Source organism: Tachysurus fulvidraco, chromosome 17 (genome assembly GCF_022655615.1).
Source record: "Tachysurus fulvidraco isolate hzauxx_2018 chromosome 17, HZAU_PFXX_2.0, whole genome shotgun sequence".
NCBI classification, from domain to species: Eukaryota; Metazoa; Chordata; class Actinopteri; order Siluriformes; family Bagridae; genus Tachysurus; species Tachysurus fulvidraco.
The window spans coordinates 15247130-15391308 of NC_062534.1; the positions used below are offsets into that span (position 1 = coordinate 15247130).

The 144179-nt window shown below is 37.2% G+C and overlaps 3 protein-coding genes across 20 annotated transcripts; 1 reads left to right on the forward strand and 2 right to left on the reverse strand.

Moving 5' to 3' along the window:
* Positions 1-10590: 10590 nt before the first annotated feature.
* LOC113635597 (gamma-aminobutyric acid receptor subunit alpha-2) lies at positions 10591-59638 on the reverse strand. Of its 2 annotated transcripts, XM_047802685.1 has the most exons (11): positions 59260-59638; positions 58564-58644; positions 52983-53098; positions 44846-44913; positions 38293-38513; positions 36134-36216; positions 35856-35999; positions 26734-26886; positions 19877-20079; positions 13470-13516; positions 12862-12976 (listed from the first exon to the last, which is right to left on the reverse strand). In XM_047802685.1, exons 2-10 carry the CDS (start codon positions 58632-58634, stop codon positions 13487-13489), a joined length of 1089 nt encoding a protein of 362 aa, XP_047658641.1. In that variant the 5' UTR covers positions 58635-58644; positions 59260-59638; the 3' UTR covers positions 12862-12976; positions 13470-13486. The 2 variants fall into 2 exon arrangements, with proteins under 2 accessions (XP_026990915.1, XP_047658641.1); XM_027135114.2 differs by lacking the exon at positions 13470-13516 and having other exon boundaries at positions 10591-12976; positions 59260-59637.
* Positions 59639-77952: 18314 nt separating this feature from the next.
* gabra4 (gamma-aminobutyric acid type A receptor subunit alpha4) lies at positions 77953-102196 on the reverse strand. Of its 2 annotated transcripts, none has more exons than XM_027135119.2 (9): positions 101588-102192; positions 101255-101373; positions 96536-96603; positions 95864-96084; positions 94778-94860; positions 91730-91864; positions 89070-89222; positions 82920-83188; positions 77953-79528 (listed from the first exon to the last, which is right to left on the reverse strand). In XM_027135119.2, exons 1-9 carry the CDS (start codon positions 101680-101682, stop codon positions 78995-78997), a joined length of 1677 nt encoding a protein of 558 aa, XP_026990920.1. In that variant the 5' UTR covers positions 101683-102192; the 3' UTR covers positions 77953-78994. The 2 variants fall into 2 exon arrangements, with proteins under 2 accessions (XP_026990920.1, XP_026990921.2); XM_027135120.2 differs by lacking the exon at positions 77953-79528 and adding an exon at positions 80870-81260 and having other exon boundaries at positions 101588-102196.
* A 31846-nt stretch (positions 102197-134042) lies between these two features.
* On the forward strand, positions 134043-143391 carry ap1ar (adaptor related protein complex 1 associated regulatory protein). Of its 16 annotated transcripts, none has more exons than XM_047802507.1 (10): positions 134043-134366; positions 134900-134948; positions 135042-135068; positions 135165-135190; positions 136203-136299; positions 136631-136729; positions 137054-137109; positions 137593-137666; positions 139626-139772; positions 141753-143391. In XM_047802507.1, exons 1-10 carry the CDS (start codon positions 134296-134298, stop codon positions 142019-142021), a joined length of 915 nt encoding a protein of 304 aa, XP_047658463.1. In that variant the 5' UTR covers positions 134043-134295; the 3' UTR covers positions 142022-143391. The 16 variants fall into 16 exon arrangements, with proteins under 16 accessions (XP_047658463.1, XP_047658465.1, XP_047658464.1 ...); XM_047802509.1 differs by having other exon boundaries at positions 139650-139772; XM_047802508.1 differs by having other exon boundaries at positions 137596-137666.
* Positions 143392-144179: the final 788 nt, after the last annotated feature.

Consider the following 144179-nt stretch of genomic DNA (forward strand, 5'->3'; position numbering starts at 1 on the left):
AAACATTTTAAACACCGGGAAAATGTCCTTCGCAAAAGTTGTTTCCATTAGGTTAGATTACGTTTAATGTTATTGTCATTGTCAGAGTATGATTATAGAGACAATAAAATGCAGCAGACATCCAACAATTTGTGCAAGTAGCATCAAGTTAAATAAAATAAATAAGGTTATAGTGCATTAAGTTAAGATACCAGAGTACTTGTAAGAGCATAGAGGATGATGTATAAGAGTAATGCATAAATGAAATAAATAAAAATGATGATGCAATAAGATGGCATAAACAGTGTACATGTAGAGATAAACAGCATGATACAGTAGATACATACAGTGATTATAGCGGATTAGTTTATTGTAGTGTATCATATTGGTCATAGTGTAGAATTTACAATCTTGTTCTGTCTTTTGTCTTTTGCACAAATTTGCTTCAGCCCTGCATCTTTATTTAACATGATGGTCCTGGAGAAACATTGTCTCATTTCACTACATGTACTACACCAGCTATACTGTATATGGTTGAAATGACTGCAAATTTGCAAATTGGTGCGCAACAATGTGGGCTGTGTAAAGGCTCGATTTTACATACACTTCAGAAACCATCTTATTTTGGTATTAATGTGATAATCGATTTAACATCTCACGCTATATTAGGTTATAATTTTTTTTTAGCCATTATAGGTTTTGAAAAATGCAAAGTTAATTGTTTCCCACAACTTTCAACAAGAACCTGCATCAGCTAAATTTCCTAACGACTGCAACGACTGAAAGAGGAAATTGCTTTTAATATTTTTAATTAATAATATTGTGATATGTACATTATTATTTGAATTTGTTTTAATTAGCTATAAAGTCTTTAATGTCCATCTGCCATTATCATGGATTCAGGCCAGTTAACCAGATTTTGTGTAATTGCTACTGTAATTCTACAATAAAAATAAATCCCGTTACTTTAAAACCTATTTGTTGTTTCTTATTAAAATAAAAAAATGTTGACTGAAATGGGTTAACACATTTTCAAAAATGTGAAATCCATATTTTCTTGGAGCCAGTTATTGAAAAATGATTTTGAAAAATTTCATTTGTTTCCTTCAGTACAAATGAACCACACTACACTGTTTGGCAGGCTGACTAATCATACTGTCCTTATGTTTTAAAAATATTACTCTAACACAGGTGTGAACATGCCTTCCATATGTATATCATTTTTCGTGTGCTACCGATCTATAAGGTTTAATGAATAATAGAAGACACCACAATATCGAATCTTTTATTTACAAAGCATCCAGTAATAGCTGCCATGAATTTTGTAACATGTTGAATAAAAATGAGTCAGTCAACATGCTGCAACATTTCCATTTCCTCCCTGATGAGTGCAGGCTGTTCATGAACTGTTCACTGATGGAAGATGCTTTCTTTTATAAGTCTTTAATGCTACAGAAAATTTATGGCAGCAGCTCTGATGGAGAATCCGACATGAATCATGTTCACATCACGTGTGAGATTTCATGTAGTTTATAACCATTATAAAGCATATAACAATTTGTGTTTTGGATGTACTGTATGTGTAAGAAAAAGACACAAAAAATGGCTTTTCTCTTCTCTGCTATGCATTTTAGCATCTGTCTGGCTCAGTGCATTTACAGCTTCCATTATCCGAACACAATGACACAAGCTAGATAGAAATTAAAACACTCTGAAGATAAAGTAGAGGGCATTTAAAGTGCAGACAGTAAACTATTGATCTGAGAAGGTGCTATCTGTTAACTCTAACTGCACAGAAAACATTAAAAACACAATGAGCAATATGACAACATGTGAAAAAGTATAACAGTAAATATAGTTGCACCCTCTGCAAGCAGTCTAGAGCTCTAACGATTCTAGGAAAGGTTTTGTGCGTAGCACTTGATGGATCTGATAAGATGTGTAACAGCATTTCACAAGATTTTGTGAAGCTTTGCTGGAAACCATCCTTAGCTCTGGGCCAAAATTCTCTCCATTCAACACTTTCCTCCTTGTTCCTTTTTTTTATGGATGAGAAATTTTGAATGAGCTTTTTTTTGGGCAAAAAAACACAATGTGAAAATATACACTAAGTGCTTTGTGTGTCTTTTGAGAAGTACACTGAATTATCCAGTGGATATTAGAATTTCACATCTTACTCACACTCTGTAATTTCTTCTGAGACCCTCATTAGAAGACTTCATTAGAGCATAAGAAATACCAGCCATGACAAATAAGAGGAGTATTGTAATAGATGAAGTCAGTTACTACCTTAAGAGCACTCTGGCCAGAAGAATGCATTAGTGGATGTGTGACTGAAAAAGACTGTAATGGCAAACACTAATAGCACGACATACAACATTAACCTCCTCCCTACCCGTAGATCCCACTCAAACTCTCTTCATCATTCCAGACTAATGGGCTCACATTTGCACTCTGGGAACCTAAATTGTGCATTTGGGGGTGCAGATGGTGTGTGTGGGGTGTGTATGTTTGCACCAGAGATACACCTGAGATGCACACGGAAGCCTGACAGCACAGCAGAGAGCATGTACAAGATAAATTACTGTCAAGCAGATGTGTGCTGAATTAGTAGCATTAAGGTGGAAGGCAATTTTATTTTAGGCTACATGAGTATATTAAAGGAATAGCAATGAGGAGACATTTCCAAGTGCTTTTGTAAGACACTGCAAAATCAAAGAGCGCTTACAGTAGGTCTGTTTTGCTTGCACACACACTTGTGCCCCATAAAAATATCACACAGAGCATTATCAGTGCATTATCATATTAATAATGAAAGAGAGAGAGAGAGAGAGAGAGAGAGAGAGAGAGAGAGAGAGAGAGAGAGAGAGAGAGAGAGAGAGAGAGAGAGAGAGAGAGGCAAGCTATAGAATTGGAAGAGATAAAAGTAACAATGAGGAGAAGGGGCCTGTCAGCAAAGAAAAAGTCAATTTCCTGTCAGAGCTAGGCTAAAAGAAGGATCTCCTCAGAGTAAAAGTTTATGTCACATTTGTGGATTACATGTCTAAGAGCCTGTCAGTCTCTGAACCTGACACTTTCTGCTCACAAAATACCATAGAAGACATTAGTGATAATGGGACAACTTACCTCGCCACCACTCAGCCTAAAATTACAGGGCTCAGGTAGATTTCTCAGCAAGACCCAGAGTGATTGTTTCCAGTGAAAACAAATCTCAATTCTTCTCTGGGACAAATAATATACATCAGAACCTATACTCATCGATCAAAGTGACAGAAAAGCTTTCTCTTCAACACAATGATTCATTTTCAGTGACACAAATGAAAGCAATTCTGATACATTTATGGTAACGTTATACGAGGCATAAGGCAAACACAATATTGCTAAAAACCCTTCTTAAGATGAGTGCTCTGATTGAAGCAAAGCTGATCTTGTTTACTTTCATTTTGCCATTAAAACTACTTTGTGTCCTGTGTCTCAGGGAACAAATATGGAAATTAGATGGATAGGGAACAGATTTTGTTTAGTAGCATTTACCTCTCACCTGGCTGTTTTCTTTCCATATGAATCTCATGTGGACCTCAATAGTAACCATCATGTGGAAAATGTCCCAGTGGATGATGGCTGTGTGCACAGATATAGACTGAAGGATGCAGAATTAAAATAGGAAACGCTTGAGAGCCATCAGCTCACAGTGTCTGGTGATTTCAGTCCAATTTCCGACCTCTCATTCCCTGTCACTATCACTTTCCATTATGCCGGCTGAGTAAACAAGCCAACCAAATGTCACTCTCCATAGGAGAGTCCCTGTAAATACATAGCACCTGCCATGCTTCCAGATTTATCCTCAGTTCATTATATTGCTATCACCTACTTCCAGAAGGTCAGAGTGGACATTTACATCACATATGGTGTGAGATGTTAGTTCAAATTGATCAATAGTTTGATCAATTTTATTTTATTTTGTGAACTTGAGCTATTAAAATGGATACAATAAAAGGCATTTCGAATTTAAAATGACCATAATGTACTAAGGGTAAAGTTCAGATGGCATTATTTTTTAATGTTAGGCATATGTTGTAGTTAGTCAAGGGTAAAAATTTCATTTCTCATTTCATGTGGTGAAGTTGTACATTACAAGTAGCTACATTTAAAAGACATCTGGTGAGTAGTGGTTCTTCAGTTATCAGTACGTGTGAAATTGAAAAATCAAGCGCAAAATGTCCCCAAGAAAGCTGGGCTTATACATTCATGAAGAAGCTCTCTTGGTTTATCACAAAGAAAGCAAACGCATGAATGCTGATGATGTTAAAATTTCCCTGAGAGCAAAACATGCCGTTGTCTTACATACATAATTTTGGCTTTAATGGTGTGTGTTTCTTTTCAACCAGTCACAAGAAGATTGTCACTCAGTCTCACTGTTTCTGACCAGTGTGATTACATTCTGCTACTTTCCCCTTCTCTGAATCATGACCCAGATTTGATGTGACTCATTTGGATGATTTGCATGGAAATGATCTGTCATTCTGAATATTTTATTTCTTGCCTGTGAAATGGCAAGTCTTTGTTAAAATCTCAATGCTGTGAAAATTATTTGGAGGGATGAAACAAGAATAATGATTCTGCCAGAGTGAGAACTCATCTCATACATAAAATTGTGTGTGTGGAGGAGGGTGTGGGTGAAGGGAAGAAGATTAATGTCTTCACTAGGTATTCTAATACTCTCATCTAATAAAACATAATAACGTAAACATTTTTGTGGACTGAAATAATCAAGTTTCTCTATTTCCAAAATTTCAGAGCACAGTATGTGAAATTTGACAGTTGTGGATCTCATTTTTAGTGCCTTATTCACCATATTTTCAGGTTTAAGAAAATTCCCCATACTGTTTTGTAAAAAATATTTCAAAATGATTGTTGGAACCATAGATGAGTTGAGAAATCAAGATAATTCATTTCCAATCAAAAAATATCTGAACATCTGGAATTTGTGTTTTATTACCACAGATCAAACAAATGGATGCAGATTAGAGATTCAGTAAGGAAACCTAGATCCTATATAATATACATAGCTACAGTAGTATTAACTGTAATGCCTAAATAACTCATGTTCTACTATGCTCTAATCAGAATGATAACGATTTGGGCATTTTCCCTTCAAATTAGATCTAGATTAAACACAATGGTAATTTCTAACTTTACTAGACATACTGTACATTCCATCCGTACATTTTCTACACTGCTCATCCGACTGGGTGCCAGGAAACCTATTGCCTATCCCAGGAGACTCAAGGCACAAGGCAGGGTACAATCACATGGCACAATCACACACATACTCACACACTTTAGAGGTGCCAGTCTCCTACAACACATGTCTTTGGACTTGAGGAGGAAACTGGAGTTTCCCAGAGGAAACCCCTGAAGCAAAGGGAGAACATGCAAACTCCACACACACAAATGGAACAGCCTGGTTAATTTATTTGTTTTTATGTGTAAGACTGTTAAGGCTGTGGAGTGTTGAGGTTTAAGCCTTAGCACTGTCAAGCTGCCGCTGCTGGGCCCCTTAACAAAGCCCTTTGCCATTTCTGTTACAGGTATGCTTGTGCTCTGACCTCAAGTTCCAAAGCTGGGATATGTGAAGAACAAATTTTACTGTGCTTTAATGTATATGTGACAAAAAAGGCTTCTTCTTCTAAAAAGACAGCTAGGATCAAAAGATGGGTTGATATATTTAAATTTCAGCTTTTAATTCGTTCTCTGCACCACTTATCCTACGCTACTGTAGCTTGCAAGGAACCTGGAGCCTAATCTAGGGAACAAGGCACAAGGCAGGGCCCATCCTGACCAATCACACACCTAATTGTTTACACAGTAGAAACAATTTAGAGATGCTAATCAGCCTACAACACATGTCTTTGGATTAGTGGAGGAAATCTAAAGGCTCAGAGAGAACATGCAAACTTTACACACTCAGATCAGATGATTTGATTCATTTAACCATGATTTGATTCAACGTGCTATGATGCAAGGAAAACATGATAACCACTAAGCCACTGAGCCCCACTAGCTGTCATTGTATGATATTCACATCTAGATTCACCTGCCGTAAAAGAAATAAGTTTAATCGGTTCAACTAACATAATTTTAATTCCCATGCTACTTCTCATATCTCATGTAGAATATTAAAGCAAGCTCTTTAATACACTGTTGGACAAGTATCTAAGTATAACAACAAATTGAATTAAGACGAATGACACTGAATGCACTGAAGTGACAATTGTGCCGCAGAGAATGGGCGTTACTGTGAGCATGAAGCTACTGTAGATCCAATTTGAATCCATTTGAATTGGTAATTACATTTAAATGTTTATTCTGTTAAATTTGTTTGAAACTGCTTTACCCCAAGTCAGTCAAAATGTGTTAACAAAGATTAGCATGACTGTCTGCAACGTTCCAGTTCTGATTTTATTAGCATAATTTAGAATTGATGAATACTCACTGTATTTTAGAGGACATTTTCATTCATTATGCGCATATGCATTTATAATCATTTCCACTTGATCTTTTCACAGGACAAACTTTGGCCTTCTGACCTTCTGGCCCATTTGCATGACATTTCTGATCATATTTCTTTGGTCACACTCCCTAACACTTTCCCTGAGACATAATTAGATTACTGGAGGAGTTACCATCGACTTCTCAAGCTTGTCAGTAAACTGTGACACATTAATCTGGCAGCATTTTATTGATCATACGCAATAGAGCAACAGCCAGTATCAGCAAGTTCCGTTTCAATTAGCTTTTCAATAAATCAACACAATCAAATGCATGCATGCAGGAGCAGTCAGCAGGATCACAAAGTTCAAAGTTCATACTTTTGTATTAAGTTGATAAGGATCCTAGAATGTTCATTTGAATGATTTATCTGTCCTATTATGTCAGAATAATCATACTAGAGAATAGAAATACTATGGAGAAACCAACAAACAAATGTATGTATATTACATACATTTATTTGATATATATATATATATATATATATATATATATATATATATATATATATATATATATATATATATATATATATATATATATATATACTGGCTGATGGCGAAGTTTGAATTGCTTTTCCAAGCCAGAGAATTTGTTATACTGGTGACATCCATCAAACAAATTGAAATAAACTCCCTGATTTTCTGGCAGCAGCTAATGCTCTGTTTATTGGTGGCCCACTGCGGGCTAATGCTCAGCCCACGCTCATCCTCCACTGTGCCTACTCACTGGTATAATGAGCCAGAATTTATAGAAAGTGGGAACACACTCCGTACTTTATCAAACCTGAGCTAAATTACTATAAAAATAGTCCACCTGAGGTCTGTATGTGCTGACATTTGTGAAGGGAAAGGACATTCCACTTAACATGCTAATAGCCACAATCGACCCAGGTTTGCCTGATATATATGATAATGTGCTGGTAATTGGTAGCCTGTTTAAAAATTGATCTGTGTTGTTGGAGGAATAAGTAACTGTAAGTCAAAGGTTTTAATCTAACATTGAGGTAAAAGCAAAATCATTTGATTTTTTTTAATAATACACAAACATGAATCAGAGATGTATGTGGGTCAGTGTGCTTGAGACAAGCCGAAAGACAGTGAGTATCACCCTCATATTATAGAATTAATGCTGTAATGCAAAAATAGTTTGTTTTAGAAAAACAAAAATCATGGCAAATATGATTTCAAAAAGATTTCAGGTTTCAGGCTATTCAAGAGGCATGTGTAGGATATTACACCAGTTAGCCTGTGTGCAGGTCATCCATAGTGTGTTGTTAGTTATATTTGTTTTTTATGACCTCTGACTTGCCAAACACTACAGTGATGTGTGTGCGCTTATGCACATGCATATGAGGGGTGTCCAATCTTATCCACAAAGGACTGGTGAGGATGCAGGTTTTCATTCCAATCAAGCAGCAGCTACACCTGATTCCACCAGTTAATCAGTTTATCTTGGCTTTCAGTAGACTCAGATGTGGCTTCTGCTTGATTAGAATGAAAACCTGCACCCAGCCTCCCCCAAAGATAAGATTGGACTCCCCTTAAATATTTATTCACTGTGCACTTTAATAGGAATACCTGTACACCTGCTTATTTATCTGATCATCCAATCCTGTGACAGTTGCACAATGCATAAATTTATACTGTACAGATACACTGCCACTTTTGTCCAGGCAAGTTTTATTAATTTGTTTCTTTAATGCTTCTGTTGAACTACAGTTCAAAAGCAATGTCTTAGTTTCATTAGTCAATTTTCAGTAAAAAAAAAAAAAGATTACTTTTGTCAGTTTCAAGTTATTTCAGTGACTATTGTGGGTTTTTCTTTCTTTAATGGAACGTTACCAGCAATTTTGTCTACACTTATATACAAAGAGATAACCTTGTTTGTTTTTGCGTCATTCTATTTTAGGCTGCTTTGACAAGCACCAGTTCTCATGAGTGCCAACATGCTGTCTGTTTTGTTCCAGTGTAACTGTAGAATCGCCAAACGATTATCTGTGGCTATGTGGTAATTTTATTTGATTGGTGACAATGACAGATCTGAAACTCATTTCTTGTTTTAAAAGGGAAGACAGATTCCTTAGCCAGTGCATTACTCTCTCCTAGAAATGAGAGGCACAACGACACACACAGTTATGTCATATGAAATATGAGTGACAAAAATTTTAATGAACTTTTATGAAGTCACTTAATTTTGCTTATGTGGTTTCGAAAGGCACCATTTGATGTACATTTTTGAATGTCAATAAAAATTAGTTGTGTCTATTCGAATCCAAACAGGGACTAAAGATTAGATTGTTTCTGTATAATCTCTTTGATCTCATGTGTCTCTGAGAGAAGTGAAACAAGATGGTGTGTAGTGTTAAATATCCACATATGTGTTCTGTCACCTGCTAATATGTCTGACTGATGAAGACATCCTTCTACACATAATGACCTATCCGTCCCCAGCCATTTTTAGAACTCCATTTTCTGGATTCCTCTTTAATCAGAGCTCTCCATCACAGCCATGTCAGTGTCAGTATGGCCTGACAAACCACCAGTTCATCAGAACAAGGAGGTTTTACCACACCTCTATGACCAGGATGTACAGGATACAGCAGGCTGGACATCAAAAATAGACTGTAACTGTATATTTTCCACAGGAAAAATCATATAAGTGAGATTATTTGACTTTGTTCAAGATCTTCTTTCAGTCTTGACTCATTCAGTTGAAACCAGTCGAAGCCAGTTTCAGCTGAAACATTTCCATGAGAAAAAACAAAAAACAAACAAACAAACAAAAAAATTCCAAAATAACTCATAAGCAAATTATGGTGCAATTTTTGATTTTAAATTGCATTTTTTTCTTCAGCACAGAAGTGCAGTAGGTGTTTTTGCCTCACAGCTCCACGGTCTTCAGTTCACTTCTGAGCTTAGGATTCTGTCAGTTTGAGACTTGCAAGTTTCCCACGTGTGAGTTTCCCATGTGTGAGTTTCCCATGTTTGTGTGTGTGTGTGTGTGTGTGTGTGTGTGTGTGTGTGTGTGTGTGTGTGTGTGTGTGTGTGTGTGTGTGTGTGTGCATTTATGGTGCTCTGGAATAGACTGGTGTCCTATCTGTATACCAGCTATCTATCTGATCTAACCCTGACCCTGAACAGATTAAAGCAGTTATTAATGATGAATTAGTATCATTAATCCATCCATTTTTTTTACCGCTTATATTACAATGGGTCACAAGGAGCCTGAAACCTATCCAAGGGACTCAAGGCATGAGCGCCAACCCATCACAGGCTACACACACACACATACACACTACATACAATTTAGAGAGCCTACAGCTTATAATGCATATCTTAAGCCTGGGAGGAAACCACAGTACCCAGAGCAAACTCCTGAATCAGAGGAAGATCATGCAAACTACAAACCACCAAACCCAAAGATGTACAACAAATGTGCTAACAATTCATCTACAATGATCCAGTATATCATTAGTGTCAGGAAAACATTTAGTAAATATATTTCAATTGGATTGCTTCTTCATATGGAGCAACATTTGGACCTAGGATCCAATGGCATGAATGGACAGTAAACAATAGATATTAAATTATACCACAAATTCAACCATACAGCCAAATAATCTACAAGTTTAGTTTTTGTGTGAACAGTACACATTGAGAAAATTAAAGCAATTCAGTCTTGTTTTATCAGGTAAGAAAGGACAGAATTTAACTAGCAGTTGACTTAATTGTAGCACACTGTATATCCCCACAGGTTTGACACTTTTTGTCCCTCACTTCCTTGCAGTTCTGACAGCTCATCTACCATCATCAACGCGAGCTGCCATTTAGTGTCAGAGTCAGCTGTCATGTTCATGATGAATTTTTAATTATTAACACTATTCCCTGCTGTGATTTGGATAAATGACCCACTCTTTATTTATGACTCAACCCAATATATTATCTTTGTATAGTGTATTCTACTACAGGTAGAAATTTTACTTTTTAAGTTTAATTCAATGACAAATGGATGTAAGGAATGTAAGTCAGACAAACCACTAAGCATATTTTTTTTTTATTATTCAGCAACAAGCTGTTGAAAGAGGAACAAGAATGAAAGAGCAAAGATCACTATTTATAACACACTGCGAAACCCAGCAGCAGTCAAAAAATGAATCGATCTTTCCAGATTCATTGGGTATTATATTGAAGAAAAACAAAACAAAACAAAACAAAAAACAAACCTGTGCTGCATCTGATATGTCAAAAGGGACATTCAATTCACTGGTCAGAATAGAATTAAAATCATAACAGCACATTACAGAAATTCATTTTCAACACAGAAAATTCAGCAAAATGTAACCAACAAACAACAACAACAACAACAACAACAACATAAAAACACTTCCATTGTTTCTTGTCTGCCAAAGGACAGAACCAATAAATAAATGTGCACTTTCCATATCTGAACGTATATTACAGTACTATCTACAAGTTAATGAACCACTTAAATGAGATTTTTATAAAGTATTATTATTCCTTACATTCCATTCCATATCTATGCAGCTGCAACCAGAATTGCAATGTTTTTTATTGCTCCAACATCTTTCTGTATAGACATGATGCACAACCTTCTTAAACAATTAAAGCTACTAAAAAAAGGAGTGATTGATGAGAAATCTTGATTGTAATTGAAATCCCAGAAAAAAATACATAATGAGAGACAAATAGATAGATAACCGTACAGACAGACAGACAGACAGACAAAGACAAGACAGGGAAACAGACTGACAGACAGTCATATAAATAAATAACATCGCCTTCTGTCATTAAATGAAGGAAGATAAATAAGGAATGATCACATGCAAACTTTTAAATGCACCATTTCGGCCATTTTCTTCTTACAGCCTGGACAACACTGCATCATGCTTTGTATATGGAATGGTGTCCTTCCTTTAAACATGACTGTAATGTCCAAAATAAAACCACACGCAGTGCTGTAAATCTGTGCAGATACAGTAAACTATTCTTATGGTCAATCTTGCACAGGGGAACAACTTCATAATCCAGCATATTTCTGACATAAATAAAGAGATATAAAAATATTTAGCTTCATTATAGAGGGTAAACATGCATTACTTGAAGCACTTGTAGGTGTTTGGTCCACATTATGCCACGTCAACAAAACATAATAAACAAACAAACAAACAAACATAAACAAACAAACAAAGAAACAAAGAAACAAACAAACAAATAAATAAACAAATAATTGCAAGCATATCGATAGCCAAATTGTTTCTCGTTTGATTTCAGAAGGTAAAATTTTAAGAATCCAAAAGGAATTTAGAAATAAATGCACAAACATATATAGGAAGTGGTGCTGCTAACATGTTTTCACCTCTTCCCTGCCTGAAATGTTTGTTCATAATAAATACCACATCATTTTTTTCCACAAAAGTAAAATGTATGATATGTATTTTAAACAGCATGAACGAAAAACTAATATTTAACAAAATTCTGACTTAAATAAATTAAAAGTCATCATTTACTGTTCTTAATTTTCTGTAATAAATTTTAAATAACAATATAAAAAAGGTTACATTCACAGTAAAGGATGAGATTTAATTTGTAGATGGCAATATGATGTTTCTTATCTCTTTTTCTGGTCATGTTTTGCCAGTTCCTCACAAGACCTCTTAATCATCATGGTAAAGGTCTACAAGCACCATTGCAAAAAACATAGTTAAAATAATACAGTCATAATGATAAATGCTAAAAAATAAATTAACTATATCATAAACAGTACAATACAATATGCTAGAGTAGATCACAGAAGAAGGTCAAAGTCTGATTTCAGGAGAATCCACAAACATTCACAGAACTCACAGCAAAATTGAAACACAGTGAACTCTATGCGAACAGCCACGTTTCAGGGGAGGAAAAACATACAGGGCATATAATTTTATGCAGAAATACATATTTACATTTTGAAAAGCGCAGCAGAAAAACAGTAGAAAATAGAGAATAGAGGAGACACAATCAACAGTCCACGGCTCTGTGGCTGGATATCGAGACACTGCTTACATGAGTAAATGAGTGTATGAAGTCCCTGGACGGTTTTTGGCTTTTCTCTTTAGTCCTGGATCTAAAGAGCATCATTGGTTGGAAGGGACCATGTCCTTGATAACAGGTTCTCTGTTTAAATAGGTGGCCCAGTAAACCAGGTTGAAGGTTCCGAAGAGCACAGGGAACATGATGCGGGACATGCGGTCGATCTTACTCACGCTGTTGAAGGTTTTCTTGTTCTCGATTGGTTTGCCCTCAGTTTTGGCCTTGCCTGCATCTGCAGCTCCGCCTTTTGCGATGGTGGGCAAGACAGAGTCCTTGGTGATGTTGGGAGCGTAGTTCGCAACTGCCACTGCGTATGCATTGTTTTTCTTAATCACAGAGGCTTTCTCCTTTTTCTGTGAAAGTCAAACAACAAAAGGAATTATTTTCACTCTTAAATAAAACAGTGGCCGTAAATGTTGTTTTTTTTCTCTCAAAACCAATAAGTTGTGAGTGTTTACAATGCTTAATGACTCTGATTTGCACTGAGCTTAAATATATAGCCATGCTTATAGAACAGAATGGCATTTCTGTTTGACATTTACTTACTATTACTTGATTAGGGAAAAGACATGCTCATGAATAAGCAATGAGCCTAAATACCTAAGTTCTTAACAAGACTGACAGGAAAGTGTTTGAAAGGTTTGATGTAAATTGATTTCAGGGGGGAAAAGCCTCCTGTTAGGATCTCAATTAGAGCTGTTGGATATGAGCAAGCATGATTAACAGCATGCCAGGAGAAATGTAATTTTCAGAGCTGACCCCAATGGACTGCATTACAAACTATATTAGAGGTCATTACAACCTGGATATTGAACTCCACTGGTAGCGCATTATGAGTCTACTTACATTTTTTTACGTATGCATCAATCTCGGAGTCGGTTCCAATTGTGTATCTTTTTATTTGAAAATAAAAAGAGATCTGATATTAGAGTTCATTGCAGTGATGGTATGTCTTTAAGAGTTCATTGCATGTGGTAAGACTTGGTGAAAAATGTGATCTGATTTTATACATGATAAATGAAAATGTCAGCTGACAGTATCATTCTTAGGTAGAGGTGTAGATGTGAGCTCATTCTTTTTTTTCTGGGTTGTCAAATCTGGCCATCTGGTTCGTAGCGCTTCCGGGGCACCCATGATTTTGTACCCGACTAGTCTATTTATGCACTTTGTTTTTCGACTCTCATCGCCTGATTGTCTCTCAAGTTTCCGCTGTGTGCCGTGTTTTGATTCTCGGAATTCTCAGACCTTTTTGTGGATTTCGCTGTGGATTTCCCCTATTTCCCTTGGATTACTGGTTGTTCTGTGAATTACTGGCATCCCATCCTGTGACTTTTTTCCCCCTTTTCTGGATAACTTTTCTCCATGGGATTTGCATAATCTCTAAACCGTGAGCCTATTTGTCCGTTTCATTATTATTTGCTCTGTGTTTATTGTGCAAACTTTTTACTGTTTGTTTTTTCTGTTATCTGCTCTGCTGCCAGTCTAAAAACTGTTCTCTGTTTATTATTCTCTGTGTTTCGGACTCGGTATTTGTAGTCACTTGTTGCTATTCCTTTTGTCTGTCTGCTTATTTAATGACCTTCATTTTATTGTTATTTTTGCTATTCCTCAGCCTGCTGACATTTGTGGTGTGTTTTCTCAGTTAGAGAATTAGTAGAATTTTAATTCTCTTGTCAGTAATGTTGCATGGCCTTGCTTGTGAATGGTTATGTTCTTCGTTTTAGATCTATGTTCATTCATTCATTCATTTTCTACTGCTTATCTGAAGTTCTCGGGTCACGGGGAGCCTGTGCCTATCTCAGGCGTCATCGGGCATCAAGGAAGGATACACCCTGGATGTAGTGCCGAACCATCGCAGGGAACACAGACACTCTCATTCACTCATGCAATCACACACTATGGACAATTTTCCAGAGATGCCAATCAACCTACCCTGCATGTCTTTGGACCGGGAGAGGAAACCGGAGTACCCGGAGGAAACCCCCGAGGCACGGGGAGAACATGCAAACTCCACACACACAAGGCAGAGGCAGGAATCAAACCCCAACCCTGGAGGTGTGAGACAAACTCACCTATCGCCGCTGTGCCCCATAAACCGCATCTGCCACACTCAGAGCAATTCTCAGTTGAGCCAGGCCTGTGTCAGGCCTTCCTGATGCAGTGCATGGTGATCTTTGAACAATAGCATTCTTCCTTTCCGTTGGAGCACTCCAGAGTGGCCTACATCATCACCCTCTTATTGGGAAAGCTTTGTGCGACTGCAGAATGGGAGAGGCATTTGCTCCTCGGTGGACGACTTCTCGTCAGAATTCCGCAGAATTTTCCACACCTGTACCTAAATTGACAGACAGATCCAAGAACAACAGACTCAAAGGATTCCCCGCTGCTCATGGTACTCGAGTTCTTTACCAGCACCTTCCCCATTCTCATCATTCGCATTCTCATCATTCTCATCATTTGCTCCTCGGTGGACGACTTCTCGTCAGAATTCCACAGAATTTTCTACACCTCTACCTAAATTGACAGACAGATACAAGCACACCAGACTCAAAGGATTCCCCGCTGCTCATGGTACTCGAGTTCTTTACCAGCACCTTCCCCATTCTCATCATTCACATTCTCATCATTTGCTCCTCGGTGGACGACTTCTCGTCAGAATTCCGTAGAATTTCTCACCATTCTCATCATTCACAGCAAACCAACCTGGCGTTCCTCATCTCCGGTACAGGCCATGAAAGCTGGGTGATGTCACATCCCCCTTGACGATATGGAGGGACCTGCTCTCCACACTCCCGGTCAGGGCTCTGGACGGTCACATCCTTCATCAAGCGACTCTAAGGACCAAGGCTTTACTGGTCACTATTGTCGACCACCATCACGAGTGGTTGTTCTTCCTGGTGATTCCTTCCCCCCAGGCCTTAGCTCTGATCCCGCACTATATCATGATCTTGGGGAGGTATTCAGCAAGTCTAAAGCCTTATTCCTGCCACCACACTGACCCTATGACTGCCCCATTGAGCTTCTTCCCAGCTCCACACCTCCAAGTAGCCGTCTTTACAGCCTTACTGGCCCCGAGGGAGATGCTATTATCACATACATTCAGGAGTCCCCGAGTTAAGGCTGAGAATTGCAATTTTCACGTCTCCACCACCACCTTCCTAGAGTTTGTCCTCTCGGCCAGCAACATTTAGATGGACCCAGCCCAGATTGAAGTAGTTAGTTATTGTCCACGCCGGGTTATGGGGTTTTCTAATTTCTATAGAAATTTAATTTGAGGATTCAGCACTTTCGCTGGTCCCCTTTATGGAGTGGGAGCAGTCCTGTCCTAGCAATCGTCTGCCAATATCTGCCTCCACTCGTGCCTTTTTTTAGCGGCTCTTGAACCCTTCTGAACAGAACTATGCCATCAGGATCGGGAGCATCTGGCGGTCAAACTGGCTCTTGAGGAGTGGCATCACTGGTTAGAAGGTGCTGAGCAATTCTTCATTGTTTGAACTAAACATCAGAACTTATGGAATATCCATAGAATATCTACAAACAGCCAAGCACCTCAACCCACGCCAGGCTCGCTGGGGTCCCTTCTTTGGGAGAATTCATTTCATTCGGTCTTATTGTCAAGGTACTAAGAATGGGAATCAGAATGCCCGCTGCTGCCTGTACTCTGCCTTTTCTGTCCTGGTGCAAGTCCTCTAGCTAGACATCCAGAGAAATATCCAGCACGCTACTTCCGGACAACCTGTCCCTTATGAATGCCCTAAGGGGTGACTGTTTGTGCCTAACGACCTACAGTCCCAGGTCCTCCAGTGATGCCATAGGTCCCCCCTGTTTTGTCATCCTGTTTAGTCTCTCGCACCATGGCTACCCTAGAACATCAATTCTGGTGGCCTAACCTCTGCTGAGATGTTCGAGAGTTTGCTTCCTCTTGCTCCACTTGCACCCAACATAAGAGTTCCAGAAGTCCCTCAGCTGGGTTCCTCCACCCTCTTCCTGTCCAAAGGCATCTCTGGTCCCAAATTTCTTTAGATTCTGTCACTGGGCTACCACTGTGGTCCACCGTTTTTCTAAAATGGCCCATTTTATTTCCCTTCCCCTACTCACCCAGATTCTCTCCAAAATGATTTAATCAAAAATTAGAGACTGGACTCCGAATCATGTGTGCTGAGAAACCTGCATCATGTTTGACCAAACTAGTCTGCATCGAGTATGTCGCAGGAGTCTTGTCGCAAGCTTGCCCAATGGTTCATTGGTCCCTTACCTATTTCTATGATGCTTAACCCAGTGGCTGTCTGCCTCAAACTCCTCAGAACTCTCTGCATTCACCCAACATTTCATGTCTCACATTAAGCCTGTTCAGGCCTGCTACAGTATTTGGTTAAAGCTATTCAATAAATCACCTATTGACTTTATCTGGCGTCGTTACATTAGGGTCCCCCATGACAGAAAATGATATGTACAGTTACTATAACTCCAACACACTCTAAAACACACGTGATTTTATACTAGTCATGGGTTGGTTATTGTCTACAGTAGCAGCTCGCTTTGTTCCATGATTTCCTGTACTTGCATTGTTTAAGTTGCAATGTATTTTGTTTTAGTTCTTGTCTTGTCTCTGCCTTTGTATTGTCACTGCTTGTATTCAATCCTGTGTCATGATTAGTTTCATCTGCTTTCAGTTTATTTCAGATTAGTCTGTCTACTTAAACCCTCATGTGTGTTGTTCAGGGTGAAATATTCGTTCAGTTCTAGTGCCTGTTAATACTGAGCCTTTTGTCCTTGTCCATAGTTTTCATAAATCTCTCTACATTCACTGTTTTGATATACTTTTGTCTAGTAAGGTCATTGATCACCCATCCTTTGTCTGACTTTTATATTTGGGTTATGACTCATGCTTCTGGACGGTTTGCCTTCATTGTGATTATTGTTAATAAATATTAGTCTGCGAATCCATACAGGACAGACTGGAGATGAAGGCCAGTGCAATGGGAATTAAGTAATATAAACATAAATATAAAATAAGACAAGTATAAATTACACATGAGAATATAATAACACTATACAAAGAGTGCTCACCAACCCAAAAAGTGAATGAGGTGCTGTTAAGATCAAGCGTTATGCAGTGGTTGGTGGAAATTTTAGACCGGCAAAATATGAGTCATCGCATACTTTCTCATTGAGGATAAATACATACACATTTAAATATATCTAATATTAATCTTGAATTTTGTATTCTATTAATCCTTATATTATTCTTTATATTAACCTTTATTCTATGTTTATGTTCTGTAAAGCTGCTTTGAGACAATGTCAATTGTAAAAAGCGCTATACAAATAAAATTGAATTGAATTGAATTGAATATTTGTTACAACCATGACAACACTACATAAAAGTAATACATAAATATCAACTGCCAAATGTCATTGGTTTGCTAATTTGAGTCATTCATCATATCCTTGCTTAATATAATTATTATTGATTTTTCTAAATGCATTTTATCAAAAAGTTCAGTGAATGATTTTTATAGAGCTGCATTTTGTAAATGATTGTAAGATCAGTCAATAAACCAAACACACAAGAATAACACAGTCATATCCATCATCAAAATACAAATGTATTCCTTAGGCCATTACTCAGTTGGCTTGATCCACACATTGCTGTATCCTTGACAATATGGTGCACCACTGGATACAAGCAATGTACATAATTTACATTTTAGTCATATCATCTGTCATCTTCTACAGACATGGAATTTACTAGAATCGCATTGTAATATTTCTTGTAGCTGTATTACTTGATGGAAAACTATAATAATGAGAGATTATGTTCATTCAGTGAAATAAAGAATATATTTGGCTTTCCAGATCTTCCTTGTTTTTATACTTGCCACTATTTTCTTTTTACTGTTTTTATAAACAATTTAAGGGTAGAGTGTACAGATTTGATCACATTTTGGTGGAGGTTGCATATACTACACTTCAAGACAAGCTCTGGAGACATGATTGCTGTAGTGTAGTTTAGACCTTGGCTTTAGCTTTTCAAGTCATGTCAAGAAGCTTTTATTGTCATTTCGAACATATATAGGTGACGCAGTACATAGTGAAATGAAACAACATTCCTCCAGGACCATGGTGCTACATAAAACAACACAAAGCTACATAAGACAAGACAGCGCTACATGGAACAACACAGGAGCTAAGGACTGAACGTAGCTGGGATGTTGCGTAGACTAATAATCATAACTAAGCTCAGACCCTGATTACAGCACAGCATATTCACTTTAAATATATGCAAATAACTTAATGAACCACTCTTAATCTTCTTATGCAAGAGATGTGCCAGATAAAGGAATCTGGACAGATGAAGAAATCTTTCTTCAACTCAATATGTGAGTTGCACTAGCTAGACAGACAGCAGTTATTAAAATGATCTTAGTTTAGTGGAGACTGCCTCAATCTTATTCCACTTAACAATGGGCAGCTTTAATCATGCATTTGTTAGCTCTGGTATTTTTTGTGTTCTTGTAGGTCTGTGTTGTGTATATGTTAGAGTATAAATCTGACTGTTTGCATGAGCACTAATGACTTCATGTTGTGTTTTTCTTTCCAGCATGCACATGTACCGTCTCTAAGATCTTTTTTAATTTGTTTATTTTAAAAATAACTTAGCTTTGTCACATAATGGCTACACATTTTCAAAATGTTTTACAGTTGTTTACTGTCTGTTTACAGTACTTTAACAAGGCATTTTTTACAGTGTGTATATACAGTAAGCATATGTTCTTTGCCAATTAATCATAAATTGAGAAAAAGTCATGAGAAAAACAGCTTGGAGAAGTGGAACCAGTGTGAAATTCATCACAAATTATGATCTAGCTTTATGTACACGGGATTCGTGTATGGTTAACAGAGTAGTTCATCTCCCGATACAGAAAGACATTCATAAAGTGTTTCATTCATGTCTATCCGACTATTTCTTCAAATACCTACTGTAGCTGTACATTACAAGGAGACATGGAAAGGAAAACTAAAATGATGTCGATTTGCAGACATTACAGTAGGGATATTAAATTTTAAATAGTAACAGTGTGTTCCTCACATGCTACGCCTCAACCCCTCAACTACAAATCACTTCTCTTAGGTTTAATGTTGAAACCCATATAATATTCTGAATAATGATGGTTAAATAATAAGTGAAGATGAATAGCTGAATAACAATCCAACCTTAACATCTGCTTGTAAATATACAGGTTTATTACCTTGTCATTCACCACGCTCTTGCCGTCCCAGGCCCAGCCACGCTTGGTGAAATAGTTAACTGTAGCAAACTCAATGAGGGCTGAGAAGACAAAGGCATAGCACACTGCAATGAACCAGTCCATTGCGGTGGCGTAGGCCACTTTAGGCAGTGAGTTACGGGCACTAATACTCAGAGTTGTCATGGTCAGTACGGTTGTCACACCTGCAAAACACAAAGGATAAAAAAGATAAACTAACTAAAGAATCCTGATTACAATGCGGTCCTTCCAAGTAATTTAATAATTGTAATGTGTAAAAGAATGGGTGAATCAAATGGTTCAAACACAATACTATACTTTGCTCAGTCTCTAATGTAAATTAGAGGTTCAGCAAACTGCAATATTCTTGGAGACCAAACAGAAAATATTGTCTTTCCCAAGTCTATTGTTTCAGGCTTCTTCAAAAATGGCTACAGCATCCTGTGATGCCTCAATGAACCTAATTTTCTCTTCTCTCTAATTTCCCTGTCTCTGTCCCCCTATTTCGTACAATGTGTATTTTAGATTGCAATTAGAAATTTACACAAAAGCCTTTAGATTATTTTTTGGCATACACTTTTTTAGCAATAAATAGCAAAAATTGCTCATTGAAATAACAAACTGCAATAAATGTATCTTCTTGCAAACAAAACGGGTGTTTCATAAATGTACTCTTGCATTCTGTAACTTCCAGCATAATATTCAGAGGGCCAGTGACAACCTGAGAAGAATCAGAAACCAAAGAGTATTTTAAACTTGGTTGTATTCATGCACTTGTATATCAGGATTATAGCAAGGTGAAGATTATTCAAAGAAAAATGAAGAAGACATTTTTTTTACTCAAGCCACTTCACAAACACATTCCAATCAAATCTCTTTAGTCACTTCAAGAAATCTCAGACTTTAGCAATGTTATACAAGTGTAAACCCATTTGTTATACAAGTGTAAAGCCATTTGTTTCCATTTGTTGCCAAGTAGGGAAAGTGGTTGCTCAGAGGGTAAGACATTGCAATAAAGATTGGAAGGTTGTGTTTAAATTCCAGCACCTCCAACCTGCCACTACTGGGCCCTTGAGCAAGGCCCTTAACCCTATAAATGTACTGTAAGTCGCACTAGATAAGGGCATATATAGAATTTTTCTGTAAATGTCCTACACATCTCAAATGACAATAATCTTATTTATAAAGTAGCTAAAAACCAGGAAAAGTTCATGTCTGAATGTAATGAGCTAGTTTGCATATTAATGCATAATAAAACAATCAGCACTCAGTTATGACTACAAGTGTAAATGCATGTGCTTCAAATCCTCTCAGAATGCTATCTAGATAAAGAGTGCATGAAATAACCAGGTTTAAATGTGGACATACTGTAACAACTCTGTCTGGAAGAAATGACAGAGCAGCTGCCACACACAACGTGCCTCCTAATTCTGAAGAGCACATAAACAAAAGCCTCTAATTCTTTTTTGAATTTTATGAATAGTAGTGAGAGAAAGGAAATCAACTGTGTATCAGAAAGCCCCTTTATTATGAGGGCATAAAATGGATTATGCCATTCTGATCATGGCAATACTCAAGTCTAATGGACAGAGAACATAAAATGCAATAAAGCAGCACAGTTAAAGATCTGACTGACAAAGAGCAGAAAATGTTAATGTATATCAGACTTCACTGACATCAGCTGATTTGTTTGTTCACAATCACATTCAAATTCAGATTTCTAATCACCTCATTTTATACTGATTTAGGAATCATTACGAATAATTGGCGTCTTTAAGAATCATTACGAATGATTGCCATCTTTAAGAATCATTACGAATGATTGCCATCATTAAGAATCATTATGAATGACTGCCAGTCAACAAAACAAGCAAAAAATAGCATTAAGATAATGAACTCTAAAAAGTTGTCCAAATCAACACCAAGATGGTTGCAGAAAGAAACAATGAGGAACATTTTTTATTGTCTGTCTCTGGATATGACTTCAAACAAAAGCTAAAGAATATGAAATGTCCTGCATGGCACTGACGTCTATGATCTCTTGACACTGTGTGTATCTGTGCATATGTGTATGTCTGCCTAAAACCTCCAAAAGAAAATAGGCCTAAATACATTGTTGTATGGTGTTGCCATATATCAGTTTAGCCCAAACTACTACTACAATCAAAAAACACAATCCCTGTTATGTTTTATTTTTCTCACGTCTTCTTTTTAGGTTTTGTAACTTATCTCTCTCTAAATCCATTATAAATCTGACTGAGAGTTCAGAGTGAGAACCTAAAGATAATTAAGTCAGAACTTGTGTTAATTAATAATGTTAGATTTAAAACAATATTAATGGAAAAAAAATCCATTTTAGAAACCGTTCTACCATCAGTGGTCAGAAAAATTCTTTTATATGTATGTAATATTGCTTTGTTTTGATTCGGTTTGGCTAGTCATGGAGCAGAGGGGGTGTAGAAAAACAATAGTGAAATGGAAAAAAGAGCAGAATAACAAGGAAGATAAAGGCTGTATTATTTTTGACTGTATTATAAAATTCATCGACATTTGCTTCAGTTTTTGACCGTTGTGCTATTCAAGCCAAGGCTTAATGGATTTAGCTAAATGGACATTAACCTAAAGTCACTTTTACTGACAGAAAACAGCAATTATTAAAACATTAGATTTTGCCCTGATTATGCCTGTTTCCCTCCAGTGTCTTAGATTCGATTCCATTCTAAAAGTTTCTCAATTATTTCACATGATACAATTACGCCATCAAAAATATCTCTCACACGCTATTTGTAACATAGTTCAGTTATTCGAATAATAGATATAATATAGATAATAAAATTAAGTTACTCACTTGTTACTTGTTACTTAGTGTACAGTATATACTACACTATGTGTGCACTTGACACACTGGACACAGGCTGTTCCTGTTCTCTCAGTATAATTAGCTTAAAATCATGTACCCCAGAATTTTGTAAAATATATGACACAGTATATTAGTCACATATCTTAGTCATAGTGAACCTTTGGTCTCAATTTATTCATCTTCCTGAACGGACACGGATTTTCTCTCCTGGAGTTCGTTCTGACTAATGACTCACTCATCTAAGAGGTCACAAAGAGAAAAATAAATCTATAATATTATAAATAAAGCAGCCTTTACAACTGATGCCATAGAAAAAAAAACTGCAATAATATGATCTATCATAAAAAGTGTATATTCGTATGCATTACTACATAAACAGAAGGAGTGTGTATAAATGCAGGTACATGGTGTGATTATGAGAAAGAAAGACCTAGGCTTTAGACATTCATATCTGTGTGCTGGTGTTTAGTTATGATGAGTGCTGATGATGTAAATATCCATAACACATTCATCTTAGTAAACGTCTTAGAACTAAATTCTCGAAATCAAGAAGATCATTTTTCAGTAATAGGTTTGTTGATGCGCATTAGTTCTGAGGCCCAATGTGTTCTTTTAACTTTAAGCCAGCTGAAAGCAAGAGGAGAAAAAGAGATTATTATTTGGTTAGAAGAGCAAACCACAAGGAATCTCCATGGTAACAGAACAGAGTTCCTTAATTCTCTAAATTCTGGCTAAAAGTCTTATTAACCCTGTATATTCCTAACTCTTGTAACAACATATCCTTTTTATACAGTTTTTTTTGTTAAGGATTAGGTATTTTATCCATAAAAAAAATCAGCCTTTGATATGAGCATTATCTCAGATTAATATACTCTGATATCTCCTCTGATGTCGTGGTCCAGCAATAAAAACTTGGGAGTTAAAAGGATGATATTATTTACAGTTCAATAGTGTCCTATGTATGTATTTGATATTTCCTAAAATGGTAGGGAATATTAATCAATGCTATTAATTAAATCAAAGCTGCTCCTCATGTGAGCGGATAACATACTGAAGTAAAATGGATGTTGGTTAAAGGACAGAAATGTGACTTGGCCCATGTGAATAACTCTGCTGCCACGTCGAATAGCACTCAAGTCCGTATTTATGTCTGAAATCTGAATGCTGATAAGTGCAATTAGGCTATTAAATCATCACTGCTTAATTTAACTCTGAAAACAGTCCACTGCTCTCTTGCTGCTCACATATTCATCAATACTCTTAGCATGAGACTGATTTCTTTGCTTATTTCTATGCTTTATCAGTTGACATGGGGCAGATGTCAGTGATGAGAATGGACAAACAGGTGGTGCTCCTTCTTGGCTTCCAAGAGACTCAGACACTGGCTGTACAAGCATATGTCTTCCACCGAGTCTCATTAGTCTCATTCCACACTCAGAGCTGAAGCTGTGTACAGCGGACCATTGGTAACTTGGGAGCTAACCAAGTGTGTGATACAGTGGGGGGAAAAGTATGCAGTCAGAGGGCTGCTAGGGGAGCTGTAAAAAACCCCAGAGCTAATGGCATTCTATGAGAAGTGTCTATTCTTCATTGGCATTAGATAACATTGTTGTGCTCCAGGAATTCTGCAGTGCAGGAAGGAATGTGACAATAGGGTAGTGGTGGCTCAATGAATTGGCTTGGGATTTCTGATCAGCAGGTAAGGGGTTTGAATCCCACACTTCCAAGCTCTCACTGCTGGCCATTGAGCAAGGCCCTTAACCCTTTCTGCTCCAGGGCTTCTGTTTCAGGGCTGACACTGCTCTCTGATCCTGACTTTCTAACAAGTCTGTATATGTGGAAAACAAAGATTTCCACTGCTCTTTAATTTATTGTGTGTACACACTGCATCACTTCCCACGCTATGGCTTTGTTGGATGGCCCTGTCATGAGTGTGCCTTTGCACCAGAGGGTTTCATAGTGATATTTAATAATAGCAGTTATCTGTCTATAAGAAAATAAAATGATCTTGTGCTTATCAAGAAAGCTAACAATCCTGTTTTACTTTTCATGCAGGAATTCAGAATCATTTCTTTGATAACCAATTTTCCAGACTTGATTCTTGCTCAGCCATGCCACCTAATCTAAACTTCCCAACAAAGTGTCAAAGCAGATTAATTGTCATGTATTTCTGTCATAAGTAGGAATCACAGGGCAGTAGCACAAAATAACCTGCAGCTATAAAAACACATCATAAATCATAAACATGCTGTGACAGGTTTATCTATGGCATATAGCCTTGCTTGACAGGTGATTTAGTGATGTGGATTGAGGACGCCCTCAGCACATTTCTATGCAACCAATTTATTGACTGGAGTGGGCATGTGGTGTAACCAGGAGTGCAGGCAAAAGCATCATGCTCCTGAGTTTCAGACACACTTCTGAACGGCACTCAATAACATGAGTATCCTGCAGTGCAAAGAAGTCTCGTTGTTTTTTTTTTTTTGTTTTGTTTTTTGAGTTAATTAAAATTGCAGTTTATTCTCTTTGTTTAAAACTGTTTATGATACAACAACAATACTACTAGTAATAATAATAATAATAATAATAATAATAATAATAATAATAATAATAATAATAATAATAAAGAAGAAAAAGAAAAAGAAAAAGAAGAAGAAGAGGAAGAAAATATCAGCCACATGGCTACTGGTTGCTCAAAGCTTGTATTGTCTGATCCCACTCACAGACACAACAACATGGCCATATACATCCACTGAACCATGTGTAATCACCTAAGGGAAGTGCCTGACAAGTATTATGAGCACATTCATGACAAATCATCAACCTCAACAAGACAGCATTCATGCTGACACTAGCCAACCATTTTGATGCAGACAAGAAGTGAGTTAGGACATGCCTGCTCACAGACAATTCCCGTCCAAAAACTGATCTAATGCATCTACTCTGCTGTCTGTTAAGATACAAGATAGCTTCTAACAAAAAAAAAAATCCAAATACAGTTCTGCAGGAATGATTCCTAAAACCCGGTAATACATTTTAGCACTTCCAGTTCAGTTGTCCCAAAGTCATGTTTTTTTTTATTTTTTTTGTGGGTAATGTGGGTAAACACAAGCTCGATATGTTTTTACATTTTACACAACGACATAAAATACACCAGTAATACCACAGATGGGATTTTGCTTTTACGTGTCTTAAAAAATTGAAGTACCTAAATGGGACAATGGAGGTTGTCGGGGACATCAAACGTTACTCTACTACAACCTCCTTGCTGTGTTTATACTAACAATACACTCTTGTAAACTATTCTACAGTATGAAATTTTACATCCAGTGAATATATTTAGTCTTCAAAATTCATACATTACATGCAAACATCATAAACTTTTGTTGATCTCACAACTTATTTTCTGCAATAAACCAGTTGGTTTTTTGTCAAGGGAACCGAGGTGATGATCACTTCCGGCTTCGCCTAAAAAATACATCATCCCAACAGCACTCTATAGGATCCTACTACTATATCCAACTGCATCCATTAGCAATGTAGCCTTCTCTCTTTCTATCTCTCTAGCTCTCTAATTTATTTATGTTTTGTATGTTTTTAAAGACCATTGGACAATATTTACCAGCAGTAAGAAAGAGATTTTGTGTTGTCTTTATTATAATCGCATGGCACATTATATTGAAATGCATCATATATTGAATAAATGCTCCATATTAAAATGCTCATTTTCATGCACTGGATTGCTGCTCATGATTTAACAGCTTTGAGAAGTGCTAGTGCTGTAGGGTTAAAGGAAATTCAACAAGTATAGTAGATAGCATGGGTTGGGGTTATGGTGGTGGTGGGGGTGTCGGGGTAGCAGGAGGGAACTGTTTTTTCCTTTATTGCTACATTTCCTATTCATCTATTGTGTGTACATAAGTAAGAATAGATGTCACCCCACATGTCCATCTGTATTGTTCAAAAATACAGAACTCACCAAAGACAGTCCTGGCAGGCACAGACTCACGATTGAGCCAAAAGGAGACCTGTGAGAGGATGACCGTCATGATACATGGGAGGTAGGTCTGGATCACAAAATAACCAATCTTCCTCTTCAGATGGAAGTGAGCTGTCATCACGGTGTACTCACCTGGAAGAAGAGCAAGGAGAGTGTGATACAGGAAGTATAGTGCAACATTTAAGCATACTGTGCAGCTTAATTAAACACCACATCAGATACCAAAGGGAAGTTCAGAAGTGATTAGCATTCTGATCAGTTGTGCAGGTCAAGATGTCTTGTTATGTCTTTGTCGATCTAGGAATCGGAATCGTTGACTGGGCTGTGAATGTATATTGTTAAAGCATAAGAGATTAATTAGTATTCAGAGCTACAGAAACTTGGCAGGCCACCAGCCTTGGAACAGAGAATCCCTTATGGAAATCTGTCAACAAACCAGACTAAAAGAGAGAGAGAGATAGAGAGAGAGAGAGAGAGAGAGAGAGAGAGAGAGAGAGAGAAGGAGAGAGAGAGAGAGAAAGAGAGAAAGAGATGTGTTGCCCATGGCAACAGAGTGGAGAAAGCTATCGGGATTCTGGACGCGGTGGAGGATGCCTTGATTCTGTCACTCAGTAAAGAGGGAACTCCTTCCGAGAGCTTGCAGGGGGATTTTACGGTACACTATTTTTCTAAGATACGTTTCTTTCTTTTGTCAGCACCTACCCTGCACACACACTTCTTTATTTATTCTTCATTTCTAGTTAACAGATCGTAAATAACAGATTGTAGAGACTCAAATGTAATCTGAATTGTTGGTGCACTGTTGCTTCATATCAACTAAATTCAATTTACAGTGACTCTCGCAATGTGTGTGTGTGTGTGTGTGTGTGTGTGTGTGTGTGTGTGTGTGTGTGTGTGTGTGTGTGTGGAGTAAAGGGAGGAGGATGGCCTGATTTTATTATATGTAAGAGAGAGTGATATAGAGTGATTTCAAATATATTTAATTTATTTTTTTTTTGTACACTAAAAGTGTAAACCTATTTATTTGTGGTTAGTGAGGTTAATCGCAGGGTTATAATTGGGGCAGAAAATTCCAGAGTCCAACCTACATCCAATATACTGTATGTTGCTAGGGCTGTAATGATATGGATGGTATTGGAAACGAGGCTCTTGAATCGATAAGTTTGCATACTGAACAATACATTAAACTAACTGCATAATAAAGTAGGCTATTATTCATAAAATACCACTTAAATTATATGAGGATTCATTTAAACCTAATCAAACCCACACTTCATTTTCTGAAAAAGTAGCTTCCTTTATATCTCAAATATCATAAGGCAATGAGAGTTCAATGAGAAAAAAAAAAAAAAACTAGCTAGAATATTGATTTTTTGTGAGCCAATAGCATAACACACTAACCAGAGCAAAGAACACACACATATATAGACACACAACTCTCTCTCTCTCTCTTGCTCTCTTTTCTTTTTCTCTGCTTTAAGACAGCATTCACGACTGAAAGCAATGTGTTGAAAATGCAGGAAAACAACCCACATTTGAGCGACAGGTCACCGAATTTGTGCTACTTTGAAATCAACTACTCACATATTAGATTTGGTACAAATGTTTTGCTGAGGCTGTACAACCCTCATCACCATCAGGATCACTAGCGTCATAATCATTGAACACAGCAAACAATAATTTTTAGGAGCATTTCTTCTGGCATTCAATTCAGAAAGCCTGTCAGCTGAAGAAGAAAAATAAAATATATACCTAAAGCACCTTTAACGGGAGCATAGGACTCAGTGTCTAGCTAGCTAAAGTGCTTTAATTAATGTGAGTGTGTCTTCTTTGGGATCTTTTTCCACTAGTGGAGCAAAACAGAACGTTTGGCCATATTGAGCCATAAATGTCACTTTTTCTTTTAGAGAACTGCTGTATGAAAGCAATATCATACTTGCAATCATTCAGTTATGTTGAATATCTGCAAGCCTGTGATTTCCTACAGCACTTGCACCTACATTAAATCACTGCCAGTGTGATATTGTTTAAATACACAGCTGCTGTTTCATTAAACATCTTTAAAAATCTGAATGGATGCATTATCAAGCTTCAGATATTGTTCATTTATATTGTTAAATATTTTAATCAGTTGAAAATAAAACCCTTAGACACATACATGTATTGAGGCATGTTTTTTTTTTTTTTGCTGTACTGTATCAAAGAATGTATTGTATCAAGGTACCACCACAATGTATGTGTGTGTCTGTGGAGCCTTCAGATTAAAGCAGGAGGTCCTTGTAGCATGAAGATGGCAATTATGATATGGGGATGAACTCATTATGCATGCAGTCCCAGATGACAGCAGTGAGTGTAAGGGATGTGAAGGGATGTCTGTTTTTAACCAGGGTGAGGTCATGAAGATCACAAGATCTGAAACTGTGTATCAGAACGAGAGAATGAGGCTTAATGTGGTAATAGATTTGCATGCTGCACATCTCCGTCTTTCCTACTGTTTATCATTCCTCTCTGTCTCGTTTGTTCCCATGCTTTGTTTAATTCATGCTAGTCTTATGGGGGATGCACACAACCACATTTCCTCCAGTCATCCTATTAGGCAGGTAAACAATAACAAATTGTACATTCAATGGATTCGACTGAATTAACATTGCAAACATACAAGCTTGATTTTCACCTGTGTCTTCTCTCTCCTTGCTTTCATTTTTAATCAATTAGAAATGATATAACGTGGACTGTGACTTTAATTTGTGATGTTTTTTGTCCATGGTGTGAACTGCTTTTTCTCTTCTGAATCATTCCATTTCTTCTTTTTGTCTTTGATGGCGTTAGTCATGACAACAGTCCATGTGCACATACTATAGTCTCTCAAAACATTTTTCTCCTGTGATATAAACAAGAACAAATAACTGGCCTTCTAGTTCTAACTAATGAGCGCGTTCATCCCTCACCCTCACCTTGCAATATCATCTCCATGGTGATCAGGGATTAAACTGCCGATGTGTCATCAATGAATAGGGCAATGTAGCGAAAGAGGATTTTTTAAATAAAATCATGATAAAGTAGTTAGACTTTTCATAAAATCATGAGCTACCAGTTTTTGTACCAAAAAAATGGATAAATACTTCTCACAGGAGAAACCAATAAGATCTGTCCAGAAAAAAGGCTGAGATGTATGGGACAGGGGAATTAAGAAACATTCACGTGTGGCTTATAGCAGGCATGAATTTTTTATGGTTGCTGTAATCATCTTTCCAATCCAGAGCAATTATCTAAGTGGAGGCTGTTCTGAATATTGCATACTCTAGTACACAGTGCCAAACCTGATTAGTTCACTTTACTCAAACTGTTCTTATAGAATGAATGTGCTGATTAAACCGAATGCGCTTATTTGTATTTCGTATTTATTTGATTCTAGTTTCATTAAAAGCAGTAAACATACAGTAGATTAATCTCCTCAGCCTTTAATGCCTCCATGAATGTACAGAATGTTTCATTAAGCTCAATATTCAGAGTTTAGTCTTTCACTTGTAGAGGGAGTAAATACCAAAATTGTGATACTCAGATAGTTATGTGGCGTGTTATTACTGTACATTTAATGCACTGGTACAAAAGTACTAACTCGCCATATAAATGATTTTATGCCGTGAAAGCATTTGTTAAGGGTAGTCAATCTCTTATCACTCTCTTTGAATTTGGATTTTATTTCAAGCAATGCTTATACAAATACTATAGGCTATACCCAGTGCCTCTGTGGTAACTTATAGATACATATAAAAACAGTTTAAGATATAACTTTTCATTGAATCACTGCCAGTCACCATGATGCAATGTAACAGTATCTCAAGCATTCAGAGAAAGACATACCATCATCTTATTATATACTACAAATCCCTCGTTGTTCCTTCCACCAGTCCATAATTCGATTAGCAATTACAACAAGGTGTCTGCCTACTCCATTAACTGGACAAATGCCAAGATTCTGCCTCTAACTCAATTTATCTGAGTTGCTGAGGTCAGGGACTTGCCTTTTAATTGTGCAAGCTATCTATCAAATACTTTGGAATCTGCATTTCAGAACACTTAAATGATCTACGCACAATAAATTATATCCCCCTGCTAGACTGCTAGAATAAAATAAAAAATGGGGAGATGGAATAAATCACCTTTATTCTCAACTGGCCGAATGCCCACAGTAAAAATGTATATCCTGCTCCAAATTAATCACTTTTTCTTTATAGCTGCATCCCAAATGTCATATTACACACTAGGCACTAACACTATGCACACTATGTGCTACATTGTCTTGTGTATGAAATGCGATTTCATCTGAAATGGAACACTTAATCTTTACTACGCAAAAGTAGAAGACGTTTCCCAATCGATGGAAAATGATACCAAATGCACTTTATGTATGGCCATGAATTTTTAAAATGTTTTAAAATAAATCTCACAATATGGCCTATTTGAAAAAAAAAAAAAAACACAACATAAAAACATTTGTAAGATGTCTGTCCAATGGAGTTTCATTTTCAGTTTTTTCCCTTGTCCAGCGTCAGTGCTTGGTAGCCTTTTCCACTATTGTACGTCAGCAAAGCCGAAAGCAGTAAATGTATGTGTAAGTGTCCAACCTGAAATGTTAATTTTAAACAACTACTCAAACAAACTGGTGTAGAATAGTGCATAATTATGTGATTTGGGACACACCTTATGTCTCCTGTTACACCATCCTCTTCACATTTTATATATGTGTACCTATATGTTCCTTTACAACAGCGTCTGCACATTTTTTTCAATGCCGTAGCCTCAGAACCATTTACTCCACACATCTCTGCACAGCTATAGCCTTTATATTTATTCACTGTACATATGTTTACATATATATTACATGCTGTACATAAGTTTACATATATATCTATATATATTACATGCTGTACATATGCTACATATTTATCTGAACTTGTCTATTTGCACAATTGCTACTCTTTGCACTTTTGGTAGATCCCAAACTGCATTCTGTTGCTGTGTACCTGTACTATACAATGACAATAAAGTTCTATCTATCTATCTATCTATCTATCTATCTATCTATCTATCTATCTATCTATCTATCTATCTATCTATCTATCTATCAATAATAATAATAACAATTATTATTATTATTATTATTATTATTATTATTATTATTATTATTATTATTATTATTATTAATACACCAATAACTTTATATTCAGGTCTGGACAAACAAAACAAGCCAAATATGATAGAAAGTGAGGACAGTTTAATTATGAGCTGGTCATCAGAGACATTCTTTTCATAGACCTAAAAATCATAAAAAAAAAGTATAATTGTCTTAAATATGACACTATTTGCACACCTCTAACCACCTGGTGGAAAACAAACTCCTTAATCACAGCTAAATTGGATAATACCCCACTGTGGAGTAATCTCTCACTCATATTTAACAGTAAGCTGTCTAGGATTTCGGTATTGCGTATACAACCTACACTGTACCAGATCACTGACAATTTCAGCACATCCACATGAAACAAGCTGTAAAGCATACATTAACACCTGAAAACTTCATGAATACCTCTATACAGTACCTAGAAGTACATTCCCTCAAATGTTTGTGCAAAAATGAAAAATTAATATTGTCCACAAACAGCACAACACACACTTCTCTACTTCCAATTGCCAATATACAGAATAACTTCTCTATGTGTTCTAAATCAAAATTAATACAGTACAAAATTCTTCTCACAACTCACACTATCTATAAACCTCATTGCATGGAATTTAGTGACACTAATACATGCTAACACTGTCAGCATCCAAACACGATTACTTTCTTGCTCTCTGCCTCTGTTCTTACAAACAGTGATTCAATATCCTCGAGCTCAGAACCCCTTTATGACCCTCATTCTCTTCACTTTAGCAATATATTAAACTTTTAATATTAATAGCACTAACTATTGAGGGAAAAAACATACCAGAGGACTACACAGACTACAAGTTCAAGTTCAATTTTTACTGAACGCACGCACTTTTTCACAGATCACATTATTTAAGGACTCTCATTTCACACTCGCCTTGTGAAGTAAATGATCAGAGCTTTCTACCTGTCAATACTAAGCCTTTTCACTATGCCATACTGCCTTATTTTGATTTGTGAAAAAAAAAAAAAAACAATCCATAGCTTAAACGTTTTACAAGATGAAAATATCAGAAACTTTCCCAGTCATCCTTTCTTTTTTTTTCTTTTTCTTTTTTCTTTTTTCTCGAGCCGATTCTTTATCGTCAAACACTTATTTACTTCTGGGCAGATTTGTCCCAGGAAACAGTGGCATTTTCCTTGTGTCAAATTGAAGTCCAGTGACACTGTATGACATGTTTAATTTAACAACAATATGTCACACAAGAACAATGGCATGCCAATCCAGTCCAACATTAAATATGTACAGTGCCTTACATTATTCAACTCATATTAAATGTTCTACATTTACAGACAAAAAGGTTTTGTGACAAAAATGTATTGACCTTATACACCATCCACATAGTGAAGCATGTGGTGGTTGGATTTATATATATATTGTAGCATTAGGAAAAACGCAGATAAAATAAAACAGTTCTTTGCAATCTCCAAGGATTGTTATTGTGTGAAAAGACCAGAGGAAATGCAGGTTTATTTCCCAAACATTTCCTCAAGGATTTTTAAGTCATTTTTAAATTTCATCCCCAGACACTGACTAGACAAAGAAAGTGTGCCAGAATTGTAGCAAATACACCAGGGTACTGAACAAATTACAAATCCGTGGGTGCATCAAGAAGAGGTTTGATAAAAAAAAAAATGCACAGGAAGATTCAAAAACATGATTGCATTTTAAAGGTCATCTTCTGAAGAGAGAAAAAGAAAGCCAGTCAAATAATTACTCTGGAAGTGTTGTTAGACACTAAGGTTTCAGCTGTGAGAACATTCCAGTGGTGTTCTAAAGCACATTATTGCTGAGAAAGGGATTTTGTAGAAAGAAAAGCAAAGCAGAACAGATATTCACATTAGCCAAAGACCATAAAGCACAAAGTGGCACTCAGAGATAAAAAATCCCAAGGAATGTTGAATCAAGTTTTTTTTTTTTAAATTGGTGCTAATATGTCAAAAAAATAAATAAATAAACAATTGTTAAGAAACACAGCAAAGCCTGTTTCTGTGAATCATGTGACTTTCATCAGGAGCACGACTCCATGACTTCAAAAACACTGAAACCGAATGCTAGTCGAAATCTGATGCAACCCAAAGCACAACATCGACCATCTACCTCAATATAATTGATGTATGAGATCACTTAAACTGGGAAAAGCAGTCAGGTCTTTCATGCAGTTTTACATTTCCAGGAAGACACTAGTGCATTAAAAAAATCTTATTGTTAAATTATTGCTTTTTAAGATGATATTATGATGATACACGGTATACTTTCAAGCACATATAAACATATATGGATAAACTGCTATTAAAAATCATTGTGCTTAGCACTATAAATTTTCCCCCAATAAGACTGCATTCTAACCCTGTCATGATAGATGATTAATATGGCACTATGCAATCAGGAGATTAACCATCCTACCCATGGAAAAAGCCTTAGGCCAGCACTGTGTTTGCATTTTTAATTTAAATATATTTTTATTTTTTGCTTAGTCTTACATGCATGTGCTGTAATACTGTGTGTATACCCCTGCTGTTCACAACAAGACTTTTTTTCTTGGTTGGCTAAATAAATAGTCTTTAACAAAGGTGTCCCTTGAGGACTCTTGAGCAGTATTGCTGGGAATTCTGTCCATGAAGACACGAAGTGTCTTTGCTCATATACTACACAACAGCTTGTCTAACAGAATTCGCACAGTGTGGAGCTGGACAATCAGATGAATGATAATAAAGGGGACAGAATGTAGGAGCGGAATGACCTTTATATGACCTTATCTAGCTGGAGGTGCTCATGAGATGTGGTTTCGAAGAAGACGTCAGTAATTGAGTGCGTGTTTGAGAGAGCCAGGAGGCTCCATGGTGACTAGAGAGTAAGGTTCAATCAGCGACAGGATCGATCCTCCACTGCTAGATGCGTAAGACACGAGCATACACAGTGTTTCTGTTTCAAAATCACTTAAAGCCATGGTATGGTGTTGCGCTGTGTATTTAAATGATAGGGTAATTGATTTATCACATTTACCCTGCCACACAGACAAATAAACCATGTAAGCCTAGGAAAGCAGTTGTCTTGTGAAGATTGAGCTCTTGTTGTTCATATACAGTACTATAGTGACATTTCAGATGCTCCTGCAGAAGGAAGTGTATTGCTGCTTTTAGTTTCGTTGCATGTAATCCAGTAATACAGAATAAAATCTGGTTGTATGCTTCCAGTCTGTTTCGCACAAATCACATCATCTGTGTTAGGCACAGAGCTATAGACAGGTGTAGGTGTTTCTATCCCTGATGTCTATACAGACATTGGCTCATTCAAAGTGAAATAGAGAAGAGAGAAAGAGAAGAGAAAGGCAATGACATGTACAGCCAGAGAGACAGAGAGAGGGATCACAACCAGAGACACAATGTTGTTTTTCTCCTTTTGGAATGCCAGCCATGCTTGTCTCTAAATCCAGTGAGGTGATGTACTGGGGGTTTTCTGTGCTCAGCAGAAGTGGAATGTCTTGTCAAGGGTTTTGCCTCTGCTACGCCCTGTGCCGTGTTTGTTCGCTTTACTGAACCGCTAAATGGCAACGAGCGAAAAGCGGCACCCCAGGCCACAGCATGAATACATCGAGAGCAAGGAGAAAGGGGTGTGGAGATGAAATGGGTGGTGAAAAATAAATGTAAGTGTTTCTGGCTGTGTTGCTCAGTTGTGTCCAGAGTAATATAAATACTGCAACAGAGAAAATAAAATGCGGTATTTGCTGGAACACAGAACCGTATGGTATATCTATAATTATAATTCTTCCCTATGTAAAAGGAAAAATGCAAAGAAAAGGGGAGTGTAAGGAAAGAAAAAAAACAAAAAAAATAAACACACAGGATGAAAAAGGCTTCTTATGGAAGTTCATGCAGAGCCACTCACCAGTGCTGGATTTAATTGTCTCATTGCCTACAGTCTGTCCCAGTAAGTCATACTGGTTTAATCGGGAGCTCTCCCCCTCTACCACCACTGAGTGTGAGGCATTCTTTGTCCATCTGTATGTCACCTCGGTTGATGTGTACGCATCTGTGGAACGTCAGTCACACAAATTCATTACCTCAGTAATCTGACCCTGCTATAATATATGATTTTAGAATATAATCTCAGAAATAAAGCTTTGCAAACAAACATGGTGATCAAAATTTAATAGTCACACTCACAGCTGCCAAATTTGAGAGGACAGGAGTGGAAATCCATGGGAAAATCCTCAAGATGCATTGGACATTCAGCATGTACTGTCAACCTGTGACACACATCCACACATGCTAAGTACTGCGATAAAACGTGAACATAGAAATGTTAAGGGATAAGTCAGCAAGACAAGGGCATTTATAATAAAACTAAACAAAAAAATCAAAGCAAAGCAAAAAATAAAGGCATGGTAGCAAGAGATACACTACAGAACACCTATTCTGGAGCATGAGCTGAACAAAGCACGATTCATTGTCCTGTTTTTCCCATTATAAAACTCTCACTCAAAAGGATATTAACTGCTAGTATCTTGATGTGAATAACATTCTCTTTGAAAAGGTCAGCCACATTATATTAACAAAGACAGACTGCCCTCAGAAAGTCAAATAGCATATACACATTTTAGCTCTTCCAATGTATGAATTCAAAGAAAGGGCAAGACCTTCTATGGGTAGCGCTTTGGTTTTACCAGTAACCCTTTGATACAGAAACACAATACAGAAATTAGACGCCCAAGAATGAGAAATTAATATATATGGTGTTACATTGGTTATACACTATATATATGGGAGGATTTAAATATGAACCAAAAAACACAGGGGTTGAAGTTATGACTCAGAAGGCTCATGCTAATACTATAGCAGTTTTTCTATAGCAGATATTCTGCATAACCTATGGCTTATATAAACTCATTTCCTTTGTAAAAGAAAAGGGTTGTTGAGAGCTAAAAGCTTTCTGTACATAGACATTTATGTTAATAACATTTATAGATGGAGTTAAGGATGTCAGCGCTTTGTAACGATCAGTAAGTTATCGGACACTGGCAGCGGTTTCGGGTTTCTCTGTAAACTGGCAAGCTGCGTTTTTGATTTAATTACCTTTAACAGAAAAATTAAAATTGTAGATGGTGAGCAAACAACTGATTGCAGCTGCTACAGTGGAAGTGAACATTATGCTTGATTAATTCATTGTATACACGGTTAAACAGTCTGACATGTTGTTTATTGATAAAAGGTAATTTATAATCCGTAGCAAACTACTATGATATCTATAGCTGAGATGCTGTTTTATGAAAATAATCCACTGCATACCACACCACAAAGACATGGGGACATGTCCTCATCAGTGAACAGTTCACAACTTCAACAAATTAGACTTGAAAGAATTTCCTGGTTACACATTTCCACCTTTCAACCAGAAAGTACACCGTTATACAAGGGAAATGATTAATAATCAAACTCTTTGGTGTCACCATAATGAGGATGGCTTACCATCTCATAATTTATGGTTTGCGTATTAGGAAATTTACACATTTCATTTTTACATATTTATTTCCTGAATTTATACATTTCTACAAAGCTGTTTTGAGATAATGGCTATTGTTAATAGTGCTACACAAATAAAGTTTACATTTATGGCATTTGGCAGACACCTCTTACCCAGAGCAATGTACCTAAGTGCTCTGAAGTCTCTATAAAAAAAATACATTAACACTAGTTCACTAGGTTACAGATTTAGGATACCATCAACCTAAACTCAATTCAGTGTTTTTTTTTCCCAAGTTAAATTGAATTTTATAAAATTTTCATAAACCAGCACAAGCACATGGTTGGTTATTCCTTAAATACTTTAAAAGAAATCTGGAATCGTACTTGATGTATAACAAGTGAGGCATAAGTCAAACACCAGGCTTTACTGAGGCATCATTTACTGTAGAAACCTATTAAGTCCACTGAATCAGCAGTCATGTTTCATATATATTATTATCTACTTCTAGTTTATTCCTAATTTGCGATCTTTCATCTACCTACCCTTAAAAAATATATATATATATATATATATATATATATATAATAATTCATGAGTACCCGGCACTGAAAGATCGAATTGAGTAACATTACCACAATTTGTTTTCATTCTTCCAGCATGATTTATGCATGTAATTTCAAAGCCCTGCAAGTCGAACACTGAGTTCATACCTGAGCTACAGTAAGAATCAAACCTACGATTCTGGTGTATTACAAGACACATTACTGCTGCACTATTCTACCAGACATGTTTCATACTATAGTCAGCGGCATGCTACACAATTCAGTCTATATTATATATATATATACAGTATATTCACCTCATTGTGTAGAGCAGAGTGCCATCATCCCGGATACGCAGGAGCTTATTAGGCATGGTCATGTTGTGTGCCACTGATTTCTTCCCATTATGAAAGAAAGTGTCTGGAGTCCAGATTTTGCTGGCCATCAGGTTGTTGAGACGAAGGATGTTCATTGGTCCCACAAACTTTAACCGTTCATCTACCCAGCTCTGCCTGAAGAACACGTCTATTGTGTATTCCTGGTTGAAAAGACAATTAAACAGAGAAACATCATGTTCCTTTCAGTGCCCAAAATGTTTTATACTGAATTTTTTCATCTTTTTCATTTTAAGTTTGAAAATAATTGAATCTATGTAACACTGACAGAAGCTTTCATCTTTGTTCTTAAACTCACTGCCAATTTTTTTTAAATAATTAATAACTAGACCAGTTTAATGATGCAATCTGGACTGTTGAAAGCAAATCTTGCTCCAAATCATTTCAAGCTATTGTATTTTTATTCTTACTGTGTACACATAATCCAATACAACACTTGATTGTGTCTATCTGAGTTAGCATAAATACATATTGCATAGTCTAACAATTAATACTGGCTAGTCATCTAGTATCATCTCGTACTGCTGATTGCACTGTGTATTGGGATGATAAGATCATGTGATAACACAGTAGAAGGTGAAATGCTGAGAGTTTGATTAGATTTTGAGCATTTAAAATCTTTAAATCGGTTTTTATTTCACACAGTTCAATTAGGATTTTGAAGAAAACTGGTATTAATACATTGAAAGGAAATACACCGTAGGGAGAAAGAATGAGCTAGTAGGTGATCAAGGTGTTGATATTATGCAGCAAAAACAGGAAAATAATTTTTGCTAAAGATAAAATAGAGTTTTGATCTTATTACTATTTGTCTAAATATAGTATTAAAAAATCATCATCATCATCTTAATCATCTCCAAGCTAGAACTCTGTAAATTTGGCAGTACACACTTATTATTGCAGAATTAAATATTTCAATAAAAAATTAGCAAACAACTGACAGTAGAAAAATCCAGCAAAATATAAAGATGTAAAAATATAAAATTTTACATTCAAATTTACATTACATTCCATTAAAAACATCAGGATACCTGTTTTATTTTCTTTTATAATCATTTTGTTATTATGAAAGACAATTCAATTGGCTGAAGGTTACTATTAAACTGAATTACTATAATAAAAGTGAATGGGATAAAACTCTATGTCAATATCAAGTATAAAGCAATAAAATGAATACTCATTACTTTTTTTAATATTGGAAAACACTGCTTGGAAAACCTTTGACCCTAATAAAGTAAATACAACAGCTTTGGGATGCTGACAGCAGGGGAAAAAATGAGCATGAGAGAGAGAGAGAGAGAGAGAGAGAGAGAGAGAGAGAGAGAGAGAGAGAGAGAGAGAGAGAGAGAGAGAGAGAGAGAGAGAGAGGATATTTCTTGTGTTTACCTTAATAGTAAAACAACCAGCTGTTAGTGTGAAGGCTGTGTGTGCAGGATATCAGGTGCAGGATAAGGCAGGTGCAGCATAAGCAGCTCCAGAAAAAGCAGTGATGTGTCTATTTGACCCTGGCAGTCCAATCATCGACCTTTGTGGGCTGAAGAGCAGTTCAGCCACTAAACAATCTATGCCCTTTCGCAAGCTTTACTTTCTTTTTTTTCCACTTTCCCTGTTGTATTCTCACCCTATTGCTCCTAATTCCTCTTTAGCGCACCTCATTTTCCCTCTTTATTTCCTGTCGTCTTTCCCAGGCCCCAGCCTCTATCCACAGGAATCCAAGGCAGGTGAAAAGCTATTTTATCAAACCAAAGTAACCTACAGTGTTCCCTTTCATCCATCACTGACTGGGCCTGGCCTCTCCTCTGAGCCTGAGGGAAGCCTCGTCTGTATCACATTCACACCCTAACACTAATTTACTAGATACTGTGCAATCCGTTGGAGATGCGACTCACTGTGGTCACCCAGGGACAGAGATGAAGGCACCTAATGATTATAGTAAACCGGGCCATAAACATGAAATGTAACACTATTCTCATGAGTTCTTGGGGTTCCCTGCGTTTAAGTTTATATGGGTCCTAATGTTCACACTTTATTAATTTCTCAAAGTACAAAATCTCTTTAAATCTTCTATTTCTTTCTGTGCACCTCGTATTAAATGTAAGATTCGATGCAAGATAAATACGTCCTTCATTGGAAATTTCATCATTACAATTAGAACATAAAGCTATTATGATACACAGAATTCTATTGAATTTTTATATAACATGAAACGGCTTTTCATTTTCAAATGATTAAAAAATTCTGCATTATTAAAGTGAAAAATTTAAACTGAAATATAGAAATGATGTGCTTTTTGTGTGATCCATTCCAACTCTTTGCAGCATATATCGATTTTCTGTTTATAGACAGACTTCACTGTTCAGTACAGTATTAAGTCTGAAAATGAAAGTTCAAAAGATCCTAAGGCAGAAGCGGAGAGAAGCTGTGAGCCAGGATTGAGTGAAAGAAAAAAAAGGTTTTATTCACTGCCTCGAGTCCTTTAGATACAGCACCAAGATCTTACCTCAACAATCGATACCACTTGACAACAAGGGATAAAACACCAAATACATGATAAGACTATTCATCATCATTATAATGGAAATGGCGCTAAAAAGAAGAAGAAAAAAATGCGGTCTTAGATGTTTAAGGCCAAGTACAGCCCAGTAGATCTAATCATTTCTTATAAACATCCATAATTCATTAGAGGCTACTTTAGCAGACGGATCAATGATCAAAGAGCTTGTTTAACGTTCAATGCCTAATGCTGCAGGTAAGATATTTGGAAAGAACTTGGAGAGTATGTAACATCAGGTTAAAAAACGAAATGAAACACAGAAGAATCATTTTCATTAATTGAGAAGGGAACAGTATGGGATACGTAGGATCCACGAAAGGCTTTGCTGTCAGAAGAACGAAAGTAAATCCATTTCAAAAGGTGAAAAAAAAAATGACAACTGTCAAACCCCTTGAAATAAAGAGAGAAAGAGAGGGGAAGGTGAGGAAGGAATGAGAGAAAGGATGAGCTCCTGAGAATGTGTGCAGGCGAAGAAATAGAACAATTTGTCTTTGAAAATGAAAAATATATCAAAGAAAAGCCTGGACCTGCCGGTTGAGCCTGTGCGTCTCTTCTGTGGAAGGGGGACAGTCTGTAAATCAGTAACGAGGAGGGCTGAAAAGATGCTATACATTAATGCTTCACATCATTATTCCCTGAAAGAAAGAGGAGAAAGAAGACACAGGTCCCTCTCCAGGGCTAGTCTAATCCAGTATGTAGCTGAGAGAATGGAACGAGTCGGAATGATAAGAGACACAGGGAGACCCGTGGAAGTAGACAAGGGATGAATTTTGGAGGATTTGGACAGAGAGCTAGAAAGAGGAACCGGAACATGGGCACGAGTGGTGGAGGCGAGGTCCTGCTGGTTTGCGATTCTCTGTGCTTTGACGCAGCAGGAGAAGTGTTTAATCTTACACGGACAGGACAGAGCTGGTGTTTTTGAAGCAGTGTTGTAATGTAACGAAGTAAAAATATTTTTTAAAAATTTGTCAACTTTCACTTTTACTCCACTACATTTCCGAGATAAAATGTATACTTTTACTCCGTTATATTTACAATAAGCATCTTCGTTACTCGTTACTACAAAATAAAATCAGAAGAAATGTGTGCGACTGCAATAAGGGAGGTTTGGCGAATCACTGCTCCTAGGGTGTCACTGCACGTCCGCACGCTCTACAGGGAAGCCCAGGCACGTGCAGCATTTATTTTGGAGGCATTTATCTATAACGGCGGCAACCAAAAGCAACTAAAAGCAGTGAAATGTCACTATTCTTATTACCAAAGTTGATAGCACAAACAAAATATTAATGCAATATCAATACTAAATAAAAATAACATTTATTGATTTGGTCTTTGTCTTGTGAATATTAGTTTATTAGTGACTGCATTCATTGGACACACTGTTTGTAGAGAATGCACGCATACATGAACTGATTTGATTCAAGACTGGCATCATTACATCATGCATACAATTTTGGTGTCCACTTTTGCCATTTAATAATACCGTAACTTTTGGCTTACTATGTATTTGTATAATATATAATATAAAACTCTTCTTGTTTTAAATTCTCACTGAGGGCTAAAACCCCTAAAGATGAAACCCTAGAGCCGCCCCTGCTCTTATGTCCACCGAAAATCACAGAAATTTTACTTTTTACTTTTACTTCAAATACTGAAGTACATTAAATATCAGAAAATTACTTTTGATACTTAAGTACAGCAAATATCAGATACTTTAAGACTTTTACTTGAGTAATATTCTAAAAGGTGACTTTCACTTCTTTTTCTAGTACGATACTTGTACTTTTACTCAAGTATTGCTTTCTACTACTTTATACATCACTGTTCTGAAGCAAAAGTACCAAACACAAAGTGCACACCATACAGGAGTGTTTCGCAACGCTGTCATCGCAGTATACAGTAATACCGTTCAACTGCTCCAAAATATTAGCAGGTAGAAAGTAACTTTAGAGAAATTCTAATGTCTCAAGCTTCAAGACATGATATGAAAACATGAACAGTGTTATTAATAGATTTATGTATTATTTTAAAAACATGCCGGTAAGGTTCACAAGGCATCTGGTTTATATTAATTCAGGTTGAATGGCTGAGGTGTGCATCAACACTGGAAGCCCGCGGGAGGCAAAATAAGTAGGACATTTTGACTTTCATGCAGCTGTGAGCGAGCTGTCAGATATGAAGCTTGCAAGACAAAGAAAGCCTACATATGTTGTAAAGAGAACAAACTCAATTTGTTAGATAATATCACATGCAGGTGTGAAAAAAAAAAAAAAAAAAAAAAAAAAAAAATGAAAAAACCCCAAATGGCTGCGCATGCACATTTCTTTTTTGGACTAATTATAAACTCGAGTGATGTATGTAGCTGAGGTTGAGGAAATTTATACACCCTGCTGACAGTGATAGCCTTTCTACCTCTGTTTTTTGTCGAATTTTGCAGCATTTCCCAAGGGCCATATAAAAACAACAACGAGAAAACACAAGCTGTTTCTATCTTTAGACTAAACTGTGATATTAAAACCATTTCTGATCTTTGACACACCCAAGTGCTTGCTCATGAGCATCTAAAATTTGAAGGTTTTCCCTCAACCACTAAAATTCTGTGAATGGTTCCAACAGAGGTAAAAAAAAGAAAAAAAAAAAAGAACTGAAAACCAACAGTCCTGACCAATTTTTATCAGACTTGTAGAAATAAAAGAATGAATTCGTTAATACTGATTGAAAATGTCCTATAAGTCGATTTCCATTCCGCCAGCAGAATGAAACGCCAGCATCCTGATAAAATGGGCTAAATCCGAATACATCTATTTAGAGGACTGTGTAATACAGTATGTATTATACGCATATGTATATTTATATCTTTAAACATCTGCATACACCTCCTGTGTGATTTATGAATAGATTTGCCTCCTTTTCACCCCATGCTGAGTCTGGTTCCATGCTTAGACTGCTCTGATTAAAACCTGCGTTAAAAAGCTTTGGCTGCGTCACTATTTGAATTGATAATGGAGACAGCTGCGCTGGCGGATTCGTGAGTCATAGAGCTGCTTCCTCTGGCTTATCAGGGGAGGAGAATCTAATTCGGTGTGGCAGGGGTGCAGTCAGGTGGCATTGCTTTTCATTTCACCCCCTTATATGGTGGCATCTGATACCAGCAGGGCCACTATTGGCCACTGTCAATTTACTACTGGCCCCCACACACATGAGGTATTTCTCTCTCTCTCTCTCTCTCTCTCTCTCTCTCTCTCTCTCTCTCTCTCTCTCTCTCTCTCTGACAAAACTGAGCAGAGTAAGGGAAACATCTTTAAAAATAATTGTGGTTTCTACCCAAAATATTTCAAATGAACTGTCAATTTGTTAAACTGATTTGATGTATGGATGTCATTCAGTTTGATCCCTTGTTTTTACGCTATCATGGTTTCATGGGTAGCCTCTATGTAGTGAACAGTCCCATCTACTACTGTTTACTAATGTCTGATTTTGTCCTCTGTTTCTATGCAGACTTAAAAAAAAAAAAAAAAAAAAAAAAAAAGGAAATCAACAACGAAAATTCGATTTCAGTTCTAGCATGTTTGGAACTTTGTCATAAAAAACTATAAAATGTAACAAATTGCAAATTATTTTCGGTTATGCAGTTTCTGCACAGGACTGTGATTTTTTTTTTGGTACATAAGAATGTGCAAGGGATTTGTAATAGATTTTGCAGTAATTTTTTTGTTGATGCACTACTTTTATTTTCTCCACCAGCACGTGTTTTTTCACCATGAAAACATAAAAGCTTTGTTATAGGTTATGAGACTATGAAGACTTCAATCATAACACCTGAAGTTACACTGATAAGTCCTATTTCAGAAGGTTACTTTTGTAAGATAAATGTGGCTTTTTTCTTTGTGGCATTTTAAAGATTAAGAGCAGTGATCTTACCATATCGGTGTCTGAAACAGGTCCAAAACTGGTGACATAGATATCAGTCTTCACCGTGGTGACCCGATCTGAAAAAGAGAATGGGTTAGGAGACAAAAAAATAATCTGATAAAGGAATTTTCATGGACTACTTAAATAAGTCCATTTTTTAAAAGAGAGTTTCTATTTTATCCTCACTATACTCCCATGTGAAATGAAGATGAAAAGATGTCTTGAAGTGCTTGTAAATCCACCTCAGTGCTGTCTTTTTTGGCTCTGCATTGTCTCTCTACCACTGAAGGACTCTTGCTTCTATTTTGGTAATTGCCATTAAATAGATATTTCTCTTTCTTTTTATGTCTTGCTGTCTGTGTCATTTTGCTCACCCTTGTGCCTGTTTAGGCCTGGCTGACTCAGAAAGTGCTTTTTCTTGTCTTTTTGTTCTCTCTGTGGTGGCTCTTCGGAAGACTTGGATGTGGATCGTTAAGTGTTGCTCATTAGCTCTAAACAACGTGCTGTAAAAAAGACCTCCGGGATCTTGATCAGGATCAGAGTCATTGGTCAAAGAGTGTACAGTATATTAAAAATTCAGTTCTGTATTCTGTGTCAAGAGTAGATAATAAAATTTATTTGATTGACTATTCATTGGGATAGAGATCTAAAGATGATGAAAATCTAATGATGTAGTTTATCAGACAATGCTACCAATAAAACAATGGCTTCTGTTCAACTAAAAGCTTTAAATGATCTTTCAGCTTTCCCCACAGCAAGAACAGCGAGCATTTACTGCAGTTCTATATATACCTGAAACGTATACAGTATAAAATAAATTCAATAGTATTATTTTTCATACACGTCTTGAATTAAAAGAAGGTGCCCTGAAGGACTTGGTGATAATTTACTGTTTAAAACTGAGGCATGCATTCAGAGCCCCGGGATGATGTTCTGGTTTATTAATAGATCTGTAATGTAGGTTGGTTAATTCATCTCAGACAGAGGAAGGAATGCTGCTTTCAAAGCTTGCCTTGATGTTTTTTACCCTGTGCCTCGGCTCTCATAATGCATTTGATTGCTTCATGACACACAATCCCATCACAGGACACTACTTGTGAGACTGAGGTCAGATCATACATACAGTACAGAGAAGCTCTTGCCTTCAATGACTCTGTACGCGTGTCCTTTTTGTTTTCACCAGGATGCATAATTAAAATAATTGCAGTGGGTCACAGAGGCTGACATTCGACAATTATGCCGGAATTAAATAAAAATAAATAAATAAAAATAAAACATAAAAAACACAGCAGGCAGTGTAGTATTAACACATCTATACCTGCTTATTCATGTGACTGTCCAGTCAGCCAGTCCTGTGGCAGAAGCTTAATCGTGCAAAACCATGCATATACAGGTCAAGTGTTTTAGTCAATGAACACATCAACCAATGTTTAGTCTTTTTCAGTGTTTCCAATTCCAGTGTTATTACATTTGTAATGCTGGTAAACAAAAATAAGTTGAACCACATTTTCTGTCTCCATCTAGATTGTCTTCAGCCATATCCTCCACCTACTAGAGTTTACAGACCTGGTTTATTCTTCTGGGTTTTGTGTGGCTGAATGTAAAGTGGCTGGGTCATGCTTGAGAAAGGTCACAGTTCAGGGAGCATACGCTAGAATGAGGATCCTGCCAGATGGGATGAGTTGATATGGAGCCTTGCCTCCTGGGAAATCCTCCAGGCTGGAGACACTTATAGATGAGATATGTTCACATATTCAGGAGCTTACTCCAGATGACAGCAACTTGACTCTGACAGGTTGACATTGGAGCTGCACAATTTATTTTTCTCTAACTCTTATTTTTCTCTCCCTGTCTCAAGAACAGTGCAACTCTGTTACTTTATCACTACTTGCTTTTTCAATTGACATAAGCAAGACAAAACACAGCAGTATGTAACAATTTCAGTCCTGTATATGCATGTGTACATATGCTGGGGAACCTTTCAGTCTGCAATCGAGCATCCAGGAGCTTTGTCGTCTGTATAAACCACTTTTCAGCAACAAGAGGTCTGTCACGTGGCTCGCCTTTAATCCAAGCTCCCCAGAGTGGAGAACAAGGCTATAATTTTACCTTCAACATCATCAATGATCTCTTGAGGGTGAAATAATAACCAGAAATCTGTCTATGTTGCACCTGGATGTAGTTTTTATTAGAGCATTAAATCCTCAATTCGATGACAATAAACCTGTTTCTTCAGACAGTGAGAAATCGAGCCCTTGCTGATCATTAACTGTGCTAAAGTTAATCAGCCTCAGCGGTACAGTAACAATAGAAATACGTTCAATGAGGATGGAGCAATTTTGATAGGCTAGGTGACGGTCAGGAAAGAATACTGGATCGAGCTGCACAACAGGTCGTAAAAATGTAAGGCTTAATAGTTAAGGGTACAAAACAGCAATAAAAAAACAAGCTGACTGTAGTATTTCTACATTTTGGTGTTCTGCTATCTTCCCAGTGTTCACTGTTGCCAGCTAATTCATGCCAACTTTGGCTTCTAAGTACTTTTCCCAAGGGATTTCAGCCATTTGAATCAATGACACTGCATATTTAAAATTTAAATTATTGGAGGATCTAATGCCTTGTGGAGTTGTTGCTCCATTTCCATGCACAGCCTATCGTTTGGTGTGTGACAAATCCAAATTCGTGAGGCACTCCAAGTCATTCTGTTACATTGTAATGCCACGTTGATGCACATTGTATAAATTAGCTTGCTATTAGCTATTAGTAAGTTTTAACACTCTTCAGCATACTATCACTATATGATTTTTTTTCCCAAGCACTGTAATAATTTAAGTTTAGCAATAATTGATTCCAGTAGGGCTCTGGGACCTTTCTTCATCACAGCCCCACATCGATCAATCAGTCAATAAAACTCTCTTTAGCAAAACATAGACAATGATCCTGCACATTATTTGGTATGTGGATAGAGAAATGTCACATTTATATACAGACTCAAAGAAGCATTGTTATATTGTATGTACCCTCATCTCGGTTTAAACACCAAACTCATCTATGACATCCTTCTGTCTTTTCGCTTCTGTAAGGGTCTTAAAGAGGTGTACTGAGCTCCTATACATTTCCTATACATACCAGAATGTCAGACTAATGAATGATTTGATAAAACTCACTGACAGAGCTCACTTGATGTCTCTATATATGAACACAGTATATCAGTGTCCACAGGCTCAAAGAAAATAAGCACAGCTTAACATATGTTTGGCAAGACAACATGTTTTCCTGTCCAGTTTTGGTGAGCCTGTGCCCATTATAGTATGAGGTTCCTGTTCTTGACAGACTGGAGTGGAACCCATGTACTGTAGCAGATATGCCTTAAGACTCAATGTGTTGTGAGTTTTGATATACTTATCAGCTCACCGTGGTTGTAACGAGTGTTTTTTTAAAAAAATATATATTTTATAGGGATGGTGGGGGGTGGGGTGGGGTTCTTATACAGTAATGTAAGTTCAAAACAGTCTGTCCATTTTCCTTCCACAATTCTCAACAACAAGGCACATGTAGAACTGTTGTTCACAGATTTTTTTTTTCTAATATATTCTAACCTGAACGTCTAGCATCAACAATCGTCACAAGATCACGCTCTTAAGAAGTGAACATAAAATGAAACCCTTGACCTATATTTGTATAATTCTTTTGCATTGTGCTTCTGCCACATGTTTGATCTTATTAAAGTAGCCAGTGAGATTACATACATAATCAATTCATTCTGCTACAATACTCAATAATGTGTTTACTCTCCAGTGTAAAATGTGATGTCAGGATAATGTGCTGCACATCACTTAGAGAGGCGACCAGCAGATCAAGATTAATCTTCATAATATAATAGGATCATTCCATTGTATTGCTAGTATTGATAAAATATATCATAGCAATGCCAAAACAATGCTGAAGGATAAATCCAGTCCAGTCCTAATCTTAATTTATGCTTGTCGTCATGGTTACGTTCCAACACTCTTGTATGAGGCACATTAACTAACTAAATCTGGATACGGCGTAATATTCTGACTGACAGCTTAGTGCGAACAAAACATGTTTGTGTGTAGTCCTGAATCTCAGAAAAGAGAAAAGTGACTGAGGCAGACTGAATAAAATTTCCATTTACCCAGTCATTGTAAAGAATCTTTTTTAATAATACGTTAAATGGAAGACTATTCAAGTCAACATTCTTATACACACAATCAATACAGATGATGCACAATTTTCTTGAATCGAAATAAATTTCACTTACAACAATAAAGTAATAACTAGGGAAAAATGCAGGACGTGATGTTAGTTCGGCAACTGATATGTGTTAGACTCTAAAAAACACACTTTATAAAAATAAAAATAACTGTCGCAATTATTGTTTAATATTCCTTATTTTAACCCCAGGTAGGAACAAAAACTGAATCAGAAAATGAATTCAGCATGTGCCTCATATCATGTGAAAACCAGGACATAGTGACACAAAAACAGTTTGGTAATGACAGGCAGTAGTAAGGTGGAAATACACGACACTGAAAAACACTTCTGGTCAGCTTTCACAGCAAACGTTAAAAGGCCAAAAAAAATTAGACAGCGTTAAAAGATAACAATACCTGGTCAAACAAGGAAAGACAGACCTGTCATTTTTTTCCTCATTGATGAGAATCCAAGACAAGCTGTTATTTAAAGCGGTCCCACACTGTATTTATCCAATCATGGTTCTTGACACCGCAAATATGCAAATAAGAACGTGAGCCCAGGGTTTATTAATGTACAGTCTAAAACAACAGACTATGAATAGCCAGGATTAATTGTTAAACCCGGGTAAAGTATTAGCAGTTTGAAATGTGAAACAAGATCAGTCAGGCTTGACTATGTGAAAAGCCCTTATAAAGATAAACACTTTTAATATCACAGTTGTTGAATTTTCTTTTAGACATCCTGTAGGAATTGTTCCATTTGTAAAAGTAATCAACTGATTATGTGTGTGGGGAAGGTTGGGGGATGTTGGCTGATGTTGATGGGGGGTTGAGGGGTGGATTGGAAAGAGGAAATGAGTCTTTTCACTGCAATTGAGATTCACCTAACAGGCAGAAGAGGGCTCTAAAAATCACACACAAACCTCTAAAATTTATATTTCCATGTCAAAACAAAAGCAGGACATTTTGGTCAATGTTCACCCTAAAATTCTTTAAATGATCCTCAAAGAATTGAAATTAACCTCAATGTAGACACAGTGAATGCTGATCATCCCGGAAAGCTTTAATTAGTCCTTGTGCTGTTTATATACGATGAAACAAGGATGATTATTTTGGCAGGAACAAATTGCCTGTAGCTCATATACCTCCTGCCTGACAACAGGGTTATATTAATAACAACAGATGTGCATTAATTTAGCACAATATGAAATAGAATAAATTAAGTATATTAACTTTGATTACATTAAAATATAAAACCTCAAATCAATGCAAAAATCTCAATGACCAATATTAATAATTTCACACTCTGGGGATGTTATATTATGTTTACATGATTTCATTATATTTATTGCTGATTTGGCATTTGTATTTTAATGTAATTCATTTAAATAGATTTTATGTATTTTAAAATCTTTACTATACTATTTAAATACAGTAAGGTTTTATTTAAAAAGTTATAATTTATATAATATATGAGAGTCAGTTCTGGTTCACTAAACCGATTGGTTGAGAAGCATTCGAAAAGTGTTCATATTTATTATAACTACACTTTCACTGTGTTTATCAGTCCATTGTGTTTGCAATGGAAAATTTCACTTCCTAGTTCAAAAACATCACCAGTAGTCATGGCATTCAATTCTTTCCAGGACTAATTTGTCTTAAAATATGAATGATCATCAGTTGAAGATGAAAAGAAAGAAGGGGAAACAGTTTCACTCTAAACAACTTTAACAGAAATTTAGTTTATAGTACTGATTTTTATTTTTTATTATTCAATTATTTACAAAATAAACATTTTTTTTAATTAAAATGTTTCATATTGCCTATAAGTTTTTTTAATGCAACATGACAAACCTATTTAACATTGTATAGTGCAGTAATTATTTTTTTGTTATATTTTTTAACCCTACACTGGGTGTGAGGCAGGAACACATCCCAAATAGGATGTTGTTCAATGCAGAGCAGCAAGCCCACATCTAATGACGTTTTTTTTTAAAGGTAGGAGGAAACCTCTGAAGCAAACCCACACAGACATGGGGAGAACACACACAGAAACTCCACACAGGAAGTAACTTGAGCTCAGAAGTGAACACTCAGCTGTGAGGTGGTGCTACTCGCTCCACGACCATACAACAAAATAAGACTTTATACAAGAGAAAACTGTAGGGTAAAGTTTATATTTTATAGTAAATATTTTACCTTAAATCGTAAATCTTTTGAGAACCAACTCATGACTAATGGCCACTGCTTATTAAAGCTAGCTTCATTAAGATATGGCAGGCAGACAGCTTGTGGACAACAACACGGATAAAGCAGCATACCAGCATACCAGCATGCTGACACAGTCTGGCACCCAGACAGGCAAAAAAACATCAAGTAAACATTAAAATTATTTGTGAAGGAAAATCAATAGTGTAATGGTATTTAATGTTATCAATTTTGTCATATAATCGTTCAGTTATCACAAGACCTTTTGACTGCCAAAGTCTCCCTTTATCCCTTAATGACAGAGGTTAAATGTACTACCAAAAGCACATTATTTGGACAAGCAGTGGATTATATGAAGTCAGTAAAGAATGGAGCTTGACTAAGAAAAACAATCATTCGGCATGACACTGTCTCTGAATTTGACAAAAAGTGTTATAGCATGAAGCCATGAAAAATGTAATTACACCGAACTCGATAAACGGGTGTTATGTTCGAGCGGTGTCTAGAGGTGAAACAAAACCAGCATTTCACAGTTTTTACTTTTATATCTGTATCAAATACTCTGAGGAGTTTGTTAGTAAGATCCTACTTGCTATGCACCCTACTCAAGACTGAAAACAGTAAATTTCACCACTAGGAAATGTGTGGGTTAGTCTACAAAAACCGACCTTATAGACGCCTGTAGAGGGTTTTACAGAGTTTTTAGGTGGTAAATAGATTTTGCCATTTATTTAGGCCTAATTCTTTGCCAGTTTTTGGCAGGTCTCGATTTGGCCTGAACTGTTATGAAAGCAGGTGGAAAGACTATGAATAGAGCTCCAGGCATAACTCTTTCTGGAAAGCAGTGAGACTTTGGTGTTCAGCAGTAAAATTTGCTGTAGGGTGAGTCAATTTGTGTATTTTTTTTTTAAAGCAGTCCCTCCAGAATTTTGCAGAATTTTGTTATGATTTTTCAAAAATGCTTGATTTTGCAATACAAGCCCAGGATGCTTATTTCACACTACTACCAGTAAAAAAGACATACAGTATGTAATTACTTTCTAAGGTAGCTGCACTCATCTTCACTGCACGTGAATTGAAGAGCACTTTGACTGATTGCATGTTGTAAAGATGTTACACGATACGATTTGGCCCAAATCTGGAAAAAAGAAGCCAAGCTCTTTCAAATTTTGTTTCATTTTCTGTTAATTTCTGTAATTGCAAAATCAAAAAATCCTGGAGGAACTGATTACGCTTCAGTAGGTACCTACAATTTACCTAGGTTTACCTGCTTGTGCATCATCCCAGGTTACAGGAGGAAAAGCTTCAAATCTACAGATTGTTGGTAGGATACACGCTAGCTCTAGGATGCCAGTACACAAAAAAACAAGCTTCGAATTAAATATTGACTTGTTGGCAACTGTGGTTTTAGAAATGGAAGTTTTCAACTAACTGTTAGGAGGAAAGTGGTCAGGCATGTTCATTATGCTGAGGAAACACTTGAAGAAGCGCTGGGCATCTAATCTTAAAGGGGCCATAAATTATTCACAGGCTTTAAAAGCTGAGGCAAAGGAGTTTTGGAGAACTTTTAGGAGTGCTTGTCAATTTAATTAAAGGCCTGTTTTAAAGCATGAACTGCAAAAAAGCAGAAAAAATGTTTCGGAAAAACTTTTGCGACACCTATAAATTCAAAGTCAGCACTTGGACATGCGATGTTGTTAATAAGTGTCAAATCTCACCTCCTAGTCCAGGCCTGAGCCGGTTATCATAGCCATCCAGGAGTCTGTCCAAGATGCGTGTGAAGAGAGTGATATTGTTTTTGAAGGCATCTGTTGAGGTGTCTGCATTTACTGACCTAAATGACATAAGCAAACAGGTGAGCATATGCATGATGTCTGCCTGATACGACGAATCAGAAATGCATCTTATTATTTAAGAATACTGACTGGAGTGATAGTTATTTTCTAGCACACACTAAGGATATCTTAAGAGTTTACTATCAGTACAGTCCTACTTAACTACCATCCCTTTAAATATATATTTTCTATATGTTTTGCAGAATAAAATAAAATGCAGTTGTAATACTGTTCATTCGCACTTGGTTTAAGTTTGGTATTAAAACATATGAAAACTATATATGGAAGTGGGATGATGCATTACCAAGGCAATTATGCATTAATCTCAACTTTGACCAGTAGCTAGGCAACAGATCCTCTGGTATATCAGCTGCATGACGTTTTGATGGTAAGGGCTGAGATGTTCACACAAGTACAAATCCTACCCATGGGGCTCCAGGGTGGGCTGTCACATCAAATCTTAGGACATGACAAAGAGACAATTTTGGGCCTTACCTCAACTCGCCAACACAAAGGAACACAAGCACATCTCGTCCCGGACCAATGCACAAGCAATTCTGATGCAGAGTCACGTTCAATATCAGACTACAAAGCACAGCATATACTGGAAACCCCAAATGACGTTCTTGTTACTCCTGTTTTTATTCCTATATTATTCCTACTGTATTTCAATTCCTATTTCATTCCCACATTATTAATAAACGAGTTTATGTTCTGTTAGACTGTTCTACTAATAACCAAGGCATGTGTGTGAAGTGAAGTGGAGTTGGAGTGACTATTCAGAGCACATGATTTTTCCCCAGTGATTAGAGTTTGTCTTGTAGCAGCCACTCCATATCGCTCCGACACTAATATTATTATCTAATAGCATTTACAACCTGACCCAGTGCATTAGCTGTTTTCTCGCCATCAAAAAAAACTGCCGAGTACTTTTTGCTAGTAGTAATTTGCTTGTGTTTCAAATCTTTAAATACATCTGAGAATGAATACAGATAACTTTCACTCAATTATTCCCTGAAGCAAATGGATTTTGCTTAATAATGATGAATGTAAATAAGGATAGAGTGATTTCTAATGGGAAAGGTCATTGAGCACTGAAGCTTGGGAGAACTACCAAGCTGTGAGAGTACAATGAGGATTTCGTCTTCTTTAGGGGAGGACAAGGCATACTATTTATTAGCTCGCCCACTGGGCAAGTGAAAGCCGCTGTTCTGGTTGCCTGGAAACAAACTAATGGCTAAAAAATGGTAGCTAACAGAATGTAATAACGTGTGGCAAAGCTAGTAAAGCATCCATGCATTAATATTTACGAAGGGAATTTGTGCTTACGACAGTCAATTCAATAGCCAGAATTTTAACTGTAATGTTCTCTTCTCATATCACATGTACTGCAAGTTACATCCATCCAGTCATCCATCCATTTTCGTGGGGGCAGCAGTCTAAGCAGGGACACCCAGACTTGGTGTTCAGCAGTAAAAAGCTCTTCCGTGGGAATACCGAGGCGTTCCCAGGCCAGCCGAGAGAAATAGTCCCTCCAGCGTGTCCTAGGTCTTCCCCGGGGCCTCCTCCCGGTTGGACATGCCCGGAACACCTCCCCAGGGAGGCGTCCAGGAGGCATCCGAAACAGTTGCCCGAGCCAGCTCAGCTGACCCCTCTCGATGTGGAGGAGCAGCGGCTCTACTCTGAGCTCCTCCCGAGTGACTGAGCTCCTCACCCTATCTCTAAGGGAGCGCCCAGACACCCTGTTTGTCTTGTAGCAGCCTCATTTTGGCCGCCTGTATCCGGGATCTTGTCCTTTCGGTCATGACCCAAAGCTCATGACCATAGGTGAGGGTAGGAACGAGGATCGCCTTACGGCTCAGCTCTCTATTTACCAGTCGTAAGTTACAGTGATTTTGCAAAGCTGCATGTTCCTCATTCTGCAAAGATCATCTGTCATTCAAACGTCATACCTGCTTAATAAAATCAGTATATCATTGTTCATACCATACTTAGGCTGATGCATATCGCGCAGTAGGTGGTGAGATTCGGAAACATGCGACTACTGTATATATACTGTACAGTACACATCAATGTGTGTTGTAGACTACATAGAGAATGAAACGTCAATAAAGAGTTAAGATTTGTTTTCCTTTTCTGGTTGTTAATACAACTGGTCCAACAAGAAACAATAAATAATAAACTAATTTCCCAGATATGAAATGTGCCCCAGGCACCTGGGCTAGTGATTTGTCCTGCTCACATCTCTATTTAGATGATCCAGCAAAATCACACCACAGTTCGGTCTTAAGCCATATTTGGAGCCAAACCATTAATCGGTTTTGTAAATTGGCTGTGTAAATGGAAATGATTGAGCTGCTCTTATACTCATATTTGAGACTATAATGTGGTCTAGTATGTAAACTGAAGCTCTATTTCCTTTCTTTTTTATAGACAGTGCAGATCTACAAGGCTACCTTTTTTGTGTAGCCTAATAAAGTTTGACATGAGGTAGGTGTTTTTATTTTTTACGTTTCTAATCTATACGAAGCCACTGTAAACTTTGTCATACCATAACTGTACAATGGTATTATATTATCTTGCTGAATGATACCAAACAACATAACATCTGAGATCTGCCATTCAATATCAGCAAATTTATTGTCAACTATAAATGTTCCACCCATTGATTTCACCACATTCCTTATTAACATGCCCCCAAGTCCTGAACTCAAATTCTGAGCTCAAAGTAAATCCAGAGTAAACACACCATAACTGCCCCATTACACACATATACAGTATGTATCACCATACAAATTACCTATTCTTTTAAAAATCATATTATACATTCTTTTGTCATTTTATTTGGATCACATATCCACGTTATTATAATGATTATCCATCCATTTTGTAGTGCTTATCTCACAAGGGGTTGCAGGGAACCTGGATTCTATACCAGGGACTTGGGGTACAAAGAAAATTACACCATGGACAGGTTGCCATTCCATCACAGGGCACATAAGCATACACACACACACACACACACACACACACACACACACACACACACACACACACACACACACACACACACACACACACACAGACACACACACACACTAATTTAGACATGCCAATCAGCCTACAATAAATGTATTGTGACCAGGGAAGGAAACCCTGAAACAGCTCTACGTACACAGAGCAGAGGTGGGAATCAAACCCCCAACCCTGGAGGTGCGAGTTGATTTAAAATTAATTCAGTCCCAATGGGAATTCCTTAAAGTTCATCCCCATTTCTACCATTAATGCAAAATATTCTTAGTTTTATACCCATACCTTTCTATACTCACGCTGCTCAGTTTTTTTTCCAGGTCAACACCATAAAAGACAGAACAGTCAACCCTACAGTATGCTTTTACTGGCCAAAGAGAAAACAGCCCTGCTCTCTTGCTTTCCACTATAGATTGGCATTTTAGACTGAGGTTTTCAAATTTACAGGTCAAGGATCACCTAGATAAAGATGAATTCAAATTCTACCAGAGGCAAATGCGTCTTTCTCATCCTGTGACCTTTCCCCTTCAGCCGTGACCTTTTTCACCAGGCAAATTTTATTCACATTTGATCTGAATGCTTGAGCAAGCTGTCAAAGCTCATAAAATTGCTATAACTAAACTATAAATATTACACCTCTGCAGTGATATAGTATTCTTAATACAAATAAGGGAAAGCATATCATTCTGTCCAGCATATTCCAGTCATTTAATGGGTATGCTGTAGCATGACATAGGATACAGTTTTGTTCTTTGACAGTCTCTTACACAAAACCACAAATCACAAAGATAATGGGTTTGCTGGCTGGAAACAGATACTGTAGCAACCAGGCAAATGTAATGACAATAAAACCACAGTAGAGAAAAACAAACTCAGATGAAGTAATTTTAGAGTGTTCAGTTAATTTCATTTTTCATTAGGCAGCATTAACGTTAAATCTCAGATGGAACACGTCATGTGGATAACTGATTAAAGCCAGTACGAACCGATATGTCTACCACCACCTATTTTTATATGGAACTACTGGATGCATGTACTGTAGATGCACCATCTGACATAATTTGTACTGTAAGCTTATAATTTGTTACAGGCTTTGATTAAATGATTATTGACTTCATTTGGATTTTGGAAAATAAAGTTTAAGCATTCCTTGGTCATCATGTTACAAAGCAAATTATTTTTCACTCAAAGCTCACAAAAACAATCAATGCAAACAATTAAAAGTGTTTGATGATGTAGACGTTATGTCATTATAGCTATGTAAAGCTATACTGAACAAAACATGAAGCTGGATATGTTGCACACCAGCTCCAAAGCTTGACAACAATACCCAAATATGAATTTAGAATAGTGCCATAGAGCTTAGGGTTGTTTGGAACAGGGTCTACTGAAATTGAATAATGCAATACAGACGGACATTGCTTCATGTGTCTAGTTCATCTAGTGCTTTATATCTGGAACCAAGTCTCTAATGGATTCGGGCATTTTGCCTACATCCATGCTTCCTAGTTCATCCCTGCTTATTAGTGACCTGATTCTCTGGTTCTCCACAAAACCATACACCATGCATTAATGAGCCAATCAATATTGCAGAAAAGAACAGACATTCAGATGCTAAAACAACAAGCACTACATTGTGCTTGATTTGATCATTTGACAAACACTTCACATGCAGTGTTGCCAGTTTGCATGTTTTTTTGTTTTTTGTTTTTTTGTTTTGTTTTTTTTCTAGCTGGACTGCTTTAAGTTTGATTGTGTTGGGGAAAACTGAGGAGACAGAAAAATCTTACTGGTTTGAAATGATATGATCAATCTAATATGTGTTGTTGGATCAAGTTGCTGAAGATAAATACATTTTCTGTTTATTCAGTCACCAAAACACTGACTGACACTTTAACGTTCATCAAGGCTTGTTCTATTACATGAAGCATAGTTGTCTACAATATGTTTGAGGTTTTATTTGGTGCTGTTAAGGAAATGGAGTAGAACATTTTGTGGTTATATAATGCATTTTTTTTTATTCCCACACAGTTTAATGAATTTGGCACGAGGATCTTTCCTATGCCAATCTTTGCTTTAACAAACTGTTACACACCTCCACCTAGAGGAATTTTAAAAACGCTTAATGAACTTACTCATTCCGACTAAACCAAGCATAGATTAAAACAACAACAACAACAACAACAACAACAACAACAACAACAAATCAAACAAAAAACACATTGTTCCTGCAAGAACTGTCTGACACAAGACGCATTACTGGAGCGCAAAGTGCGCCTTTTACGCACAGAGGGGGCTGAAGCTGGACAGGTGTGATTTCACGGATGGGAGAGACTTAATAACCAATCATGACAATTCAAACGGGCTTTATAACTACAGATCAAGAATTCTGTACTACACTGACAATCACAAAGAAGGTGATTTGTATTCTTACCGCGTGCTCCAAAATAGCGTTAAGGAGATGCACAACACCAAGCGGTGAAACGTCAACAGCTTCTCCCTCATATCTTCACACCTAACACAGAAAACCAGTTGAATGCAAAATGCAAACAAAGCGACAGAAAACAAAGGACAAAAAGCGAGTCAGTGCTAAGCAAATAAAAAGCGCACTGTCGTGATAGACTGGGCAGAACGCGTGCAAGAAATACTGAGATTGATGTGTTGCATCGTAAATAAATTACTGGCTTTCAACCCGTTTAAATGCAATGCATTTATAATAAATAAATAAATTAATTAATTCATCAATCACTAAGGTAACAAAAGGGCTTGGTATTCTGTTACACGTAAACCTCCCTGCGTTGAATAATAATAATTATAATAATAGCATGCATACATAATAATAATAATAATAATAATAATAATAATAATAATAATAATAATAATAATAATAATAATAATAATAATAATAATAATCCCTTTCTGTGCTCTACATCAGTTCCAACTCAGGCACGAGATCAAGTTGAACCAGCAGCCCGTTATTCACGTGCGCTTCAGATGCAGACGCTATTTAGTTGTTGACGCGTCTATCAATTAAACACGTGAATGCAAACCTGTCTAAAACGTAAAGTATTTGTTTATTTTATTTTATTACTTGTTTTGTGTTGGTTTTTTTTTTTTTTAAAACACCCACCTGATACTCCTGAAGTGTGTCCTTTCAGTGCTCAAGAGAACAAGATGTATTTTAACGCTAAATATCTCTATGGAGGCTTGAGAACGTTAAAGTTCCGTCAGGCTGCCACGGTGTGTGTGTGTGTGTGTGTGTGTGTGTGTGTGTGTGTGTGTGTGTGTGTGTGTGTGTGTGTGTGTGTGTGTGTGTGTGTGTGTGTGTGTGCGCGCGCTATGTACCAAGAACCGGCTCGAGCGCGCTCGTGGCACGAGAACGTGCGTTAATGAATTCCCCCAAATTTCTTAAAGCCGAGTTTAAAAATGTCCTCGCATAACTCAGGAAATCTTCCGTGGCGCGACCGATGGCAGAACACAGCACCAAATAATGATCACTTACGATGATTTTCTCTTTATTATTATTATTATTATATTTTTTCAACGTAGTTGAAACTACACAGGGAAAGACAAACGGATCACAACTGGGTCCTAAAGAGAGTTGATTTCAGTACGTGATGCACAGACACACACAGGGTTAGTACTAGTGTATACCGTATATGGGTACATCTCATTCTTCCACACTTTACGGTACGATTCCACGATGCAACGATTCGATATTAAACGATATTGTATTGGATTTAGTAGCATGAATATGTTTATGAATATGTTACTAAGTTTATTCAGAATCTGAGACAGGCCTTCTACTGATCCACACATTTTGTATATGTTGTAGAATAGAGGTTTCTGCCTTGATTCATTTCAATCATTGCTTTTTAAATGTGATGCATCAATCCCAATCGTTTGATTGTTACACCTCTAATCAGAGCTGATCCTGACTTCCGAATTTTGAGTTGAATATTAGCAATTGAATTTAAATGTAATTCCTGATATCAAAAATATGGTTACTACTAGAAATCACACTCTTAATATTTACATTTTAAGTATTGAAATTGAAGTACTGAATTCTTGATATCAAAAATCCATATCATGTGAATGTATAAAAGCTAAAATGGTTTGCCATACCGTATCACTGTGTTTTATAGTATGCATGAGAGCAATATTTGATCCCTGATGGTTATTATTTACTGATGGATGTGCATTCATATTGACCTGGCATTATGCCCACTCCACTGGTTGCAAATCCATTGGTTTCCATATTGCATTAACATTGTTGTAACCTTGATTGAGAGACTATAAACATTGTCATTTAGGAGTGCTATCACGCTACTTTTTGTACTGGTCCCCACACAGATGCTGCTGGAAAGCGTGCATGTCATTTTGTGCAGGATTGCACATGCATATGAATGCATGTTCACACGCGACGCGGTTATCGAGCTTCCGTTTATAAACACCGTTGGCCTTGGGCGTTTATTCACGTGAATGTTCACGCAATAAATTGTTGTGTGACAGACAGGCCAAGAGATGCACTGGCAGCACTGCTAATTTAGCTAATCAGATAGAGACTAGAGACAGAATCACATCAACTTAACTTTACTGTTATTTGCTCTTGCTGACATCAAACTTGAAGAGAACACAAGTTTACCTGATTGGTGTTCTCACATTTCACTCTCATTTTGTTTCTTTTTTTCTTTTCATTGCCAAATAAATAGCTCCGCTTCATATTGTCATCTACACAGTAAACATTAACATGCGCTGTAAAATGAGGCAGGGGGAAGCGGGGCCTTGCGTAATTTGCGGGGCCCTATGCAACTTGCGCAGTGAGCGTATAGGGCCGATCGGCTCTGACTCTAATACTATGGGTGTTGCGTTCTTAAATTTACATAATAAACTAGTCTTAAACATACATTTTACACATGCTGTATCACATTTCAGTAGTTTGCTGTTTTGCACAATCCTTTACAATATCTCAGGTAACTGCTTCTATAACACTGCGTTCATTCCAGTATTTCTGCACATGCAATATTGTTTGAACATACAGTATTTACACTGGTCGGCGTTGTTTCTGTTTTTGTTTATTGTCTCTTGTGTATTGTAAAACTATATTTTAGAACAAGCCTGTGGGGATTTTCATTCATTCAGTCACTAAAGCATTAGTAAGGTTAGGCACCCATGTTGTTTAAGACGGCGTTGCATGTAATCTGCTTTCCAACTCATTCCACTGGTGTTCATGGTGGCCTTGGAAACCACATTGTTATGGACCTTGCTCTGTGCACGGGGAAGCATTGTGCTAAAACACAGGCTGCTTAGTCTCAGGCAAGGGAAATTATAAATCATAATTTGCAAAAATATTCTAACTTGATTTCAAGGCCGACGTCTTTAAAGGTAACGTCTTTAAACTTTAACTTTAACGTAGGTAAACTTTAAAGAGAATGTGGTTGTATGCTGAACCAAAACCAAAATATAATCAGCACAGCTCTGTGAAACTTTGCATAGATAAAATAGGTCATTGTTTAGTTTAGTTGCTGAGCAATAACATGTTCTTCGATGCTTTTGATAACTGTGGTGTATAATAAAGTTAAAAACATGCTAGAAGTGGCAGCAGAGATAGCAATGTACCATTTTTACAGCAGTTATGGATTACATAGCCAAAAGGTTTTTAGTGCAGTCTGTGTTCCCTGCCAAGAGAAATAGACGTTGCTGTAGTATGATTTAATGCAGGGATGGAGGGAACGATTTGTGAAATCAATCTGCATTTTGGGGGAATCACAGACAGACACAAAATGAATGACAACTACTGTAGTAAGGAGCTTGATTGGGTAAAAAAATATCAAATGGCAGAGAATAATGGATGTGAATGCATTTTAATTTGTATACTGAAAAGGTCAACCATGAGGTAAAAGTTTGGTCATACATTGTGACTAACTCTGAAACTGTGCCAATTATAAACTCTACTAAGTATCATATAATTTATGTATAATATATATTTAGGTAGAAAAATGTATGTAGACTGCAGACATTTCAAATCCCCCACACTGGAACCAGATCTCAATGTTTTATACCAAAACTGCCACAGAAGGTGTATTAAAAAACGGATGCTCAAATTATTTATCTGCATTTAAAATACGCAGAAACCAAATGGCCAAATCTACAAAACCTTCTAAAGCCACATGTCTTTGAGAAAGTTATACAGAAATGTTTGCAAAAGTTTATTGTGACAAGAAAATTCAGCACATGATATTTACTTGACATAGGATGATTGCTGTACTGTAATTGTGCTTGATGACTAAAACTCCAGTTGCTGTGAACATGGCAAAATTCTCATGTTTTGGGGAAGTGTAGTCTATGGTGGGCATGATTGCAGGCCAAAGTGTTTTGAGAAACAGAGTTCTCGGCACCATTTAGCAGTGAATTGTCTGAACAAATGAAATACTCAAGTGAGCAAACAGGAAGAAACTTTTAATAATTAAGAGCAGATATTCTAATCAAATAAATGTTAAAATATATCACGTACATTTTCTGTACAAAGCTGAAAGACAAACGTTTCATAATTTCAATGTTATCAAGTTTATTTCTTTACAAGCTACATAAACATTTAGCTGTAGACATTTTTTAAATAGTTTCTCTGCAATGGAAATTCTTGGTGTTCAGGATTCACTAGTAGCACCCAATATGTTATTTTATACATGCTATACACAGCCACTATACAGATTAAATGTAAACCTATTTGAATTGTTGTGCAAAGTATTCCTAAACCCGTGCATATCAGGAAATTGTGCGTCTGCTAATGATTTAGGTTTCCATCTCACTGGATTTTACATTACTGAATATCATCACTGCTGAAAATGTCATTAAATTTCACTCACTCACTCTCTCACTCACTCATTTTCTACCGCTTATCCGAACTACCTAGGGTCACAGGGAGCCTGTGCCTGTCTCAAGCGTCATCGGGCATCAAGGCAGGATACACCCTGGACGGAGTGCCACCCCATCGCAGGGCACATCATTAAATTAAATTTCAGTGAAATTTTATTGATAGTTAGTGTGTTAGTGTTAAAAACCGAGCAACGAAAATGGAGAGATTGTGTAAAATAGATGGATATTATTTGGTTTCACATTGATCACCTTGTGTCTCATTTCTGCACAAGCTGTTGAATCTTGTTTCAGTACCTGCCATTTACATGTTGCCATCACTGAGAAACTTGGCAAATAAATAATCCAACACACAACCCGGAGCCAGAATGCATAATCAAATACATGACAAATAACAAAATCAAGACATTTCCATTTGCCAACAACATAGACAGCAAAGTTTTGTAAAAGCATATTGAAAGCATACACCTCTAGTGTAGCAATAACAATCCATGAGCAGAATAGCAAACAGGCTTCTTCACAGGCACTGGCAGGCCAAGCTTTTGTATGGCACTGAGCCCAGCAAGTGTGCTCATTTAAATAAAGACATACTGTAATTCACATTTAATTCTCTGGTCAGGTTCCAGTGTCTAAAAACTAATTGTTCCCTTTGCCTCTGTGATCCTCAGTTTCAATATTTAAGCCATAGTAGCACTGTGGTGAAAGAGTAGGCTGCAAGAACATATATCAGTACATGGCAGGCAAAGCATACATCAGAAACTCTATGCACCAGTGTTTCAAGTTGATAATTATGCTGTAGCTGTATTGTAAACTGTTTAGATCCTCTTGATTTTCTGTCTCTAGTACATGTGCATCTATAAAAAATTGTTTTCTTGAAAGGACATGCATATACTGTAATACACAAACGCCTCTATTATGTACAGACATAATCTCATACACACACAAAGCACACAAACACAAGCTGGAGGTTATTTTTGTAGTCTTATTGTCTCTATATGTATGTCTTTTCATTCTTTTTTGACAGTTATGTCCCTTTCGTGTTCTGCAGCACATAATAGCATATACATCCCAGCATAGAAACAGATGCTCCTTCTTTCTACATCCCTTTTATAGAATTTAGCTTATGTACATGATATGTACTGTATAATCATTTTCAATTATCACTTACTCATCATATCATCCTTTCTGTTTTACAAAGGAACACAATACAATGCTGGTATGACAAATAACAGATAAAGGAACCATACAAAAAGAAATACAAAAAGAACTGCTATGAAATTTATTAGATATATTACATGTGAATTACATAGTTATAGATAGCAGATTCAGGATAAGATATTAATTACCAAAAAAGTAAAAAAAAAATATGTGTTGTGCTCTTAATATTGTTTTTCGTTGTTTTTTTCTAATCCACTGCTTTTCCGTTTAGTTTTGTTCCAGACAACAAACCATCTGAAATGAAAATCCTTTAGTCCCCTCAGTTGTATCATGAAGGTCAAACACCAAAACACAGATAGATAGACAGATAGACAGATAGATAGATAGATAGATAGATAGATAGATAGATAGATAGATAGATAGATAGATAGATAGATAGATAGATAGATAGATAGATAGATAGATAGATAGAAAATTTCTAACTACATATTCCCACTATATAACTTTTTTATTGTAGTAGTTCCTCTGGAAGACTCTTGTGATCACTGAAAATGTAAGAACAGTAAATACTCTCTGATAACTGCTACTGCTACCTCCTGCTGCTTGTTGTTTACTCTCTCCGCTGTTTGTGTTGAATTTTCACTGTGGTTGTAATATGCATAATATTGACTATGTCTACTGAACTGTGAAGTCATTTATGCACTGCATTAAATTCTGCTGTTGTCTTGTACTGTATGGTATTGAAGTATATTGCATGTCCTGTAACATTGTTTCGGGATTTAATTTTGTGTGGTTGTGTGTGTGAAGCAGTGCTATCAAAAAGTTCACAAATGTTAAAAATAATCTTACAAATAAAATTGTAAGGCTGTTGTAACATCAAGGGGAAAGTACTATGAAGAAATCATACATAAGTAGACAGATGCGTACCGAGGTCTGAACCCAAAAAACATACCCAAGTATTCAAGAGTAACAAGTGCTGTACATGTTGATGTAGTCATTCTGCCCCATTATGATTTTGCCCTAGCTACTGTAGTTCTGAAGCAGTCTGAAATCTCATTCAGTCCTCTGAAGTTAGCAAGCCTCATTAGTTATCTAAGTGATCTAGCTAAATTACAAAATCTGCTACACTACAGATAGATAGAGTATATGGCCAAAAGTATCTGTCTTGTTTAACCAACTGTCTAGAATGTGAAAGAACAAGTACAGTAGCCTGCACAAAGTCCTGACCTGATCCCAAGAAAAGTGGACGTTATTATAGCATTAAAAATATATAATGTGGTGTTTGGCTATTTAATATTTTAGATATGATGATGATTTGATCTCATCCTGTATAAACTGGAAACCCTAGCAAAAAAAACAAAACAAAATCATACTAAGAAAAACTCTAGATAAAATCAAAAAATGCCATTTGATGTTTTTGAAAGTCAAAATGAAACATCTCATCCTGAAATAAACTGAGACATCTCATCCTTTCCTATGTTCTCTCACCCTATTGATACACTCCCTTTACCCTTCACTGGCTTCCTGTAGCTGCTGCATCAGATTTAATACATTGATGCTTGCCTACAAAGCCATAAACCGACCAGCACCCACTTACCTCAAAGCTCATATCACTCCCCCCACCACGCTGCCTCCATTCTTCTAGCACTGCTAAACTGATTCCATCATTTCTCAGGTTACAAGGACGGTACGCATCAAGACTCCAGGTAGGTGGTGAAATAAAATTACCCTAGATGTCCGAACAGCTGTCTTCAGATATCTAAAGGCCTAATGGAAGACCTATTGGAGGTATTTCATTAATTGATGAAATTAATCACATCCATATGTAACAAAAACCAACACCCAAGTGTTAGAGACATAATACATAATGAGTAAATGTGAGAATATGTTGTTGAAAGTGTTATTAAATTATTTATTGTATATTTGTATATTAAGAATGTTTAAACTATTGTTACACACGCTTTTGCTATCCTTTTTCATGCTTCCTGTTGAGGTGATTAAGATGTCATATTCTGGTTAGCAAGTGACTGAATAATACAGCTTTTGTCATCGTTCCATATTATATTGTTATATAAAGTTATAAAGTTTGAGACTTTTGGTAGTCCAGGATCCTGTGCTCTCATTTCCATGGCCTACAGTAGGTTTGATTCCCAGGCAGGGATCTAATCCAGCTACTGAAGGGCTTACCCTCAGTGCCGGTCCCAAGCCCAGATAAAAATGAGATGGTTGTGCCAGGAAGGGCATCTGGCATAAAACATGTGACAAATCAAACATGATCCGCTATGGTGACTCTGAACAAGGAGCAGCCGAAAGAACAACAACATATAAAGTTATAAAGTTTGTTCCTGCTTGGAAGTTCAAAATAAACAGGAATCAAAAAAGAAATATGACTTGGATGAGTTTGTCACGTCAGACTGGTTGCTTTGAATAGATGGTTGATTTAATTTCAATTCACACAAATTTGAATTATTGCTATTATATAAATCTTACACATCCACCATAATTCCAATCATGACAGCAAGTGTATCCAAAAAGCCACCACCACCTAACACATACACACATCACTTAAAGCTTCAGTATTTCTTCCATAAGCATTTCGATCCCTGAGTAACACATGCTACAGTATATCACCTAAATGCTTCACGTTGCAGTGCACTGTTCAATTCAAATTCTTTTTGGGAAAAAGCCTATTTGTTTTTATTGTGTGAATAGGAGTTCCCAAGCGATGGCAACGTAGTGATATTCAGGCGCATTAAGTGCAGTTTGAGCATAGTGTATTTGCGCATGGCACAGTGTATTTGTCACTGTAATGAGCAGCTGCTGCTGTGGGACATTGCCTCATTTCAACAGTGACAGCGCTGAGTGGGATTGAACAAAGCCAAACAACAGTACATTTCTCCATTGGCAGGTGAATCATCATTGGTCATGCATGTCAGCTTCCACACCAAAACAAATGCACTCATTAGCCTGGCTACTACAGGGATGTCCCATTATTAGAGAGTTTTCCATTCACAACCTCATAGATGAGTAACGACTGGCTTTCCAGCTGTGTTATTCTCTGGTTGTAAACATGGTAATGATATTAACAAGACATACCATTTATAAAAAGATGAGTTCATACTCGGGCGGATGAGTTTGAACGATGTAGAGGGAGTTCAGATGTAGATGCTGGAGTGGAGTGAATATATCATAAGAAAAAATCGTTGTGCTGCTTTTCTTTGATCTTTTTTTCCCGCCAGTACACTGGTATTCCATTCTGCTTGAAAAATGGAAATCAACTTATCAGACATTTTCAATCAGTATAAGCAAATGAATTATTTTATTACTAGAACTCTGTTATAAAATTAGTCAGGAATTTGTTGGCTTTCAGTGTATGATGGTTCTATACTTAAAATAGAATAGAATAGAATAGAAGCCTTTATTTCATCATATACTTTATACATTACAGCACAGTGAAATTCTTTCTTTGCATATCCCAATGTTGGAAGTAGGGGTCAGAGAGCAGCAATGATACAGCAACCCAGGAGCCGTGAGGGTTAAGGGCCTTGCTGGAGGGCTCAACTGCTAGCTTGGCAGTGCTGGAGCTTGAACTCTGATCCTCTGTTGGGATAACCTTACACAGAATTTAACACCTTTAATTTTTTTGATGCTTCTCACTTTTGTGTAATAGAAATTAACCACTTGGGGTTTTTATGGGGAACTTTTCTATAAATATATTGCCCCTTGTAGGCAAGAAATGCCAGGAGTGACAAAGAAATTTAGTGCTGAACATGGACGCCCAAAAAGACAAGAACAAATTAAAATTCTTGAAGAGTTAAACCCAGGGAATAAGGTTATAGGTTTTAAGTTTGTTAGTTAAACTGCTGCAAGATTACATATCACCAAAGTAGCCTTCCATTTTGTAAATGAGCACAAATCAGTTTCAGTACATAGGAATTGCATTTAGTTGAAACGACATGCTGTCATCAGTTGAAGGAGCCACAAGTTGTTTGTCAGAGGAAAGGAAGTGTAGATGTAAACAAACCGATGCAATTTTAATCTCATGCTAATTACATTTTCTGGTCATACAGCCCTTCTCCTACATGTCCCTTCCAAGAAATAAAGAATGACGTTTTTTCTATAAAACTGTCCGACTTATCTTTTATCACATTTTGTCCATGTTGCGCTTCATAAAAAGGGATGCAATGATTGGAATACTGATTCAAATGCAAAGTGGGATGAAAGGTTTTGTGTCATGCCCTGATGTGTGGGTGAATTACGTGTAGGAGTGTAAGCTAATTCGAGGATTTTATAAAAAAGAACATAATATAAGTGAAAATATAATCCTGCGGGAATTGTTTCATTTCCCCTCTGAACAACTGAACGGGAAGCAATTTGTCTTCTTCTTATTGCAGTACCTTTTTGTGTACTTTACATTCATGACACAAAGGCAGAATCAGCTGAAATGGCTTAAATCAGGACTGGGGCAGGAACAGGAGGAATGCAAAAGAAAAGAAATAATGATTCACTTCTTTTTAGTAAATTCCATCCAGTGCATAAAGGCTGCACTGTAAAGTTCGAAGCTGTAGCACTCCAGTGAACTAATTGTGATATGATTAAAAATTCCTAGCTGTTTCAATGCAACCTGTTTACTTGAAGCAACTTGAACAAATAAACCACCCGACTAGTTTCTTGAATGCTACTGAAGACATTTTTGACATCTGGGTTGTTTTCAACAGAGAAAAACTTTGCTAATATACAAATCAGTAAGTCACATATTGAGTTGTAAGGAGGAGACAATATCTTTAATGAGATATACGCCAATATCTTTAATGAGATATACGGCAATATCTTTAATGAGCATATACAGTACGCCAGGACATCAGCACTGAATGTTCAAATCCCAACAGACACCCTCCAAAATGTAGTGGAAAGTCTTCCCAGAAGACCAGAGGCTGTTATATCAGTATTATGTATTAAAATATTATGGTAATGTTTCTATAAACTTTGGTTAATATAGTGTGCAATAGTGAGATAAATGAAAACCATTTGAAGACTCATATATTTCAACAATGCTAAACGTATTTTATTTAATGATTTAAAAGTAGACTATTCAGGAATTATTGCTAACCAACAGTGAATTTGTGCCCGGGGTAATTGGATCATGGGATTTAGCGTTTCAGTAGTTATTTACTATTTCATATATATATTAGCCCCTATAACAAGAGTTCATTGCTACTATTGTCTAATAAGAACAAAGTGTCAATCATCACGATAATTACTTCAATTACTCCAATGACTCCAGATCGTAAAAGGCATGACAGCTCTGTGACCTCTGTCACATACAGCGGTCAACTTCACAGCTCCGAGTTGCTTTGAGCCTGATGATCTTACTGCCCTTTGTACCCCATTATCCAAAACAGCCACTCAACATTCAGCCTCAAGTGTTACTTTCTTTAACAATTCATAACAATCAAGGTATCATGCAGGTAATTGAAATGGGATTAAAGGATTAGAATATTTGAACAAAGAGGGGTGAAAATATGCAAAGGTCAGGCTCTGATGTCTTTAAGCCTAAATACATCAAATGCTTTTCCATTGGTATTCAAAGAATGCTCATGTAATTTGTTAACACTGATGATTTAAATTTGATTGATATGATTGCTATGCTGCTAAATTTGTCAGCTCCCTGCTGAATGCAGCAACAAAACATCAATACATATGTACACTCTGAAATGGAAAATATCATTTATCCACACCACATTATCCATCCAATTGGCTTAATTACCACCAGTTCATCAGAAACTCATCGCTCTGTTGCATAACCGTAATGCAAATGCACACCATTACAGCTTAAAGCACTTTGTTGTTCTAATGAATAAATTGCATTGTAAAGCATGGCTCTTGAACCACATGAATGTTTCCAAGTTCTAGGACTGAATATTCATTCCTTAAGGAATACATAATAAAGGAGTATAGTGCCCAGTATGAGGCAATAAATAGATCACATATTTGTATTAAAATGTCACAAAAATAACAGAACTCGATTATGCTGTCTTATGCATTTAAAGGTTATCTGCACAGTCTCAAAAATATCCATCTAGCATTTTTTTAAGGTTCTTTAGTTGGTCTATTTGTGAGAATGCTCATAGGTCCTACATAGAATATCATAACAGAAAAAAAAATCCGAACTGATAAAAAAACATCACTGTATTGCATCATGAAAAGCAGATGAGTAATTTGATGCAGGTCTGAGATTCTTCATGTATATTATGATTACAGACATCAGATTCAGTGTTCATATTCAAGTTGTGTTGTAGTGCATATTTTAGAGTATGTAGCCTTATATTTTTCTATACAAACAGTGTAGGGAAGTCCCCATGAGGATGCTTAGACTTGTGATGTGAGGCTGACCTCTGCTGCTCTGAATGATAAGTGCATCCTTATTGAAGGGTGGAATAAATTTTGTGCGTTTGGCGAGCAGTTCTCGTTTCCATAGAAACAGACCGTAGACTGAAAGTTCTCAAACTTTGCTAGATTGAGTATGATCAAGTATCTAGTGCGATCTGTGCCTCAAGGAGTGTTTTAAAATTCAGCCAAGCTTCTTTGTATTCTGCAGAATGATGCCACGCAATGGTACAACACATACAATCCTCACCAGTTCTTCCCTGGAAACTGCAAATGACTAAGGAGATAAAACGATGTACATTGTTAGTGCTCTACTAGATTTTCCTCTTATGTCTATTAAAAGACTCACGAACCGAATAACAAACGTCATTTTTAAATAAGAGAAATACCGTCTAAACCAATCTACAGGCCTACTGTACTATATGTTGTAATCAGAATGCTCCCGTCCTACTCTGCCTCCTGTCAACAGACTGAATTCATAGTGTTGCGAGGTGCAAAGAGCATCTCAACCAGCTGATCACTGCTACTGATGCTATATCAGACATGCTGCTGTCTCTTGTTGCCTGGGTAACCAGAGCAAAGACTGGGAAAACCAAGAGACATCTGAAGTCTCGTGGCAATATAACCAGCACTTTACTTTATTCAGACTCGTCTTATAGACTACAGGCTTTTTATTTTGACCGTGGTTTTAGTTGTAACACAAGCTAATAAAAAATAACATGCTTACAGAACTGAAAACTGTTAAATGAGTTCATGGATTGTGCATCTATAAACCTGCTTATGTATAACAGGCTTCACTCTTATTTATACTATAAAATCTCTGTATTAACAAAATCTATTTTGATTTTTAATAGATGGCAATAAAATACTAAACAGAATGATGCTATTAAAATGAGTGTGGGAAGTCTTACCTTTGGAAAAGTACTTTTTTTTCTGCAAGGGATGGCAAATATTAGGAGACTGTATATAGCCATAAGAATTGAAAATGAGTCAAAGTAAGTGACTATGTATTTATACACAATTCATGCAGTACTTCACTGCTTAGTTAATAGCACCAGACTTTATATATGTTTTCTCGTGCATCTATCATAAGCACAGTAGGGTTAATTCCCAAAATTCAATTCCTTATGTTTATATCAGTGGAGTGTCAACAGTTCTTGAGTCCTTGAGGAAGGCCTTCTTCTTCTTCTTCTTCTTCTATCCTTTATTGATTGCATCAATGTTCTAATATGCTTATTTATTTTTTGTAATTTGTTTTGACTTTTGAGGGAATTTGGGAGCATTGAAATTAAAGGGTGTTATAGTAAAACATTTATTTATTTATTTATTTATTTTTTATCATTTTTGGTAATATTAGACCTATGTGCATTGGACCATACAGTTGTGGGTTTTTTTTAAACTGTTTTGTCCAAGCTATAAAATATTTTTTATAACTGGTAAAATTATAACTGTATATTTTTTTTTTTTTTTTTGAAAATTTAGAACATTTCTGCACACACATCCTTTAATACAATATATTACGTATACATGCAAGCTTTATATATACTGTAGCTTCACTCAGATGTGTCTGTTTAGAGCACTATTTATATATATAAATAGAATGAACTGATTTCAATATAATGCACAATCTATGGGTCTGGAAATTGGGTCGAAGTCGTGTGTTTGATTTTCACTGCATTTCACTTCTGGAAATAGTCCAGCACATGCACACAAGCCTGAGCTACGTGTGTAAATGGAGGAGGAGAGCTGCATGGAGCTTGTGTGTGGGTGTTTCAGAGACTTGCACTGATTTGGGCAGGAGCTTGAGGTTGAGTAGGCGTGCAGTCCCACAAAGAAAAGTTGAAGACACAAATCCACTCAGTTGCAAGACATGCACTGCAGATTTAAACTGTCTCCTAGGTGCAACTATAAACAGAGAGATAGGGTGATTTGTAGCAAAAAAACATCAACATTATGACATACTAGTCATTAATAACGTCTATGTTATTACAACAGCATGAAGTATATTATATAAACTATTTCAATAATAATGGTTAGAGTGACTGAAATCACATTTCTGTCCTCATTCTGATTTTTTATGTGGACATTAACTGAAGCTGCTGACCTGTATCTACCTGGTTTTGTGCTGCTGACACATGATTGGTTGATGAAATAAATAAATAAATTTTCTGATCTAATGGCAGACTGCTTACTTTGAAATTACACACTGGTAATCCCTTGGATGATTCACACACACACACACACACACACACACACACACACACACACACACACACACACACACACACACACACACACACACACACACACACACACACACACACACACACACGTAGCCCTACTGACCTTGACGTTACTATTCTCAGGGGTTTTTCTACAATTTCAATTGCTAATTTTGCCCAAGTGGTTTCCACGGAGACTGTTACTATGGTCCTCCTGTCAGTGGTGGAGTCTCCTGCGATACGGCTCATCATCTCATCTTATTAATAGACTATAATTTGTATTTGGAGGTGCCATAGATACACACATATACACATATTTTCATGCAACAATCGCAATCATTTTGATACTTAAACTTTGCTACAACAAGCTGTCTCCAGATCAGTTAGTCTCTCTCTGTCTCTCTCTCTCTCTCTCTCTCTCTCTCTCTCTCTCTCTCTCTCTCTCTCTCTCTCTCTCTCTCTCTCTCTCTCTCTCTCTCTTTCACTCTCTATCTCTCTAAACATGTTTCAGAATTTTAGATGAGAACCCCCAAATGCACAGAATACCCAAACAATAATGCCTTAATATATCACTATGTGGAGATACCATGTGAATTTCTGCATGACTAGATTCTGTTTTTTTCTAAATGTATCTAGCTGTTAATTATTCCATGTGTGGGTGTGTGGAGGTGATAAAGCTAAGTATATAATACATGTACATGTGTGTTTGTGTGTGTGTTGCTAGTGGGAAGATGGCTTAATGTTTGTAAGCGTGCTCTTTTGTTTGTGTGGGTGGCTACAATATGTGGCTATCATATGAATGTGCCTAAATGCCAAATGCTACTTGGCCATGTGTAAACCACAAGCCTTCAAGTGACTGTGCAACAGTTTGACTCCAAGGAAATCTGAAGAATGTCCTGTAAAATAGACCTACAATCTCCCACCATTGACTAATTACCATAACATTCAGACAGAGACGAAACACCCACAGTGCACCACAGTGAACAACTTTCCCCTACATGGGATAAATCTACCACTGTGAAAAGGTTAGGTCCATGAGTAATATGCTGCAACAATAATAGATGGTATAGTCTCAACTACCATAGACTCTTTTGCACTGTTACATTTGATCATTTTGCATGTTTTTATATCTGCAGCAACTTGTTTGCTGGAATACCACTTACAGGTTACACTACCTGTTCAACCACTTTAGTTCTGGTGTATTCCCTGTGTGCGCAATTTAGGCATTAGCATAACACGGTTGCTTTAACTATTTAGCTTATTAACAGCCCTTTTAGAGTTGAAGTGGGTGTGTGATGACCAGGGAAAATATTCCTAATGTGCAGGACAGGAGGTACAGTACACTGGGACCAGGTTAACCAATCTATTGTATATGTAACTTAAGAAGTCAAGAAATACACACCATGTCACATGAGCATTCACATGACACAGGGGCATTCCTGTTCACAATCATTGGATATCTTGCCAAAAAAACTTACAGTCACATACAGTACTGTACCCTACTCATGTGTGGCACCATGTATTTACATTTTGACTTGTTTACATAGTTTGTCCTTCACAAAGATTTGCTCGTGCTGGTCCAGTCTGGTTGATCGCCTGACTTGCTTTTCAAAATTATGGATATCAATCTGCTTTTTGATTTTGTCTGCCTTTTGTTTGCAAAACAAACTTGCTTTTGTATACAACCTGCCTGTATCTAACAACAGCAGAACTTTCCAGAAGTAGAGGCAACCGTAGAAAGATGAAGATGCACAAACACAACCAAGTACAAGCAGATACAAGAACTGGGGCTCAGTTGTGTACTCTGTTGTGCTGTGAACAAGTCTCAAAGCAATGGAAAATCAAGTGATAAACTCTCATTCATGATAATTCATACTAACCATACAGTAATTATTGCAATGTTACAGTATATTTGGGTGCATTTTACTAAAGCTTGTAGCTTGGACTTTCAAGTCCAATACAGAAAGAAGTCAGGATTGTGTCCAAGGTTCTTATTTTACATCATGTCAAGTTGATTGTGACCATTAAATAAAAGCTAACTTCCTAACTTTATATAAGTTTGTATTAGTATTTGCTTCATATCAAACAACATAGACACATTTATATGTACATACTGTATAACACTAACCATATATTTCACTACATCATCCAAACTTTGTAGCATCATACATTCAGAGCTTAAACAGTTCATGATAATTTCACTTTACACATAACATATCCTGCGCTATGAAATGCTCTTGAGTGCCTAAAAGCATTATTGTGCAAAAGCAATTGAAACACTGACCATGTTCGAATACTGTATTACTTGAGTTATGAAAATTGTTCGACAATATTTGAAACAGTATTTCAATCTATTGTCCATTTTTGAGTACATCTCAAAGCTGTTCAATCAACCAACGAGACAGAGATTTCAAAGAGAAAGAGAAAGAGAAAGAGGGAGAGAGAGAGAGAGAGAGAGAGAGATAAGAGAGATAGAAAAAGAGAAAAGATAGGAGAAAACAGGAAATGACCAAGAGCACTGTGACCTTCTCCCGTCATACATCCACCTACCACAATTTTAAGCACAAAACCTTGAACTACTTATCTTAATGGCTGGGCTGAAATTACATTTCAATGTCAGCAGCAGCTCTTGATTTTTGCACCTGATTTTAATGTAGGTTAAAGTATAATAAAGATTCACAGCTTATGACAAATGGGCTGATGGACCTATAAGTGTCATAGGTTCGATAATGACATCTACATTCTGGAGAATTATATTTCAGAACCGAGGGACGGTTATTACCACACAGAGGGAAATAAGGCAGTAAATCAGACATCATTTGTCTGCATATTTTTTGATTAAGCTAAACTTGTATTTGTGATAGGCTCCATTTTCTACATACAAATGTAACATTTAAGTGTCTCCAAGGGGTATTGTGTACGAATAATAAAATATAGATGTTGTGTACACGGATGTCTTTGAATCAAACCTTGAGGCTTTGTGAAATAATGAACAATGTTGTATTTTTTTATATGTATTTTTTTTATATGCATAATCCATTTTTTGGCTTTTCTTGTTTTTTGTGATTACCTTTTTTCCTCAGTGATTACAGGAATGTGCTGCTGAAATGAGAACACATAGACGGGACCATACATACATGACTGATGTGCAGATTTATTGTCATATTTGCACTTTATTTTACCTTGAATGATGACATCACCTTTAGAAACAAGGTGATGCAGCTGCTCTTTACAACAGTTCTAAGGTAAATTACCTTGCATAGGGCAATATTAATGATCATTTTTAACTACAAAACACAAAGTGTTTAGGATTCTTTTCTTTTTCGTTTTTACAAAGACATTCTATTATTGATATTATATACAGGAAGCTTTTGATTATTCCTCTTGTTGCCCTCACAAAAGAGAGTCTGTATGGAAAAGGATAATCAATGTTCACTTCTTGGTTTGGATATTCTCTTTCCCTTTCTTTTGGTGCAGTCCAAGGAGAGATTATAATATTTGCACACTTCATTCTGCAGGATGCACTGAGTAGAAGTTCACCAAGGAAGACTCTCATATGTCCTCTGCAATTCGAGTGGCAGTGCTAGAACTATAAGACAAGATGTCCCCATCTGTCTGAGAGCATGCAGAGACCATTTTGGGGTAGAATTTACAGGACAATATAATTTCTCATTTAAAAAAAGAAATAAAAAAAGAAAAAATGTGGCATAAAGAGAGAGACAAACATTGTAAGGAAGCAAGATGATTTTTTTAAGTAAAAACAGAACTTATTCGAGGCTGAACCATTTATCATGTTAACACAAAACTGTCACATCATGGAGGAAATAATCTATGGGCAATTGGAGCAAAAATACTTTAAAACAGACCTTGTATAGGGCTGCACTGAGTTTAAACCCTCAAACAAGCCAATCACAGCCTAGTGAAGCAATTTAAGCAGGTGAAAGAATTGGGGTGCCATGCAAGTAAATAGCCTTTGCAATCAATCAAATACATAGATCTATGCCTTTCTGCAAACTGATCTTTCTACAAAGCAGAGGCCTGAAGTAAACATTTCTACAAAGGAGAGGCTTAATATTCATCCCTACTACTTTTTCATCCGTTACTGTGTCTTTGATCCTTATTAGCATGAGTCGTTTAGACAGAAAGACAAAAAAGGAAGTACACCCGAGGCTTGCAGGTTAACGAGGATTTAATGTCTCTCTGTGAGTGAGTGAGTGAGTGTGTGTGTACAGTATGTGTGTGTGTGTGTGTGTGTGTGTGTGTGTGTGTGTGTGTGTGTGTGTGTGTGTGTGTGTGTGTGTGTGTGTGTGTGTGTGTTTAGGAAAAAGAGAAAGGAGGGGTGATAGCAAGGGCACAAAGTCAATTTCACACTCAAGTGCACTTCCGGAGAAGCCAGAAACGGCAGACATTGGAACGCTTCATCAGTCCACTGATAGCTTTGTCCATAAACTACACAGAGAATGTCCTCTATTTACACATGCACACAGAAAAAGGAAAGAAACAGTAAGAGCAAAAGAAAGCGTGTGGTGAAAACTGTCAAACTGAAAAGACAAGGCAAAAGGGTATGAAATGTAATAAGCCTTCTGGTGCCTTGTATAAGTGACTACTTCTGTAGTAGAGGTAAGTGTCTGGAACAGCATGCCATTCCCCCCAGGGACCCTCCTCTACTAAACTCCCTGCTTTATGCTTAGCCTTTAGGCCAGGAACTGAAATAGAGCGAAGACAGAAAAAACAGGAACAAGAGAATAAAAACAAAAGCCACAAAAAACATTTTATATTTCTCTTTCTTCTCTTAAACAAAGCAAAAAATGTTCAAAGGCTTCATAAATAAAACGATGTACCGTTAATGGCTTGGGGTTAGGAATGCAAAATACATTCTCATTTTAGATGAAATTGGCTGAATGAAGGATGTTGGGCTGTTGTGTTAATGACTGAGTGATCAATACGGGTATGATTAAGGGATGTGATGAGGTGTAGGCCTGCTGACTCAGACTCAGTGCTGGTAATAGGCTTGAAAACCAGTCAAGAGTTGTAGAGTTAATGACAAAGTAACTGGAGGATGTAACAAACAATGGTTCCAGAAAAAAAAAAATAAAATAAATATATATATATATATATATATATATATATATATATATATATATATATATATATATATATATATATATATAATGTTCTGACATTTTCAAAATAGTCAGAAAGATAAAATGGTAAGTTTCCAATGCTTTTCACCAAAATGTCAACAATGGCTAGCATCCCATGTATAATGAAAATTATATACTTATAGTGAAGTAAATTTGTATTGTGTATACATGTGTACAAAATGGATAATTATATAAACATAATATTAATGTCATACATAATATATAATGTTAGTATGGATACTCTCAGTACTCCTACTCATTATGTCTAGTTTTACTACTCACTCGTTAATGTCATCAACATTACAAATTTCCAGTGAACCACTACTTAATGGAAGAACACATTATAGTAAGGGAATTGTAAGAGCAAACCAAAATACAAACTGGTGCAAGGTGAAAGTTTAGTTTTGTGTTGATTCAAAAGCATACGATGCACTTGTAAAGTAAAAAGAAAATAAATGATACACTAGCTAGTGAATTCTCCTGAAAGACATAAAAGACATGCATACAGATCTGCTACTGATGGTCAGATATCCACTCACTCAAAGCAGATTCCTTATGAGAAATCTCCTCACTGCTGACCTCATCTTTCAGACAGCCTGTTAACTGTTAACACATTCATAAATGTGTCTCAACATGAAAACAAATTGTGATTCAGAAGCAGATTTGCCAGAATACACATACATACTAATAGAACAAAAAGAAAAGAAAAGAAATTGTTTGGTTTTCCTTTTTTTATATTTCCATTTTTACACCTACGTGCTTAACAATAAATGTGCCTGCCATTTTATGACCAGTTTTAAATGGGTTAGTAAATCTAAAAAAAAATTTCAATTATTTTTTTTTTTTTACATATATCCACATGCTCATTCTGTAAAAAGACTCAATGACAACCTCTAAAAGATTTTGGAATTATGTTACCCCGATGATCTTGTGAGGTGCGTGTCCAGGCTGTTTTGTTTGTCCATTGATTTAAAGAAGATTCTAGAAATTGTGTTGAATTTGCTTGATCCTTGGAGGGATGTTGTGCCCTTTATCTGCTGTTTGCTTTTAAGAAATTTAACAAAATCTGAAAATTCAGTGATTAGGCTCCTCTTGCTTCCATGGTTTCTTTGGATAAGTATACCACCCAGTACACCATGTTAAATGCCCCAAAGGACACAGGGAAAAGGATGCGTGCATACTTATCAATCTTGCTGGCCCCGCCCATAAAAGCTGCTGGTGGAGCACTGGATGCAGCCTTAGAATCTGTTTTCTGCATATTTTCCAACTTCGGAGCTAGAAGATGATGTAGAGAGCCAGAGCCGGTGGGTGTGTTGGTTGACGAGCGCTCGGGGACTGTTGGCGTCATAGGCGGAGGTGGGGGCGTGGTTATGGAAGCTGAAGCTGGAATCTGTGCTTTGGATTCGGTGAAGGATTTGGGATGGAGTCGTATTTGGCCTGAGGAGCTGCTTGTTGTGCTTGAGCTGGACGATAACTGGCTTGTCTGGACCTCTTTGGATGCGGTCATAGAGCTTCTGCTGCAGGTTTCATTTCTTTGGCTGCCCTTAGGGTCAGGCTGAGACTGAGTCGTGGAGTTTACACGTTTGCGTAGGTTGCCATTAGTGTCTGAGTTTTGCTGTGGGAGAAATAAATAAAGACACAGTGTTCAGCTGATAACAACCAAGAGACCTTTAAACTATTCCTTCTTCCACTTTTTATTATCTCCCAACAACATTCTCATTAACATCAATACTTTATGATCAACAGCATGATTTCATCAGTCATTTCCGTTTTTGTATTTATTTTTTTATTATTTTGTAAAGTAATAACACTTATTTTACGTCCTTTTAAAATGTGTACTTTAATATTAGCAACCATTGTGTCACTCTGGCTTCACAGAATGTTCCAGGAACAGGGGAAAATACACCCAGGATGGGATTCCTGTCCATTATAGGGCACCATACACACATTCACACACTCCTGCACTCCTAAAGGCTTGCTATCCTGGGAGATGGAAGGAAACCCGAGAACCCAGACTACAGTATGTGTACAGTACTTTCAGTTTACATGCAAAAGACAGGAAGTCCAGCTCATAAACGGAACAGAAGACATCAATGACCTAAGCCATCAATGCTTATTATATTAGTATGATTAGCATTGTGCATGACATAATTTTTCACTTCATGCCTAACCTCACAAATGAATGGTATTTTATACCTTAATTACATATGTACCCTACTGAACATATAGCTGCTTACTGTTAATTACTTACAGTATTTGACATACAGCTAAATACTTGTGTGCACTGTCATAAGAAATGAAAAGGCATTAAACAGGACAAAAAGAGAAAAGACTTTTATTCAAATGCAAATGACTCTACAGTAAACTATGTGTGTCTATTCAGGCATCAACTCCAGCAGGAGATGTGCATAGGCCTGCTTTTCATGCATATGCATCAGTAAGAGGCTTTTGCATGTGCTATTCTACTGTCAGTGGGTGGAAAGTGGAGGCGTGCGGAACTGTACTAACCACACAGCTTACATCACCATACAAAAGGGACAGAGAGAAATTCAGGAGTCCAAACTGCACTGTGAATGTGTATGAACTGAATTAATGGTGCCCTTCATGAAAATAAGCAAAAATGAAAATGTAACCAAAATAAGTGGTGTGACGTATCATACAGGAGAATGTTGTATATATTTACTTGAGATTTTTAAATAGGACATTTTTTTCTACTTTTACCCAATTTTATATTAAAATGTATTTTTTTTATTCATTTAATTAATATTATTTTTTTAACAACAAACATCCAGAACAATATCTCTGAAATTCTTCATTTAATGTCTAACATTAAATAAGGTTTGCAAAATCTGAACATTTTAAGCTCCTTTATTTTCTTTTTTTGTGCATGTGAACTTCTCTCAGAAACAACCATTACAAAAACACATATTTCTTTGCTTTCAACCATTATTTAAATTTTTAGACATTGGTTTGTAAATATCATGAAATATCGTGTTACTCAGCAGAGCCAATAATGACATCAATCTTCAGAAAAGCTCTGAAAATAAAAGCAAAAATCCCATCATCACTTTCCCATGCCTATATTTTACAATAGCCAATTTAATTTCAGTTTTATTTCTATAGTGACAGAAAGCAGCTTTACAGAAATCAGAATGTAACATTAAAACATATATTGGTGAGATGTGTCCTAGATGGAAAATCTCAGAAAGTATATATTGAAATGACAATTTAATACTTTTTTAACAGAATGCACAAATATTCCGATCCTAATAAAAATGGTAGAAAGTTCTGAAAAATGTGGGAAGTGGGGCACACGGGGAAGTTAGAATCCAGCTGACCTCAGTGGACTAAAAGGTAATAAAAGGAAGAAATACATTATAATGTCAATTTGTTTGTTTGTACAGACAGACAGACATATGGCAGACATATGGAGAATATTCGATATTGGTATCAGTTATTTTGGCGCACACACACACACACACACACACACACACACACACACACACACACACACACACACACACATGCATGTGTTTAACAATGCAGTAAACAATGCTATTAGAAAATTCAAATAGAAATAATTATTTTTTTATCTTCATGCGCTAATGTCTGCTTATTTTTTGAAGGGTGCCAATAATTTTGGAAAGCACTATAATCTTATATGTGGGTTACTGATATTGCTTTAAAACTGGAGGACACCCTTGGGGTTTCATAGTGTGAGCGACGCAGTGGTGATGTTTAGCGCACTAACCTGCCTCGGCCTTTGTGTACGTACGATATAAACGTCTGCAGCTAAAATTTACAGCCTTTATTAGATCCTGTACAGTACTCTTTATTAGAGTACTGTACAGGACAGTAAAAAACTCCTTTAACTGGTTTTCAACCGATAATTAATTAAATTTCTAGAGATGCAGCTGATTTTTGCTCGTGTCTATTTAATTTTTTTTAATTTATTTAGAAAGAAATTTAAACAAAAAGAGGAAGAAACTCATACTAGGTTATAAAAAGCCATATATCTATCCCAGTCTAGAAAAATAGTATTTAATTCCTTTGTGCAGCTTGGCAAAAGTCTTTACAGCCGTGCCTTGTCCCGGTTGCCAAGGCAACCTTATTAATCCGTTATCCGTATGGCGGTCCACAAAACTACCATCGGCCTGCAATCTTTCCTTATTAAGACTTTCTCCTCATAAAGCTCGGATGTGTTTGGAAAGCACCAATCACAAATGTGGCTTTGAGGCAGCTTAGTCAAAGCCTACAGTATGCACTCAAACCAGGAACTCTTCCATTTAATCAGCAATCAAGTGTGTCTTCAACTGTTGTTTACGTATTTGTGATTTTACAACCATTAATGGACTGTGAGGGCAACAGAAGCTTAAAGCTGTAAATAATCTTAAATCGCACTGAATGATCCCAAATAATGTACTACAGACTGCACTGTGTACTCTACAGTTTAGTGTATGAATTTTAAAAGGGTAGAATCGTCTCGAAAGGAGCACTACGGTTTTTTTTAATAATTGAAAGTACAAGCTTGTTGAAAAATAATCACAATGTGGTTTTGTCCACCGTAGCATTGTTGCCAATCTTGATGTTCACAGTGAGCAGATTTTTAAGAGATAACATCTATAACCTCTGGCACAGGATTATGTGTGCAATGCAGCATGAGAAACACATGGCTGGTGCTACAGTATGTTGTCTGTTTGTCTGCATGTGAAATGACACGTTTTTACAAACCTCTGGTTGGAATAATGTAATGTAACATTAAACAATATTCAATGAGGTTTTTTAAGAAATATTAGAGGAAAATGTCTATGCTTTATACCACACATTCTAACAAATATTGTTTCCAAGTCAGATTATTTAGATTTCTATCCAACAACCTACTGTAAATGACATTTAACCCCTAGATCAATTGCATTGCAGTGAGTGGTTTTATTTAATTTTTTTTCCCCAACAATTTTCACTATCTAGCCAACATCTGATTGGAGACACTGGGTTACAACACTCACCTGTAGGATCTCCTCAGTGTCTTTGCCTTTGCCTGACGACGCAGTGCTCTTGGCAGCTGCTGCGGCCGCATTCTTGGCTGCCTTCTTCTTCGCTCGTTCTGCTTGCACGTTGGTGAAATAGTTTACAGCAGCGAACTCGATGAGAGCCGAAAAAACAAAGGCAAAACACACGGCAATAAACCAGTCCATGGCTGTCGCATAGGAGACCTTAGGTAGAGAGTGACGTGCGCTGATGCTCAGAGTGGTCATGGTGAGGACGGTGGTGATACCTGACAGATCAAAGAACACGAAAATAAACTTTGATTAAAGAAAAAAGCAATCTGTGAACAGTTTTCAAATGCTAATGGTAAATCATACACTGGAAAACATGATAAACCCATTGCAATATAAATATAATATGAAACTTAAATCCATTGGCTGGACAATTCACCGTAATCCGTTGACTTGACGACTTTACTCACATTTTTAAAACAGAAAATCATTCATTTCTAAATTTATCCACCTTGAAAACTCTTAAAGTAAGATTAAATAAAATAAATAAAAATTAAAATAATAATTAAAAAAACATTTTTGAAACATGAATTAAGGATTAAAACTTATGTGGTTCAAAACTTAGATACTGTAAAAGTACAGAATATGAACAGTATGTAATGGTTAACCTTCATGAATCAGACGCTCAAAATGATCTGGAGGACTAAAATCTTTCACAAACATTCCCCATGTCTATATTTAATTCACACCTGTAATGTCATAAAGCTTGTTCCATATAGTCACATACTGTAATATTTAAGTTCTGGTGGTGAAGCCACTTCAATAATAAACCGGTATAATAAAAAATTAAGTCTATTGGATAACCAGATTTGAATACATCACAAGATAATTTATTCTAAACAGAAGCAACTACATGCATGAACAGGTTGCCAGAAAGGTTCATAAGGCATCCAGAAAGGTTCATAAGGCATAAGGCATTATGTATCGTGTGAGTGGGAGGCTTCTACTTTTATGTGGACAAGCAGTGAGAAAGTAGTCATATATGAAGCTTGCTGGATAAACAAAGAACACGTTCATTATAAAATGAACATGTATGCCGGTGTGATAACACCGCCGAATTTACATCTTCCATATATTCATCCCTGGATTGGTTTCTCATATGCAGTGTTTGGTTTGTTTGTGTCTCCTCCTGGTTAGATCTCGTGGTCGAATAGAGCACTAGCCTGATAAAGATACAGATATAGATACACATACAGATAGTGTCATTGTGTTACACCCAAAGAAGATAATATAATACTGGATTGCAATTGCGACAAGATAAAATTACATTAATCAATAACCTATTTAGTTGTATATGCATGTGTGTAAGTGTGTTTACTAATGTAAGATTGCTATGTACTGCACATTCAGTATGCCAAATTTATCCAAAGGTATTATGGAATCACAGCCTGCCTATTAGACTTCTTTGCCTCGCACTGACACCTGCATGGATGCTTACATTTCTTTATCAGTACACATAAAAAAAATATATATATTTTAAAGTTTAAAAATATATATATATTGAGATGCCTTGTTTCCATTCCTCCTGAATCTATTTATACACACAATGCACTGAGTGTCTTACACGTGTCTAAGTCCAGCATTGATTTTATAACTGTCTTTTTTCTGAGCTCCTGTGGTATTAGGAGTCTAATGTTTTTTTTTTTGCCATCATCCTCTGACAAATACAGTGCTATCTGCTGCTTTGCATTTTTTCTGTTTGTGGCACAACTTCCTCTTACTATGCAGCTCGCTTTACTAAAGCCGCTGCATTACTTCAGCTTTGCTTGTGTGAAGGCTTTGTCTATACCTCCAGGCTGGGTTTGTGTTCCAGGCTCCCAAAGATGTGGCACAGTTGAATAAAATAGAGATAAACAAGAAGTGAATCACTATAAACTAATGAGCAGTTACGCCAAGAGTGATCTGTGAGTGTCATGATGCTGATACTGGTATTGAAAATAATGGTTGTTTGTGCCAAAAATGTCTCAAGTCTAAAACAAAAAGCTGCAAAGATACACAGTGTCTCAGAGACAGAAATGGCTATGGGTACACAGAGAGGACTTTGAAGTATTGGAGTGACACGGCATATTATTACAGCAGCGATATTCAGGTCTAAAACTTAGTGTCATTTTTATCCACACGGGGGCGCCCCTAACTCATTGTTAATTAAAATATATTTCTTTGAACGAGCAACAATGAGTGTATGCGTGAGTTTCCTCCTGAACCCTGCCATAAAGCATCCAGTGTGCCAGAATTTGAGTCACCACCCCACACACTCCCATACACACAAACATAAAAGGCAACCAGCATCCCTCTTCTCTTCCTCCTACACACACAAACATGCACACACACACACACACACACACACACACACACACACACACACACACACACACACACACACACACACACACACAAGCTTGACTGCATCAGACAGTGGACAGAGGTATCGTGACAATATTTACACATTACACACAACAGCCTCACACCGACACACAAGATATAGTACAGTATATCATATATAAAGACATCAGAACACAAACGCACAAGAATAGAAATCAACCTATATGAGCACTCTCTTACAAAATGGAATTTCATCATCCACTTGACTTATCAAATTAAGCATTTCAAAACACAAGAGCACAAGTGTAATACAGCATGAACTGGACCGCTTCAAAACAGCACTAGATGATTAACATCATTCTTTCATATATCTGTCACTCTTTATCAAAATCTGTGCAGCACCCATATTCCTGTACAGTACGTTCCTGTTGTAGAACTAGTTCTAGCATGATACAATCCAATTCATTACAAATAAAGGAAAATTCCAGATGTAGCACTGTACATAATGGTTGGATTTCTGCACATTTGCACTGCACTGTGAGACTCTTCTGGCAAAAGAAGTACGATCAGTGAGCCAGATCTTGTAGAAAAATTCACAGTAACTTGAACAATTAAGAGCATTTTAATTGGATTTGTTAGAAAAGTAACACCATCACTAACCCTAACGTTAAACTTTAAGCGGATGAGCAGTAATTGAGTAGTTAGTGGGTGTACTGTGGTTAATTTACATTTTTTAAATGTGCTATTTGGTCTTGACAGCTAGAGTGAGGCTCCCAGTAGAGCAGAGTAAAAGGCTCATACTTCTACATGCACATAATTGTCTGTCCAGTATAATTAAAGGTGGTGCGACACATTTGAAAAAAAAACTGTTCAAAATACAGTACGAATGCACAATTAAAGAGCATATGTCCTGTTCATAAGGTGTGAATAATTTTTTTTTCCAGGCTCTATTTAAATGCTGTTGGCATAATAGGTGTAAACTTGGCGATGAATATCTAATATGAAACTAACTTTATCATCATGTTAAGAAACGTTCTGATTATTTGGAAATAATCTTAAACCTGAATCGTTATTAAAACGCAGTAAAGAATAAAAGTTTGCCTTTAACTATGTGGGATCTTTGCAAATGTAATACCTGCTTTTCAGTCACACAGAGATGCTAATCTAATCAGTTTCAGGCTTAGCTAATCACAATGCGGAAATGCTACAAATACGAGAATGAGTTTTTAAAAACAAAATGATTACTTAGAATCACTTCTTTATTAATCACTGTTACTGTTCTATATCCTTCAAATGTGTAAGCTAATTAAAAGACAGTATGTTCAAATAAAATAATTAAATTTCAAGAGCTAAACATATCACAACACTCCAGATGTCAAATGCTTAGATTCAGCAACAATGTCTGAGTACACTAGAGACAAATGAGCATTTATCAGTTATCTTGAAATAGCTTAATGTTGGTCTGTGAACAAATTCATTGCTCAGCATCCAACCAGCATGTGGAAACATGTACAGGTGAGCCTTTAGCTAGCTACAGTATGTAAACTAAACAGGCTAGTCAGTTTTTTCTTATGTTTTACAGTGTGAATGCTTAAACTGGATTCAACTAAACAATTCCAGGAAATTGTGAATAAGACATTTTTAAGAGATAGCTAGATAGATAATAAACCTAATAACAAACCACTGCTGTTCAAACCCCTAATTTAGTTAGCTTAATGACGTTAACTTTCTTTATAAACTGTAAATAATTGAGGTGGTGTAGGATAACTTTAGGATAGTGACCTTGCTTAGTTAACATGAAAACAGAATAAAAAAAGACAATTTTCCGAGTAGCTGTATAACATATACAATTTTTAATTTCAAATAAATTAAAATAAGTAAGTAAATAAAAGTAATTACTCAAATCAATTTTCACCAGATCATTTATTTACTTTTATTTGTAATTTTGTTGAACAGTACTTCAGGGCTCTCAAGCACTTTTAGGGTCATGATTGAGGACAATGTCCCGTCCAGAGACAAGCTGTTTCGTGTTGAGGTTTTGTTCAAACCGACCATCGAAAATACCCTCTATAATGAATGTTTTTTTTTCATTGGTTGTTGCGTTAAATCTTACCCAGATAGTGCTATTTTCTGATTGCCTATTGTGTAGCCTCTGCTTTTTGATTGGCTGATAAGTGTCAGGCTCGACTAAGAACTCCAGGGGTGACGCGCTTGATTTCTGCCCGGTTCCATAGAGACAGCGATGCGGACTAATACATTTTGGGCACTGCGGCATATTAAATATATGATAAATAGTCAAAAAGTTTTTCTGTGTGAGAAATACGATGTGTGGCGGGAGAGTGCAACAAAAGACCGAAATGCGTGACTGTCACGCTCAATGCGTGACACTTGACAGCCCTGGTACTTTTACACAGTTAATTGTTGCTACAGTAGCAGTAATTTTACTCAGGTCTGTGCTTATCCTTTCCACCACTGGAAATATGCAATCTTCCACAGACCCCTTTTTTAGGACCTAAGCATGCTTTGCTTTAGCTCTCTGATGCTTAACTAATCTGGTTGCCCATATAGTCCATTAATCTCCTACATCTAGGATTAAACAAGATCATGAGACGTGTCGCAGTAGGACCACATCCTTAAAACAACTGCAGCTGAGTTAAGGATGAGGGCACTGATTTATGCCCAGCAGTAACCACACACACACACACACACACACACACACACACACACACACACACACACACACACACACACACACACACACACACACACACACACAAACACACACAAACACACACAGCATTTACAGCTTTAATTACCGAGGTGTGACTAAAAAGCATACATACTCCATATATCAACACAGTGAGTCATTATGTATGGCAGCCTTCATCATTAGCCATCAGCCAAATACCCCGACTCTCAGGAGAATTCTATACACCGTCATTATAGACACAATGATGATATAGAAGGATCACTAAAACATTCCTACGCTGCATCAATTAAAAAAAGTCAGCACTGAGAAAACAAATTAAGCACTGATGATACCATATTGTGCCCACTTGAAATATCGTATGCGTTATTAAACACTGTTAAAGACTATTAATCATATCAAGTGTTCACAGTCCTCTCTCTTTGCTGCTTTTACTCTCTCTACTGTCCTTCATCTCACACTAGTGTCACTATCAACACGTTCATGCCCACTCTGTTGGCAACACTCCAAACACACCACACTTTCAGGAAGCTTCTAAAGGTGGGTCAATGGTACACTTTCCCAGCAAAGAATGAGAGCGTGCTATTCTCAGCATCACCATAGCCCCAGGTAAAGTGTAGCAAGACACAGGGGGGTGCATGTGCATGCGAGTGTGTGTGTATGTGTGTGTATGTGTGTGTGTGTGTGTGTGTGTGTGTGTGTGTGTGTGTGTGTGAGAGAGAGAGAGAGAGAGAGAGAGAGAGAGAGAGAGAGAGAGAGAGAGAGAGAGAGAGAGAGAGAGAGAGAACCTAAGAAAGAGTGAGAGTTGAGATTGTTCAGGCCTACAGACAATTAACCCCTACAGTATTTAGCTAAAGACTCAAAGTCTAACAGTAGGAAAATGGGGAAACGTCATTAGATTAGATGTGAAAAGCTGTGTGAGAGACAAAGACAGAAAGTGAGCAAAAGAGAAAGGCAGGCAGCATTTTCTCTCCACTCCTTTGCTCGTCTATATTTGCATGACAATGTCGTTTCAACCTATGAGAAAGAAAGAGCCGGAACTTTCCAGGGGATTTGTGATTAATACTCACCGAAGACAGTTCTGGCAGGCACAGATTCTTTATTTATCCAGAAGGACACTTGGGAAAGGATTACTGTCATGATGCATGGGATGTACGTCTGAATCATGAAGTAGCCCATTTTCCGTTTCAAGTGGAAATAGACAGTCATCACCACGTATTCACCTGAAACAGAGCAGGAAACAGGAAACAGCTTAAACTTCATAAATCACAAGATGGCTTCTAAATTTTCTCCACATTTTTTGTGCACACAGAGAGAAAACAATATTAAACAAATCATATCATGTTCCGGCTATGATTAGTTAAAAAGTTTCAGCCTGTTTTACAACGAGCTATGCCACATTACAGAAAAAAAAACAAAAAAAAACAAACTTATGATTTGTTCACTGTTCTCTTTAAAAGTGTGTTTGTGACCCAGAAAAGTGAGAACAGTACGTTCTTTAAATAGGCACACTGCTATACAACGAGTATTATACAACAGTTAATTCTGGTCTAATTTGGTTGGTCGAGCGGTGTTCTAAGAAATGCTTATATTTCTTATAACTGCACTGGGATGTTCACTGTGTGTATAACTCCACTCGTCTGTATCCACCATGTTTGTGACATCACCAGCAGATATTTTTTAGGAATGTAGCGTTTGACGTTGAAAGCTTGCCATTTGATTAAAAGGAATCAGAGAGGCCAAATTCACCGAAAACACCCTTTTCAGGAATGTAGAAATGAATGTGATTTAGATTCCGATTTTATTTCCACTAATGTAGCAAATATAGAGAGAACATTTTGCAATTTTGTGTTACTTACACAGTATTCTTTTCTTGTACGGTATATAGAACCACTGTTTAAAAGCAATATCGCACTGGAAATCTTTGAAATCCCACCACCACCGAGCTGCCACTGCTAGGCCCTTGACCAAGGCCCTTAACCCTTAACTTTTTTTTATTTGGATATACTGTGTGAGATAAAAATAAGTCGCTGTGAAAATATCGAAGTGGCTTCCTGTGGATTCCTCTATAACACCACAGCATCACAGCCACACCGACATTCGGTATAACCCCACTCGTGCTCATGCGATATTGCTTAAATAAGAAATAATAAGACACAAACTGGTGGTTTGTTTGTAAGATAAAGGACAATTGTATTTTGTGACAGTGAAAAAAAAACACCAAGCTCTCAACACAAAACAGCTGAGAGTGGATCTAAAACGTATGTATGCAATAATAAAGAATTAACTATAATCTGGAACTATAATGTCTCTGTGAAGTTCTCTCTATGTCCGTGTGGGTTTCCTTCAGGTTCTCTGGTGCCCTTCCACTTCTCCAAAACAGAAGGTGGATAAGCTTTGCTAAAATGCCCCAGATGAATGTGAATGTAAATGCCTGTATGCAAGGTGTCCTGCAATGGACTGGTGATCCATCCAGGGTGTATTCCTGCTTATGAATGCACCACGTCCCTGACGATAAAGTGATTACTGAAGATGAATGAATGAATATATTTATTGTTGCTCATTTTTATTGCTTTCTAAAATGAGCCTAATGAAATGGATGTGTTTGGACCATCTGTTTGATGTGAAGCGTGCGGTTATACTGAAAGCAGCAAAAAATCCCATTGTAATGCATTTAAATTCGTAGTTTATTTTTAGCGTTTATTTATTTATAACGCTGAGTGCTCTCCGTTTCTGTTTTCCTCCAAACATGTATTCATTTCACAGGCACTTTTTTCAAAAGCAAGGTGAGGCAGAAATATAGCTGAGATGGTGAGCGTTAAGGGTCTTGCTGAATGGCCCAGCAGCAGCTTTCTGACCTTCCTGGGATTTAAACTTAGAACGATTTAATCTGTTAACTAAATGGATACCAGATTCATGGACATATGAGTCTACAATGATGATGCGTAGCTACCATACTACGTTGCATATCGCACTATTTCTTTAGTGTGTCACTGTATTTATGTCCACTGTACATGTATTAGATTAACTGTTAACTGTCTAACTTACAGTTCTAAACTGAATCTACTGCCTGTAGTAGTTTAGTACAATCTGTACAGAGAGCTCAGTTTGTAAAAAACATTGGAGCAATGGATATGTGTAGTCACTCTTGCTTAATTGTAATATTTTGTCATGGTATTAAATATATTTTGTACTTTAGGTGTTGTGCTGCATTTGTGCAAGTCCTAGTTCTCCCTTTCCTGCTAGTGTTGTGGCTGTTGGCACAAAAAAATATAACTTATTCTATTTTATTCTATTCTATTGTATTCTTTATATTACACTATATTTTATTCAACTCTACTCTACTTTCTGTTTTACATGGAATGTTCAAAGAAATCTTATCCTTACCCACTAAAATGTCCTGACCGTAAAATCCTACAATCCTGAATTATATCAGTATTATATAATACACCATGTCAGCCACAAAAGATTTGCTAAGGAAGAGAAATAAGACATATATATCTAAAGACACTCTGTGAGTTTTTATCCCCACTGAAATTATGGTGTACAATATTTGTGATTATATCTGACGTATATTTCTTTTCCTTTCCTTCGGTGTCCCAAGTGATTTGATATAAACCTTAAAATTTATTACTACATTTAATGCATTTGGTGTAGAAACAACTCAAGCTATACTTTATCTGCAACAGAAGGTAATTTGTCATTTTGTTCGAAGGATCCGAGTGTGTACCTGTAATAGATTTGACGGTTTCACTGGAGACAGTATGTCCAATCAGATCATACTGAACAAGGCTGGACGACTCACTAGGAACTTCCACAGAGTGTTTGGTCCATGTGTAGATCACCTCAGTCATAGGGTAAGCATCTAGGGAGATAAACACTGTTATTTTTTCAAGAAAGATGAGCTGGATACAATATGTCATGGCACTGAGTGTATGTGTGTGTATGATGAGGAAAATCGAGAGGGAAAAATGAAAAAAGAAACAAAAAGGTGTCAAAAAATGCTGATCTGTTGTAATGTCACAGTGATTTTGAAATAAAAGTTATTTTGAGAGCAGTGTTTGAGCCTGCAGATGGACAGAGTGGACAGAGAAGAGTGAGGAAGTTAGAAGTGATGTTTCAATATCTGAGAAGTGGAATTAGCATGGAAAGGTGCATGTGTTTATATCAATTCTGTGAACATGTTCATGAGTATTGGTTAATTTTAGATAGGACAAGATATGACACATGATGGCTGACTGTCATCTCCAGCGTGTCCCCGGTGTGTCTCAGTCAGTGTTCGAACACACGTGAGGACTTCACACTCAGTCACACCGCAGTCACACTACACACTGCAATTACTGCTACACAAACAAGCATGAAATGAGCAATCATAGAAAACCGGGCAGAGCTCAGTGGATGTGAAATACACTGGAGTATCGCTCTATACATCAAGAGCCAAATGAAGAGCTGAGTATATGTTGAGGATTTTGGTCCATCTTTCAGCTCCCATAGTCCCAATTCTCCTGTCCTCCTTTGAGACCATCCATCTTTTTCTGTCACCTCCCCCTTCTTTCTGAGTCCCCACAGTAGTGTTACGAAGAGCTGAGACAAAGAAGTAGTGTGATGCAGAGCTAAGACATTGCACAAGCGTGATGACAGAAACACTCAAGCAACAATATGAGGGGTGCATGTGAGGTTAAAGCACATGCAAACGTACAAGTACAGGAAGGAAAAAATTAAGTAAACCCATTACAAAAATGAGCATCATAATTAAAATAACATAATTATTCATCAGAAGATGACCATTGTACAAAAGAGAGAGATTGAGAAGGTAGGACCCGGAATAGGTCTACATTGTCCCGGGGCAAAAAAAACCCCAAAAAAACCTTAGTGACCTTGTCAGCTCTGCAGGATTCCATCAGCTACCTGTCTGCCTGCTTCCCCTCAGGCATATACAATAGAGTCAAGTTAACTATTCTCCCAAACCGAGATTAATGAAACCTCCTTTTTAAAAAAACAGAAACTTGTGTGTCCTCCTCCACAAAGTCACAATCTAACGACTTTGGGTAGCAGAGGGAGGGGCTCTGAAAACCCTCTCGCCAGTCAAGCTTTTCTTTTCCCCATCTCCTGGACTGATTTTATCTACAAATCTGTCGGCTCGGGAAGATAAAAGCCTCCTGCTGTACACCAACCACAGAGTGCCTCGATCAGAGATTAGTTTTCCCCTCTGCTTTTTAGCTTTCCTTTTTTGCTGACTGACCACCATAGAGGCAGGTGCTGATAGAGGGATTCTTTGTTCAGATCTAATTTTGCATCTATACACGCTCGCAGAAAAAAAAGAGCAATTAAAGGAGCTAATTTATATTTCTGCATGTGACAAATGGAGATTGAATTGCACAAGAACATCCATAAAATTCAGTGCTGCTTTATACTGAGATTCAAGGCACTTTGCTTCCACATTACATTAGACCCTATAAATATGATTCACTGCAAATACAGACCATTTACTTGCCACCATTCTGAGCTTCTTATTTAGGGAGGGTTGCACTGGTGGATGTATTTCAGGCAAAACTGTTCATGCTTGGACAAGTTTGGGTCTTTATCAAGTCTTTTTTTATTCCACTAATACATTCCCTTCTACCTCCTTAATTGTCAGCTTCCTTCCTTTAATGGTTTGTAGCCTCAAAGATATGAAGCCACAAAAAAAAAAGATGGTCTGAACCTCAAAATCAGAACTCAGGCTATGGGTGTCTGTCATAATAATAACACAAATCTCCATATTACTATACAATCAAAATGTTCAAAGAGTTAGAATTAATATACACTGTTGTGGCAGAGAGCATGGCCAAGCATCGGCTGTGGGCAAAGAGGAGGCGAGTAAAAAGGTACTGTACTGTATGTAACTTGATGACTCTCAAACCAAGGTTACTTCTGTGTAATTCTTTGAGCTATTAGGTGTTTTCCCCAATAAGAGAGAGAGAGAGAGAGAGAGAGAGAGAGAGAGAGAGAGAGAGAGAGAGAGAGAGCTAGGCAGCTCAGAGGCATAAAAACAAAAGAAAAGTAAGAGGGAAGAATAAAGAATCCTTTTGAGCTGTCACAAGCCTGCCTTCTGTCTCATCAATCCTGAATTAACCCAGCAAAATGTAACAACTGTATATCTCAGCGCCCATACAGTTATTCTCAGACAAAAGTATTACTAATAACTAGTTTTTACCTCAAATTAAATCCAACACAGCAGCATACATTAAGAACTGGCTTTGCCTATTTGCGAACTTTAAGAAAAAATCTCCTGGTTGAAACAAGATCTACAAGATTCTCCAAGATTTACCAAGATTCAAGTGTCTATTTAAAAAATACACATAATGTATTTTTTTTATAAACACGTGCATAATTCCTTATGTTGTATAATATAAAGATTTGTATTATTCAAAAATAATAGTAGAAGATAATAATAACAAAAATTATCAGTGGTGTAAAAAACTTTTTTTCTGGTCTATACATGTATTCTAATCATAACATTCTCATGTACAACAAACATTCATTCATTGAACTTATATGGCTCAACACAAGTCACAGTTTACTGTATCCCCAGCTATAATAAGGCCAATACCCTGCATACAATGATTGCCTTAATGCAAGAGCGACTCTTTAAAGTTTAGTCTTTATAATTAGAAGTAATTCGGAAATACTCATCAGTGCTTTTACAAACTGTAATGGGAAAAGTTGGCAGTGACATTAACTTCACTGCAACCCTACTGCACCAAACTGGTCACATTAAGAGAATGAGGAAACTTACAGCTGCCAAACTTAAGTGGACAGGAATGGCCATCCATAGGAAAATCCACTAGCTTCATTGGACACTCTGCACTGATTGTCAGCCTGTAAAGCAACACAAACAAGCACAAATGACACATGTGACACATATGTGATATACTGACATGCCTTCATACGAAAAATAATACGCAGCCATGACTTATTACAGTTCAAGAGTAAGATCAATACAGTAAACTGTCAGAATGAGATAAAAGAGTTGAGGTTATGAATTAGTTACACAAGAAAAAGTATGTAAAAAGTGGAGTGTGCTTATTTTTTAAAGACATGATGTATAAATATTCACACATTTTACTAGTTACTGGACGTCTTTTTCCAGGAGTAGAAGATTCATTTTGCAAAAAATTGATTATTAAACCCTGTATATATGAGCAATCCAAATGTAGCCACATTTAACATTCTTATGTCCATGCTTTGCTATGTCTTACTAATCCATGCATTTCTTCTAATCCATATCTTTCTCACAAAGTCATAAACATTATGATTAAATATGGATGTCATTAGAGAGGCTCTACATGTAATAACTTACTGCTAATGGAAAATGATCTAAACTGCTTATCCATGAACCTGGAGACTATGCCAGGGGACTCATGATACAAGGCTGGGGAAAACTCTGGATGAAGTGTCAACCTATCACAGAGTGCAATCGCACACATAAACATACATTCACACACTACGGATAATTGAAAGATGCCAATCATCCTCCAACACATGCCTCTGAACTAGAGAATAAGCAGGAGTACTGGGAGAAAATGCAAACACTGCATCAGGCAGGTTGGAGGTGGAAATAAAACCATAAACCCTGAAGGTGCAAGGCAAACACTCTTACCCATAATGCACTTAATGAAAAAAAACTATAATAAATATTTCCTGAGACAAAATAAATGTACTTGTTATGTCATCTTGTTAAAAAAGGATCTGAAGAACTCTTCAATTCAGTTCTTAATAAACAGAATAGAGTTGCAATCTTTACAAATCTGTCTATATACATATCTGCACATAAATCTATGTACATTTTACATTTTTATTAAAGTATATTCCTTATATGTACCTCATGGTGTAAAGGATTGTGCCATTTTTCATTATGCGGAAGAGTTTGTTCGGGGCAGTTATATTGTGAGCCACAGATCTTTTCCCATTCCTGAAGAAGGTGTCAGGAGTCCACACTTTGGTCACCATCAGGTTATTTAGTCGCAAAATCTCAATTGGTCCCTCATACCTAAGCCTTCGGTCCTCCCACGTCTGTCGGAAAAACACATCTATTGTGTACTCCTGAAAAGAAATGCAGAATCAAAGCAACCGGACGTGAGCTTTCAAACATGAAACATGGAACCCTGACTTGACGTTTATATGCTAAAATGGTTGTTGCATCAGTATATTGTTGGTTATTTTCAGTGTGTGATTAATCATGTTCCCTGTCTGAATGTCTTTTTTTATTTTTCTAAAGTGCAATGGTGCATTTACAGCAACTAAACACTTCAGAGTACTGATTACATCATCCAGAAAAAAATCACTGCTGAATATTCACTATAGTACATGTTGTTCTCCTGATAACCTGATTTGCTTGATAATAGGCTGGTTGAGAGTTTACATTATATATCATCTTTATATATTGTGTATGTATGACTGATGCTTTCAGTACTAGTGGGTATTTTAAGAACAGCTACAATTTGTTCATGTGAATTATCCCCATTTTTAAGGATCGGTTTTTATTCATACATACCATTTCCACATCAGATACTGGGCCAAAACTAGTGACGTAGATATCAGTCTTTACCTCAGTCACTGGACCTAATAAAGGATAGACACTGTTATTCATTTGGTATGCTATGGCTTCAATTTAGGTCTCTGCTAGAAATTCTACAACCTGTACAACTACCTCGGGTCTATCTCAAGCGTCATCGGGCAACAAGGCAGGATACACCCTGGACAGAGTGCCAACCCATTGCAGGGCACACACACTCTCATACTACGGACAATTTTCCAGAGATGCCAATTAACCTACCATGCATGTCTTTGGACCGGGGGAGGAAACCGGAGTACCCAGAGGAAACCCCCGAGGCACGTGGAGAACATGCAAACTCCGCACAGACAAGGCTTAGGCGAGAATCGAACCCCGATCCTGGAGGTGTGAGGCGAACGTGCTAACCACTAAGCCACCGTGCCCCCCAGAACCCTGTACACCACAATGCATAAAATCATGCAGATACAGGTCACGAGCTTCATTGAATGTTCAAACAAATATCAGAATGTGGAAAGAGTGACTTTAATCATGGCATGTTTAGTGGTGCCAGATGGGTTGGTTTAAGTATTTCAGAATCTGCTGATCTGCTGAGATTTTCGCACAAAAGAGTTTGGAGAGTTTACACAGAATGGCTGTCGAACACAAAAAAATGCCTCACCCGACTGCAGACCTAGTCTTTTTCCAGACGTCATCTGTCCAGTTTGTATGAATATTTTGTGCATGCCAAGAAGCTTTATTGCTCATCATGGTGGTAAAGACTAATTATTTGAGTTACTATAGGCTTCCTCTCAGCTCAGACCAGTCTAGTTATTTTCCTATGAGCTCTCTCTTCAACAAAGTGTTTCCACTGACATAATTGTCATTTGTTTTTCACACCATTCTGAGTAAAAAATCCCAGGATTCTGAAATATTCTGAAATACTCAAACTAGTCTATCAGGAGCATGAACTGAAGCTCTTGACCTGTATCTGCATGATTTAATGTATTGTGCTGCTGCCACATGATTGGCTGATTAGATTAAAGCATAAATGAGCAGTTGTATAGGTGTTCGTATTAAAATGGACAATTAGAGTATTATAAAAACGTTACCATTCCCAATGTAATACTGGACTATATCCTATTCCTGTAATGTTTGCTGACATGTTTTTTTTTTGTTTTTTTTTTTTGTTTTTTTTTATCAACTTATTTATTTAGCTGTGGATTTTAAATAATATACAAACTAAAACCTCTTATAAAAAAAGTGAACAGGCATTAAAACATTGTATTATTTGTAGTATTATATGATGACTTAGTCTGTAATATTCATCAGAGAAAAATACCCCAGAACTCTTTATAGCACATTGAGTTTGCCTTCCCACATGATTGCTCTGAAAATGATGATTATGGCTCTGAATCTAACAAGAAGACTTGAAATACACAAAAAATCTCCTGAAGTTACTGTAGTTCTCACATCTCACATCTGTTATCTCACTGAACATGCTTTTGCCATAGCATGCTCATTTGGGTTGCACACTTTATGGACTGAACTGAATTCAAACATTAAATAAATGGCTGCAGAAGGCAGACACTGCATCATTACCCTGCCAGCTGAAAGTTCTGAGAGAAAACAGTTAAAAAGAAAAAGAAGAAGACAAACAGCTCGGCTGCCAAGTTTCAAGTACTACCGTGGCCAACATTCGCACCTAAATACAATTTAACTCAAGCCCTTCCAAATACCTCCAACAGAGTCCAAATCTGTCCTGAACATATGACTCCTGATGAGGAGAATCATGCTGAACTTCAGAGAAAATAATTGTTTATCTGGTGATCATTGCAAAAATGTGAAACATGATGCTGAGCACATAGAACTAAACACTCTCATAGAACTAAACACTCGCAATCCTTGCAAAAGTAAAAAATCAGGTCTAGTGTTGTACTATCATTTTATTATCAACAGTGATTTGCATTGCATTTATTTTAAAAATATCCATGATTAACTGAACACCAACTGAACAGTCAATAAGCCTGTCTGAGACATAGGTTGTTCACAGCATACTGTAAAACATTTATTGTTTTGCAATTGCGTTTTTATACACATGTTCACATCTGAACCAAATTTTCAAATAGCAGACAGAATTTTTTTTTAAATTTAACTATGTAATATATTTGAACAAATACAAAATTCTTCAAACAAGTCCATCTGTCAGGTTGAGGTCAGACTGTGCTTGCTTACTTGCATACAATTCCTTTGCATTACCCTATCACCAGTTTCCAATAGCAACACAGATCATTGCAGTGGATATAAACCACAAGTCTTAGATAAATGGTTAAATTACAATTGTAAATAAAATTTAAGGCAAGTAAGCCAATTAATTTACTACATCAATAATACAAAAATATCTCCTCTATTCACCTATATTTGTGTTACGGTACACATAAAAAAACTTAGTTGGGATTGCATAAGTATTTAGTCCCATTGCTGTGAAGTCCATAATTAATTCTTTTGGAAAGACATGGTTGCAGCTTGCTAATGAGGAGTTACACATCATTAGCACATTCTTTAAGTAGCCGATTTAATTCCTCTATTTTGCCCCCTAGTGGAGTAAAAGAGAATAGCACTTTCTCAAGTCTTACGAATGATCATGAATCTAAATTTAGTTCATCAGAACATGCAGCAGGCCATGGCATACAGTTCGTCTGACACGTCTGGTATATGCTTTAAGTGGATCATTGTAAGAGTTTAGTAAATGTTAATAGGGAAAATTACACCAAAACTTTGGGTAAAAAATCTATAAAACAACTGATGCACACTTCTCTAAAGATAAGTTATGTTTTTTCCATGATAACATATGCATATGTCATAAATACATGCAACCAACATCTGCATTTATTTCTTACAACACAAGTTCCCAAAACCTGGTTCTGGAGTAAACCTCTGCCTGCATGGTGTTCTCCCTGCTCTAGCACAAACACTTCGACTCAGCAATAAGCTGTTGAATCTCATGTGTTAGAAGGAAAAATGCTGGTATGGGAAATGTGGCTTACTAAGGCTCAAGAGCACATTTTTAGCATACCGCTTGGGGAAGGTGTCTGTGGATGAGCTAGCAAGGTAATGTCTAATTTGTCAAATCTGAGCATGTTTTCATATGTATATTTAAATATGTATGAGACTGAACAGAGCACATTCAAAACTGTATGAAAGGGGCAATCATGCTGGAAAGCTTCAAGTTTTGAAAAAAGCTGAACATTACTGACTGACCACCATGGCGAGACCCAACAAAAAAAAAAAGCATTTGCATAAGTATGCTCTGTGGGAAATGACAGGATTGTTCAAAAATGTTTGTGGGTGCAGATCAGATTGGTCAAAAAAATTTGCAGGAGTTGGCATCATTGGGTAAAAGTATCTGCAGGAGTATACGGGTTTGGTCGAGTATCTGTCGGAGTTTGCAGGATTGATCAAAGGTTTCTGCAGGAGCTGGCAGGATTGGACAAAATGTCTGTGGAAGGTTGAGGGATTGATCAAGATTGCTTGTTGGAGCTGGAGGGATTGATCAAGACTGTCTGTGGGAGTTGGAGGGATTGATCATGACTGCCTGTGGGAGCTGGAGGGATTGATCATGACTGCCTGTTGGAGCTGGAGGGATTGATCAAAACTGTCTGTGGGAGCTGAAGGGATCAATCAAGGCTGTCTGTGGAGCTGGAGGGATTGATCAAGACTGTCTGTGGGAGTTGGAGGGATTGATCATGACTGCCTGTTGGAGCTGGTCTGATTGATCAAGACTGTCTTTGGGAGTTGGAAGGATTGATCAAGACTGTCTGTAGGAGTTAAATGGATTGATCAAAACTGTCTGTGGGAGCTGAAGGGATCAATCAAGGCTGTCTGTGGGAGCTGAAGGGATCAATCAAGGCTGCCTGTGGTACAGTAGCTGTAGGGATTGAGGAAGTCTGTAGGAGCAAAAAAGTTTGATCAAGACTATCTGTGGGAGCTGAAGGAATTAATCAAGACTGTCTTTAGAAGTTGGAAAGATGGGTCAGGACTGTCTTTGGGATCTTTTGGGATTGGTTGACGTTCTGTATGATCTGCAGACATTGGTGAAAAGCTGTGGGAGCTGGAGGGATTGATCAAGAATGTTTGAGCTAGAGGCAATGGTCAAAAGTGTCTGTGGGTGTGGATGAGATTTCCTGAGTGAGCAGTGAGGGTTTAAAAAAAAAATTGAATAAAATGTTCACATGTTCTCTTATTCTGGTTAGCCTGGACAAACTGAGCATACTTTCCAGATTGTTTTAAGGGGATTAAACCTTATTAGATTTACATTAGAAATATAGAAGGCACTAACCAACATGTAGGAGGTCAGAGTTTTCAGCTTTGAGTTACACACATTTTCATTTACAATAAAACTGAATCCAAATGAATGCTGAAAACCTTTATTTAACAATGTACACTATTTTAGCACACTTTGTAAGAGTTAATTTTCTTTCTAAACCGTATTTGATCATTCAATATAGTGAATAATAAGTGATAATTCAGTATTTTATGATGTGATATCAGACAGCATCCTTCCAATAAAAAGGAGGGACTATAGACACTGTAGGTAGGAAAGCATCTGAATTTCAGATTAATTCTAATAAATTTATTATACAACTTCCCTTAAAGATGATGCACTCTATTACACTGGTCGACTGTTTTATATATTTTTAGTTCTTTACTTTTGATACGTACCGCCGAATCCAGGGCGCAGTCTGTTGTCATAACCCTCCAGAAGTCGGTCTAAGATCTGGGTGAAATTTTCAGGGTATAACTTCTCATCCTTCTTTACCTGACCTGAGATTTTCTTAATGCTGCAAACGACACGCAACAAGACATAACGCGTTAGGATGCGCCATCGACCCGCAAGCACAGAAAACGTCAATATCATTATCTGTCATTTCAGACACGTAGAACAGTGCCACTGCACTTGAACTTGACTTCATATGTGACCCGAATGTGTTCGAACTCGATGTTAGAATATGGTGCCAAAACTAGACGCGAGTGCGCAACGTGTATGGAACTCACCAAGCCGTAACGCACAGAAAGTAGAAGAGTGTGGAAATGTAAGTGGGGCACATTGCAATCACCGTCTCCTTCTTGGCCAAGACCATCTTTTGCATGCCATACTTCAAGCTCCTTCACATTTCCAAACGTCTTGTCCCAGGGAAAGGTAGCAGGCGAGAAAAAGAGCGCATCAGCGCCAAATGCTCTAAAACCATCACCCCAAAATTCTCGAACACCAGTTATACAAAAATCAAGCAAAAAAAAAAAAAAAAAAATCAAAAAAAAAAAAAAATCCGTCTAAAGTCCCATATCTTCACGCGAGGTATATATCCAAAGGTAAAGCTCTGGCAGTGTGTAAAAACATCCTCATAGCGAACGGAGATGTTGCAGTGCAAGATTCTCAGCGCCTAAACCTGGGCTGTGAGTCTGCAGCGCTTCAAGCGCACAGTGAGAAGAACGCAGAACTCAGCGCACAGCGTGCCAGATTGAACCGGCGGTTTCTAATCCATTCAAGGTTTTAAAAGCCTCCCAGTTCATCATAAACCAATCCAAAGTGTAAATCTGAATTGATATACATAATATTTCCCAGGGGAATGCAGATTTTATAACCCCACTATGAGTGAACCTCTCTCAACTGAGAGTTAATCCGCCCAATCTGGCAACGCTGTTTCGTTTGGGTGATGGCGAAGTATAACAAGACAAGCCATGCCTTGTTACTGCGTGAAAACTTTGCCTACGTGTTAATTGATGTTCATCCATTCAATCAGAGGTGTAAATTTCAACGTGAGCCTGCAGGTATTAATCAGTGTGTGTTAGATTAAGTGTTATAGACACTTTTCTCGAAGGATTGCAATTAATTATTGTTAGAATAAAAAGGTTGCCACTAAGTTCACCAAAGCACAAGTCTGTGCAAGGAAACAATAACATCGTGGAAAAAATTAAATGGGTCACATTTTGTCTCAACAATCTTATGTGAAACACACACACACTTTCACAGGTACAGTCACATTGTACAGTAAGTGGGACAAACTGCATGCTGCTTCACAGATTTCAGTTCACCTGAGACAGGACAAAGTCTTCAGTGTGTGTGTGTGTGTGTGTGTGTGTGTGTGTGTGTGTGTGTTTTGGTCACTGACAGTATGTTTCCATTGTGTCACCCTTCACTGTTGACTTTGCTATTTGCAAGGCATACACGAGTGCCACGTTTAATCCTAGCAATGATAGAGGAAAGTTAATTAACACCTGCAGGCTGAACATGAAGTCACATTGGGAAGATTGGCAAAGTGCTATCTATGGTTTTTAATCAGCTAGGGTTTATGCACATATACGGTATAATGTGGGGTAAAAGGTACTCAGTGTGCACAGTTTGTTGCTCTGAGTTGCTATGTAGAACAGGAAAATAGGATGTTTCCCATAAACATGTACATCTAGGCTGGATTTACTGAGATTGACCAATGTGATACCATAACACAATATACAGAGTGGAAGAGTTTTCACAGTTAAAATTATGATTTTTGGTCACTGACAGTATGTTTCCATTGTGTCACCCTTCACTGTTGACTTTGCTATTTGCAAGGCATACACGAGTGCCACGTTTAATCCTAGCAATGATAGAGGAAAGTTAATTAACACCTGCAGGCTGAACATGAAGTCACATTGGGAAGATTGGCAAAGTGCTATCTATGGTTTTTAATCAGCTAGGGTTTATGCACATATACGGTATAATGTGGGGTAAAAGGTACTCAGTGTGCACAGTTTGTTGCTCTGAGTTGCTATGTAGAACAGGAAAATAGGATGTTTCCCATAAACATGTACATCTAGGCTGGATTTACTGAGATTGACCAATGTGATACCATAACACAATATACAGAGTGGAAGAGTTTTCACAGTTAAAATTATGACACAAAAATGAACCTAATTGAGACAGAGTGCGTGCCGGTGCCATGGCCTCATTACTCCAAGACTGTGCCTGAATCATCTTTCTGGAATACCACTGCTCTGCACATTCTGGTGTTTTTCCCTCCTCTATCTCAAACCAGTTCAATCTGATTTTGGCTTGTTAATAAGCTAATGAGGAGTTGGGGAAAGCACAAAATACAGATGGAAGTGGTATACCAATGATCACGTATGAGAACTTCTCATGTTTACACTTTGCCATAAACTTTCTTATATAACCAGAGTAATAACTAGAAATGTCAAAAAATAAGGCATCTATGAAACATTTATTGTCATCCCCTTAATAAATATAGATGAATATTGCATTTTATAATGTATCTTTTTTTAACTCCTCTAAGAACACCTTTGAGGCATGTCCTAATTTAGAGTTAAAATAAGCCTGCATGACCTTTCCTACTCGATTCAGAATACCTCTCAATGACTCTCTAGACAACATCACCATGAAGAGAGGTTAATCTGTGTGTCAATTTGTGGTCTCTAGCTATGTTTGAGATGCTGTACGTGTGCAATGAAAACAACATATGCACTGTATACATTTGGGAATGTGTGTACACTCTACTTTGTCCTGGACCTACACAAACTAGGTTCATAGGATCTATTGTCGAGCTTAATATCCTGAAAAGATAAAGCACATCCTAACTATCTCAACCTAAATATCTCCAATTTGTGCACACTAGACACAATTGCAAATAAAATAACATTCATGGCAACTGCCAATTGAATTATATTTTTATGCATTAGAATTGCTATATTGATCTGTGTTTTATTAATAGTTTGGGTTCAGCTTGTATAGTTTGATTTGTAATTTGAAAGAGATTAAACATCAAAACAAATGATTTGTATTTTAAGTGACTCACAATTGGTAGATTTTTTTTAATGTCACATCGCAAGAGCTGAACAGATGTTATTAGTTTCCATAGGGATGAACCATGAGAGCAACTAGGGGGTTAGGGGGATAAATGCCTATTAGGTGTGATACTCTGACATAATTTTGCAATGTAAAATAACCTCATTCTTAATTCTTAATTTAATTTTAGCTATATTCAGGAGGTTTGAGAAAATGGAAGACATTATATGGATATTAGCAGTTGGTAGCAGATATGCACTGTAAATTAGTACATCACCACTTCGATGCATTTTGGCATTGTGAGAACATCGCTGAGAAGAGTCAGAGGGTGTGAAAGCATTGAGCGTGCTGAGGGTGAGAGAAAATGAGTGCGGGAGGAGAACGAGGAGGAGGAGAAGAGAGGCCTCTTTATTACAGTGCTCATGTGGATAGCGCTCTTATGGAGGCCTGGCAAATGAAACTAATGACTCAGAACTGTGACTCAAGCTGTCTGGTAATCAAATCCCAAACAAAGAAAAGCAGTTGACATGAAAAGATGCACATGCACACACATAGATACACACTCAAAACACCCATCGAAATACACTAGTGCTTCCATGTCATCACCTAGACTATGGCAGCATCACCGATGATTGCATTGTTATAGTTTGAGAAGAAACCTCTTGTAAACTGCTTTCCTAAGCACTGCGATTTTGAAGATGTTACTTGGTAGGTGGTTTGTAGGCCATCCTCTCAGATTTCCATGAGTAGCCTGTGGTCATTCCATATTCCCTAATAAAATCCGACACAGATTGTCATGAGTTTAGGGTGATTAAGTTATACCCCACTACCTGTTAAGGCCACTGTAGTCATAAAAAAAAAAAAAAAAAATCACATTTCAAAAAAACAAACAGTAATATCTGCTGTAGCTTCTGAGGGTTAGCTGCCCTGTCTCAGTGTTATAAGAAGGGCATGGAAGCCAAATGGTGGAATATATAGCAGAATGATGTTGCTACTCAGCAAAATCTGGCTCACAGAGTTGGGCTGCATCTGCTGCTGCTGGTGGGGGGTGCTGTCACCAAGGTTATGAGACAGGAAGTGATGCGTCAGCCTACTGAGATTTTCAGTAAGGGGAAAGAAATTTCCTCATGGAGGGTAGCAAGACATGTCAAAAATAGAGAAAGGACAAACAGAGAAAAGTTTTTAAAAAATGGTGAAACGTATTAACAATGAATATATTTAAGTTGATATTTAAAGATTCAATACATGACCACTGTCTTGTATCTAACAAATAAATTACAGTATGTATCAGGGCATGAGTTGAAAAAAATCAATACATTTCTTATAAATATTTTGGAGAATTTGGTGTAATCTCTGTAATCGGTAATCAAAAGAATTTGACTTTGAATGTGCAGGAATCTCTTATGGATACTAGGCCTTGTGCTGCCCACAAGGTTTCAGATAGCTTTTTGCAACCATATGTGGGCTTTGACTTAAACCTGTTTAGAACAGTGGAATCACTCCTCCACAGGAAGAGCTGCCATTTGTGTAGGCTTTCAAAAATGGTGGTTGGAAATCTATCACATTTTGAAATGGAAGAGTGGTGCAGGAAGTCTTGGGCATATTCTTCCCAGTAGAGGAAACAAGCCCACTCAATTTGACAGCTGCTGCAGTGACTCCTGTAGAAACCTCCTGTAGAAGCTCTTGGTTGGTGTGTTTTACTTGCCTGTTGCATTGCAGATGGTATCCTGAATTTATGTTCAGTGCTATTCCACATTTTTAAAAGAATGCTTTCTAGAACTATCTCTGCATGTATACTGGTTATCATGAAGATAATTATTTAGCAAACATAGCAGTTACCTATATATAATTAAGCTAATCATCTAAGAGGTGCAAGAGAATCTCATTAATGAATCTGAACACCTGTACAGTAAATGAGCACATAATTAACAAAAGCCTAGAAGATAAAAAGGTACATTAGTTGGTCTATAAGCCATTACTAGACATTCATAGTGCCCACGGTGCAGCTAAGTGTGGTCTATTTATTCCCTTCTTAGGTTAGGCACTTCAAATATATTGCACATTGTACCATATACAGGTATGTGAAATTGCTGTGGGAAGCAATAATAGACTTTTGTATGTTCTTACATCTTTATAAAACATGGTAGTCGGTAGTTGGATTGGCTATGCTAAATATTGTATGCCCCTTATTGTGCTATGCCCCTTAGTCTGAATATTTGGAAATACAAATGGGTGCCCTGTGATGAACTGAATTGTCATCTTGGGTTATTTTTCAGTGTTTTCCCAGCATTAATTCTGGATCCAATGCAACCATGACCAGCATAAAGAGGTTGTGTAAGATGAATGACTGAATGAAATAGGAGTGCATTTATCATTAAAAAGACATAAAACTTACAATGTGTCAAATCGTTATTATAATTGCTTTATAAACATACAAAAACGAGGGCATAACTTTATATGTCTAAAAGCATTGTTTATCTCACTGACTTAACATTGAAGTGAAAATGAGTATTGCTAGCATCAGCTATAGCAGATCTCTCTGTGCAAACCCCTGGGATTACTGATTGTATGGTGTAAAGGGTTTTAAAAACCAGCACCATGTCATAATTTACAATGATAAGACTCATCAGGATTCCTCTTCTCCATATGAGCCCCCGCAGTAGAGCATGAGATAATGAGAAGGAGTGCATGTGGGGCGAGGCAAAAGAGGAGGGTGGTAATAAACATAAAAAACAGCTTCTCTAAACAATGTGCCACAATAAAGCAGCAAGAATTTGTATTTTACAAGCTTTTTAGGTGAACCATGTGCAACCTGCAGATCAAAACATTCATTTAGCCAGATAATCCGAGAAGGCAACAGATGAGGCAGAGCTTCGCAATCTCCATTTAACTAATTGTGATATAGTCACTTGAACTAGCAATAAACACAATAGGAACAGCCTCTGTGTTTCCGTGGAGATTATAGGAGTGTGCCACTGGAGCACCTGTCAAACTGAAAAGCATTACCTACTCCCTGTTGCTCTGTCTGGTTTATACTAGCACAGCAAGAGGGACTTTCACTCATGCACTATTCCCACAACTGATAGAATGTATGGTTTCTATGAGTAAGAGAGCGAGAGAGAGAATGAGTCAACTCGAACGAAGGCATGAGCATGAGAGAGTGATGAAACAAGGGGTTACAAAATATAGAGACAAGAGGGGGGCAGAATTAGTGTGTAGACAACAGGAATGGCTTTCAACTTCCTACAATTCCTCCAACTCTTCCTCCTTCCTTCTCTACCTTGCTATCATTGACCTGAGGCTAGAGAAACAGCCTTGATAAGATTATGTGTAAACTGGCTGTGTTACCAAACGGCTCGCTACCACCCCATGTAAAAGCAATAAATACCTGCCACCCACACAGCCCCTAACAGCCCAAAACATATGCATGCTTACACACTGTATTCTGGCCTGATATATTTTTCCATAATCCAGCAATGCTTGTAAAAGCCAACAGGAAAGAAGCCCAGTGCTGTTCATGTGCATTTAGCTTCATCATTGCCATTATGGTACGCATCTAGTTAAATATAAATACAATACATCAGACATTTGCTTTGCCTTTAATGGAATAGGGTCAAATATATTTGTGCAATGGTAGATGTATAATGCTTGATACGCATAACAAAATATGCAAATGCTAGAGGTGGTAAAATGTACAGCATGAGCTTTCATCATGGACTACTCACTCTATCATGAATTGTTTTGACTAAAACTATTAAAATCAACATTACTTGTCAACCCTCTTTACTGTCATACTTGACATATAATGCATTCAGTACATTATAAAACCACATTGAATCATGAAAAGAAAACCCAAGACAATATGAAATCTTTGCTTTACTTTTGACCATTTGGCCTCTGTAGGGCTCAATAAGTATGTATATGATTTATATGATTACTGGTTGTTGTTGCTGTGTATGTTGCTATAGACAAATTATGTTTGAAATGTACCCAGTGTTTTCTCTAAAAATGAATAAAAAAAATATAAAACCACACAGCCCAGCCTGTTTGATAAAACATTAATGGAATCAAACTATAAGCAGGTTTACCTTATGACCTCATCGCCTTTGATCAGAAGATGGATTAGTGTAACGTTTCTTATGGGAAGCATCACAGCCCGACCCAGACTCAAAATACAACTTAAAATATTTGTCACGAGAGGCATGAACGACAAGAAATGAAAAACAAGAACGCAACGCATGACAATGACGAACAAAAACAGACACACAAGGGCAGGTGTTTATTAGGCAAAACATTAGGCATTTACAAGCAACAGGTGGGAAAAGACACGTGACATTAACAACCAGAATCTCTGCCAGCACCCCCTTCGGTGGCCTGGCAGAGAAATGTCCCAGAAGTTCCTGACAATTACACTTGGTTGTCTGGGAAAATCCTACCAAAGGTGGGGATGTGGTAGCCAAGTGTTTAAGGCATTGGATTACCAATTGGAAAGTTGTGAGTTTGATTCCCACATCCACCATGCTGCCATAGCTGGGCCCCTGGGTAGGACCGTCATTTAATATGGGTGTCTGCTAAATGCTGAAAGTTGTAAAGTGCAAATATTTTTGACAAGTAGGTCTAAATCCTGTGTATGTGTGTGTGTGAGAGAGAGAGATTGTGCCCTCTGATGGATTGGTACACCATACAGTGTGTAGGCTCCAGGTAACCCTTGTCCCTGTGCAAGATGAGTGGTGTAGAAAATAAATGGAAGGCTGGAAGTATAATAAAATAATATTTCCGATGTACAGAAAACAGCAAGCTTAAATAAAATAGGTCACTGTAGTATGGTGACGCATCAGGGAGCACCTGAGGGTCCAAAGTTTGATGCTGAGCTTTGGTTATATTATATTCATCCTGTGTTTAAGGGGTTTCCTTGTTGGCATTTTTCCACTTTTCAAAAAACTGCTAGTAGGTGAATTAGTTCTCACTCTCACTCACTCATTTTCTACCGCTTATCCGAACTACCTCGGGTCACGGGGAGCCTGTGCCTATCTCAGGCGTCATCGGGCATCAAGGCAGGATACAACCTGGATGGAGTGCCAACCCATCGCAGGGCACACACACACACTCTCATTCACTCACACAATCACACACTACGGACAATTTTAGGTGAATTAGTTATATTTATTTATTTATTAATTATATTATATAGTTATATTGTCCCTAGATACAAATTAGTGTTCATTCTGCATTCTGATGGGCTGATGTCCTATCACCTACAGTAGTTTTCACAACCAGTTAACCTGATCATGAAAAAGCAGTGGCTGCTGATCAGTGAGTAAATGGATGAAAAAATAGTTCATATATGCTTGTCTACCTATTTATGATTAAAAACTAGAAGGAAGTATTAAATAAACCATTTAAGGTTCAAATTACATATTGGAGCCTATGGTCAGCATCAAACTCACAACCTACTGTATGATAACTATAACTGAGCTACTGATACCAGTAGAATTCTCTGCTCTTGGAAGTGAACAGTCCTTGATGCTTGAGTGAGGACAGTTCTGAATCTATAAAGCCTTGATGCTGGTCTGCTCTACTAACTGCTCCTTATCCAAAAGACAGGAGTATAAATAGAAGTTCCAAAAATAACCATAAGCTCTCCCAGTTAGCTCTTGGGAGATGGCCGGGTGTATGGCCAAGTTTCCAGCAAACCAGTCACTGAAACATCTCCAAATGGAAGACCTAGCTCTGGAAAAAGACATAGGACATAATTTAATGACACAAATCACAAGAACATAAGTTTTGTCGCACATACAGTACCAGATTGGGCCTCAATATGAGATAATCAGGCTTGTTTTGAGACCAACTTTTCCCTCATAATGAATAAAAACAATTCTTATGATACTGTAATTATAAATACAAATCATGCTTTTCTCTGTCAGAAGTGGCAGTGTCATGGCAAAGATAAAAACCTGATTCACACGTTCAGGGGGAACAAGGAACATGGCAGCCTAGGCCAAAGTGTCCTGAGCGACATCCAATGCTTGCAAACAGGATGAACCAAAGTATGTGTAAATGCCCACACCGGGCAGTGACTCCACAGGGGCAGAGGGAGAGAGAAAAAAGGGTATGGAAAAAAGATAAATAAACAAACCAGTCCAATCCGTGACCTCCCCGGGGATAAGAATCGAGGCAGCGTCCTCTATGGAAAACCAAGAAGTGGAGCGGCGTCCCCCACAGGAACAGGAGTGAAGTGAGGTCACAGGCACAGAATCAGAACTAAAAAACTACCAAAAAACAAAAACCAAACAAAATCAACTGCTTCTGAAGCCGTCTGGCCAGGTGAGCTTGGTGTTAACCTGCTGGGTCGAAAAATTGGCAGGCGTCTTTCTGTCAGAAAGAATGCCAGTGGCCAGAGCGAAGATAAAAACCTGACCCAAATGCAGTGATAACAAAAACACGATTGAAGAACAGAAATAAAATCGGGAACAATCGAACAGGGGAAAAGATGACAAGGACTCTGCAAAGCCACATGCAATGTGAATACAAAGACAAATAGGCATAATAATTAACCAATTAGATCAGGTGAGTTCACACGTGAAACACGTCACCACATGTTCCTGGGAAAATTCAATCTTGTCACCATGTGTAAAAGACAGTCAATATAACTGCTATCTACCATGTTTTCTTCTGCCTCTGAAGTCATTGTTCATAAGAAATTTGGTAAGATTCCATCTTCCGAGAGCTGGGATCATTGGTGGTTATTCTGATATGTGAGCATAATCCGAAAGTGTGTCATGTATTGTTATGGACAAACAGTAATGTGGGACGTTTGATAACTGAGTTATGATCCAGGACAAAATATATAAAACTTGACATTCTGTCTCACATTTTTAACATGGTTTAGACTGCTTAATTCTTGTAGTGTGTCCCAAGCATAAGGCAGTGGTTCCCATCAGATCTGGAGTTACCTTGTGTTTCCTGTTGTTTTCGTTACACACACATGAGCCAGCTAATCAGCTAATTAACCAGTGGTACTGAATGGAGTTTTGTGCAGGTAATCTGTAAACTGTAAATGCCAGGGGCACACCTTGACAAGGGGTAGGAACTAGTTTGTAGAGATATACACTGTGGTGTTGCCTTTTTCCAGAGTTCACAGCTTCAAAGCTTTTTAAAATTATATAAAAGATCCTATGATTTTGATTGAATTTCTTATGATTGCATGCATACTTTTTCAGTTGTATGGTTCATTACATCTACAGCAGGGGTTTCCAATCTTGTTTGCCAGCTAATCCAATTCTACCTAAATTATTTGCCTAAGAGATATTAAATAAGCTAAATTTTAAATTGAATTTTTGCATGTCTAAAAAGTTAGTTTTACCCATGTACATCTGGTTGCGGAACCCTCATCTAGGGGATGTGTTCAGAGATGAGTTACTGGCTTACAGGCTAATACAACTATGTTTTTTATTGTCCCTTATACTACAAAAATAACTCATTTAAACAAATTTACCTGTATTGTCATTCTACATTTTCTATCCTATTCTAGATGCTAGATGATGCTATAAACCTCTTGACCTTACATCGCTACACATGAAAAATCTGGCAAGCTCAGAGGTATAAACTGCATGCAGTCAGTGAATTCACAGATGGTGAATATTGTGGCTCTCACACACCTCATATACATATTTTGCCATAATACTTTATCATTTTGACCAAGTGGAATCCGAGCTTACATGAATAACCGATGCCTTTTAAAACACTTTTTTTCACTGGTGGCTGTAGGCACATCCTATAATAAAAATATAAATCAGAGACAGACTTCTGTTAACTCTTTCTTTGAACCAAATCAAATCTAAAGCTTATTGGCTACACTGTGGAAATTGCTGCAAGGCAATCTGTTAAAGCAGGTATGATAGCTGTGTGACTTTCCACACACATAATAATAACTATAACACACTGTACTTTTGTAACATAAACTGCAAATGTGTACTGTTGGTCTGTCTGAAAGCGAAAAAAACATTGAATGTGGAACAGTGTGATGATGAGATGGTGCAAAGTAAAGCTGGATCCAAGTCAAGACCAAGACCATAGCCATCAGAGTCAAGACTGCATTCAGGGTTTCTGTTAGGTACTCTGGTTTCCTCTTCAGTCCAAAGACATGCACTGTATTCTGACTGGGGTCTTAATGTGTCCATAGTGTGAGAGATTGTACAGAACAGGTAAATATTGGCAAATCAAAGCCCACTTTCTTTGATTTAAACACATAGCATGTAATTAGAATGCACTGCTGCGAGGAAATCTATTGTAACTAGAATTACACTCTGTAACTGTAGTGAGCAGAAAAGCAACTCAGCATGCACAAAATACAGAATCTTGATGTGGATGGGCCACAACAGCAGAAGATCACATCAGGTTCCTATTCGAACTTGATAACTTAAGACTCTTTTTTTTTTTGGCTGACAGGATTGGAACTTGATGTGGTCTTTTGCTATTGTAGCTCATTTACCTGAACGGTTGGTTTGTTGTGCATTTTGAGATGCTTTTCTGCTCACCATGGATTTAAGCAGTGCTAATTCCAGTTACTGCAGACGTCCTGCCAGCTCAGACCCGTCTGCTCATTCTCCTCTGATCTCTCTCATGAACAAAGTGTTTCAGCCTGCAGAAACTCTTCACACAAGATGTTTTTTTTTTTTTTTGTAAAATCCTGAGCAGTTTGTGAAATACAAACCAAGCAAACCAACCCATTTCACAGAGATCACACAGAGGTCTGCCCTATTGTTATGTGAACATTACCTGAAGCTCTTGACCTACAGTATATCTGCAGGATTGTATGGTCCTATGTATGGTCCTGCCACATGATTGGCTGATAATTGAATAAATAAGCAGGTTCCTATTAAATGTTCCTATTAAAGTGCACAATACATGGAAATGATGTTATGGGATTGGGTGGTGTCAAAAAATATTTCAACTGATACAAGACTTAGAAAAATTCATATGAATTTATGAAATAAGTCAGAAAGCATTGATTTGTGGTCTCATGCACTGCATTAGAAATGATTATGAACGTTAATCTGAAAATCTAACTACACTTTTTGAGAATTGAGAAAATGTTTAAAATGCGAAGTCACTTATATCTATTCCCAGTGATAAAAATTGATTCAGCCATACACTGTATCTTTTGCTGAATCTATAAAACCTGTGTGTGTGTGTGTGTGTGTGTGTGTGTGTGTGTGTGTGTGTGTGTGTGTGTGTGTGTGTGTGTGTGTGTGTGTGTGTGTGTGTGTGTGTGTGTGTGTGAGAGATATTTTTGGTCACTGGGGTTAGTTTGAGTTCAGGTTTAGCTGAAGGTTTTGCAATATTTAGTTAAAGTAATACACAGTTCATGTCCTGTGTGGATATCATAATAAGAATTTCTTTCTATGTGTGTGTGCAATTGTGCCCCTGTGTTGTCTGGATAAGCAGAATCAGAAGCAGCACAGCCGACTGAGAATAGAACTGGTGTGAAAACCTCTCTTGCTGTCTTTTTCTGACTCTTTGGTTCTGCCATACTCTGGCATTCAGTTACACAATGACATGGACCAGGTGATCCACCTAAGAAAAAAAAATTATACTGTAGGTATACAGCACTTCTCCATTCCAATCAAATATCACTGAATACTGAAAATTTGTACTGCTTAAAAACTTTTTAGGATTACGTATAAATTGTACAGTACTTGTTTCAGAGGTGGGGTGTGGTGTGACTGGATACATATACGTTCTGTTTTACAATTTATTCATACCGTACAGTTATATCAACTACATGCATGCATTATAGTATGAAGGTGTTAAGCTCATGATTCTCTCTCCTGAAACCCTCTCCTGAAATCTCTTTGTCTCTCTTTCACCGGCTGTCCAGCCAGCAGGACCAGATGAGCACGGATAATTACCAACTGGCTGTGTGGGGCAAAGGACACCTTCAGTTTGTGTGTGTGTGTGTGTGTGTGTGTGTGTGAGTGTGTGCGTGTGTGTGTAAACAATGGATTTGGCCTTGGTAACACGCCTTTTTGGTCCCAGAAGCAGCTTAAACCCATTTTTGTTTTTCTTGATTATTTGACCATGGCTCGTTTCTTAGCATATGCCTTTTGCTACTGCATATTCTGCATTCAACCTGACTATCATGCTCTTTTGGTTTGCCAATAATATGCAGCCAGATCTTAACATAGTCGTCATATATCTTTCTGCTTGAATACACCAGAAAGTGCATATGATCCTGTTCTTGTAGGAGGCATTTGGAAAATGCGTTTTTGTTATAGGTTGACAAATATCATATAACCACAAAGTGTCGAAGTATTTGACATTGTCAGTTGAAGGTATGTGCTGCCAGAGGATCATGAATCATTCCCCTGTAGCAAAGAATTTCTGGGAACTGTCACATTCCCTTGTCTGTCTATATCTTTAACTCTGTTGTTCCTGCTTCTAAAATGACATTCTGCTTGATCTGGATGTTAACTGTGTGTATAGCAAACCATCCTGAACCAATGAATTCCTAACAAATCTCGTAATCTCTAAGGCCAAAGAAGCCTTTCGATAGAAGTATAATGACACCATCAAATGCTTGGTAGTGATTGATATACTGTATTTTGACAGTGAATCATATCTTACACCACCAACAAGACCAAGGAGAAATCAGGAAGAATGTCTCGTTCCTTGTTAAATCTGAACGTAGGAATTAAGCCTCCACTCGTACCATATATCCTTTTTTTGAATGGTAATACTGTGATATATTTACATGAAGCTCTGTAAAATAGAATTCTTTATAGATCAGTGCCACATGAACTGTGCATGCCTCTCCCTATATGCAGTGCAAAGATTAGTTTATAGTCAAAGCTCTTAGAGTCTGTCAAAACCCAAATATGTACCAAGTAGCAAGACACCTATTAACTGTGGCACATTAACTTCAAATCTGCATAGTATTTTGTAGCTCGCAGTCAAAGGACAAACAACTTTGACTGAATCTTTGTCTGCATTGAGTCATTTAACAGGCCAAGGTTAATCTATCCTTCATATATGTCTCACTGTTGGGAAGACTGAACGCTTCTTGCGTTGTAGTTTGTATTAAACTTTTTATACCATTCTTTATTATTTATTGTAACAAATCACCAACTTGAAAGATTAATTTAGATGAGACATGGTACAGGTATTAAAGAAATTATTCATTATGTCAGTCATTTTTCTGATTTTTGCATGAATATGTGATTTATGTGTTTTTTTTTCTCTTTTATTTCTAGAAATAAAACCTGAAATTCATTACTATTCTAGTTTTAGACTATAACATGCGAATTTCCCAAAATGTTTTTTTATTCGTACTGTATAAACAACAAAGACATTATTTTGCAAGAAATTGTTCTGAAAAAGTCTTTTTCTCGACTGTTTTCTTATTTCTGTATTTATTTTTGTATTCACAGTGAAAAAACATTTTCAACATTATCCAAAGGGTAGATCAATACATTTAGACACACTCCATGCATTAATAAACACAAAGGTAAAGTTCGAATACATAAAATACTAAGCATGTCAACAATCAACTGATGATGACTGAATATGAAATATAATCTTTTTTTTTTTTTAAAATGTCCTTATTCATTGGTGGTGTCTTGCATCAATTGTACATTTAACATTTTGCTACTTGATCACATTAAAGGTAAGTGTAATTAATAAATAAAAGAAAAAATACACAATCAACCAAACAAACCAAAAAACTAAATCACCAAATCACACGGTCATTGTACAAATACTGTATGACATCACAATATGGTTTTACTCTCATTACCTAGCAACAGCACAAAATTAACCTTGTCATTTTAATACAGTATAACTTCCTGAATGTAGCCAACTTACACAACTATAGCATCTGTTTGAAAATGTGTATATGATATTTATATAACAGTATATATAAATTATATACATATATATCATGTGCTATGGCCATTTGAATAATGGAAACCTAGCCAGGACTCTAAGGGTTATGTAGGAAGGATGCTCACTTGAAGTGGGGGAGCATTCTGGATTTCAGATGTGGTGACAGATTGTTCACATGGGCCAGGGAATGATTTGGCAAATGCTCTTAACTCTGTAGTTCACTGCAGGCCATGCTTGCCACAATACTGCTAAGGGGTTTTAAGGTTAAAGGAATGGTTTGAGCAAAATTGCTAACGAACAGTGAAAACTAACAGCTACCAATTTGCTACATGGTGGCAACCAGCTTCCAGTTTTTAGAAGAAATGGTATTTTTTTTTAATGGAATTTTTTGATTACTCATCACTTTGTTTTTCATATCATTCACAAAAACGTTTAAACAGATTAATCCTATGTATTTTTCATCCTATGTGTTTATCCTGAAACAACCTTACATGTAAATTCTGGAGAATTTTATAAAATAATAGATTTCACACCTTCCCTCTTCTCTGTCTCTCACATGTGATTAATCTCTTTTACAACAGCTTACTAGACTGTTTGGAACTGATCCACTGAGTCAATTTTGGTAATTATTTGCTATTAACAGGCATTGGTTAGAGGTCTGATTAGATTAAATTTGGGTCACAGACATATTTCCTTAACTTGCTTTCCAAATTGAAATGTTTTAAGCTTTGTGCACCAGAGTTTAACAGTAAACTCTGTTTTTTGAAAGCTTTACTAAGACAGATATGCCAAAACACCAAATACCAATGTTCATGTGTAGAATTTGGAAATGTGTTACATACAAATATATAATAATTATCAGTGTCAGAACAAGACCAAGTCCAGAATCCTCAGAATCCTTAACATGTGAATGAATAGTTATTTGAAATACCTGTGCTAATACTTATAGAACTGTTCTATAGCTAGAAGACATGGTGACGTTTAAAAATCAGTAAATACTCGAATAATTACATAACCTTCCAATTTACCAGCTTCTTTCTAGACCATGTGCGGTGCAGAATAGAAAAGTGCCAGATGGCGTCTTTACCTGAGGACATTAATATAGAGAGTGTGTTACGGAACAATCATATGGGCAATAATATAGAACAGGAAACTGCTCAGCAAGTCAGTGCTGACAAAAATCTGAGGTAGTACCATGACAAAACAAATTTGTACAACTCCTGACAACTTTTACTGCATCTCCACTAACAATAGACTGAAACAGATACACAAGGATAATGAAGGGTGAAATCAATGCCACATACAGCACTCACATTCACAGCATTCACAGCAGCACAACTGAGCTGACAAATGGGTTTGGGAATGATTTGTTAACAAGGGTATTAGAGTAGAAAAAAATATTGATTCTATATGGAAAATGAATGTTGCTCTGTACAGGCTGAGAACAGTCATTAATTTATTCATTTATTTATTCATTGGTGGCTCAAGTGGTTAAATCTGGGTTCAAGCCCTAGCACTGCCAAGCTGCCACTGTTGGACCTTTGAGCAATGCCTTTAACCCTTTCTCCTCCAGGGGTGCAGAATCAAGACTGACCCTGTGCTCAGACCCCAACCTCCAAAGCTGGGATATGTGAAGAAAGAATTTCACTGTGATATAATGTAAATGTGAGAAAAATAACATAATCTTATTCATTCATCCTTTAATAACTAATCACGATTGGTCCAGAGCTTATTTTGGGAACACTGGCAAAGAGACAGGAATACACTTTAAAGGAGATAACATCCCTTGCAGAGAACCATGCAAACACATGTTCACATACTCATTCAAACCAAGTGGTAATTTAGAAACACTGTTCAACACTAACATGTTTTGGGAGGTAGGAGAAAATAAAAAACCCAAAGGAAATGCATATGAACATGAAAAAAAAAACCATGTAAAACTCCACACACACACACACACACACACACACACACACACACACACACACACACACACACACACACACACACACACACACACACACACACACACACACACACACACACACACAGCATCTGAGATCACAGTTGAACTAGACAACCTGGAGCTGTGAGGGAATAATGTTATCCACCATCATGCTGCTTTGTCATATATACAGTAGTCACTGAGGAGTGAGGAAGCAGCTACATTGTAAGGACTGTGATTTTCCCAGTTTTCCAGATGATTTCCAGTATCATCTGGCTTGCATATTATGATCTGTATATTTCAGGTTTTTCACCGGATGTCCTTTCTGATACAACCCTCACATTTTATCCAGGCTAAGGACCTGCACTTATACTGTAGTTAGCGCCTTAGTGGCTGGGTTAGCTGTCCTGCCTGACAATGAGAGCACTGAATCCTGCTGTTGGACCACCAGGATGCTGCCCAATTTATTTATTTAATTATCTTCATTTGACTCTTCACTGATCAAAATATTCAAATCCAAAAGTGCAACAAAAAAAAAAGTAGCTCATGAAAAATTTATTTGCTTTTAAAATGTGTAATTTTGAGTAATCCACAGTTGCAGTATTATTTGTTAAGGGTGCAATTCTCTTTTAGGATGCTGGATAAACCTATTAAATATTAAACACAATAATTTACATGCAATTTTTGTGTTTAGATTTTTGTGAGAGATATCAAAACCAAGACAGAAAGATAAAGAGTCTATATGTGTTATCCTCTTCAGGTTTCCTTCCTATGTATTGCATGTACAGTAAATGATTGTAGTATCTGTATGACTCTTGCATTTACATAGCTTTCACAAACCTTCTTTATCTACAATTATGATTGGTAAAGAACATGTCCTCTAAATGGAAAGAGTGAAACAACTACAGTATACTGTATGAGCTGAAACTGTATTCAATAAATTAAATGAAATCCTGTATAACTTGGTCTTAGCTGCCCTCTAAGACTATTTTAGGAGCAGCCAGGAAAGGCAGCTTTTGCAGACTTCTTTCTCTCCTGTTTTGAGTGTGTCAATGTCAGTATGATGTGGTGGGGAGGGCATGAGATACCTGATGCAGTAAGTGATACTTTTTACCCACGGCTTTTCATGAACAACCTTTAAGAAGATGAATACTTCTATCCAAACTGGAACGCAAGCCAGTGTGTCAGCGGACGTTCGTGTCAGCACAGCACAGCAGAGCACAGCACAGCACAGCACAGCACAGCACAGCACAGCACAGCACAGCACAGCACAGCACAAAGCAATCAAAGCATTTACATGCTCAGTAAGAGCCGTGAGTAATTCTTAAAAATGTGTAGGGTAATTCTCCGTAACCAGCATCAACACGCACAACCCATATAGCACGTTTTTTCATTCTTGTTCTCTTTTTCTCTTTTCAAGCCTACATATGGTCACATTTTTCCAGTATGGACCTCTTTGGACTCTCTTTGATCTTCAGGTTCCCAAGCCAACCTTTCATCCATTTCCGTGATGTGCTCAATGTGCTCACACACTAGATTCATGCATGATGGAGAGAGACTTTGACCTGTGGATATTAAAATTGCTCATGCATGTGAGTGTGTGTGGGTTGGCTGGCTCTTTAAGATGTGCCAGGTCATACATGCATGGGTAGGAGGAGATATATCTGTCTCTCTCTCTCTCTCTCTCTCTCTCTCTCTCTCTCTCTCTCTCTCTCTCTCTCTCTCTCTCTCTCTCTCTCTCTCACTCTGTATTTGGACACACTGCGCGGGAGGAGAGGAAGCCAATGCACATCTGAAAATTTTTTTTTTCTTATTTCTCCTTTACAAGCACATTACCAAACATTAACACATTATTTTTACTACAGTCACTTAAACAAAACAAAACGACAACAAAAAAAAAACAGTATTTGCAGAATATGAAATAATAGCATATTTGTAATATACCTCACTTTATACTACAAAAATATTTTTGAGAGAATTCGAATAGTTATGTAATATAGTACATACACGCTGCCAATGCTTACATATAAGCTGCCAATGCCACCTGGTGGATCAAGTTGTGGAGGAAAAAGCTCTGGTTCTGATTGGATGGCATGGTGTATGGACACATCTGGTACTGTAGATGGGGTATTTGGAAGCAGTGATGAAGTGTAGTGCCAGGTAGTGGAACACTCGGCTGGAGATTTGGACAGTAGTGCTAAAACAGAATGTAGCTGTCTTAGCAAGATGGGCAATGGTGCATTTAGTTGCAGGGTATAATGTTGTAGAAGTCTGTTGAACAGAATTGGCAGTGGTAGTCTTAAGCAAGACAAGATTTGAATTTAGTGCAAAATACCTGCATTTAACAACAAGATCACCCCATTTGACCACCAATGTTTGAAAGTTGATTTTATCACCAAAGCTAGTTCTCCAGTCCTCACTGATTGAAACAGGAGAGATGCGAAATTCAAAGGCGTATTTTAAAGATGACCATTTGCTGCTTGGTTTCCTGAATGGACTCATAAAGAGGGGCCATAAGTGTACTATATCACAAGGGAGAGAGCCCATGCAAGGCTCTTGGAGAATTGTTGCCGATACCCATTTCATGTACCTTTCAGGTTATCCTCTCATGTCTCTTTCAGATTTATTTTTTACTTTATTAGTACATGATTTGTTCTGACAGGCTGGCGACTTGGCTGGAGTACTACAGTACATTTTTTTTTGTTCATTTGGGACACCATGTCACAAAGAAGAAGCTCGTAGGATGTTCTGACCACTATCAATGGAACCATTGCAGACTAAAGTTCCTGAATTCAGTGGTGGAGACATGCTCGCCATGCAGTCTCTACAATCAGCAATAAGTTTTTAACTTTTCGATTCCCTGGGACACCAGCTCTAGGTCCAGCTGCAACTTTTTAGGGAGGTGCATATAATCTTGACTGTGATAGTGATCCCTGCACCATTGCATAGTCCTGATAGAAACAACATGAACAAAAAAAAACAACATGAAGGCCTTATGGACCAACCACAGTCAGAGCTGTCTGCTCTGTTATCACATCAGGTATGTTCTGTTATCACATCAGGGCCCACACCTCCCCTGTAACTCTTTGCCACCACAGTGCCCACAAACTAGTAATTACAATAGGCTCCTAACAATGTCAATTTCTCTTGGAAGGCAAGTCGGTCCTGTGCCCCTTTTGCTTAAATGAGGACCCATCTCTGCCTGTGGTATTTGGGATACAGCCACAAGCTAATAACCCACTTCTGAAAGTCTCTAAGTTCCAGCAATCCCAAAGGAACTACCACTGTGGCTGCCATCAGTAATCCTAGCATTGCAGCAAGAGCCAGTTCACTCATAGTAGCCTGGATGATTCCAACAGATGAGTACCCTAATGTGTGAACACATTGTTTTGACAATATGGCTAGAAATCTTAATGAATATGAGAATAAATTGTGTGTCTTTTATAGTGTTAAGGAGTGCTTTTCTGAGTTGCACTGGATTAATTACTTCTGAAATATGAGCATATGGAAAAGAGATGGAGTTCAGCCATCTCCACACTAGAGTCAGATAGAAAATGTTGTTGCGTTCCTGACCCAGAAAGCATGTTGTATAGAACACCTTCTAAGCCGGGCAATCTTGCTGGGCTTATATACAAATGAGGCAATCGGTCGTGACTGGAGTTTGTATCCCTAGAACCCTATATTTGTGAACAGGACTGTATGATTTCATGGAGTTTTTGCCCAACAAGCAATATTTCGGTTTTAAATTGCTTTGCAACTAGCTCTTGTCCTTTATGACCATACTCTGAGGACCCTTCAGTGGTGGGAGGTGTTTGCAGGGTGCTGCAGCAAGAGGACCTACTTAACAATCGTAATAGCGCTAACACCACAACCCTGGCAGGAGATGATGTAGAGTGTGGGAAAAACACACCAACAGCACATGATTTGGTAGAAAGAGTAAAAGGGGAGAATAGAGAGAAACCTTACTTCAGCCACAGTATGTTAGCAAATCAGGAATAGAGGGCTAAAATAGCAAACAGTATGAGGTACAGCGAGGGAGACACACTCAATCACATTAACACTGCTTAGCTACAGGCCAGCCAGTTGGTTATATAGCAAGGAGTGAAAACCCTCTGAATAGTAATGCTGTGGATGAAACGTGACCCGGCAGAGAGATGACCGTTTAATGGATGAAACCCAATTTCAACCTTAATATGCATGTCAATGCGGTCCAGCTAAACTGGTAACTACCCTATTAACTATTGAATATTGTAATAAAAATAATATTGGAAAAAATGAAGAAAGTTTCTGTACATTATTTTCAATTTGGATGTGAGCATTCATAATAGATGAGCAATCACCATATATGATATTCTGCCTTTACCAGCATTGGCAAAATTAATGGTGGAAATGCTATACTGTATGTAAAAGAAAAAATCACAGAAATGCAGGAATTTGCTAAAAATTAAGGACAATATAACTTTTACAACAGAGTTGTCTGGTATTTAGGGCCTAATAATACGAAATACAGAAATAAGTAGGAAAAATAGGAAATAAAAAAAATAATAATAAAAATATTGTGCTTTGATTACATGAACAAATATGAAAATGTATGTATTCAGAAGCATAATCAATGATTAAAAAGTGAAATTGACTAAGTATTAGGACAGCACAAACTAACAACATTAGTGGTTTGTTGCAAAGGTAAATTTGGTACTTAGTTCTCTGGGACATCTACAGTAAGAAGTAATTTACATTTTGCACAATTGTGTTTCAACTTTGCCTCATTGCTCTTGGCAAATCATCTTTAATTCTCAAGGTTACAAGGGTCCCTCTGATGGACACGCAATTTCAAAACCTGTAAATAAAGTCAGGCAATCTTAGGCCATGCAATCAGCTTCACCTTTTTTTTTAGAAACCAGTGTTATGTTATTTTTACTGAATGTTTTTTTGTCTTGTTGAAATGTCCCCAGTCTACTCAGATTCAGTTTTGTTCTGAAGCAAACTCCTCTGCTATGTCTCACTCTATTTATGCTTCATGCAATGACATGTAATTGTACCATTTGCAGAGAAGCAGGCGCACATCATGATGCTCCCACTGCCACACTTCACTGAGGCTATGGTGTCATTAGGACCCCACGTGCAGCCCTTCTTTCCCCAAACATCATGAACTGAATTGCTGCTAAAGAGTACTATTTTTGTATGTTTTTTTTTTTTTTGCAGAGATTTTCTGATTTATGCTTGGGTGCAAATTTTAGAAAATAATCCTTGTGTTTACTTACTTGTGTTTTGCATGGTGTAAATGTTTATAGTGCGGTTTATTGTACAATATTAACCGTGTAACTATTTTGTGTAACTGTTTTGTCTCTTATCTCCCATTAATCATGTTATAAAACCTTGCTTGATCCACGGGGATAATTAGCTGTAGTTCCATGAAATTTAATATTTAGAATTTGATTTATTGTTATGTAACTGTTACATATATACATACAGTAAAACATTATAATTCCATACAACCATTTACTGTTATTCTTCCAGGGTACAAGGAGACAAGGTGGACAAGGTGGTGAACATTCTGGATGAATTTAAGGATGCCAATGTGCCTATAAAGCATGTCTATGGACTTGAGGAGAAAACCAGTGCAATGTGCAAATAGTGGACTGGAAATATTAAGTAATTAAATAATTATATACGTAAATAATTAAACATTTTCCCAATACTTATTTCCCCTCACTGTATTTTCAACCTCGTTGCAAGAGGATAAATTGACATAAACTATGCATTTAAATTTTGCATTTAGCTCTAATTGTAGGATTATAAGATTATAATAATCATGAAAATGTTACTTATGTCAAAAGAGCTCTACAGTTTTATTGATTACCGACTTTGCGATAGCACATAGAAGGGTGTGACACACACACACACACACACACACACACACACACACACACACACACACACACACACACACACACACACACACACAGACACACACAGACACACACACACACACACACACACACACACACACACACACACACACACACACACACACACACACACACACACACACACACACACACACGTGAGAGACATAAGATCATGCAGATACAAGTCAAGAGCTTCAGTTATCATCAAATGGGGTAAAAGTGTGATCTCTGTGACAAACCGTGGCATTGGTTTAAGTATTTCACATACTGCTAATCTCAGGATTTTCACACACAACACTCTCTAGATTTTGTGCAAAATTATGTGAAAAACTAAAAATTAAAAACATTGAGTGTTCATCAGTTCACACACAACGAACCTTGTTCCAACATCAGTATCAACATCATGCACACAGACTCACCCAAACTGAACAGAACAAAATTAGAAAATAATTACCTATTGTAACTCACCGACCTCAAGCTTTGGTATGTTTAACATTCTGAGATGCTTTTTTTGCTCATCATGATTGAAATGAGTACATATTTAAGTTACTGTAAAAGTCCTGTAAGCTCAGAACCTCAGTCTTATCAGTTTCATAATCAATCTGTTTCAACATGCAGACCCTTTGCTCACAGAATGTTTTTTGGTTTTAACATCATTCTGTAGACTCGAGATTGATCTGGATGAAAATCCCAAGGGATCAGCAGTTTCTGAAATACCCAAACCAGCCTATATGGAACCAACCCCCATGCAGCAGTTAAATCACTAAGATAACACTTTCCCCCATTTTATGTTACTTCTAGCTCTTAACCTGTATCTATGTGAATCTTTGAATTCTATTGCTGCCATATGATCAGCTTGTAATTACATAAATGTCCATGTATGCAGGGTTTTCTATGGCTCCACTACATTTCCTGAGACTTGTACGAGACAACTTCAAGCTGTTATGTTAGCACGAAACTTGACATGGTATACTATTTTTCCCCTCTTTAATTTGTCACCTTTCTGTATGTGTTTAATAAAGATCTTTTAAGACTTAGACTGCCTAAATAGCAAGGGAACTGTGCAGTATTGACCTGTATAGGCGAAGTAGGCTAGCTGTGCCACTGAGGAACTTGGGTAACTAGACAGACTGCATCAGAGGGGCTTTTACTGTTCACACCCTTCATTACCTGAAATAAAGATAGGGCAAGGGCAGAGAACATATGGATAAAGGAGACAGTATGTGTTGTGTGGTGTGTGGGTGTGGGAGAGAGAGAGAGAGAGAGAGAGAGAGAGAGAGAGAGAGAGAGAGAGAGAGAGAGAGAGAGAGAGAGAGAGAGAGAGAGAGAGAAGTGCAGCCGTATAACATATACGCAGAAAGAAAAATATTATATGTATCAAACTGGCTACAGAATTATTCCATCATAAAATTGAGAAAAGAGATAACATCAAACACTAGCAATGGAATTTAGTACAAAGTGGCACATCTCAGCCACAGTTTAAACCTCACATGTCCAAAAGAATATGAGGTCACACAAGTTGAACAGACAGAATTACCATATTCTATTTTGAAGTACCTTACAGTGCAAATGAAGGTAATGTGACTACACTGTTCATGATCAAGTAAGATTCTAGGAATGCAACTATGGTTACGTTGGCCTATGATAAAAACTAATTTATTCATTTAATAACGCTCTTGTCTTTCTAAAGAATTTAAAAATAAAATATATGATAAAATTTCTGTCCATCATTCTTGTTAGTCTGTATGCTAAATGACCTACATAACAATGTACAGTAAAGGATGAGTGTGTGTGTGTGTGTGTGTGTGTGTGTGTGTGTGTGTGTGTGTGTGTGTGTGTGTGTGTGTGTGTGTGTGTGTGTGTGTGTGTGTGTGTGTGTTTGTGTGTGTGTGTGTGTGTGTGTGTGTGTGTGTGTGTGTGTGTGTGTGTGTGTGTGTGTGTGTGTGTGTGTGTGTGTGTGTGTGTGTGTGTGCAGCATGTCTCTGTGTGATTCAGCTTACGTACAAAGCTAAAATTCAACTTTACATATAGGACCATTGGGATTTTTAGATCTTTTCTTTAGCACAAGGTTGTTTTTTTTAATATTACACTAGTCTGTGAGGGTACAGTGGCTTAGTGGCTAGAACGTTTGCCTCTCAGCTTCAGAGGTGGAGTTTGATTATTGCATCCTTACTTCATGCAGAGGCTTCCTCTGGGTATTCTGATTTCTCCCCTAGTCCAAAATTATGCGCTGTAGGCTGATTGGGATTTCTAAATTGTCTGTAGTGTATAAATGGCCCTACCTTTGTGACCTGAGTCCACTGGGATATTCTCCAGACTCCCTGTGACCATATAGAATAAATGATATAGAAAATGGAGGGATGGATGAATGGATCTAGTCTGCCACTGGGAATGCCACAAGAAATCTCCATGACAGAGAATGTTATGGATGAAGTAGAAAGCATGATACAAGCCAGATGGCACGTTTTAGCTGTATGGATGACTGTCATAACTAAAATTCATCTTCTAGATGCAGCCCTTTGTTCTTGTCTGTGCCTCTTATATTTACATGTATATGCATTTAAATCTTCTGTTGACAGGCAGATCTTTGTTTTTAGTCACAGAGCTATTCACTGGATAGCATGGGAGAAGCAAATCGCTCATTTAAGAGGGATACAGGAACAGCATGCTGAAATACATTTTTATAGTACTATTCTGGACCCACGATTAAAACATTGAAAGATTTAATATGGGTTAAAAAAAGGAAGAACATATACCTTTGTATTTAATCTCTCTTTGCAAACGTAAAAGAACAGAGCCAAAAAAATAAAGAACAAGGAATCTGAGGCTATTCTTCAGTACAGAATCTTCCTGGATCCTATAGCATCATAGAGGTTTAGGTCAGGGGATTTAATAACCATGTCAAAAAGCTTGATTGATTTTGTGGATATTTGACCATTTGTCTCTGTGTGCGAAAGTGAAAAGTTGCATCTTTTTGGAATGAATAATGCCATGTGCAGTAATCTTTCCAGATTCCAGGGCTGTCTGAGCTCAGAGAACATCGGAGACCAGATACCATATTTTAAAAGTGTAGGTTAGGTTATTTTCCATATTATCAGTTAACTTGTACAATAAATCCACCTTTATTGCCAAAAAGCTATACTTCTGTGCATCTCACCAGAGAATCGGTTCCAGCTCCTGTATTATCTACTGAACTACAGATGCTTATATTTTTGTTTACAGTAGATGAAAGTAAATCTTTTCTCCTATAGTGTCTTTAAAGCAGTTTTCTGCCACAGAGGTTGCATCTAATTGTGCATTTGCAGACTTGGCCCAAATGCTGCAAAACCTTGAATGTGATCCTTCAGTGTGTGAAGGTAAAATACACTTTTTTCATTACAGGCAGTTTCATTATATTATTTTCCTAACAAGTGTGAAATTTGTATTATCAGTTCTCCTTACATATCAGTCAAAAGTTCAAAAGTTAAAGTTGCATTTTGTCCCTAATTATCCGGCTCTCCTACAATGTTATCCTTTCCCTTAGCACTGCAGGTGATTTAGGGACATATAATTTAGGAATGACCGCTGTGTGACTGAAAAGGTGAGTCATCTTTAATGACGAGCATTTGCTCTCCCAGGTGTGAATTAATGGCTTTATATTTGTGCCTGTCTGTGCACCACTCTAGTGCGAGGGTGCTGGATTGCTTTTTTCTCCAATCTGATCATCCTGATATAGAGAAGCAGTTTTCCTCCAGGCCCTTGACATGTGCTACCGGTTGTGTTAATGAGAGTCATTTATATTGTCGTTTGCTTATATGGCTTGCAGAGGCTATATTTGCCTTTGCCAAACTTAGAGCCCTAAAGCGGGAAATTATATTTGTAATATATCTACTGCCCTGTTCAGACACGATATCATTGGCGGTATAATGAATAGAAAACAATTTAGCATGTCTGACGCACATAAGAGACATAATCTATTTCTAAATTTAGATATGAAAAGAGTCAGTTATGAGGGTGCAATCATTTTTTCTGTGTATGTTTATGTGTAAGTGAGATTGATGAAAAATTGTGCAGTTACACAAGTGTCTAAGCTACCTTTGAACTGAGGGATTTGTTGCCATGGAAATTGTGAAGTGATGTTCTGCTATATTGAGTACACCACAAGCATTTTAGGAACAACAGTGCTTCAAGACTTAGTAGGCACAATGCCAGCATAATCTACTCATATTTAATCAGACAGGTCAGTCTAATTAAAGTCGGTAAATGTTCTGTACTAAAATCAGAGACCAGTGCATGTGCAATGTTCAGAATCATACCTGTATTTTAGCCACAAAATGCATTTTACCATAACTTCAATATTTTTACTCTTTTTTTATTCCCAACAGAAAACTGAATAAAACTATAACTACAACAAAAATTGCTTTAAATGAAACAAATGATAGAAAGACTACTATACATCAACACATTGACTTTTATTTATAAAATATTAATCTATAAACTTTGCAAAACAATATAATAATGTATATTCATCCAAATAATGTAATACGTCTATATATTTCCATTCTGAAATGCCTGACAGTAGATTTAAATCCCCTCCTCATACCAAGCTTATTCACTGACAGATTGGTTTTGTCATGATCGTAGTAGGAGACAATTAGCCCAGCTGTCCCACCATGTCAGTGGAGAAAACTTCCCTGGCTGTGTGCACATTTTTCCATGATGTAGGTTGGCATTGTATCTGTATGTGTGTACACAATGGCATCAGTGAAGGCAAGTCAGGGAGTTGTTTAATATAGCTAAGATGAAACAAGTCTGATAAATTTTGTTTTGTTTTTAACTATCAGTGCTGATACTCCAATCAACACCAATAGAATGGGACACCAACACAAAAGGTGCCTCTGTTTAAGGAGATATCGGACAGGACCATGACATGTAATCAGACTTTAATTAAGAACAGAATGAATGACAAAACTGTTATTTCTTAGTATTTGTTTTCTTTTTCCACCCATGCTGCTTCTGTAGGTAATAACATTCTAATTACCTCTTGCTCTGAGCCATGAACTGGAAAACCTGTCACATACTTTAATGTTAAGCACCTGGATCCATGCCCATCCTCCTCTAGCTTGTGACATCATTATGTCGCTAAGACTACTGATGACAAGACACCAATCTGGTACTATCACATGTCCCATGGTGCTGCAGAGAGGTCATATGGCAAGACTTATGGTGGTTTAACCCTTGTGCCACCATTTTCCTACAGCCAGCTCCCCTACATTTTCATACAAGTATATGAGTGATGTATACACATTTATATATAAAAGTAATGCTGCAGTGTTGACATTTGGTTCTCTTTTAATCAGCGCTGGTATCCTGTCATGGTGGAAGTCCAACAACAGCTGATGGATGAAAGAAGTGGCAGTGATTATAAAAAAAAACAGTTTCCATGTAGCCAGCCTGACCTGTTCTAGACTAGAAGTGAGCCTAAAGGCAAAGAGGCTCTGATTTGATTAACTGATTGTCTTTACAAAGAGAAAATGTTTTGCATAAATGCATTATTTATATTGGATAGATGATAAATTACTCCTTTTGTACAAGTGAGGACAGGAAATGTGACTTAATATGCCAAGCAAAATAGTATTTCAGACATCAGTATAAGAATGCTGTTAAATTCATCAGCCCTATTTATGTCCTTAGATGACACAATATTTCTTTTTGCCAATTTTTTTGTTCAATTTCAAATTGAACAGCTGTGCAGCCATAAGTTTAAAATACTCTTTGTATGGACTTCAGAATTTGAGCAATATACATCAGTTCTAAGACGTAACTGTAATATTTAAATAAAAGCATAGTATGATGTGGGTTTACCCTTTTATCCTTAACCCTATTTACAATGTCTTACTGCTCCACATGAAGCGATATTTGTGTGCCTGTTGGTTGAATTGTCTTCTTTGGATTAAAAGAAAGGTCACCAGAAACCAGCATTTACAGTACAGTAGGTAAGGATATTTTATGTTTTACAGAAGACAGTATATACAGTTATTTTACAGTTATATACAGTATATCCACGGTCAGTGGGTTGTCGATCATTGAATCCTTACTGGTCCATGGAGCTGACCCTGTGCTCTGACCCCAACTTCCAAAATTGGGATATGCAAAGAGAAGTATTTCTCTGTGCTGTAATGTATATATCACCTGTGTTCTTGTGGTTGGTCAACAGCGCAGTGTCCTACACAATAGGTATTAATCGGAAAAAATTGGTACAGTAGACTCATGCTCAAGTAAAGTTCTAATGAGAGCATAGTCTTTTAGAATAAAAAGATGTACAAACCTTCCTGTTATCTGTAGGTGTGTTGCATAAGACCCCTTAAGCATGTTTTTGTTCTTGTAAATCTACTGCTTTGAATTAATAAAATATCTGAAATGACGCCAGTAAAAACAACTTAAACGTACCCCCTAGACACCTTACTCTGTGCTAAACTTCTAAAATTAGGAACAAGTACAGAGTGGCTCCAGCCTAGCATCAGCCTAGCATCCTAGCGTTCTACGATCTTTAGCAATAAATTTAAAAAAGAGAGAGAAAGTATAAACTTCTAGAGTCTAGACCCTCTCTTCTTAAAGGACAGAGGAAGCAATAGAAGCAGGGCTTATTTACAAACCACACCTGTATACATTTAATTACATGTACGTTCTACAGTTTCTTTGACAATTATGGAAAAATAATTGCTTGATTTTGGAGCATAGCTGTGGCTCTGTTCTTCCAGACCTTCAATGGCACATCATATCTTTCTTGTCCTTGCTTTGACTCTATCTTTTTCCATGAATTTTCTATATCACTTATCCTATAAACATAGGCCACCAGAGAGCATGGAGCTTACCCATCACACTCACATTCATGCACTACAGACAATTTAGAAATGCCAATCCACTTACAAAGGCATGCCTTTGGATTCTGGGAAGAAACCTGAAAACTCAGAAGAAAATCCCCAAGCACAAGAGGAACATACAATCTCCACACACAGGTGAAGGCAGGAAACAAATCCCCAACCTTGAAGATGCAAGGCAAATATGCTAACTAATAAGCCACTTTGCCCTGCAGCCCCTTAATTTTGGTGAAGGGAAACCTTAAAGCTACAGCAAAGAAAGAGATTTTTCAACAATTGTGTGCTTTCAGTGTTGTGGAAACAGTTGTAGGAAGGACCACATTTGGGTGTGATGGTCAGGTATTCACATAATTTTAGCCATATAGTATTGAAGTAGGAGGGCATGGTGGCTTAGTGGGTAGCACGTTCGCCTCACACCTCCAGGGTCGGGGTTCGATTCCCGCCTCCGCCTTGTGTGTGCGGAGTTTGCATGTTCTCCCCGTGCCTCGGGGGTTTCCTCTAGGTACGCCGGTTTCCTCCCCCAGTTGGCACTCCGTCCAGGGTGTATCCTGCCTTGATGCCCGATGACGCCTGAGATAGGCACAGGCTCCCCGTGACCCGAGGTAGTTCGGATAAAGAGGTAGAAAATGAGTGAGTGAGTGAGTATTGAAGTATAGCTCTAGTAAAAAGGGCACTTTTGGTTACTGGTTGACACTAGTTGAAATTTCCACAGATATTATGGACCCACAGTAATATTTTAGTTATATTGTAACAATGTTTTAGGAAAACTGACCTGGACACTGTGAACAATGGAGTGAGGCATTCAATTACTACATCCCAGTTGGTCTGTAAATGACTAAACCTGACTGAAATATTTCCATTTTAAATGGTCAAGATAGGACTAATTAATGATGCATTTCTCTATATATGCATATTTGTATACATGAATATATAACTAGGGTAACAACTTGAAGTCATCTTGTTATGCCGAGGGTCTCAAACCTGGGATATGTTCTATGTTGAGTATCATAGAGCCACAAGTTGATAATGTAAAGGTCATGAAATGTGTGCTGTACCTAACAGCAGTATTGATATTAAAATAATTATCAGAAAAAGTAAATAAATAAATAAAAAACTTTGACTTTTCCCTTTATTGTGCAGATTGATGCCTCAGGGATAAGATTTAGTGCTGTGCTACTACACTGTGAAGGGCAAGACTGATAACAGATGCATTACATACATCAGCTGCTAGATGTTTCTCTATGTGATAAAATATTCTACACTTAAGAAACAGGCTTTAGCAGTTAACTTGGTGTACTTGAAAATATTAGCTGGTTGATAATCCTTTCACAACAAGCATTTACAGTAAAGACCATATCATCTTGTGTTACCTGTCACTTAAACCATTTCAGTTACAGGTGAAAAACTGGACAGGGTCTGACATTTTATATCAGTAAATCCAAATGAATTATTTTATCACCGGAGGTCTGTCGGGTCTTTGTTGGAAATTCACTGTGAGATGGTTTTTTTTTCTTCTGTTGGTATAACCTTATACACAATTTTAGTGGTTGAAGATAATGCCTTCAAATTTTAGATGCTTAGGAATAAGCAGTTAGGGCAGGCAATAGAACAGAAATAGGCTTGATATCACTACTCTGAAGATAGAAACATTGATGTTAAAAACTAACCCCCTTTTTACATGAATATAAGGCTCCTAAAAAATATGTTGAAACAGAAATACTTATGAAGTATTAAAAATACATGAAGTGTCTATTTTCACATCAGACATTAACCACCACTGTGGATTGTGACCTGAAAAATTACATTGCTCTGGGAAAATGAGATAAACTCACCAATAAGGAAGGATAAGCTGAAGCGGTGGAGTCTGTGATGACTCCATCAGGCATGTTGTGCGTTGTTGTATTGTAACATCCTGTTGTTTTCTCATAGCTTTTCTTGCATAATATTCTATTCTAATATTCAAATCAGATGCAGATAACTGAGCATACACTGGAACATATAAAGCCATAACATTAGTAATTGTTATATGATCATTCATATACTGTGTCACCAGTCAAATCCAGTTTGCTTATGTAATGCCAGTAAATGTCTCTAGATCCATATTTTAGAGACATTCTTATAAGAAGTAATATATTTATATGGATTCCAGCATATCATATTCAGTGTTGTGCATGCCTCAGTGTATGTATACTGCAGTTTAGAGTATATTACTCCATTTCTCAGAGGAAGAATTGGTGTGAGATTGGGAGCAAAAAGGTCAGTATGCCTGCTGAGTTTTTTCCCCGCACTATAGCCATTAAGGGAGCAGATTTTTTTCACGATTTTCTAGAAAAAAAAGCAGGATAGAGTAACTCTGAGTGGATGGCATCCTAAAAGCAATCATTCCATGTTTTAAAGGACAGTGTTATTGACTGTGCTAAGAATGGTTAGTGTGCCCAAAGTGTGTCTCACCTACTGCATCCCCTCCTTTCTTTCGTTCTTTCTTTCTTTCTTTCTTCCTTTTTTTCTTTCTTTCTTTTATGAAAATCTGTGTTTCCTGAAGATATCTGCATACTGTCCTTGACCACTATGGCCCCATGTCCTTAATAAATATAGTCATCACTTATTTAACAGCACAAATACCTCCATACAATATGTACAATGTAAAGGCAATACGGCACATATGATGCTTCTTTGTAGATTTCCATAAATTTAGAAAGGACTAAAGGACTATTTTAGCTGTGTACCACCCATGTAAAATTAACAATACAGTTGCTAAGCAGCCTGAGTTACCAAGCAAAATTGGTAGCTGCCACACGTCTATACCACTAACGCTGGCAAAAAAAAAAAAAAAAAAAATTCCAAGCAAAAATAACTTTTCTGAAAGCAAAATAATTCGTTCCTACAGGGACAGAAAATTTGTATAAAAATAAAATAAAACAAAAGACAATACTGAAAATAAATATCATCAACGAATGTGTGGATTTTGACTGTCATGCTACTTCGAGGAATTCTATTGGCACTTGTCTCCCTCTAGCGGTTATTCACGGTGGCGCATAATTTGATCAAACCGGCTTTCCGTAGTTTATACATTAATCACGTGTCATTGTCAGGAAGCCTAACAATAGGTTAGCAGGAGCCAGTAGCTGATATAGCATCTGTATGAAACAAGTTCTGGCAGCTAACCGGTGAAGTCGTTTCTTTTGTAATCCGCAATGTATTGCAATGTGTTTTTCTCTTAACGCTGGCCATGTTTCCGAGCATCAGATAGGGAGATCTGTGTGGAATGGAAAAGCAGGCTGATATCTGATCTGCCCCCTGTCTGTGTCTCTGTACTCGGACACAATGCCATGGGGACCTGCTGGACTCAGTGCACTGAGATATTCAGGAGAGAAGCCACCAGGATCCAGAGAGGTGGAGGGTCAGTGTTCTGGACACGATTATGTATCGAATAACCATAAAAGTATCATTTAATCGTACAATTATAACGTGATACGTGTACAGTCACGTGTATAACTCTCGAGCTAAACTGTGTCTTTTAGGTTTAACTAAAAAAATAACCAGCAATCGAATATTGTGTCTTTTTCTTTCGGAAATAAACTTTAAAAACGTTACGTTGCTGTGGGTGGGTTTTTATTTTGCCTTTAGTTTGACAACTAGCCAGCTAACATAGGTGTTGTACAGTAATACACCACGCCCAGTAACCTAACCCTCCTCCTGCTGTTTAGCCAGCTAAGCTAACTGCATAATTAACACTAGCCATTAGCTCCAGTCACACCATCAGCCTTGACCTTCATAAAGAAGTTAAAAGTCTGTGAAACGTGCCGTCAGTGGAATTTGGTTACAACATTTCTGAAATGTCATGTCACTTATTCCTAAAAGAACGAATAGTGTAGTTTAATTGCTTTTGTTTGCTTTGCTTGTGTTTGTTTCCCCCCTTTTCCTTCACCACAGGTCTAAGTACTTTAGACGTGGCACAACTGGAGAACACTATACAATAGAGGTATTTCAGCAAAAACAAAAACTCATTTATTCTTTATTTACTTTTCAATTTTGGATGTCTTTTTGATATCGAATCTTTTTTTTTTAAATGCAGTTTGAGAATCTTGTGGAGAGCGATGAGGTGAGTGCTGAATCGTTTCCCAAATGAAGTCACGCTTAAGAACGCTGCTGTGTATTTTTACTAATAGTACTGTTTTTTTTTTCTCTTCCCCCCCAGGGTGAGAGTTCCCAAAGTTGTGCCAGGTATGGTATTAAATAAAATTGGACAAGACTGTGGCATAACAGCCTTTTGGCTGTGTTCGCTTATGGTCTGTTCACACACAGATGTACAGAGATTCTGTCACTGCAAGTCACCAGTACTATGAAGTCACCGGTTGATGCTCCTATGACTGGTTGCCATAGTAATAATTCTTATTGTATTCCAAATGTATAGTTTATGTCCTGAATTTATATATTTATAATTCTATATAAACCTGCTTTGGTCGATATTAACCATATTTGCTGTCTATATTAACATCACTGTGTAAAATAAATTATTGAATATCATTGTGTGGCACAATTGTCATTCTAAAGAGGGAGAAAGTCTGTATAAAAAAATAATTCACCTGTATATGAATCACATCATACATGTTTGCTGTGAGTCGTTATGGGTCTCTGTATGTGTGAACATTGTTTGGCTATGTTAAATTATTTTTCGATGTGAACAAGGTGCCATGTGATTGACTGCAGATTGATTTCGGGGTGTGTTCCTGCCTCAAATTTTGTTTCTGAGAGTCTTTGGAAACACTGTTGTTCCTGTTTTTGGTTTGGTAATGAAATATCAGAGGGCAGTCACAGAAGTTATATATAATCTGGTAATTCATGAAGCTGATAGAGGGGCAAGGCTTTTGTGATTATTTAAGATTTCAGAATAGGTGCAACCTGAGTAGCAGCTGAAGAATAGGTTTGTTAGTAAACTGTCAGTGGTGTGTTTAAGGAAGCTGAAATTTGAATGTCTTTAAACCTGCATTGGGTTTTAAAAGACACAACAATAAAGTGTGAGCTGCAGTAGTGTACATAATAGTTCAATCGATTAACTACCATTATACGCAGTCCGTTCCATCGAGTTATTTAATAAAGCCCAGCTCTGAGAACGATGATGTATGATGAGTGAACAATGATGTCAGAGCTCTTCTGGCATATGTAACTTTGAGGTTTTGAAACTGTGGAGTCTCAGGAGGGCTATGAAGTCTGATCTTTATTGTATTTGGCTCAGGCCCATCAGTGAGGAGGAGATTGTCCATCTGAAGGAACAGCGCTATACTGCTATTGCCGATAAACAGACACTGATCGATGAGAAGCTGAAAGCAGAGGTATGGCCTGTTTCCCCTGTGCCTCACCTTTGTCCTTCCTACTGTTAATGTAATACAAATAAAAATCATCAAGACATGCAAACGTCACATAATCTATCAGTTCTACTTCAGTTCAATAGGTTCAATGAAAATAATTAGAAATCTTTACGATTCATCAAATCTGGCAGGATTTTTAGAAAGCTTACAGTTAATAAGCCTACCTTTTTAAATTTTCTTTATTTTCATAGTTTGCAGTCTGTTGCTTTTTATTGTTTTCATTCCTGCTATTCATTATGTTCCTTTGTTTGGTTTTGTTACTATCCCCCTTTTTTGTTTTGTTATTTCTGTTCAGTTAGTGGCACAAGAGGAGAAGTTAAGGCTAGAAGAGGAGGCTTTAGTCACAGCTCAGCGCGAGGCTGCCAGGCTCACAAAGGAGCGAAAGCTAAAGGAGGTGAGGCGTCCACACTGAGCACGCCCGGCCTTTCTCTTATCCTCTTGCCATACACCTGTCCTTCATCCTGCTGCTGATTTTATAAATAAGAAGAAAAAATCCCTCTCTCGCTTCAACATCTGTTCTTTATGTTGCTTGTTTCCTTATTTGCAATCTTGTTTTTTTTTCCCCGTGTATGCATATTTTAGTTTGCAGGGCCCACAAAATGGAAAAACATTATAATTAAATGTCATTTGTCTGTTTTCTGTGAGATTTAAGCAATTTTATTATCAGCCATCTGTCTCAGTAGGCTGTCGTTACTAAAGTCGTGTGTGTTTTTGGAAGCAGCAGCTTGCACAGAAGAGATGCGAGGCAGAGGGCAGCAGCTCACACCGCAAACCGTGAGTATGACTCGCACTTGGACACCAACATATTATGTAATACCCTGTAATATAGACTTAACGGCTTTACCCTGTGTAAGACTTAACGGCTCCTCTGTCCAAGCCACCCGTCTGACACACACCTTCCTAAAGGGCATGTAACTTTCTTTTTTTTTCTTCTTCTTCTTCTCCAAAATGTTCATTACAAAAGCTGGACCTTTTGCGTATCTAGCATTATTGTTATTTTCTGGAATGGGGATTAAAATCTTGAAGCACAAGTTCTTAAGAAATAATGTGGAAATTCAGTGGAGTCTGTGAATTGATAAATGGCCAGAAAAGAATAGAAAATGCTTGTCTTGATTTGTTGTTAATTATTAATGAGGTTTATTATTTATTTTTTTATTTTTTTAAACCAAAATCGAAGCTTGTGCAAAAATGTTCTATTCAATTGACCTGTATTTAGATCTGTGAAAGGAATGGCGTGTGCGTGTGTGTGTGTTGTAGCAGGCCATCAGGTGGAGATTTTGAAACATACCTGCAGAGTGTAAAGGCTCAGTCGGAGGTGTTCCGCAGTAACAGTGAGTACTGTAATTTCTCATCATCTGTTAACACACAGGTTTTTTGTGAGTGATTGGCCAGTGACAGTTTTTTTTTCTCTCTCTCTCTCTGAAAAAGCGTAATTAAGCAAAACCACTACCACTTCTAACTGAGCTGCACACATTATCCATTAAAGTAATGTAAATATTAGCAGTGATTGTAAGGTTCCACTGGAAAATATAGACTGCAGTCAATATTTACACTCAGCACAAGATATTTTAAAGAAAATGCCCTGCTACATGACATCCATCTACAGGTGCATCTCAGTAAATGGGCTTCCATACCCTCTCAAGGCTGTAGTGCTCTCTGTTGGTTATGCATCTTTTTCTTCCACACTTTTTCCTTTCACTCAACTTTCTGTTAACATGCTTGGATACAGCAGTCTGAGAACGGCTAGCTTCTTTGGCAATGAATGTTTGTGGCTTACCCTCCTTGTGAAAGGTGTAAATGATTGTTTTCTGGACAACTGTCAGGTCAGCAGTCTTCCCCATGTTTGTGTAGCCCAGTGTACCAAATTGAGAGACCATTTCGATGGCTCAGGAAACCTTTGTAGTTGATTTGAGTTGATTAGCTGACTGGCCTGTTACTGTATTCAAAATTTGAGATAGTGAATTCGTGGGTTTTTGTTAATTGTGAGCCTAAATTATGACAATTAAAAGTACCAAAGTCTTAAACTACTTCAGTGTGTGTTTACTGAATTTATATAATACACAAGTTTTACTATTTGAATTACTGAAATAAATGAACTTTTCCACGACATTCTAATTTACTGAGAGGACACCTACAAACCTGACGAAGTGCTCTCAGTTATAATGTTTGTTCTGTCAGTGCAGTTTGTTTAACAATGAGCAGCATATCCAGTAGGGGAGACCAGGGACAGTTGTAACAGGGGACGGTTGTAACACCTTGAATTCCTCCAATCAGAAACAACCTAGAGTGATGACACTCACTGTGCATATGCTCAGTTAGTTTCCCTCCATTTTTGCCATAAAGAGAGCCACATTTGAATCTTCCTGATGGAGTTATCTACAAAAGATTGTTTTTGAGGTAAAAAAAAATTACTTTTCTTTCTGATGTACTTTTTTGGATGCTGTTATAGGATCAAATGTCTATGAATTCAAACAAGTATTATTAGAATAACTCTTTTGTAAGCTAAAAATATAAATGGCTAACAAGTGTCAAACTAGCAGTCAAGCTAGCTCACATGAGACGACATGCGTTACAACCGTCCCTGTACACTGTAACAGTGGAGAGACCGTATTAAAATCAATTTTGCAACCTGTACATATTTCATAAAACCTCTTCAATACATTTTCAGCAGTTGACAGATTGAAGTTTATAACAAATTGGTTATTCCAGTAAAAATGGTTTTTGATGTATTGCTAAAAATTGCAAAAAGTGTTACTGTCCCTGGTCTCCCCTATACATTAGTTTGCTAGTATAATGAGCTAGCTTAGACATCACAAACAATATACCGGAAAAAAACAAAAAGATTTGCCAGCTGAAGTTCTCTTAGTACAGTTTACAAGAGATGAAGGGAGGGGCTACAAGGTATACTGTATGAGAGAAAAACTCACCCAATTCCGCTAAAGCTGCGCTGTATATCACGTGCCGCTGAGGTCATTTGTTGTTGGCTGGAAAAGCTGTTAGTGTTCCATTAAAAACAAACCGTAGTGTTCCATTTCAGACAATACTACCCTTCTAAAATGTACACACTAGACAGTAGAGTGCACAGGGTCAGTGCACACAGTGTTGCAGGTCATTTGGGATGCATCTATTATAATGTCATGGCCATTATGTAGTTTTTGTAGTGAAGAGAAGAAATATTAGATCAGCCTTAAATGAGTCAACCGTCACTGGATACCTTCCTCAATTTATAAGCTCACTATGAGGATGTATCATTAATCACTTATTTCATTTCTGATATGAGTAATGTGCAGCTACTGTGTGTACTGTATGTCCAGGGCTGTCCTCTGAGACAAATCTAGTGACTCCTAACACCGAGAGCAGCTGGGATTTCACCTGCAGAACTCGCTCCACTAATGACGATGCCACCTCGCTTGACCTCGAATGGGAGGATGAAGAGGGTGAGGCTGAGCTTCTCTGTTACAGACAGGATCATTGCATAAGTATTGCAACAGTAGCTGTTAACTATTTCTGTGCTAACCCAAAGTACTATTATCTGCATGAGGAGTTTTTCTTCAGCTCGTACCTGAGAATTCTTACATGACTGACATTAAATGGTTGCTTATAAGCCTTTAATCCTTGCATTTAACCACTGAAATTGGATCTATACGTCCATATATAGACTCACTGATCTCATGAGCTTGTCACAGTCTAAATAGCACAATGCTAAAATGAACAAAAACGGTAATAAATAAATAAATAACGTGCACGCTATATTGTGGGTCAGCGGCACAATAGATAACATGTTTGTTTGACTCTGGATGGGAAGACTGTATGCACGACTCTATTGCTGTGGTTTAGTCGCTTCTGATAAACAGGAGAGCTTCAGTCGAATTCCATCAGTGTCAGATGCAGGACTCTTCTTATACTGCCAAGAAAAGAACTTGTGGCAGAAATAAAAGGCTGCTTATAAATCCATACAGGATATACACTTTCTGGCTGCATTAATAGGAAAACCTATACACATTCATGTAATTATCTAGTCAGTCATGTGGCAGCAGCATAATACATTATATCACAGTTCGGTTTGACAAGCAGCAGATCAGCATTGATGAGGTCGAGAGCTCCGGTTAATGTTCACATTAAACATCAGAATGGCGGGAAATGGGCTGTTGGTCCTGGAAGGGTTATTTTGAGTATAATAACTGGGAAGAAGAACAACTGGGATTTTCACTCACACAATCTATACAAACGAGAGAGCAGCAGGTCTGTGCTTAAGTGCCTTAGTGTTGAGAGAGATCAGGAGAGAAAGGCCAGACTGGTCTGAACTGACCGAAAGCTTCAGTAACTCAAATAACCACTCTTTACAAACATAGTGAGCAGAAAAGCAAATCAGTGTATACAACATGTTAAATCTTATACAGCTAAAGACCACATCAGGATCCACTCAGCCAAGAACAGGAAACTGAGGTTACATTGTGGACGGGGTTCTGTGATGAAGGTTGGAAGAAGACCGGACGATGTTTTCCAGTGGTCTATCTGAGAGCTGGAACGTCTATAGCAACTAGCCATGAATGTGGTCCTGTGTAAAGAGGCAGAAGATTTTCTATTAACTTGTAAAATCTAGCATTCTCTCCAAAAGAGAATGGTTAGTCATCCAAAGCAGTGAATTCAGTTATTCTTATACTTGTATATTCTTCTGGTTATTCTTTCTGAACTAGTGTGTCATCATGATATATAATAGTCTAATTGCAACATGTGCTATGAACTAGTCGATCTGGGTTGTTTTTTTTTTTTAAGTAGCCAAATCGGCTGGTGAGTGAAAAAAGTTCATTTCAAAGCCCACGTTTGAAAGTGTCTTTTTCTGACTTGCAGGAAATTACCGGTCAAATGTTTTGTGAGGACCTGTTACTTTTTTTTTTTTTTTAATTTTCTCTTCTCTTCCTCTGGTCACATAAAAGTGAAGTTGACACAATTATTGTACATCCACATAACTGGGCTGTAAGAAATGTGACAGGAATCTTAAGTCTGAAGCCTCCGTCTGAGCTGAGTGGATGTTGGACCAAGGAACAGCAGGAACTTGAAGAATGATACTAAGATGCTCTCATATCCAAGTCCAGACTCCCTAGGGATAGGTTGTAAGTTCTGACATAAGAAGGAATGTATTTCTATAGCACTTCTTGTTCTATCATGATGGGATCAGATATTTATAGAACTAGTTCATATGTTTGATGCCAGGAAGAGAATAGGATGAGAAAAGGATTCTGTAGTGATTAATCAATTTGGCATTTCTTTCTTTTCTTTTCTTCTTTCTTTTCCTTTTTTTTTTTTTTGCTTTCTTTCTTTCAGATCATAAGAATAAGTAAGATGCAAGATTTAATGTAAGTAAGATTACTATAGCAACTTCTAAAAAGGCGAGTTTTTATGTGAATGGTTTGTAGGTATGAATAGGACCGGTGCTGCATGGGAGCGATCCAAGACAGAGGAGGACATCCTGCGTGCTGCACTCGGTCCCGCTGATAAAGCGCTGGGCAGTGGACCAACCTCTGCTTCGGAGGACTCCAACGCTCTGGAATGGGAGAATGACTTTGTCAGTGCACATGCTGAAGACAGTAGTGAGCAATTTGATGAGGAGTTTGAGGGATTTGTTAATCCAGTTTTGGACACTCCATCTGAGGCAGAGTCTAATGCTGACCAGCAGGACAGATAATCCCAGGCGGGGAGTCTAGAAATTGTATTGAGTTTATCACTTCACATTGACACATTCTGTACATTTTCATTTAGCCTTACTTAAGATTGGTGTAAATCAAGTGCAATTTTTTTTAATTCTGGGATGTTGCCGAAATGTTTTCGGGAAGCTTGTGAGGTTATCATACGTGTTTATAATTTAGTCATCATAATCCACTCAACTTTTTATTTCTTTTTTTCACCTTTATCTCTACAGAGTGAGATCATGACCGCATCGGTATACCAGGCCTACCTCATTAAAATCAAGCAGGGGTACAATAATGCTAGATGCAATTTTTTGTAGCTTGCTTAAGAAAACTGGTGCCTGATCTATCCCAGTCATCCACTCATCACCAAGCTGTCACCCTGTGTCCGGTGTCTCTGGTCATCAGCACACATGTTGATCTACATTTTGTATTGCTAAAAAATACAAGCTGCAAGTGTATGGTGGCAACTTTGAAAAAATGCCTCAATACCCTGTTTGTGAAAATGTAATGCATACACAAGTGCTTTTAAAGTTTGACGTGTACGCAGGCAACACATTTTAGTTGCTTCATTTATACCAAATTCTGATTGGGAAAAAAAAAAGAGTATATAATTGAACTATAGTTTGGACATATCAATATTTAGTTGTTGCCATATCCTGCACATTATTGAAATAAAACCTTTTCTTTATTTTTAAAATATGTTTACAAGCCAGAATGCACTATATTAGATCACAATTAATGATAAGCAACTGCCATCAACGTTTCACAAATCTGTACAAAAATGGGCTACACGTGTAAGGTGAAATGTGTAATTGGGCCTCTATAGTACTTCAATTAATCCAATTTATTAATGAATTGAAAGAAAGATTTCTGTTTGGCTCATGCTTATGAATATACAAGACAATTTTACCATGTTTAAAAATGAACATTATTTTTAAACAGGTTTAAACTATTTTGTGCCTGATTCCAACACTACCCATGCTGCACCTTGGGTTAACAGTGGATTTAGAGCTTTAATTATTACATTTTATTTTTTAATGTAAGGTTTGGTTTAATTATCGAAGCCTTCCCATAGTTTTTTTTTTTTTTAAGTCACTGCCACTGGTTTGTGTAAATAGACACTGTTATTAGAGTATGTGGCATTTAAAAATCTTTTAGCAGCATTCCAAACATTAACTCTTTAATTGTAAAGAGCTCACAAAATTGCACATTTTTGTTCATCTACATAAAGGAGCACATTTTATAACTCTCTGCAAACCTCACTGATTGTGAAAAAAGAGGACAAAGAGCAAACACGATATACTTGTAGTTTGGGGAATTCTGTCCATCCAGTTTGAATGCTAATAAAAACAAATCGAATCAGAAACTCTTGTGGAGTGATTTATTCTCCATCATACTGCAGTTGCAAAACTTTTCACTTCATTTACAGTTTTGGTTCTTTCATTTTACCCAATCTTTTAGGCTGTGGGAAAGTGAAAAGAATAGCAGATATGATATAAAATGGATAATTATTATTGTTTATTGGTATTTTTTCATTGACAGTTTATAGATCACACCTCTGGGTTTGGGGTTTGAATCTCATCTCTGCCCTGTGTGTAGAGTTTGCATGTTTTCCCCATGTTTTGAGGGTTTCCTCGGGGAACTGTGGTTTTCTCCTCCAGTCTAAAGACCTATCTGCATCTCTAAACTGTCTAAGGAGTAATAACCTGACTCAGCTATACCTAGTGCTATTGCTTTACATGCCTAATACAGTACACACACATTTAGGGATAGCCAAACCACTGACCAGCATGTTTTTGGGAAGTGGAAGTAAAACCTGAATCAAATTCTGGAGCAGTGAGACAGCAAAGCTACAAGTTGCCCTGACTTCAGTTTCAAATTTTAAATAATACATTATTTTTTGCAGCACAATAAATAGACATACAATTAGAGAAGGCCAAACAGCAGATGGCAGTGTTGTTGCAGGAGTAAATGTGATAAAGCTGTAAAACTATGGCTGCTGTAATCCAACCTTTATGTACACTCACCGGCCTCTTTAATAGGTAATAGTCTCATCCATGCCATTATCTAATAATTCAATCATGTTGCAGCAGCACAATGTATAAAACCACACAGATACAAGTCACAAGCTTCAGTTAATGTCCACATCAAGCA

Coding starts and splice junctions, on each gene's coding strand:
- LOC113635597 (XM_027135114.2), bottom strand. CDS start 58,634: ATGAGGGAGAAGCTGTTGACGTTTCACCGCTTGGTGTTGTGCATCTCC. Junction 36,000..36,133: donor TCCTCTCAAATTTGGCAGCT/GTGAGTGTGACT, acceptor GACGTTCCACAG/ATGCGTACACATCAACCGAG. Junction 20,080..26,733: donor GCCTGCCAGGACTGTCTTTG/GTGAGTTCTGTA, acceptor TGTGTTTTGCAG/GTGTGACAACCGTACTGACC.
- gabra4 (XM_027135119.2), bottom strand. CDS start 101,682: ATGCAAAAGATGGTCTTGGCCAAGAAGGAGACGGTGATTGCAATGTGC. Junction 94,861..95,863: donor ACAATCCTTTACACCATGAG/GTACATATAAGG, acceptor GTTGCTTTACAG/GCTGACAATCAGTGCAGAGT. Junction 79,529..82,919: donor ACACTGAGGAGATCCTACAG/GTGAGTGTTGTA, acceptor TTTCTCCCACAG/CAAAACTCAGACACTAATGG.
- ap1ar (XM_047802507.1), top strand. CDS start 134,296: ATGGGGACCTGCTGGACTCAGTGCACTGAGATATTCAGGAGAGAAGCC. Junction 136,300..136,630: donor ATGAGAAGCTGAAAGCAGAG/GTATGGCCTGTT, acceptor ATTTCTGTTCAG/TTAGTGGCACAAGAGGAGAA. Junction 139,773..141,752: donor CGAATGGGAGGATGAAGAGG/GTGAGGCTGAGC, acceptor AATGGTTTGTAG/GTATGAATAGGACCGGTGCT.